Source organism: Tachypleus tridentatus, chromosome 2 (assembly GCF_004210375.1).
Source record: "Tachypleus tridentatus isolate NWPU-2018 chromosome 2, ASM421037v1, whole genome shotgun sequence".
Lineage (NCBI taxonomy): Eukaryota > Metazoa > Arthropoda > Merostomata > Xiphosura > Limulidae > Tachypleus > Tachypleus tridentatus.
In genome coordinates, this window is record NC_134826.1 from 30,702,063 (window position 1) to 30,846,241 (window position 144,179).

The 144,179-nt window shown below is 33.2% G+C and overlaps 2 protein-coding genes across 2 annotated transcripts; one reads left to right on the top strand and one right to left on the bottom strand.

The window, feature by feature from the left end:
• The first annotated feature begins 17,780 nt into the window (after positions 1 to 17,780).
• On the top strand, positions 17,781 to 106,614 carry LOC143240280 (mitochondrial potassium channel ATP-binding subunit). Its single transcript, XM_076482477.1, is given in 20 exon segments — positions 17,781 to 17,812; positions 21,254 to 21,319; positions 24,526 to 24,916; positions 25,944 to 26,114; positions 37,164 to 37,239; positions 37,242 to 37,308; positions 41,015 to 41,090; positions 48,185 to 48,325; positions 62,733 to 62,818; positions 68,005 to 68,102; positions 72,838 to 72,943; positions 79,318 to 79,390; positions 88,910 to 89,029; positions 91,874 to 91,946; positions 92,357 to 92,490; positions 95,639 to 95,710; positions 96,836 to 97,014; positions 97,789 to 97,847; positions 101,195 to 101,283; positions 101,563 to 106,614. Coding segments are annotated over 20 exon segments (2,220 nt in total). The 5' UTR covers positions 17,781 to 17,795; the 3' UTR covers positions 101,689 to 106,614.
• Positions 106,615 to 138,921: 32,307 nt separating this feature from the next.
• LOC143235363 (centromere protein C-like) lies at positions 138,922 to 142,367 on the bottom strand. The gene is made up of 3 exons (XM_076473458.1): positions 142,165 to 142,367; positions 141,590 to 141,680; positions 138,922 to 139,744 (listed from the first exon to the last, which is right to left on the bottom strand). Exons 1-3 carry the CDS (start codon positions 142,228 to 142,230, stop codon positions 139,647 to 139,649), a joined length of 255 nt encoding a protein of 84 aa, XP_076329573.1. The 5' UTR covers positions 142,231 to 142,367; the 3' UTR covers positions 138,922 to 139,646.
• Between the last annotated feature and the right edge of the window lie 1,812 nt (positions 142,368 to 144,179).

Consider the following 144,179-nt stretch of genomic DNA (forward strand, 5'->3'; position numbering starts at 1 on the left):
AAAGATGTTGGAATCTTTCAAATATGTCTAGCAGTGTTGTATAACTTTACTTTTACTAGCTTACTGACTTGCACTTCCCCGTCACACCAAACATGCACGCTCTTTCAGCTGTGGGGACGTTATTATATGATGATCAATCCCGTTGGCGGTGGGTAGTGATGACTAGCTGTCTTCCCTCCAGTCTTACACTGCTAATTTAGGGAAAACTAGCGCAGATAGCCCTTGTGTAGCTTTGGACGAAATTTAAAATAAACAAAGAGACAAACCGAATATACCCTTTCATTAAAATTTCAGTCTTTTCAGCTTGACCAGTCACAAAGTTGGCGTTTGTCCAAATGCTCAACAACATCAAGTACTGGACCATCCAAACGCAACAGAAAGTGTTAGAAAAAAGAAAGATTCTGTGTCACGTAATAAAAGATCAAGCAGAATGCAGACAAACTTTACTTCAAAACTACTAGAATAACGAGAAAGACTATAATATTTATGAAAATTTGGATTCTAAGCATAGAAAGTGAAAGTATACGTATAAATATATAAATATATTTGAAATTTATTAATATAACTCAAATACTCATATTACATATTAAAGAAGAAAGAAAAGATACCAAAGAAATAGGAGACCTGAACCACCAAATAAGCTGTGTGGAATAATAGATAATACACTATGTAACAAAATTTTTACTTTTTCTTGTTCCTAGGCAGAAAGTGTTACTTCCCCATTGCTTATGCTTAAATTAAATTTAAAAAGACCTATTTATCTCTTCAAACTTTGCTATTGTGATCTGGGTGATGAAATTTTCAAATTTACCCATTTCCTAGAACATTCCAGGTAGATTCAGTGCTGAGTAGCTGATAGAGAATTTTCTCGAACTTATAAGAATTTTCTAGAATGTTGAAGAACTTCACTCGTCAAGATGGGCTCTTCTTCTTCCACAAGGTATCCGGTTTGTGTGAGGCAATTGGAATTGTCAGTAACCCAAACGAGTGGTACCTCTTCATTGATAGCTCATTCAGAAAGCCTCAAAGCTGTGCTGCTCCATAACGGGAATAAGTATCCGTCTCTTCCCCTGGCTCATTCGGTGCGAGACTTTGCTAGAAGCCTTGAAGTATGGCTGGGAGGTTATCAGAGACTTCAAAATAGTGGCATTCCTGATGGGTCTCTAAGGAGGCTTTACCAAGTTTCCCTGTTATCTTTGCCTTTGGGACAACAGGGGCACCGCAGCGCACTACAACAGGAAGCACTGTTCACTGCGAACCGAGTTCTCTGTTGAGAGGCACAATGTCGAGAGTGAACCTCCAGAAGGTGTTGTTCTCATCACTGAACATAAAATTGGGTCTTATGAAACAATTTGTCACAGCTTTTGATAAGGAGTCTGCAGCCTTCAAGTACTTTTGAAACTTCTTCCCTAAGCTGTTTGAGGCAAAGGTCAAAACTGGTGTCTTCGTTGGATTACAAATAAAGAAGATCCTGGAGTGCACAGAATTCCTCAAGAAACTCAGAAGGAAGGAAAAAAAAGCTTGGGGCAGTTTTGTCGCAGTGGTTCGGAGCTTCTTAGGCAATCACAAAGTCGAAAATTATGTAGAACTGGTTGAAGCTCTGGTGAAGAACTACAGCAAAATGGGCTGCAGGATGTCTCTGAAAGTCCATATCCTCAATGCTCATCTTGATAAATTCAAGGAGAACACGGGAGCATACTCAGAGAAGCAAGACGAGCGCTTCCACCAAGATATACTGGACTTTGAACGCCGTTACCAAGGAGCGTATTACAAAAACATGATGGGAGACTACATTTGAGGGCTGATATGTGAAAGTGATTTACATTACAGTCGCAAACCTCGAAAAACAACTCACTTCTACACATTCATTCTTCATTTTTGAATAGCTTTAGTATAAATACATGTAACTCTTGATTCATACGTTGTCTTATTCATTATCCAGGTCACAAAAGCAAAGTTTGAAGGGAATAATGGCCATTTTCTGCACTTTTACAACATAATCAATTAAGAAATAACACATACTATCCAGGAAGAAAATTTGTGTTACATAGTATTATAGAAAAGAATTATACTATTTTGATTAAGTCATAAGGAGAGGGTAAAGCACCTTCCTATATTTAATGTTCCAGATAAACAAGGTTCTTGCTATAATTAATGTAGAATCACATTAATACACCATATCAACTTAAAATCACATTGACCAATAACTGTTTGCACAGGATAAAGCTGGAAGGAGCCACAGGTGTAAAAATATACAAAGCAGAAGCAAGTGACAGATTTCAGTGCATTTTAAAACAATGTTTTACAAAAACATCAAGTTTATTGAGTAACGACATACTCTTAGTCTACCTTGGTATAATGTAACAAGAGAAGTATTTCTTATCTCTAAAGGTATAATGTAACAAGAGAAGTATCTCTTATCCCTAAAGGTATAATGTAACAAGAGAAGTATCTCTTATCTCTGAAGGTATAATGTAACAAGAGAAGTATCTCTTATCTCTAAAGGTACAATGTAACAAGAGAAGTATATCTTATCCCTGAAGGTATAATGTAACAAGAGAAGTATCTCTTATCTCTGAAGGTATAATGTAACAAGAGAAGTATCTCTTATCTCTGAAGGTATAATGTAACAAGAGAAGTATTTTTTATCTCTGAAGGTATAATGTAACAAGTATCTCTTATCCCTGAAGGTATAATGTAACAAGAGAAGTATCTCTTATCTCTGAAGGTATAATGTAACAAGAGAAGTATTTTTTATCTCTAAAGTATTAAAGATAGTCCAAAGAAAGGTAAAAACGTTTGGCATTCAGCAACTGAAGACCAATATATATCAAGTACCAAATCCAATTGTTGAATTAACTAAAAAACAAAATCATTTACAATAATAACACACAGATATGTGATTGTTTAAAAGCTTGTAATAGCTAAAAATAAAACAAAAACATGACTTTACATCAAAATAACACAAATATAACGCCCAGTCACTTCTTAAGATCTTACACGACTTGATGCTTATTGGTTTTGAGTCCTATCACAATATTTACTGCAAAAACTAGCAATATGACTTTTCTGCTCGTTCGTTTTACGATATTATATTTACCAATTACTTTGGACATTCCAAATACACTCCAGTAACTCGTTACATAAATATTTATACCTTTTCTTGTTATATATAATTATTACGCATGTTTTTGTGGTAAAAGTAAACTCATTTGTTTGTCTTTCTTTATGGCTAAGCTGAAACGAAAATACAAAATCATTGCCTAGTTTCGATTTTAAAAGTCAAACTCATGTCACCTATTTCATAATTGATTTGACTTTAATGAGTATCATTAAAATAAATAATTCATTATTTTTCCTGCCAATAAAGTAATTTCTAAGCTTTGTATTACTATAAGTTTTATTTATGACTTTAAACTACTTATCTGTGTGTGAAAGTGTTTTGAACATGATAAAAGCACAATTAATAATCGTCCAAGAAGTGAAATTAATATCTTCTGCCACTACTATAATTGTAGAATGATGAAAGATTGAAGTGTTATAAGTTTAATAACAGTAAACATGATGTTATTTTGTGCGTTGAAAATAAAGGAAGAGAAATGAAATTAGTTCAGTCAGAATTTCTATAAAACTTTCAAATCTCTTTGAAATCTTAAATGCTATTGCTGTTTAATAATATTTGAATATTATTGCAATCAAATCGTATCAAGTTCGCTAATATACGTATGTGGGTAAAGGAATTTTCATATTTGTTTATTACTATGGAAGAAAAACTTGCTGGTAGAGGGCTGAAACTACCTCATAACTTAGTGTTCTCTGTAGGTAAAAAATGACTAAAACTTGTGTTTGAATTGGTTCAACAATCGTGTAAATGACTAATATTTTTGTGTACTCAAGGCGTGAAGATGGGAACTTAATCTGGAATGCTGTTGTGAAAGAACACCCTTGGTTCTATGAATGTGCACAGCTTCAAAGGACTACATTTTCTACGGTTTGGGGAGTTTAGCCAGCCTGATAATCCCATTTGACGCTTGAAATGCAGGAGTTGAATATGCTATATCATGTTTGAGGCTGCACGTGGCCTATCGTGAAGCCACACTAATAATTTGAAATATTTGTATACATTAGACGTGCAGCATGTACTTTGATAGAGGGTTAAACTAACAATTAGCTCACGACAATAAAAAAAACATTTTATTAAATATTTTAAAGAGTGTGAGGCTCAAGAAGGACTTAATCGTAAAAAAAGAAAAAGACCACCATAAGTAAAAAATTTTTATTTACTGATATCGGCAGATACACAGGTTAACAAATATATCAATACGTTGAAAGCTAACGCTAGGTCATGACATACATTAAAATGAAACTCAGTAGTTAGTATTGGGATCCAACCTTGCACCTTCATTCACATTTCTTTGCACAAACTGTCTAACAGGTAAAAACCATAACATTTCTTGATATGGTACAATATGTTCACCATAGTGTTGTGAACAGTATAAACATAAGGTAGCAGTCTTAGGGTTAATAAACAAATATTACTCACTCTACAATAATAAAGAAAACAATAACAACAAAAGTTATGGAAATAAAATTTCATGAGAAGTTCAGTAAAAAACTAAAAATTATACTGTCATTTTAGACATGTATATATACATATGTACGTACTTTACAACTAAGGTAATTTAAATAGATTTACAAAAAGGGAATTGCAATTCAATAGAATATTTACCTTTCAAACAACTAGTAGTCTCTTTCTCATGTTAGATGATGTATCCTCCATATGTCAAGTTTGACTTGCAGTCTCCATGCATTATATGCCACATGTTGTCCTTGGTTATCTGCAAGTTCTTTTATTTGAATAATTACTCACTTTTCTGACATAACTCTGCTTCCTATCTGTAGTCTCATTACTGGTCTTGTTTCTGCCAATCTTGCAACTAGGCCTAGCAGTAAGTTTAACATGGTTACCTTAAGGTGTTTGGAGTTGATAGTGATCTCTATTTGGTGGTGATGGATGATTTTGTCTGCACTTGGTCGATTATGACAGTGTTGGATATTGTCAACACAGTTATCACTTTGGGAAATGTGTACAGTTAGAGCCAAACAAACCTTGGAATTAGCCCAAACTGGCAACACCAAAGTTTTTATTATCCAGAAAGGCTCATCTTTTCAGTTGTCGTTAACCAATTTTTAACCTAATATTATAACTCCATATTCTTCCCACGATAAGTTAGCAGGAACTGGTTTCACGTGGAGGAAATATCAATAACAATATCTTGCTTTCCTATGGGTCAAACTTCATTCTAGCTCAGTTCCCTCGTTTTTTCAACTGTGTAAATTATTTAACTATTTCAAGTGGCTGACCTGGTGGTTAGGATGCTCGACTTGCAACTTGAGGGTCGCGGATTCGAATCTTCGTCACCGAAAATGCCATTTCAACAGTAGGGGTGTTATTGTCGATTATGTTTTTCATTTTCATTATATTTTTATGAAACAGCATCTTCTATATACGATGCAGCTAAGTTTTCCACAGCATCTTATTTTTTCAATCAGCTTATAACCTACAGCTACAGATGAAGCTCTGATATTACTCTCACCGCGTAAGGATGCAAGTGAAAAACTTGGAAACTTTGTGATACAAGTGGATCGCCTTTAGTATATCACACGTGAGTCTATCTTTCCTAAACTGGAAATATTTCACACGAATAATTTCAAACTCAATGATTTAATTCACATAATTTGAAATAGTATAATAAAACAAAATATGTTATATATTATATACTTTTCATACCAAGGTTTAGAAAACATTGTTACAATGTGACATTTCAAGAAGATGGATGAGAAAGTGATCTGAAACACCGGAAAGAAGCTAAGAGGCGCTTTTTCAAGGATGTCGAAAGCTACCACCATTCTGAATATATGGAAGTTTGAAGCAATTTTATCAAAAGTATCCTGTAGACACAATGCTAATTAGGAAAGGTGTGTATGTGTGTTTTGAATTAAGCGCAAAGCTACACAATGGGCTGTCTGTGCTCTGCCCACCACGAGTATTGAAACCCGGTTTTTCGTGTATAAGTCCGCAGACGTGCCACTGGGGGGCTTCATTAGGAAAGGAAGTGGAGCAGGGGCATGTTATCTCATATCTTCTATTTATGTTACAAAGACCTTTGTTTATCTGAAAAAAATATTTATGCCAGTGTTAGATTGTTTGTGAAAATGTTGTTAGTAACTATTTTATGATGAAGGTGAGAAGGTCAGTTACCACACACTCACATCTAAAAAGTGCCAAACAAGATTTCTTTTTATGGGAAAGGTATACAATTCTTGGACCCTTTCTTTGGTTAATAGTTTTAAATTAGAGATGCTTAAACCTGAGCCTTAAAAGTCTCTGACTTGGCTATTTAGCCCTCGTGTCGTATAAAGTGCCGCTCAACTTGATAATAGATTGTAAAATAATGATACAAGCAAGCTAATACACAATATTATTAGACTATAACATATAACTATTCATTTCTTTATTTTTATAGACTTGATTGCTTATTTATAGGAAAACCGTGCATATTATTTATATTTATTTAAGAACATTTAACAATAGTTTACGAGCTAAATGAAAATATGTACGGTTACACAATAATTTCTTTGAAAATTGAAATGCGGTAGTTTTAGGCTATAACCCAGTGGCTCTGCGGTATGTCTGCGGACTTACAACGCTAAAAACCGGGTTTTGATACCCATGGTGAGTAGAGCACAGATAGTCAATTGTATAGCTTTGTGCTTAATTCAAAACAACAACTTATGCTATAAATTGTAATTTTAAATATTACATAAGGTTTCTTATTACAATTTACTGAACAAAATTTTTATATCACAGAATACTGTAAAGCATTTTTGAAGTGCATTTGATAAACTGCTACACCATCGATTAATATTTGAAGTTACAAAACAAGATTATACAATTTCAATACTTTAGCATTAAAAATTACACAACATTTCTTCCTGTAGTTTTTAAATTTTGGATCTTGCTAGGTAGCATGCTTTAATCAGAATTGATTAATATTTTCCGTTATAAAATTTCAACGTGCGAGAAAAATTTGTTTATAAAGTTTCTTACTCAAGAGATCAGTACATACTAACAGACATTTTAGGAAGTTTTGTACCAAGTCATTTATATTTTAAGATCTTCTATCTCATGATTACTTCCTCACATTATTGTATGTCAAAATTCAGCATGAACCAAGCAGCGAATCACACAATTACAGCAGAAAACTATTTCAGAAACTTATAAAACTCACTGAGAAACGCACAAAACATTGTCAACATGCCAAGTAGTTCGTGTATAACATAAAAAAATACAAAAATACCTCAATCTCTCGCATTAAAAGCACCGATAACTGTAGGATCACAATCAGAACTTTAAGGAAATAATGTAATTTTGTATCAATCATCCAGCCACTACTGGACAAGTGTGAACAGGTATATAATTTGGCAGGTGAACTGGGTTTCCAGTTTTAGATTATTCTCAAGTAGTTATTTTTCAGTTGTTTCGGTTGGTTCTATACCACTTACTCTTTCATGCTAATAAAACCAGAAAATGTCATAAACGGAACAAATATTCGTGAGATATCAGCATGTGATAAAATAAATAAATTTGAAAACTCACTCCTATTACAAATGTACATATGATGATGCAGATCAGTGAATAACATAAAACTTGGATTTTAAGACAAAATATTTACTATAAAAATATTACATGGTTACTTTTATCTGAAGTCGAAAATCAGTGGCTAAATATACGGTCTTGAGAAAAAAAAGACACAATAGTTTTAATTACATTTATCTACTGAAAAACCTTACAGTTTTGATTTCAGTGTCAAAGTACAAAATAAAGGGAGATTAAAAGATCTAATTCACACAAAGATACTTAGAATATATCAACCATCGGCATGCAGAACCATTTGCAAACGTATACCAAACACCAGTCAGAGTTTCGTGGTTGATGCTAACTATAACAGTTGTAACAGAGTCAAAACCTTGCAAGGCTAGAAGGTTCTTTGACAACAAAATCAATAATCTAAGTGAGGTATCTCAGTACCGAAAATTCAACTAGAACGTCTTTTTCTGAAGAGACTATATTTCCATAAGGTATAAAAATGTGAACAAATTTCAATGAAGTATCTTTTTCATAAATACGAGAACATTTAAAATATTTCACACAATTACTTAAACAGATACAGGAAACCCTGTAAATGCGTCAAACAAAATACATAACCTTCAAGACGAATTTACTAACAAATCGCCTCCACATTTGCATTGTATGACAAGAAAAACATCTAACTCAACATATACAGAACATAACAGTCTCTATGTTGGCAAAGATAAATGTAATGTGCAGAAATTTCCAAAGAGGAACAAATCATATCAGTTGGACAAGAAGGTTAATTAGTAGTTGTAATAACATTAGAATTACCTACCAGTTCTGAATGACAGATCAAAACTAAAAATCTGTTTTACGAATAAAGGAAGGCATATATCTGCTGTTTTACTAGGCTTTCATGACTGACTCGCTATATTCTTGATAACAAAAAAAAAAAGTGTGGGAAAGTAATCAACATTATTAAATATCTGTGAGTTAGTATATGTCCATATATATATATATATACACACACACCTACATAGCTATATCTAAATTTATTTCGGATGGAAACGTGTATTGTTACTAAAAATAATAAACCATGATAGTAGAACGTATACATTTCGACCTCCTGCTGCAAGTTAAGGATAAAGTGGATACCCTTTAAAAATATGTTAGGCAACAATTGCAGAACTACTAAAATATTGTTAAAATAAGGAAAAGCTGTGTCATCCTTTACAATAGCTTGATGTATAACAGTATGATACTCAACCAAAATTCATAACTAATGATCACAAAATTATATTTATTACTATCCAGTAATGTAATTTTCTCTGATGTTATGCCTTCCTTTCATGGCGGCCTAACAACACCTTCTTAGTAGTGTATCTTCTGGTGAAAATACATGGAACTATGGCGTTATCGTCTCTGATACCATCATCATTTCCCCTTTAATACCGGAGGTCAATATGCGTGTGACGCCTTCTATTAGTGTTGTGTACAATGGGCCCGGTAACTACTCGCTGCTGACATTCGGACATAACTGCAAATACCATTCAAGAATTGTCTGTTAACAGATACTACTAGCAATGCAGATATAATTATTTATTTATGTAACGTTTAGATAATTTCTAAAGTGGTACAAACACCATTTACGTGCCTTAATACTATAGCTTTCATATAGTAATTGTGAGAAAAGAGCTTTTCTATAGATCAATAAATCAGTTTGCTGTAATTAGATATCGAAATTACCCATCAAGTTAGACTTGAAATACTGTTTGTAACTTGCATTATACTTTTCTTATGTTGCTTTATTTCTTGACTCTTGGGATTACTATTCTTTCCCGTTATTTTTGCTGCTTGAAATCATTAAATAGCTAGTTCACGTGATAAAATAATTCTTTTTGTTCAATTTTAAAGTTATTCTACATTTTATGTTGAAAAGAAAAATCTCTCAAAATTGTATAAGCTCTCAGAGAGTTTCAATTACTACAGGTCACTATTGAAGCGAAAATGAGTGCAAAGAACTGTGTGATTTAGACTAGTGAAATGCTGACATCTACAGCTTTTTTGTTTGTTTTTGGAATTTCGCACAAAGCTACTCGAGGGCTATCTGTGCTAGCCGTCCCTAATTTAGCAGTGTAAGACTAGAGGGAAGGCAGCTAGTCATCACCACCCACCGTCAACTCTTGGGCTACTCTTTTACCAACGAATAGTGGGATTGACCGTAACATTATAACGCCCCCACGGCTGGGAGGGCGAGCATATTTGGCGCGAACCCGCGACCCTCAGATTACGAAGCGCACGCCTTAACGCGCTAGGCCATGCCGGGCCCGCATCTACAACTGAATATAACTATTACGCATGAGAAAACTGAGGTCATCCGGTTAGGGCATTCTTGTCACTGAGCAACAATATAATCTAGTTACCATTTCTACAGTTATGGATGTGGGAATGTAAATTTAAACCGTTATTAGAGTAGGAAAATATTACAAATCAATCACATTGCTTGCTTATATGATATATTAGTAATGAACTATTTTTATTTTATTTTATTTTATGGTACATTACATGGTTAAAAAACAAAGAATAGTGTAATTGCAATGATATGACTTTTGTTTTTGAAAACGTATGAGTTTGGTTACAAATGTTGAAAAAAAGAGTTTCTAGTGTGGAACTATGTCCCTAAAAATTTGTGGAATGACTTCGTATGCGTAACAGTATATTAGCAAACAGTAAAAAAGCAACAATTTACAAAAACAACATTTACATTGTGAATATGAAATTAACGAGTCAGTTTTGTAGTTAACTCATTATTTTAAATAAATGCATTCAAATTCAGGAATTTTTCTTTCGTGTGTCTCTGTTGGCTGTTAACAAAGGTAGATTAAGGTATCTTAAGACGACTAGTATGGGTATTAAAACTTTTATTAAAATAAAATAGAGAACAACGGTTCGACCTTCTAGATCATCTTCAGGTTAACGAAAAGAGGTTGCAAATGACAATTGCCTGGCTCATGCCTTTGGCACGAGAGTGTTAACGGGCACGGGATTGTAGGGGGTTTATAATATTATGTTATTAATGAATATAGGTATAAAGGTGTTCATTCATACTGGTTTCATTTTGGTTTGAGTTCTTATATAAGTAGGGCTTCTTTGATTTTGCGTTTCTATATATCTGTTTCCCTATCTAGTATCTGGGTGTTTTCTATGACTATGTTTTGTGTATTCGATTTGCAATGCTCAGAAACGCTCACTCCTATCTATCCATTTATTAAAGTCAGACAACATGGTGATATGGCATGGTTATGACCTTTACAAATTTTTCACAACCACTACAACTGTGCATATATCTATTTGCAGTGTACATGCTTTCTTCTACCACCATTTACCATGCTTAATCCTAGGTGATTCATCACTTCAAGGATTTTGTATGTACGGACCAGATTCTTTACAGTAGGTGTCTGTAACTTGTTGGCAATAAATTTCAATAATAAACAAACAACACACAATCCACTTGTTTCAAAATAGTTTATTAAAATTATTCAAAGTTATATACAAATCTTCTTCACGCTTTTTGTGATCACAGTTGTATTCAGAACTTTAAATAAATGACTCTATTTTTTTTTTTCATGGAAGTCCATACAAGTTGATTCAGTTACTTTAGAGTACAAATGACAAAATGAGTTGTTCTTCTTACCCTGTTATCACAATATTATTTATGATAATTTAATTTTAGAAGTTGCCACCATACGTTCTTTATCATTATACTAACAATCATGCAGCCTAGAGATATCTATGTAACTAAATAACTAATTCAAACTACATTTTGAATGTGTATTTTAGCCCAACCGAAGCCTAGAACGTTACACACAATATGAGAAAATATAATGTAACAGTACTCCATTTAAAACAATAAGAAAAACTTAAAAGACTCTATTAACACAGTGTAATAATACACCAATTGTAATTCACAACAACTGAACTAAGCAATATGTGATTCAACAACAGTTATGTAAACAAATCTGTGATACGCTATTGCCTTTACAAATAACTAAATTTATCGCACACACTACAGCTAAACTGTTTAAGTAAAAGTACTCACATTAAATTTAAATTTACGTGCACATCTACTGCACCCTGTTCAGATCTCCTTCCATTATTTCTTTTTGTTTGTCTTCCAACCTAAACAAAATATTTTCCTTGTATGATATTTGGTGCTATATTTATTTCAAACTGAACATCCTGTTTTCTTATGGCTAAGACTTTCTGTTTGAGAAATGGGATAGCTGAATAAAACAGATTGCTTAATACATTTCTTAATCTATGACCCATTGTCACTGCTTTCAAGTATAACGAGACAAACTGTGTCACACTTGGTAATCATAATATAAACTGCTAAAAAAATTAAAGGAACAAGTATGTTTTCTTGTATAATTTACCTCAGTTTTCCAAATGTGATAATATTCTTATTTTTTCGGTAATTTGTCTCATTTCAGTTCCATCTGTATCCATTTTTTAATGTGTGATCAACGATAAAATATGAAGAAATAAAATTTTTAGAAATGACCAATATCACCAAAACTGATATTCCATATGAAACAATACTTTAAACCGTTTACATGCGTTTATTCAAAAAATGTTTGAAACATTCAATATCTAGTGTGACCTCCATGCGCTGTGACACACTTCTGACACCGATTTGGCACACTTCGAATCAGTCTATCGATGTTATCTCTGGGTATGACAGCCCACTCGTCTACCAGAGTTTGTCGATGTTCCTGTACATTTTGAGGAGGGTTCTGGCGTTCACTGACACGCCTCGAAAACATATCTCAACAACGTTCAGTCAGATTTAAATCTGGAAATCTGATGAGCTACTCAAAAGTCTCTATTCGTTCCTCGTCAAGGAAATCCATACACAGTCTGGCGACGTGGGCTCGCGCGTTAACCTATATGAGAATGAACCCTTTGCCGACAGCACCGACAAAAGGCCTCACACTGGGTTTCAGAATTTTGTCCCTATATTGTCGTGCGTTCAGAGCACTCCGGTTGTGTATGAACAAGTCCGTGCGGCCACCCAAACATATGCCTACCCAGACCATTACAGAACCTCCTCCATAAGCGTCGACTTGCACAATGCTACAGACGCAAAATCGCTCTCCTTGGCGTCTCCACACTCTCGCGCGTCCATCATCGCATGACACAGTGAATCTGCTCTCGTCTGTCTACAACACGCTGGTCCATTAATGAAGATCCCAGTCCAAGTGCTGACGAGCAAACTCCAACCTGGCTGCACGGTGTTGCACTGTCAGAATGACGCCTCTTGCAGGCTGTCTGACTCTAAGGCGTCATTCGTGCAGACGATTGCGAACTGTTTGGGTCGACACACGGGTTCCAGTAGAAGGCTGAAGGTCATTTCGCAGTGACCGAGCCGTAGCTAATCTGTCCCGCAGAGCGGTAATCACGATGTAGCGGTCCTCTCTGTCTGTTGTACGGCAATGACCAGGTCTTCTGCCATAAGAGTTCGTTTCCTGGAGGCGTCGCCAAAGTCGATTGATGACGCTTGGCGACACACCGACGGTCTGGCCATTCTCTAGCCCCTGAACCGCCCTCGCCACCTCGTTCTATGTCAGATGGCGCATGACTGCTTGGGTACACAAGATAAAGACACACACTGACAAAACGAGCCGCAAAAGATCCATGTTGGTGTTTGTTTTGAGAATTAATGAGAAATCTATAGTTTCACGTAACAGCCTTATATAGGATACCTTGAGTTTATTCTCCTTGAGTGAGGTGAGTTTTGTTTGAGTTGCTTCAAACTTCACTCGCAAGTTTAAAAAATATACTTGCAGACGAACGGATATGTTTTTCATCAAAAATTTAGTTATGACAAAAATATATTGAAATATGTACTTGTTCCTTTAATTTTTTTTAGCAGTATGTATATACCATACACAATTGAATGAAGCTAATTGGGCACTCTCATGTTGTCACAGTTACTTCTTACTATGATATTGAAATGTTATGATGATTCACCGATATTTAAATTTGACATATCGGACCATGTCATACTTTATAATGATCTCAATGTTCTGAAAACTTTGTTAGAAAATGATCTGTGATGTGGCATTGTAAATGGTTCAGTAGTGACATAATGATATTGATCTTTAACTATATTTGTTTATTTATTTGTTGGCGAATTGCGCACACAACTATTCGAAAATTGCTTAAATAGACTAGAGCATTAATGAAACAATGGGCAGTTTGTTTCAGTCCAATTATCATTTTGACATTTTATCTATACAATTTATATTTTTAATATAGTAGCTACATTTTCAAATTTTTTGTTCAATTATAATTCATAACCAATAAATTCAGTTTTAATCATAATCTAACATAGTCCTAAATTGTACTATTTGTGGCATTATTTCATCTAGAATGTAACCTTCTGTTTTTCAGAAAAGTTAAACGGAGATATACAGTATCATCTTAAGCTATTTTATGACTGTCACAGAAATATACCCAAATTATTTGAGCTCGGTGTGTGTGTGAATTGTGAAAGTAGGCTTGGAATTTTGCAGTGTCATGTATGATTTAGGTTCTTTTAACATTATTTTGTTGTAGTTCCATATCTAATGCTTTTGCAGATTTATAAAGATACTGTAACTAACAGTATGAGTAGAATTATGATAAAAATCTCGTAGTGCTTGATCCAAATCAGGCATTATTAACTTTATAATGTTTCTGAATAGATGACACCACCTAATTTTATCCGATTTACTATCAACTGGCTCGGCATGGCCCAGTGGTTAAGGCACTTGACTCCTAATCTGATGGACATGGGTTCGAATCCCCGTCACATCAAACATGTTTTCTTTTTCAGCAGTGGGGGGTGTTATAATGAGACGGTCAATCCCACTGTTCGTTCGTAAAGAGTAGCCCAAGAGTTCGTGGCGGGTGGTGATGATTAGTTGCTTTCCCTCTAGTCTTATACTTCGAAATATCCCTCGTGTAGCTTTGCGCGAAATTCAGAAACAAACAAACAATACTATAAACTCTGACTATAACAATAGTATTAATTTGCCTACATTCCCATTCAATTCTTACTTCTTTTAAAATAGTACGAAGTTTGAAAGATTGAAAACAACCCGTGAGAACATGTAAATAAGACAACGTTGCTTTATTAAAATTGAGCCCATTTAAATAAACACTGTTGGTGTTGAGTCTTTTTCTTTTAGTTGGTGTTTAATAGCTGTACTTTAGCATTCTATGCGTACTATGACACCATCTGTTGGTGATTCTCACATATTCTTGCGGATTCTTCATATTTTATAACTATTCTTGAAGTTATAACTATCTTCATCCAGAAAGATTAAAATCTTTTAATTTGCGTAATATATTATTTACTACATCGATTATATTACTCTCTGGGACAAATATTTTACTTATCATTAGTTGTTTTCAATTAGATGTTAGAGTAGTTCTGGAGCTGATTTTATAAAAAATATATATCTGAACAACACTGTTGGTGATACCTAATTCTCATGATCTTATGATTTCCATTTTAGCTTTAACGAATTTCATGTCCTACGAATGAAAATTCTGATGAAGTTATTGTAACTAATTTAACACATTCACTTTATTATTTATAAATAACGTGCCATTTTGTATCACAGAATTACCTCCTGACATATTAAACATAATTTTTTGTGCACCGGTTTTAGGTTGATAAAGTCAGTTTACTAGTTTTTCAAGAACAAAAATCGTTAATTTTTTGTTACGTATTTAAACTTCCTTTAACCTTTCCAGTAGCCTGTCATATCAAACCACCAAGTAAAGTAATAGTATCATAGAAGAAAAACTTAGCTTGAAAAACATGTGTAACATAGACTTTATCACACTAGAATGATAATGTTTACTCGTATGATATGGAAAAGATAAATTTGATGCTGGAAGTTGATTGCAATTGATGTTTCTACTTCCCATTCACTGAAGAAATAATGACGGCGGTTTAAACAAAAATCAGCTATATTTTCACGGGTTAAACATCTGAATACAAATATTTCAATCACATAAGGCTGGTTTTTCAGATGGAATCCTTTTAGTCACAGCGACATTAATATAAATATGTATTCTAGTCTACCATAAATAATCCTGTGCAGATTCCGATGTGGCTTTGCTATCTTTGAAACATCATTTTTATTGTTATGCAAATATATATAACTGCCATCTTCTTTTCTTTTCCATGGCCCGGCATGGCCAAGCGCGTTAAGGCGTGCGACTCGTAATCGTGAGAGTCGCGGGTTCGCATCCCCGTCGCGCCAAACATGCTCGCCCTTTCAGCCGTGGGGGCGTTATAATGTGACGGTCAATCCCACTATTCGTTGGTGAAAGAGTAGCCTAAGAGTTGGCGGTGAGTGGTGATGACTAGCTGCCTTCCCTCTAGTCTTATACTGCTAAATTAGGGACGGCTAACACAAATAGCCCTCGAGTAGCTTTGTGCGAAATTCAAAAACAAACAAACAAAATATTCTTTTTCATGGAAACCTTTTTTTTTTCCAGCATGCACACGTAATTATTAGAACTTTACCATTCCATACGATAATATAATAATTATAGTGTTGTGTGCAATTCTCTACCCATGACACTTTACTCCTCACACCAGTCATCACAAGGACTTTATTCTTTATGCTATCTTTAAATCATATAATCTTAAAATACATATGTATGTATATTTTATAAAATGTTTTATTTCTGTCGTTGCTGAGTGGTTTATAATGCTATTTTAGGGTGTGTATATTTTTACCAATAAAAAGAGGGATAACCATCACATTATAAAGTCTCAACAGTTTAGAGAACGAGTATGTTCAATTATGGGCTTAGATTTTATGACATATATATTGTGATGTACTTGTTTTACAGAATACTATAGATAATTGAGAGTTGTTCCTTATTATATTTTCTAGTAAACCTCATGTTATATTTCGGACTTTTCTGATCATAGTGTAAACAATAAACCTAGAATTCTCTACTTTTAGATAAATTTAACATGACTGACTCTGAAGTAAAATCTACCGTACCATAAAGCCTTACGAAAAAATAAAATATGTTTAGATATTTAGTGTTTTTGTTTTTTTTTAATTTCGCGCAAAGCTACTTGAGGGCTATCTGCGCTAGCCGTCCCTAATTTAGTAGTGTAAGACTAGAGGGAAGGCAGCTAGTCATCACCACTCACTGCCAACTCTTGGGCTATTCTTTTACCAGGGAATAGTGGGATTGACGGTAACTTTATAATGCTCCCACACGGCTGAAAGGGCGAGTATGTTTGATGCGACTCTCAGATTACGAGTTGAACGCCTTTTCAAAACTAAAGCACTCCAACTGTATAAAGGATGATACAGTTATACTATTTCTAGACTTATACGAGTGATGAGGCTGGAAAACCAACTTAGAAAAGTCTAAAGGAATTTTTCGTGATATCAGTAGCCACGTAGAAATTTAACGTTGAAAGGAACTGATTCTTGGCTTAATTGCCCAACCTTTTTAAATTTGGTTAATGAACAAGTTCTTACCTTTGTACATTTTATGAAAGAGATACATCTAATAATTATGGACTATCACCACTACAAACAAGAACAATTGCTTTTGAATTTGAATAACGAAGGCTAAGTTTGAGGCTTTTTTTTTTTTTAAAGTTGGTTTCATGGATGCAGCTGTTTAGATGAACGAATAGATCCATATCATCTTTAAATTTTGTGTTTATGATTTTTCTAGCTAAAAAAATGCATTGCCTGATATAAATACAAGAAAGGCAATCCAGTTATTTGGTCCAGCATGGCCATGTGCTTAAGACACTCGACTCATAATATGCGGATTCGAATCCCCACCACACCAAACATGCTTGCACTTTCAGTCGTGGGGTCGTTATAAAGTGACATTCAATCTCACTATTCGTTGGTAAAAGAGTAGCCCAAGAGTTAGCGGTGGGTAGTGATGACTAGCTGCCTTCCCTTTAATCTTACACTGTTAAATTAGGGACAGCTAGCGCAGACAGCCCTGGTGTAGATTTGCGCGAAATTAAAAAAAACAAACGAAACCCAGTTATTAAAACAATAAGCTAGACTTTCTTTTAAATGTGAAGTTAAATCGTCATCATTATTTCATGCTACTTCAACTAAGGTAATGTTATACATCTTTTCAATACATCATTTTCTGTTTTATACTGAAGTAAAAGTAAATATCATTGTAGACTTCAAGTTTTTTTGTCATTTAATACATCTGTATGTCAATAAAGTATTAGGTTGAGGAATAATTCGTGAGCGTTTTAAATAATTTCATTCAAGCATTACATGCTAGACTATACAATACTTCAATGCATGAACACATTACACCCAAAACATTTATTATGATACTTTATTTCATGTAATACCTAGGTATATAGTATGCATTGTTTTAAACGAAATTGCAAGAAATTAAATGCGAAAAGCAGATGGTGTCGAAAATGCTCGATTTTGTCCACTTGACATTCCATTTAATGAGCTGAAAATGAAAGCAAAAATTAAAGACATATAACAATCAAACACACCATCTATTAGAGCAAAAAATTATCTACCAAATGACATGAAATATTTTGCGAAAGCGTTTTATTTATGAATATATTTTTTAACTTGAAAAAACGCTCACGAATTATTCCTCAACCCAATACAAAGTATTTGCAATCATCTGGGGTTCAACATGACTCAAATATTTTGCATTTAACAATTATATCCATTGAACTCTTGGAAAGACAAATCTTTTGGATATTCTCTCTGGCGATAAAAAGCGGAAAAGAAAAAAGAAATCGAGGACTCGCTCGAACTTGAAGTGAAGTTGGTATTTCTAATATACTTAAGCCTATCATAGGAAACAAGGGAATATTACTTATACATAAGGGAAAATCACGTGCTGTTTTAATTGTTACTGAGTAAATATTTATACTCCACTCTTATTAGTGTAGTATAGAGTTATGGAAATATAGTTGTGTAAATGAAAGAAGTTAAGAGTGTAATTTATTCAGTGCCGACGGGACCTTTTGTCAATTACCAGTGCTCAACTCGTCAAGTATGACTTCGGTCACGCTAATGTTAACGAAAATCAATCATTATTATTGTTTTCATTATGTATCATGTGTATCATTCTAATTATTATTAAAACATTACTACGGTCTTTTGTTCTTTTGTAGCATGTTATTTGTTAAAAAAAACAGTATTTAATTAGGGTTCATTGGAAATTAAATATAAAATTACAGCTGTTAATACTAGTAGTATTATATATTAAGTTATCTCTGTTCTGTTGCATGTTACTATTAGTATTATTAAAAATATTTATGACAGTAAATTATCTGCCAATAAGTCTTTCTAATGAAAATAATTGAACTTTTCTGTACTGTACACTTTCAAAAGAAATTTATTACTGATAAGAAGAAACAGGTAGTTTTTAGCATCTCTGGGATAAATATTTTAAATTGTACTTCAAAAGTTCATGAAGGCTTGCAAAGCTGAGAGAGATTTTCTGATTCATGAGGATGTGGAGAAGAATTTAGAAAACTAATACAGTACAAAAAAAATATCTACAGAAATAAGAACTATTTGTTAGAAAATTTGAAGATTAGTAGTTAAGATTTTTAAGTATATTAATTAAAAATATGTATAATGTCAAAATTTGAGTTGTCCTTTTAAAAGTTTGAAGATTATTAGAAGATACTTTTGTTTCCTTATCTTTTACGTGACTGTGATGAAAATGTAGGATGAATTCTACAAGTGGATATTTTGTAAAAGTATGTGAAACCTGAATGAAATTAGAATTAATCAAGAACTGAATTAAGATTGTAAAATTGATGGAGGACATGTAGATTTGGAATATTTTAGATTAATAAAGGAAATATTAACATTAATGTTTGATGACTTTATTGAAGAAGATAAAGAGGTGCTGACAAATTGGAGATAGAGATTATCACTTCAGTTTTTAAGGGAAGTAGAGATGTAAATCAAACTGAATTTTGGCCAGCTTGCTTCAATAAAATTGGGTGAAAAATGATTAGTCTGCAATTAAAGATATTTTACAAGAGTACTTAAACAATATTCATATTATGAAAGATAAGATGGGTTTAGAAAAGGAAGGTCCTATGTTATGGTTTTTCAGAAAATACTAGACATAGGTAATTAAATGAATTTGGTGAACTTGAATTTTCTGAAAGGTTATGATAAAGTGTCACAACCATAAGTCAGTACATTACTGACCTTGATGGGTGGCCTGTAAGTCCCTACCCATCTATATGTTATAATGTTATATTCAATTCTACTATCTAGCGAAACCACAGCCAAGGGAACGGGCTTGGAGAAATCACCGGACTTATTTCGGTGATACATTAATCAGTTATTAATGTATACAATAATAACATATTATAATAATAATTATACATATTATTATTGTATAATTACAAAAAAATTACAATTTTTTATTGTAATTCAATAAAAAATGAAAAAATTTTCAGATTTTAGGTCTTGATATTTTATGCATAGGTCACAAATGTCATTAAGATTTTAAGCATTTTTATTTTGTGTGTATATGTTTGTGTATGATTTCTCATGGTATATCTCGTTTGTCAAAATTATTTTTAAGAAAGAATTGTGAACAGTATTTTGTCTGATTCTGTGGTAAGTCATGTTACTCTAGTGTTTTAGCCTTTTTAAACAGGTATATTGATCAAATTGACCCATTTTCTTTTTTGTGACAATGACTTTTTTCTGTTGGTATGATTGGAGGAGTTTCTTTGGTTGATCAAATAACGTTGTCTTTTTAATTAGTATTAAGACCGGTTCTGATGTAAGTATTCAATATTTACAGTTTTAGAGGAAAGCTATTCAAAAAGAAAAGTAATATATTTTGGAGTTATCATTATGTCATATGTTTTGTGGTATTTATTACTTTTAACTTCTAAGTGTACAAATTATTAAATCTAGGTGTGGGTGTACTTGTACTTTGGGAAGGTGGTTCTTAATTACTGCTTCATAGAAAGCATCCAGTAAAATAGAAAGAAAGAATAAAAGTGAAACATTTGATTTTTCTGAAATTTATAATTTGGAAATGTGTTAGAAATAGGTAAAAAGCATTCTTTCCTTTATTTTTATTGTAAACAAAGTCTCATAAGTTTCACATTAAGCCTTTTTGAAGAAGTATAGTAAGAAAATACATTTATTGACCTTTATCTTTCACTGTTTTTCATAATTTACATTTTGTGTACATCTAGCAATTGGTCACATATTGCAGTTCAAGTATGTAGATATGAGAGACCTCTGTACTCTCAATGGTCTATAAGCCTTAAAGAAATATTTTTATTGCCTATTGATCTAATAAGTTGGGAAACAGAAATTCTTTGTGTGTATTACTAACAAAATGAGTTGTTTTAAACTGATAAGAAAAAGCTATGAAATGAATTGTTCACTTTCTGTTTTCTGTTCTTATAGCTGATGTATTGAAAATCTGAATTTTCTTTATTATCACAAATATAATGAACCATATATTTCAAACCATTGCTATCAGAGTATATATTAATTACTTGTTATTATTTAATATTTTTAGGTATGTTACATTTGTGGCTTATCTCCAAGATTATGGGCTATTCCAGACTTTATTCTGTGAAAAACTGTATGTAAGTTCCAGTTCCTTTTTTCTTGAATTGTAATGGAATCTTTGCTTAAATTGTTATTGATGTATACAGTGTGTGTTTATTGTTTATTTTTTGTGGATGTAAAATATGATTCATATTCCAAACTTGGCATACATTTTTTACAGAATAAAAATTAAAGCATGTGCAAAGATTTTTCTCTCCTTGATCATATATTACGTAGTAGGACAGAAAATGCTTATGACCATAAATTTGCTTAACATAAATGTAGCAGCATCCATTGGTAGTAATTTAGAAAATCAAAGGAAACTGTGTAATCAATAAAAAGTAACATTCTTTACTTTGAGTTATAAATTACCATAAACAAAGAGCAACTCCATGAAGCTGATTGAAGCTTTATCATTCTGATTGTTTTGCAACAAGTGTTAATTAAATGTGGAGAGATGGATTCATTCAATCAGTTTACTTGTGTTTTTTTAAACAGCATTATTCATTTGGTGTCTGCAAAGTATAAAGTATGGATAGTGAGGAGATTCCTTGTATTATATTTAATGCTGTAATACAGTAATACACAAATGTGTACATTGAGAAGCATGCAGTAGCATTATATAATATACTAATTTTTTCCTACATAGGCCAACTTTTAATTTTTAAAGAAATTGTTATTCATGTTTTTCCTGTATATAAAGAATACACGTAAATAAAATATAATGAGTGATACATATATAATGCACTAGACATATTTATGTATTTTACTAACAACAAAAACTGTAGTCAGTTTGTTGCAAATTTTTCATTTAAAAAGGTTAAAACCCTATTAGTACTATATAATACTAATAATTTATATACTTTTTCATTCAATATGCCATTTGTCATAATTGTTTTACTTAGGTGCTTGTAACTTTATAACATGTATTTCCTTATAATATATTAAACAATTTTATATAGGATGTGGCTTTTATGGATACAGTGGCCAGATAATTAATTTAATAGCTTAATAATAAATGAAAAACTCGTGATTGACCCTACAGTATTTTGAGTTAGGTTTCCAGACTACCTGTTTGTGTTTAGAAACTTGCATTTATCCTTTTATGTATTTTCCAGATTTAAATGCTAACCACAAATTTTGTTGCACCATGTTTAATCATTTGTGAAAAAAAAAACTTATCTACTGATTACAGCATCTTTTAAAGAATTATTCCTCAAAATAACCCTCAAATGCTTTCCACTGAATATCTACTGTAAGCCAAATTATATTCAAGCATTAAAGTCACTAGCTGTTTGATGTGTACTTGGGTTAATATTTGGTTCTTCATCAAAACAACCCACAAATGGTTTGCACTGAGTAACTATTGTAAGTTCAAACTATATTTAAGCAATAAAGTCACCAGCTATGGGATGTGTGCTTGTGTTAATATTAGGTTTTTCATTAAAACTTTAAAACAATCCTCAAACACTTTTCACTGAACAATCATTGTAAGCCAAATTATATTCAAGCAATAAAGTCATCAGCTGTGTGACAAATGTTTGTGTTAATACTGGATTCTTCATTAAAACAATCCACAAATGTTTTCCTTTAGTGGATAATAGTATTCTTATAACATACTGACAAAGTAACTGTACAAGGTTGACAGTTTTCAAAGTATATCACCATTCTTCTTTTATTCATCTATTTTTTTTTTTGTTCCTAGTCTAATTTCATGGATATATTTTACAGTATTTTATATTTGTATAGTTTTGTTTGTTAATATATGAGGAACCTTTTCTGGTCTCATAACAGTATTTAATTCAATAAATAAATATGTATTGTTGTAAACATTTTAACTGTTGTATATTCCTATTGTTAAAATGGTAAACAAAAATTGTTTCAATTTAGTATTTATTTTTATTACAAATTTCAGCTTCTACAGTAAGTTTTCTTTAAAACAGGTGTGATACTTTGATCTTTGGTACACAGGGTTTTACAGTAAAAAAGAAGTTTCCTTTCCCATTAACACTTACGTACTTTAGAATGATCAAATCAGTGATTGAAATGCTGTACATGTTTTAAAGAATATTCTTAAAACACTCTAAAAGCTGTAACTTGTAGTACAAGATGCTTGTAAGCATGTAAATTCAGAATTAATCTATTAATTTAGTGTTTATTATTTCACTACTTCATGTCAAGTTATAACATTTTTTGGAACTTACAGTTCATTTCTAAGTATTTAGGAATATAAAAAAATGAAACTTAACAACAAACAAAACAGATTGTAATATAGTAATGATAAATAGAAAAAATGAGATATTGAACTATTATTGGAACAGAAACAGTGTTGCTGCAATGAAAGCTTAGGTAATAATGCTTAATAATTTTTCACATAGAACAAACTCACATATTATTGATCTTTGTTGGTGATCAGAAATTATACATGTGTGATTATAAAAGAGATGAATATATATCCTAACAAATTTGTGATTATTAGTTCATCATGACTGCCATTAATAACCTGTGCTTGCAACATAAGACCAATCCTATGAAAACACCACCATATATGTTATCCTTTATATGTTATATTTTTTTCAATAGAAATTAATTAGTAGCTGCTTTGATCAAAGCCTATGACCAGATATTCTGTCATTAAATAAAAATGGAACTGATTGTAATTATGCCCAGTAAAATGGATACAGTAATAAAGTTTTCCAAATACAAAATGTTTTTAAAGTGCTTGTAAACTATATATGGTCAAATTTGTGTTTTTAATTACTCAGTGTTTGTGTTTTGCACACTACCTGATTCATAAAAGGATTAACAAAAATTATATTTCAATTTTTATGAGAACCATTCAGGTTGTTTTCTTATAAAAATGTTTACATCATTACCTGTTTGAGATAAACATTGAAATTTTAGTGAAAGAATTGTTGAACTGCTATTTTACAAAACCATGTGTGCTAAAAGATAATTATATGTATCATGATTTAAAAATTATTTTCAAGTACAGTTTAAGTAAATATCTTGATTTTATTACATTTTAAGTAAAAATTCATTTAATCTTCATTACTATATTGTTGTTCAATTTGCTAGGATAAAAGTTAGCATTTACATATGGTATTAGGGCACAGGTATTTTTACAAACTAGGTGGTTTGCAAATATTTATCCTTTTAAGTTTTTATGCAGTGTGTTTGATTGAAATATTTTGATGTTGTCATTTCCAATAATCTTAAAATAGCTTTAATATTTTACAGATTTCTGCATTCTTCCAGAATACCCTCCTTGGTTCCTTGTGAAGGCCATTGGTGTTCTTTGATTTATCGATCAGCACAAAATGTGAAGTCCTTTTATTTTAAACAGTTACTTACTACTGTAAATAAATTACCAACTAAGAAATTAAAAAAACTGGTAGCTTCACCACTGGTAAACTATAGCAGTGTTTTCTTTACTGGAGCAATTTTAGTTCATAGCAGAAAAAATATGACTTATGTCTATTGTGAATCTCTACAAAACCCAAAACTTAGACAAGGGAAACAGAAGCATAATGACATGTTTGACCAAAAGGAATCAGAGCCACAATTTGATTGGCAAATGTTTTTTCATCTCTTAAAACCAGAGATGTGGTTTATTGTTGTAGCAGTTGTGGTAAGCAATTAATTAGTATGAGTGTATATTTTTAATAACTTTTTGTTGTTTTTTAATTTGAAGGCAGAAATTAAGGAACAAACTGTAAGTGTGTTAAAACTGCACTATGTACACCCAATTAGAGGGAAAATATTTTAAAGTTTTTTTTTTATTCATTAAGGTAATTGGTTGTTTTTATTTAATTTTAAATTTTCTACAGCATAAACCTTAAATTAGTAAGCATTTAAGCAGGACTTGCATTCTATTTTTCTAAAAATGAGTGCTTTGGCTGCTCTTCTTCAAAATAAAAGTAGAATGTAAATACGTAATGTTTATTTTCTTGGTTTGGTGTTATAAAAAATCCAAAATATGTTTATATTGTGTTTTTTTACTTTTGATATTTCTTTCAGCCAAACCACAAGGTTGTAAACTACAAATAATTCACCAATATAATTAGAGGACTAGAAGGTTGAAAACTAATACAACAAGTTACCTACTTGCAACTTTTTTTAAATTTACTCATTTAAACATTATAGTCGAATGGAGTCAATTAAGGTTTAAGGTTGCACCAGTTTGGGGTTATTTTTTTACATTTTTGAACTGTTTTGAGAGACTGATTTAAAATGCCCTGGGACTTTGAAGCTCTTATTGTCATTCTTAAATTATTAATGACATAGTGAGCAAAATAATTTTAAAATGTATCACAAATCACTATTTTCTGAATTATTATAAACAGTTTGAAAGTATGGATTGGTGAATTTTAATTTGTATAAATTTCTGCTTGATCATGAGTAAAGAAATGTGAGTAGCTTTATGGTATTAAAATATTATTGTTTAGTTTATTTTTTACTGTTAAAATAGAGATGTTTGCTGTTTCAAGGAATCCAATAATTTTATTTTTTATCTTACACTGGTAAACATTTCACTTTTGTTAAGAAAACTGTTATTAAATAAAATAAGAAATGCTACAGCAACACATACTTGAGCAGAAAAATTAACTTAGTCATTAATTGAAATAAATGCATGAAAATATGTTTCTTTTTTTCAGAGTGCCTTTGTTGTGGCCTTGTTGAACACCAAGATACCATCCTTATTAGGTGATATTGTAAATGTTGTATCCAGGTTTGCTAAAAATGATGGTTCCATTGATACAAAAAAAGATTTTTTGCAAACAGTCAAAGGACCTGCTGTACATTTAGTTTGTTTATATTTAGTCCAAGTAAGTAAATAATGGTGGACTAGAAACTAAATCAGTTATATCAGTTTAAGAAAAGGTTTGATGAATACTTGGAAGTCAGGCTTGAAGTCCCATAATTTGTTTTCATTTTTTTCTTTATAGATGATGAATTTAAATCAGATTTTGACTGCTGTGATATTAAAAATATAGTTTTAGATGTTTGGTTAGTAGAGTATCTTTTCCAAGACAATAACTTGCCTTCACACACAGAACTACTATTTTTCTGACATGTCTGTCTATGGTGATTGCATGCCACTTATCTTTAGCTAACTCCAACCTAAATGTATGTGTTTAACATGAACTGCACTTGTGAACGATGATGTTATAATGACAATAGCCTTCCGCCAGTAGGAGGATGACACAACCCCCACATGCAACCCCCACACTTGAAGTTGTCGTAACTTTGTTCTTTTATTCAACATATCATTGAATAGATGTGTTCAAATTTATCATTTGAAGAATTAGGCCTCTTACTTCTATTTCTCCAGTTGACTTCCTTTCTTTTCAGTTGTGGATGGTCTATTGGACTATGAATTTAAGCTGTTTTATGTCTTACCATTAGAAGAATGATCTTAAACTTCAAGTCTCTTTTTGGATTTCATTCTCAGATATGTTCCTTTCTGTATTTTCACCTGTGTCCTTTAATATTGCTTGTTCTTTAATCCCTGAATGCAGTTCTCCCTTGCTTCTTATTAGGGTTTATGCTGTTTCCTTTCTTTAACAGCAACTCACCCAAACGTCTCATTCCCTTTGTGTTGCATGACATCAGTTCTTGTTTTGTTTTGGCTTGCAAACATTCTTCTCTTTTTTTTGTTTTTAGGTATATAACTGACTTGCTTGGGGATTGGGCTTCTTACTTTATATTTCATTCTATAGTTCCTCATTTTTGCATCTTAGTCAATTACTCACCATCTTTCTGTATTCTCCTTCTTGTAGCCTTTTATTTCAGACACTTTATTATGCTTTAAAGGGGTTTATTTAGAGGCTCATTCCATTTTCTTTACGAGCTTATCCTGTTCTGCTTGTCCCTCCTTACTCCTTTCCCCTGTTGTTGGAACATGTTGGGTCAAGTTGCATTCCTTTTTTGTGTACACCTTCCTCCTTCATGTGTACATAGTCTTCATCAGACACCCTTTTCTTGCTTGGATATCTTCAGTGGTATTTACATTTTACTGGAGACCTAGACTGAAGTTGCATGACTTCAGTCCTCATTATCTTCAAAGGTTTTTCTTCTTTTTCCACTTTATACCCTCTAACTTCTTTTTCTTATATGCATTAGTCTACACATTCCAGGTTCCACGTTTAACTTTTTCTCATCTCCCTACTACTTAACCACTTATGGGAATCCATCATTTCTTTTCACCAAAAGCTGGTTTCAATTTCTGCTGACATGCTTTCATTTTTCTCTTCTGTGGTCTTTCTCTTCAATTTACTTTACTCTTCTTCCCATTTCCTTTTCTACTCTATCTGTTGCTAACTATGGTCAGTATGTTGGACACTTTTCTACACATCTCTATCGATTCTACCACCAGATGTTTTTTATGTTATGTTTATCAGATTCACTCCCTCCAGGTATGTACTCATCAGTTTGACATAGCATTGGCCCTTTTGTTTTCATTTGTATCATGAAGGTCTTCTCTCAACATCTTCATGGTCTGTGGCTGTCATTCCTTTTCTTGAATAATTGGCTTCTGTTGGCTCATTTCTGTCTGGTAACCTCTTGTCACATTTCCTTCTTTTGTAGGATGCTACATGGTTAGGTTTACTTGTTAAGGTATCTAAATTCTTTCTCATATGTAGTCAGTATTTAGTACATTAGGATGTTTTGTCATTTCTTGTTTCAGCTACACTTAGCTTTTTCCTCTTTGCATGCAAGTTATATACTATTTGGTCACCAGAACTTTTGCCTGTGATTGTCAAAATGCATTAGGGGTTCTTTCACTTTTGGATCCTCTGGCTTCCCTAGAATCTCATTCCTTTGGGGCACACACACCTCCTCTAGTGGACCATGCAGGGAACCTTTCTCTAGTTCCATTGTTCTTGATTATGAACCTCCCCATTCCTCTCCCGAAGGAATTGTCTGAGGACTGAACCATGCCACTACTTCTGGTATTCTCTTATCAACTCCTAAACCAGATTTATCTCTTTGTCAATGCTTCTCTCTTAGAAGTGAATTTTTAGACAATTAAATTACTTCTTATGCAGGATGAACATTCACTGTACATCAACATGTTGGAAATACTTGCTGTTACTTAGACATCTTTTCATTTCCTGCCCTTTCTGGTGGATCAATCAATCATAATCCATTATGACATTTTTACAATCATTTCTTATATCAACTGTCAAGGGAATACTTGTTACAGGACTTTTTGCTTTTAGGCACATTAAACCTACTCTTCAGGTTTCATTCATATTGAGTTATTTTGTATTGTCTTGCATCAGGAACTATGTATCTTGTGGTGGACCTTTCTTGGTCATACCACATTCTATTTATAGAGTGGTCTTTCCATCTCAGGTATTTTGCTAGGTTTGCTCTTGACTCCATCTTACTCTTTTCTGGTTCCCTGTTCTTACTCATTTGGCTCTGGCTGTCAAATCTCTGAACCAGGACCAGTCTCACTTTTATCCACATACCTGTCCTCTTCTTCAACTCTTCATTCTAGTCTTCACTTTGATATATAACATTTCTTCTGGATTCCTACTGTATTTTCTCTTTGGCTGACTCAGTCTTGGTTTTCTCTGCTTCTTTACTTGGCATCTAGCCCCCCCCTTTTCATATATTTCATATCCACTCACTCTTGCTTCCACCTTACATGTTCCTTTCTTATTAACTCTTTGACTAAGGTGGATTTCACCCAGTCTGTATCCACTAAAGTAATCATTGAGTTGTTATATTGTAACTTTTTAAAAATTTATGAGTATCTATGAAGATTACCGATAAACATTACAAGGCTTTCATATTTCAAGTGATTTGTTGTATATTTAACCAATACTATGTATTTTGTAAATGAGTCATTTGTATGAATAAAATAATATGAGAATATAATGAAATGGCACTTTTATTATGCAACTTGCATAATTATTGACAGTGTATAGAGTAATATATTTGTACATACAATCAGTGATGTTGAGAAAACCCACTTATAGAGAAATATATATGTAAAAACAGCTCGTTTGGGTTGAGAAAATATTTTACATAGAGGAGTGAGCAACGTTTCGACCTTCTTTGGTCATCGTCGTTCGCTCCTCTACGTAAAATATTTTCTCAACCCAAATGAGCCGTTTTTACATATATATTTGTACATACAGTTGCTTTTTGTTTGCAAGTTGAATCTCCATCTTTACTAGTTTACATCCTCAAATTTTCAGTCCATAATATGTGCTATCTACTTTATTCAGGGTGATTAATTTGACTATCTAGATGTTTAAATAATCTGGAAAATAAGTGGTTCATTACAAATGTGTTTGTATTAAGAAGGTTTCACTGTATTTTATTTAATAAAAAACACTATCTTGAGATTTTATATAAAAGCCATTTAGATAACACATTGAATATGAGGAAATTTATCTACATGCCACTTTAGGGAAAATTATGCACCTAAAGTGCAGAAATTACTGTATTTATGCATGCTTATCTTTAGTCCTTGGTCTGAGTGTTTGTCCATGTTATTAAATTTTACTGTGTTATACTCAAAATTTAATTGGTGTCCGTGGAATAACATTGATTCTACAAATCCAACTGGTCAAGAGTTGTCAGTGAAGACATTATCTATGCTTCAAACTTTTTTATCTTAATTTTAAATTGTTAATTTAAAAAAGAAATGTTAAAAACTTCCTTATCTTCATTTTATGATTTCACATGTATCTGAGTTATCAGTTCTCAATATCAGAATTTTCTATCTTCCATGTTAGGTTTCTACAGTTCCCAAACAATTAAAAACAAACTATACATTATTACATGAAAGAGTCTAAACTTTAAACCTCTTGATTTGCTGAGATGCTAAAGAATTTGTCAAACACCAGAGAAGCCCCTCCCCCTCTCCCTCTAATTTTCAATATTGTTTGCTAATCAAATTTACATAGCTAATGAATATGTATATGAACAACAGGAACAGCAGATTTTCCTCTGTATATGTAAGCTTAGTACAGCTATATGATTTTTGTACATATGTCCATTTGTAGTTTCTTTGTGTACATACATTATGTTTCTATTCCAAATGTGTAACAGAATGTTTTTATGCTGTTTATTGCTCACTTAGAAAGCCATATAAATCATAGTAGTTTTGTGACACTTAACATTGTATTCTAGTCATTGATATACTTTCATATTCTAAGATGCATATTTGAGAGTTTCAAGATATTTCTTTTGTGTGAGACTCAGCGAGGCTTATTGAAGAATGTCTTCAGTGTTTACATGAATGCAAGTGAGCTAAGTTATGCATTAATTACTGGAAAGTCTTGTTTTTTATTTACATTTTCTTCATTGTTATATTTTTTAACAAAAATAATTAAAATGTAAAAATTAGAAACTTCTTAACATAGCCCCCAGAAAAACTTGTGTAAAATAAGATGTCTAAAATTTCATCAGATCAAGTGAGTGTATGTTTGCATTAGCTCTACAGGTAACAGTTAAGGACTGGTGCTGTTATTTATTGCTTTTGGTTGAAGAGGTTAATCTCTGTATAAACTATAGCAATACAACAAAATTAAAAGGAAGCAGATGTTAAGTGTTAACAGTTGAAGCATTAAAAAGTTCTGAAATGATCTACTTAAAACTCTCTGCACACAACAGCTATTCCTCTTGCATATGTCTTTGAGATTTTATGTTTGCCATTAATTTTGAATTATTTTCCAACTAATTCATGTGTTTTGACATGAATTGTGCTGGTACATAATGTAATCATCATGTGAATGAGAGCAAACAATCCTTTATTCACAGTAGATTTCTACAAGCACTTGTACTAGATAACTTCATTCTTTTATTCAGCACTGTCTTTGGGTGTGTTCCTCTAACTTAATTTTGTAAGATTTGCACTGCTTTTGGAAATTTTTAACTTTATTATGTTTCAGTTCAGATTGTTAATACTTCTTGTTTCTAGTTTTATTATCTTTTTTAACTTTAAAGCTACCAAGAAAACTTTTATTGTTCTGAACACTTACTTAAGGTAATTACTCCACATGAACTTGTTGTTGGTTGGTCATAAAGTGATGGTTTTAACTATCTCCACCTGAGGTTTTGGCAGTGTTAATGACACTGTCCCTAACATGTCTATGGCTTGTGAAAGCTCATTAAGTGTTGATGTTACTACCATGTTATAATTTATTTGATTCCTTCTTTGTCTCATATCTTTGTCCCTGTGTTATCATCTTTCTGAATCAAACCACAAAGGTGTTGATTTTGATCAGCTTCTCTTACTTCTTGTTTTACTCTACACACATCTTTCCCTATTGAAAAAAATATTCCTTTTACAAATATCTCTGTAGATTTGATTAATTGGGATTTTATTTTGCTTTCCCTTTCTCCCATGTCTTGTGACTCTTTCCATTCCTTACTACATGAATTATTATTCTGAGAATTACTTGATCCTTTTTCTCCAGACATGTCCATGTTGACACATTCCTGAGTCAATTTTATTTCCAGAATCAAAGACCTCATTCTACTTGACTCTAAATTTCAATTGCCATAAACCGTAACTATCAGTTTTTGGAGTACTTTTTGCCTGCTTGGAATAGAGCCTCTTAACTCCAATTTCTCTTGTGCTTGATTTTTATCTTTGTATGCATCTCCTTGATCTCTTATACATAGCCTTACACCATGATCCTGATGGTTTTAGTGGAGATCTGTGGTTGAGGCGCCTCAATACCTTAACCATTGTCTTTAGTCTTGCTTCTTCTCACATAGCTACTACATTATTGAGACATTCTAGAACATGATGCTTTTCTTTCTGCCATCCATTTTACTTCATTCTTACTACAGTAAAACCTGTCTAAAGCTGAATCACATGGGACTGAGTAAAATTTCCAGCTTAGACATAGTGAGCATGCATTTCTTTAATTATATATAATTTTTGAGTGGATCATTACACTTGCTTGACTCAAGGGAAGTAAGACATTTGTGAATAAAGTTATTATACTGTTTATGCTATATTTATTAGAATAAGAACAAAAAACAGACATTTGAAATATACACAAGTACACAAAATCTTAATCAAATGTATTTGAAGAAAGTGTCCAATTTCAACTGTTTCATATTTTTAATGGGGTTTCTCATGAGGTTAAAAGAGAATGCCCATTCTATGGCCTTTTCATGAAGTTCATTTTTGCATACAATTTGATGGCATCAATATAACTTAACACTTGTGATGAAGTAGGAATTTCCATTTCTTTACTGTCTTTTCCATTTCATCTTCTGAATCTCTCACACTGTTATCATCTTGAGATTCTATTATAGATTTTAAATCAGTTTCATCAGTTTCTGTTAAAACATTCTTGTAAATGTTCACAAAACTTTCCTGAATACTTTTCTCCTTTAATCTGCAACATTTTATTGCAATATCCTTTGGATTGTAATGACAAATAATTTCTTCTAACTTTTTTGTGCCAGTTTTCCACTGCATTTTTGTCAACATCATTTGCCTCCCTCAGGAAGCATTAAATGTAATTCCGTGTCTTCTTCTAAAACTTTCCAACCATTCATTCAATGCAGAGAAGCCATGTAAATGAAGGATCTCTGCAGTTTCCTTTGTTTTTTATGCAGAATTGGACCAAATACAGGGGAGTTCTTTGCTCTTGCTGCTGAAAACCACTCAAACATGATGCGATTTAGGTCATGGTACTTAGTACCTTTTAATTTTGACCAAATTGATTTTGTTGCTTGTTAAATATTTTTCTATTATTTTATCTTTTTCCTTAATAATGTTGTCAGTTTGTGTCTTTTCACATTTAAAATGAACAGTGACTTCTCAAATGCTCTTTTTTTTTTTCTTTCTCACAGACCATTTTAATGGCATAAAAGTTTTTCTTGAGATTTAAGATTTTCAGTTTCTTTTCCATGGGTATGAAAAATAAAACATATTAAAAATATAACTACTGCTATTTCATTTAATTATTATTTTCTTTTTTCCTATTTTTACCAACAGCATATTATTAAAATTAGAATTGTACATTTTAGGGGCAAGGAAGTTAATACCCTAATTTTTTATTACAATTCTACTAAATTCCCTATTTTTTTAAAAAGTTACTAACTGCCCTCATTTTATTGAAAAAACAAACTACTAAATACCTCATTTTTATAAATACATGCTTAAATCTTATGTTTTATATAAAAATAAATTTGTGAGTTATATTTATTCGAACGTAATCATTTGACTGTCCAGTATAATTTATAAACAGCTTTATCAAATACCTTTATCCAATTGAATATCAAACACCCCAACTTTAACCCATTTCTAACTCTAACCCTATTGTAAGAATTATTTAAAGAGTAGAAATTTGCACTTTTAAAGACAAATATATTTGTACAAATCATGAATATAATTTAACTGCAAAAATAATGACTGCAGAAAAAAAGAACAGAGTATGTTTAATCAATACTAACTGTAACAAGATGCTCATGAATTTACTAATATTTAAACAAATTATTAATTAAAGAAAAAAATATTTAACCAAAACATTTTTTCCACCTTACTCAAGTACTAATCCTACTTGTTGATAGATGAGGAAGGTGAAAGATAGTTTTTCATCTGCATTACACAGGTTCTGCCATATATAGGGCCTTTTATAAGAGAAATCTCAAGATAATGCTGCAACATTTTGATATTTCTGGCATGTACAGGTTTCTACCCTATGCAGTTTCTGGTTTAGACAGGTTTTACTGTACTATGTTTTACATCTTTATGCTAAAATACTTAAGGGTATTCTTTTTTTTAATGCCTTGAAAATTTGAATACTGGCTGCCCAACACCAATTCTCCCTTACTTTTGTAGTCTCTCAACTCTCCTACCATTATGAGTACACTCTCATTCTCCCACCCTATGAACCCTCCACCTCTCACTTTTCCCATTCCTTGATCTTATACCTTCTCATGACATTCACCTCCTATCAAGAAGGATGTTTGTTCATCTCCTGGGTTTTAATCTCTTCTTTTTATCATTCTAAAAAGAATGGATAATGGCATCTTATTGTCAACCTTTCTTTTTTCAACCACTGATAGTTCTTCAATTCAAGATAGAGGGGTTTCTTCCTTACTTAATTTTTTTCCCTTCGGACAGTTTATAACACAACCAATGACTTGTATATGTTTTTTGCACATTCCTATTGACTTATACTCATGATATTACCGTTGATTTGTTCACCAAAATTAGATGTATCATGTTTGATTTTTCCTTGTCAACATAGTTTCAGCTCAAAATGTCTTCAACTGAGTCATGGGGCATTAGCTCACCATTTCCATAGTCTTAAACTTTAGTTCCATTTTTATATGGATGATTGGCTCCTCATTTTATCACTTGAAGCCTTCTTATTAACCAGCTCACTTCTTCTCCAAGCTGCAACTCCTATCTGGTTTCTTTGGGCAAATGACAACCTTAGTAAGGTTGTCCATACTATTATTTAGGACCTGCAGAAATCCTTGACCTCTTATTAGATATACCTTATTTATCATTCTTATTTGTAGTCATCACAGATCTGATTTTTTATGCACTGGATGCCACTTATTCTTTATTTTACAGATCTTTTATGACTTCATTACCAAAATCATGGATAGCTTGGGATTGTTATTTTATTATTTCTGTTGATCTCCACCCTATATGATTGTTCTGCCTGATTTTATGTTCATTTCAGGTAGTCAGGTGTTCATTATCGTGAAACGTTCCTTTTTGGGGTTATCTCGTTTATTTTTGCCATGGGACCCATAATTTTCCACAAACCTTTCATCTATACTCGTGGCTTTATCAACTCATCTGGATCATCATTCTTCCCTGAATGGAGTTGCTTACAGGCTGTGCCATGTCACTTCATATCAAATTCACAACTTGATTCATTCTATGGCCTTGCACTTTTGACATTCTTTGGATGAAATCATACATTCTGCAATGTGGATATTACATAACATCATCATTTCTCATTTTCTCCACTGTCTGGATTTTGCTTCCATTCAGCCACCATAGTTTAATCTATTTACTATTTTTAATGATAAGGTTCTTTTTCATTTCCTTGTTTGTTTGTACTAATAATCTCATACACATGTCGTAATCCACCCAGTAGCTAGTATTACCTCACATAATGTACTTATTTCTGTGAACCTACATCCTTTCGGGGTTAAAAAAGTGTTAAACCTATTCACTCTGGTTCCAGTGTGTGTGCCTACAGTTGTGATGGGATTATTTGCAAGACTAATGATATATATTTGTATATTGATGCTCATTACAGACCATCCAGGAAGTACCTGCTCTCTTTCCTGGCTTACACATGCTGACTTTTATCAATTTCATGGTAACTCATTATGTTTTCTTCACTAAAAGACCTTTACAGTGGTTAGGTACAATAAGATATGGGCACATGTAAGGGGCACAATTACCCTCTTCCCCAGTCTTTGAGTACAGTATGGGAGAACTTTGCCATCTTCAATTCCTAATCATTCAATAGCAAGAAAGAATCTTAGTTTACATTTCTATATGTAAGATAAGTAAATTATATGGCAGAACATATACCAAATTGTACAATCTGACTATTGCCCTAGTCACCATGCACCTTGTGTCTGTCCAACCTATTGTGTGCAAATGCTTGGTTGTTCATGAATTTTTCAGCCCATCGATGTGACACAGTGGTTCATTTTTGCTTTTATATTTTCATCTTGGCAAAGAGTATATCTAGCCTGAGTAGCATGCTGTTTCTCAAGAATGTTGACCTTCTAGTAAACCCAATTATTTGGTGTCATGGTCCACTTCTGATGTCTTCTCTAAAAAGTATTTATCTAGGTTTAATCTTTTGCAACAATCCTTCCACATTAATGTGAGATTCTAGCTATTGTGTGAAGAGAGATAAGTCAACCATTTCAGAAGGTAATATTTTCTTAAACTGAAAATATATTTCCAATAGATACTTAATTCTCTTTATACCTTCCCACCCCACTACTTTGCACATTATTCTTGCTTTTTTGATGAAGGAAGTTGATTTCAAGTGCATGTGCTTTTGAAGATCTGCTGCATATGGAGGATGTGTTGCCCTCCTGTTGATGGAGGGTTGGACAGATGGTTGAAATTCTAATTTTTTTTTCTGAAGGTTCACTTTGTATTGTTAAAAAAAAATCTGACATTTATATTAATCTGTTAACAGTAAAACTACAGATCATTAACCTGTGCAGTAGAGTACTACATACAGTACCTTGATTTGTAATTGTTTCCTACCACAACTATGTACAGGTGTAAAATTATATGTAATGTATAATATTATTTGTTCTGTGGTTACTTCTGTATTTACTGTTAATTGAAGTTAGAGAGAAAAGTGAATAAACTAGTTTATGTAAATTTATTTAGTATGTAAAAATTTTGACACATAAATTAGTTTCATGTGATAATTATATGCAAAGAGTTTACAAATTAGCCGTATTTCTCCCATTTCCTTTTTCTCGTCATCAATTTGTTAGTGCTACTTTGGCATATCAACATTTTGTTATAGTTCTATTCTTAGTTATATCATAAAATTATTCTAAAATTAAATCAGTAATTGAATGTCCAAGTCATCTTTTATCATCTCAGTTAAGCATGAAAAATATTGCAAAATCAGCAAGATAATTCTTGGAATTTTGTTGAAACAAATTTTCCAATAAAAACTCATTTATTTGCAATTTAATTTACAAATTTCAGCAAAAACTTACCATATGAGTGACCTGCTATGTGTATTTTGTACAAACTTTTAAGAAATAATTTACTTTTTATGCTTAGTTTTTTTGTCTTTTAATAAAGGTAAACTGAATCCTTTAAATGCTTCAAATGTTGTTTTATCTGTTGATTTTCTTTATTTGTTCCCCAGAGTTTCTTTACCTTTGTGTACATTTCCACTCTGTCCTGTGCAGGAGAGAGATTAGCCTGTCGTATTCGACAAGAATTGTTGCTTCCATACTGAAGCAAGATGTTACATTTTTTGATGTACACAGAACAGGAGAAGTTGTTAGCAGGTAAGGCTTAAACTTAAAACTTACTACTTATGAACACTTTTCAAGAAACAGTTGTACTTGCATCACTAACCAGATAATTCTACTTTTCTACTTTCTTTTACACTTTTATTAATGGCTTTAAATGATTTTGTTGCAAAATATATAGAAACTATTGCTTATGAAACAGTTGATAACATAATAGTATTCCTGTTTGGCCTGTCACAACTAGGTTTTGTTAAAGTGTGAAAGTGAAAGATCAGCCAACATAATACTTTTTAACTGATTAAAGTCCAGTGTACTTCGAAAGTCATTATAAAAGTAATATACACTGTTTCAAAATCCATTTGTTTTGAAATAAAAAGAATCAAATCAATGGTGTCATTTTGAATGCTAAAAGGTTTCTTTTTAAATTTGTATATTTGTGTTTATGTATATACAGTACATGTATGTGTTGTGTATGTAATGTGTAGAATACAAGCTGAGACATGTATTTATAGTTTTAATATGAGGTACTGTTACAGTGTTGTGCAAAAGTGTTAGAACAAAAATCTAAAAATTTATATTTCAGACTACTTTCAAAGAACAATGGAAGGTAAGTCACAGGTGAAACATCAGATTGTATTAATCTTCGTAATTAGTACAACAGAAACTAAATGGAAGTGCTTGAGTTCAGCAAACATTTATTTTGTGTGTACCCCTTTGGCTTTAATAATTGCAGACCATCTTTCAGGCATTGTTGCAACATCTTTAAAGTGTCCTTTGGGACTTTACTCCAACTGCCTTTAATACACTCTCATAGAGTTTCTGTGGATGTAACTTTTGATTTTTTCAAGTTTTTGATCTATCATATCCCAGATCTGCTCAATTAAGTTGAGATCAGGGCTTTGTAGGGCCTGTTGTATAATTTGAATAACTCCAGCACCTTCTTTTTTTGCTAGGTAATTTCTGCATAAATTGGATTAGTGTTTAACACTGAAAAGATGTTAAATCAAAAACGTTCATTGAAATAGTTTGAAAATCATATATTAGTATTAGAAACTAATGAAATTTCTGTTAATGTGAAAACTGTGCATGCAGCTCTAATCCTATTTGTTGTACTATCACCAGAACATAATGAGAAAAATTAGAAGTGTACATGTGTAGATGTAAATGGGAAGTTGAAACATAAGTGGAAAGATTAAACTTAGTGTATGTCTATATAAGTGTTAGTGGGTAAGTTGAAATGTAATTCAAGTGGAAAGATTAGATCTAGTTTACATCTGCATAAGTTTTATTTTAAATTGTAAGAAAAACTATGGCCCACAGTATTACCACACCCTATCATCATGGCAAAATTTCTGTTTATCAGTACTTGCTTTAGTCAAATCACTTAGGATTCACTGCGTACATTTTCAAGAGGTCCGATCTTTTTTGACCATTTATTAGGATCAAATCTTTACCATGTCAAATATTCAAAGCTGTGACTAATTAACAATAATTTTGTAGCTAATGTTAATGTAGTAGTGGTGTGGACATCATTGTAAATGCTAAAATCTATCTTGGTATTACCCTATTGCAGTTCTTACTATAGTGCTACACAAAAGTTCCCCATGTTTCATAATGGTATAACACAGGAAAATTAACTCATTGCTACAAGTTGAAAGAAGCTGTTACACAACAGTGGGAAAAAGCATTAAGTAGGCATACCCCTTTCTTTGCTTTTAGGTCCCAGTTACTGAATGTGGTAACCAAACAAAATATTGTAGGATCAACAACTGTCTTGTTCACACACATTTCATGAATGTTTGAATATCATTGGGTATATCTTGAAGAAAAAAGGTTATAACAATGCTTCTGAATTCAAGACATTTAACTGATGTTAAAATATAATTAAAATGATGATTTGTGAATAATTCTGAATATATATGTATATATTTTTATATGGTGATTCTTTCTCTTATATTTTTTATCTGTGTGAACAATATACTGATGTTAAAAGATGAAATATACTAACTTACTTTTGCATTATAAAGATCAATTACAGAAGAATTTTTATTACCAGAGCTAAACTTTTGCCCTTTCAGTTTATTGCTGTGCAATCCATGCAACTAATAATCATTCATTCAGTTAATGCTGTTTATGCATAGTTTTTTCTTGTTTGTCACAAATTGTTCATGAACCATTGTTGAATTTCAACAAAACTACTTTTATATTTCACTTTTGTGGAGAACCACTAAATAAGTAGAAGCTTACTAATCAGTGAATGCTGTGAATTGTCACGTGTCTTAAGCAGAATGTGGAAGTTCTTCCAAACCTGTGGTGCAGCTGCTCAAATGTCTTAAGAAGATAAACCATCACCTACAAAATATGCAGACAACTGCTACACACTGGAACTTACATCACCAACTTGTATGCCAGTTACATGAGGCATGTTCCATTTGAACTGGAAAAAAAAAAACCAGCTTGAATGCATTGGTGTAAAGAACACATTCAATGAATCAGTGCTTTTGCATATGAAAATCCGGATCCAGTTCCAGTTTTATTTTTCTTCAGGAATATGATGCATGAGGAGGTATGATGTGGATAATAATAAGCTTTGACAGACACACTGAGCAATACATTTTGGAAAATAGCACTTTTAATGTTATACACCTGATGATGGGCCCAGCATGTCCAGGTGGTTAGGGTGCTTAACTTGCAGTCTGACAGTTACAGGTTTGAATTCCTGTTGCACCAAACATTCTCACCTTTTCAGCCATGGGAGTATTATTATGTGACAGTCAATCCCACTATTTGTTGGTAAAAAGTAGATCAAGAGTTGTCAGTAGGTGGTGATGACTATATGCCTTCCCTCTAGTCTTACATTGCTAAATTAAGGATGGCTAGCACAGATAGCTTTCATGTAGCTTTCTGTGAAATTCAAAACAAACACCACATGACACATTGTGCTTCCCTATTTTGGTACAGTTGGCTCTGATTTCAGACTAATGGATAATAAAGCTCATTATTACCATTCTAAAATTGTCAACACATTCTCTAAAGAAATAATTTATTGGAAAATGTTGCATGTTTACTAGTTCTAAGTCCCATCAAGCATGAGTAGTGTGATCTTGGAAAACATGTTACATCTTGCCAAGTGACTCAAGATAACTTGGATTCCTTTAACATAGATTTTAAGCATGTAACATTATTGATAGGCTATCTTTGAAGTTCATGATTCATTGTAACCGTTCTTCATATGGAAATTAAATGTCACTTATGAGAACAGGCAAAATGAACAATTGGTTACATATCATGTAATGTAATGGATTATCATTTACATTAAAATTATCTGGTAGGTGATTAACATCACTTTATAATTGTGGTTTTTAACTTTTCTTAATTAAAATAGTAATCTAGGCTATTCTTTAATTGTTTTATTCACAGTAAATATTCACAGTTGTTATAAGTGGAGAGAAATATATGGAAAGTATAGTTTTTAAACATTTTGTCAGTATTAGTGCTATGAGCGATCTCATAGTAAAGATTTAATTTAATTAGTTGAATTTTGCAGTTTAGATGTGACTTTCAAAGTAATGAAGGAGTGAGATTTATTGTATTCAGATTGTGTCTAAGGTCTATAGTAGTAGTTACTAATTTTCTTAGTTTGACTTTGGGAAATTATATATTCTGTTATTGGAAGTATTTACAAAGTACACAAACAAAACATTGTTTTGTATGCTTACATTCTAATAAATGTTGTTTACAGATTAACCATTGATGTACAAGATTTTAAAAGTTCTTTCAAAATGTGTATATCTCAGGGTTTCCGGAGCTTCACTCAGGTAAGAATTATTATTTTGTTAAATGTAACTAATCTGTGTATAGCTTACATGACTGCAATTCTAAAATGATATCTCACTTCTACACACAGAATAGCTTAATCTTTTATATGTTTGCCTTTGAGACTTTCATGCTACTTGCCTTGAGCTGACTGCCACTTAAAAATCATGTATTTAACTCTGAACAGTATTAGTCCATAATATTATCATTGTGCTACAACAGTCCTTGATGTTTAGGAGGGCATTACAATCTCCTTGTGCAGTAACTCCACTTTAGCACTTGCATTTCATGTAACTTCATTATTTTTCTTGGTATTTCTTGAACAAATGTGTTATTTTTCATTGTTGTTGAGTTATACAAGATATTTTTTATATTGAATGGTATTCTGTTTTTATTCAGGTTAACCACATTTTCTGTTGATTACTGGAGTACAAAATAAAATTTTTGTTTTTACTCTCTGCTTACCAGTTACAAATTCTCAGAGGATGATACATTCTACTTCATCCTTTGATGGTGATGAAGTTACAAACATGTGACCTTTGTTTACAGTGGCTTCTTTAAGGCTCACCTGTGGTAGACATGATGGTCATTGTTCAGTAGGTAGTGGGTTTCCTCATGCACACTGTGCCTTATCCTCCCATACATCCAGTTAACATTCCTTCTCCTCAGTTTGAATATGACCATGATGATGATTTTCATTGGCTGGTTCCCTCATAAGGGTTTGCTCTAAGTTCTACTTTATTTGTGAAAGAAAATCCTCAACCATCCAATTTCCAAAGTCTTTTTTTTTTGTATGGTTTTACAGTATGTTCTTTATTTCTTCTCTTTTATCTTTTGATTCCTCCCATTATTTACTTCATCCCTCCTTCCTATTGCATCTGATATTAGAGTTCATGTAGTCTTGTTTTTAGAACAACTATGTACCCATATGCCTCATTCTCCTCATTTGGATTTTGACTATTCTTCTTTACTATTTCTTGATTCCATGTCTTTAGAATCTTTTCCACATGCTTAAGGGTGGAATCATTAACTTCTAAAAACCCTTTCTAATGCCTAATATTCTCATCTTTACCTCTTTGTTATCACCCTCCTATGTTTCCTCTTGTTTTTCCACTATTTCTGAGGCACTTTATTGTGGTGTGGATGGGTTTTTGGGAGAGGTTTGTTCTTTAACTTTTACTACTTTGACCTGTACTACTATTTTTTTCTATTTCTCCTTATTTGGTTCAACTATTGTTGTGATTTTTTGGATCAGAAAACTCTACTCAGCTGCCTCACTCTTATAGCTGTGATTGTTGTTGGGCTTCTTTTCACTCTGAGTCCTTTGAAAATGTTTTTGATACATTGGAGACACAGGCCAAATTTCCTACTCTTGTTCTGCTTCTTGCCCACCACTTCCAGATGTCAAGGGTAGTACTTGTTGGTGACTATCCTGTTGGGTTTCTGTTTTCAGCTGACATGTGGGTTCTTCAGTTCCTTGCTCATAACATTTCTCTTCTCTTCTTCCCCTTCTTTACTCCTGTTTCTTTTCCTCTTCCCTCAGAGCTCATTTATCTTCAGCATCTTGAAGATGTGGTTGTGGATCTCTTGGGCAAGGACATATTCAAGAGAATATTTGCTACTAATTCAAGTTATTACTTTTACTTCTTTATAGTCCTCAAAAATACTATGGATCAATGTCCAGTTATTGACCTGTCATCTCTGATCATTTTTTTATCTTTTCTGATTGCCCTGTCTTCCACACAGTTTTTTTGCTTTGTTATCCATACTAACAGTTCTGTCTCTTTTTTTTTTTGGCATTGTATTTGTTTCTCACATCTTTAATCAAGTTGTGAGGACATTTGTCTGCCATATTCACAAGCTGGAGCTGAGGTTCCATTATAATGTGGATGATTAGCTTCTCCTTACCCCTTCTTCCATGCCTCCATTTTTCTGCTGGAGTTTGTTTATCAGGATTGATTTGTCAAGCTGTACAGGTTTTTTCTTTTGCCTACCCAATATTGGTTACCTTTGGTTGTGTTCTTCAACTCATATTTTGGAGAGATTTAGCCTTTACCACTTCTCATGTGAGCAGTAGACACTGGCTTTCTTGGGTTGCACTTGCATGTACCTCTTTCAATGGCTATCATCAGACTAGTAGAAACTTTCTCAGAGTTTTTGAGGGGCATGATAAATCAGTAACATGGTGATCACCTCTTTGTCATCTCTCCTAGGCAGGATTTTTATCTTTGATTTGGATGTGTCTCTGACCAGTGATGTGACTTTAGGCATTCACTCCACATCAACATCATTAAACATCTTAAAGTTCATCAGGCATATTTTAGTTTTTTACTTCTTGTGAATCAGTTGGTCAGGATCCACTTCAGCAAATCCTTGGTTATTTCTTACATCAGGTGCTAGGGGAGTGCCCTTTCTAACACTCATTGCTTCCATACATTGGATCTGCTGTTTCAGGCTCATTACTATTGAGTACATTTCATTGGTTGTCATGTTCTGAGAACTCTAAACCCAGTGGCAAATTTTCTCTCTTGGCTGGAAAAGATTCTACCCATGGAGTGATTTCTCCACCCTCAAGCTTTTCATTAGGTTTTTTTCTCAGTTGGGTATGACTTTTATGGAGTCTTTGCCACTCCTCTCAGTGTGAAGCTTCCACTCTTCTGGTTCCAAATTTCTCATCCTTGCCTTTTGCAATGAGTTCAGTTTAATGTACACTGGTCCCTCTACATGTTTGCACACACTTAAGTATTTGCACTGTAACTTCTGATACAGCATAAGTATTTTTACAAAATTTGGTGGACGTTTAATAAAGACTACAATTCTTTTGTACACAAAAAATCAGATTTTTTAGTGAAATACTTTTCTAAATGTTTTTTTGTCAAAATATCAAATCTATTTCATTACTAGTCTGAGTGCAAAGTGACTTCATATTGTGATTAATAAAAGAACTGTTTTTGTCCCAAAAATCTCAAATATTATGTGCATAATATCTAAAACCTAAATACATTTCAAACGTTTGTTTTCAGTAACATTTTATATTTTCTGTTATTTTCTAACTTCAAATATGTGGTGTCTGTTGTTTGATTAACCTTTTATCCATTATAAAAAAAAAAAAAAGGAAATAAATAGAAATTATACTTGTGCTTGAATGACTGCATATTACAATATGAAAATACAAGTGTTCAGTGTAAGTAACTTAAGTTTGATAAAGTTGTATGTTTATACATATATATTTATTAATTTTTATTACACTGACCTTCCAGTCATTCCTAGCTAACATTAAATAACTTGTATTCATGCAGTGCATATTAAGTCATGTATTCAGTAATATAAAACTGACCTTTAATCTTACTATTCAGGAATAAATTATTAAACTTATTTTTCTTAAAATATAGAACAATAATTCAAGAATGTGTCTCAGAATGGCCAGTATGGGTATTAACACTGTTATTAATAAAGTAGAGAACAACGTTTCAACCTTTCTAGATGATATTTAGGTTAACAACAGGTTTTGTTAACTGTTCTCAGCTTTATTAGTTTCTTATTTTATTTTCTAGCTTATTAATATTGGTAATTTGAATTCCTAATTTGTATGAAACATAGATGTAGTATTTTGACCTCACAAACATCTAATTTTGAACAGTGTTGCATTCAACATACCATGTGACTCACTAAAATCGATATTTAGATGTGTTTTTTAATATTTACTTTTAAATTAAGAAATTAACTCATACATAATATTAAAGTTTGGATTACAATCTACAATTTGATTCCATATGTATTTACATAAATTCATAAAATAGTAGTTCAATAAAAGCCAGCACACTTGATGACATGACCTTTGATCCATAACCCATTGTGAAAGGGTTAATGCTCTCAGTCAGAACTGGATCCTCATCACTTTCTTTGTCTCCTCCCTCATGTTCTTGCCTTAGATACAGTACATTTTGTTGGGTCTTCTTGGTAATGACTCTGTGGCCTACGAATTTCTAGTTTCCTTCCCTTTGTTAGGTGGCAACAAGGCTTGTTCTTGTTTTGCCCAATCCTCCTCCTGATGGCCCGGCATGGACAAGCTCGTTAAGGCTTGCGACTCGTAATCTGAGGGTCGTGGGTTCGCATCCCCGTCACGCCAAACATGCTCGCCCTTTCAGCCATGGGGGCTTTATAATGTGACGGTCAATCCTACTATTCGTTGGTAAAAGAGTAGCCCAAGAGTTGGCGATGGGTGGTGATGACTAGCTGCCTTCCCTCTAGTCTTACACTGCTAAATTAGAGACGGCTAGCACAGATAGCCCTCAAGTAGCTTTGTGCGAAATTCAAAAACAAACAAACATATCCTCCTCCTGTATTAATCCAACTCTACAAATTTCTTTTTCACCCAAGGGCTGTTATCTCTTCATCTTCAGATGCAAGATTTGTCCAGTCCATCATCTTCAGAGCAGGTCTATGATTGTGTAGCCATCTTATCCCATACTATTTTACCTCCTTTTTCCATTTGTCTATAGAATTAGTAACCTCTGCCATTTCCATTCTCCATGATGTCCTTTCATGACCCATCTTTTGGCCTTTTTTTTTTTGTTTGATTGTTCAACCATGTTTTGTTGCTGGTATCCCTTCCACTTTGCTGTGGTCCTTCTTCTTCACCTGACTCTCATGCTTGATTGGAAAGTTAATGCAATTTTAATTATTCTTATGTGACCTGTTCCAATCATTGATTTCTTGTCTTTAGATTATTTTTCTCTGAAAACACTTCCTTCTCCTTATAACCTATGGTAATCATTTTTTAGATATATTTACCACTGATGCTTTCTGCACTTTTTTAAATTGTATTTATTTACTTGCCTACCTTGATTTGACTTTCTCCCTCCACATACTTCAGCTTCTCATGAAAGTGATTGTTCTTTTTTTCCTGTCTCCCCATCTCCCTACCTTCTGTTTTTAACCTTTCTGTTGATTCAGTCCCAACTTGTCTTCTGTGTCCACTTCAAGCCGTTCAGTGTTATTTGGTAGATACTCTTACTTTTCAGGTTTTCTACCATTGTCTCCTTTTCTTTTCATATCCCTCTTTATTCAGGGGCTTTCATCTACTACCTTTACTAGATAGGTCAACTGGAGTATTCTTTCCTGAATACTTGGGGCGTACAGGAGTTTTCACATTTTTCCACATCAAATTGTCACCTCTCTCAATCTTTTGCATTTCATTTTTGTTGACCATTGAACTAAATTCTTCAAGGTGGCATGTGACTGACTCAGTGACTCTCCAAATGTTTGTCTTGCATTGTCTTCAACATCTGGTTGTTTTGTCACCTACAGGTTTTTGACTGTCTCTACTTGCTCTTCAACAGTACCCACCTTCTATGAGAAGGTTAAGTATGTTTTATTTTTAATACCCTTTTTCTTTCATAGAATTCTGCCAGGTGGCTAGTGTTGCCTCCCAGAGCATGCTTATATCACAAAATCAACATTGGGCTGAGATTGATAGAAAGTGTTCAGTCCATCTACTCTGACAATGTTAGTGCCCACTGTTGAGATGGAATGTTTTGCAAAAACACTAGAGGTATTCTCCTAATATTAAAACTTACTCATTACCTGATCCAGATAATACAATTCAACAGTCTATGGCTTACCATCATTTAAAAATAAATTTTTGCAATAATTCTTTGCAGTATCTCCTGTAAAAGACCTTACCAGAAAGTCTTTAATGGGGATCTTAGCAGTTTTACAGGTCTCCCCACCATGAACTTTCCACCCCCCTCCTTTTAGTTTACTGTAGGAGATCTTTATTACCAATTTCTAGCCAGTGGGATGGTGGTGGATCTTGGAAAGTTCGTCACTGATTGTGCACAGCACTGGTTGGAAGTTGGTCAGTGGTGACAATATCAGTGTAGTGTATGTCACCCCTCAAACAGCTTTCCTCCTGCAATGAGAGTAGGTCCATTTAATTGAGGTATGATGCATTCTATACAGTTCGATCACACCTTAACCTCACTTCTTAGCTCTTCAACCATCTGTGTGTGTGCAGATGGGTGGTTGATCATAACCTGTTTCTGACCATCCCTGTAACACACTTGGGACTTTTATGTATTTTCCTCTGATTCTTTGTGAATGATGAATATACCCTGGTCGAGATGGATGCACCCCTTGTCCCTGTGTAGCCTCCTACTATTAGGATCACACTCTATAGGCTTCTTGAGTGTTTTCTGAAGGTAGTTTGTCTAGGTTTAATGTTTGCACTGGCCCCCTCTACTATTTTAAATGTGGAGTTCTATCTATTTTGTGTGTATAGATAAGGTATCATCTTGAAAGTTAATATTTTCCTTACTTGAAACATACTACCTAACACTTTTCCACCCATCCTCCTTACTTCTGGTGCACATTTTTTTATGTCTCATCTAAGAATGATGTTTTGTGAGTGCAAGTGCTTAAGGGAATTTACATCACAGGGAAGTTTTGTTATCGTTCTATAAGTGGAGGCCTATTGTTGCACGATGATGACATCATGTACTAATGCAGTTCATATTAAACATGATTTTCAGGTGTGAGTTACTTAAGGCTAGTGACATAAAAAATGTCATAAGTAGACATGCAGGAAAAGCTGTTGTGTTAGTGGAGGTAAGGATTTACAAGAAATACATTTTCTTGTAAGGTAAATGTCTATAATTGGTGGTAAATTAAATTTCAGGAATATTATGTTTGCTACACTGAATGTGAATATATGATAAAATTACATTGGCTTAGTAACATGGTTGCTTGCTGACAAAAAGTATGGTGTATTTTTTACTCCTACTGTGCCATTTTTTAATTTTTCTTACTATTTAATTTTCTTTATTGGAGTGAATAAAACTTTTATCTGTAAGTATAATCAAAGCTATTTTTAGCACTGTTTGAGACTATGGAAACTTCAACTTGTTAATTGCTTACCAAATAATGGAGGAAATTTTATATGTAAACTTAACTATACATGTTGTTTGAGCTTAGTTATGATAATCTTTTGAAAAAAAAACTGCCTTATACAAAAAGGGATAAAATTATATTGTCTTAAGCTTTATGCTTGTAATATTTTTTTCAGTTATTTATAGTAAAGATAATTTTGTTTCAGACAGCTGGTTGTGTTATTTCTTTGTACTTGATATCACCGAAGATGACAGCAATCATGCTGGTAGCTGTACCTGCTATTATACTAACAGGGACCACCCTTGGAGCTATTCTAAGAAGGGTTTCCAAATTGGCTCAAGAACAGGTATGATTATTGCATTTTAACTCTTTCATGTCTAGATAGGTACAATGTATCATGAGGGTAATATTGCACCGTGGATTTATGAACATTATAGAAAATAAATTTATAGTGATATTTCTAAACAATAGAAAAATAAAATACTTCAGAGTTGAAATTAAATTTATCATATAGAAAAGTTTCATATTTGAAAAAAAAAAAAAATCACAATGCAGGATTTTGGGATAATTTCAGTGAACTCTCAACAAAACCATTAGTTTCAGTTAATTTCATATCACCAAACTCAGGTTTCCTCACTTTGTTGCAGTCTATTTTTGAATCCCTACTGAAATAAAAGTCTTTGTGTCTCTTACATGTGTAAAGAATGGGGAAAATAGTTTTCATGACATGTTTACATCTTGGAAACTATAATTTCTTGAAGCTGCTATACAAGCAAATTACATCACACTATGACAACTGAGGTTGAAAAACAGTGATTGTCTGAAAAGAAATAAAATTACTCTTTTCTTCAAATTACAATGATAAATTAGTGCTTTTTGGTTACAAATTATTATGGTTTTCCTCCTGACAGAAAGTAGATGCTATATTATGCAAAAAAAAGATGCTTATAAAACATTTTTGCTACAATGAAAGTCCCCTCAAAGTGGATCTCTGTACATGGTAAGGGTACCTCTCAGAGAAAGTTTTGTTTTTACAGTTTACCTCCTGTTGGATTGAAACATCCACTCATGCTTGTCGTATGTGGTGACTCATGAAGTGAAGGAGAGGATCCTGGTGGTTCAGGGGCCAAACTTTTGTCTTGAATTCCTGTAGATGGGTGACTTTGGGGTGGTCTCCCCAGGGGCAATTGACTGGTCCACTTAGGCTAGGGTCAACCAAGTATTAGGGTTGGACATTCTCAGGTTTTATGGACATTGTGTCTGAAACTTTTGTTTGGGTATAGTGTTCATAAAATGCTGGTGTTACTGCAGTGCCCTTTTTTGACATTGCAGTGTGTCCCCTTGTAGGACTTCATGGTGAGTGGGTGGGAATATTGGGTACTGTATTCTGTTTATTATGGATACCCTTATCCAAGAAAAAAAAATGAAAAACAACTATATATGGACGACTTTGTTACACAGTCACCATCACAATTAGATTCTACACCTAAAATTCTAATTTTGCATTCATTATCTCAAAAATCCTTTTTAATGTTCAGAAGGGATAAGAGGGGCTTGCTGCTTCTTCCAAGTCAGTCAGAAAGTTGTGATCTAGAGACTTCTTGGTAGAAACATCTACACCACTACATACCAAACTCTTTCTGAAATTGAAGGTCATCGAGGCTACTCTCCATGCTATTTTGAATATTTTAAGAGAAGTTATGGTTGTGAGGGGTTTGAAGAACATTTCAGAGTCAATCCTTTCTGTTTTTTTCAGCCAAGAGGTTTTGGCAGTGTGCTGTATCTCTACTCATAAAGATGGAATAATGCTGCCTACAAATGTTCTTAATTAGATGTTTACATTGCCACATCCACATGCCACCATCAAGGCAGGTTACTTGAAATGTAAAGTATGGCCACAGAAGACCTTCTAATAAAGAAAAACTATGTGGTCACAAACCAAAGGTTGTTCTCAACTATGTGAAGAGTCTTTTACCCTCTGTGGTTAAGAGAGTTGATGAGTCCACCTAAATAAAAATGGCCACATTGCTACAGCAGAACTGTTGAAGTTTCCATTTTAATATACATGAAATTAGGATTTGATTGAAACACTGACTTAAAGTGTCAATGATAGAAGCCATTTTAATATACATGAAATTAGGATTTGATTGAAACACTGACTTAAAGTGTCAATGATAGAAGCCTTTCTCAAGCAAATACATCTTTTGTCTGTATTACTTGACCTTGAAAAGGCTTATGATACTACATGAAGGTATGTCATTTTGAGACTTCCATTCATATCGATTGCATGGCTATTTACTCACTTTGAAAAAAAAAATTTTAATAGATAGGCAATTCCAAGTGTGTGTGGGCTCTATGCTTTTTGATTCTTTTACACAGGAATTTGGAGTCTCTCAGGGCTGTGTCTCAAATGTCACACCTTTCAATGTGAATATTAATGCCATCATCATACAACTTTCTTCTACTGTTTCAAATTTACTTTTTATCAACAACTTCCACATCACATGTCAGTTGTTGAGCATGAAGTTTATTGAGTGGCAGCTTTAAACTGCCCTCAGTTGTTTACTGAAATGGGCCACAGTTAATAGTTTTGCTTTTGTTTTTCTAAAGCCATTTTCATGCATTTTTGCCACCAATAGGTTATACACCCCTATCTCGAGTTCCATCTCAGTGATGTTGTTCTTCCCGTGGTGCACGTGGCAAAGGTTTTTGGGCTTTACTTTGACCATAAGCTTATCTTTATTCCACACATCAAGCAGGTACAGATCAAATGTAGAAGAATACTGAACATTCTCTGTGTCCTCTCTTCCAGCTTTTGGGGAGTGGATCAATGTTCTGTGCTAAAGATCTATCATGCCCTTAATTGATCCAAATTGGACTTATGGTCTGTGTTATATGATTCTGCCAGGACCTTGGCCTTGAAGATGATGGACCTTATTCACCATCCAGGGCTTTCTGCACTTCTCCAGTCTAAAGTTTGTACACGGTCTCACAAACATTTTGTGCACCTCCACTGTTTGCAAATTTTATTTACTGTTTGCTTTAAAGCTTCAATCTTTACAACAGCATTCCACCTGGGGTTATGTCTTTCGTCTTCAGTGTGCCACGCTATTTCAGAATAGACAGTCTGTCATTGTTCCTTTTGGCCTTTGTGTCCATGTATAGCTGGCTAAGTTGGTTCTGTCCCTAGATGACATTGTTGTTACCACTGGTCAGCCTATCCCACCATGCCTGTGACCTTTCCTTGAGTCATCTTAGAAAGGCAGATACTCCCAATTGGAAGTACCACCTTCTATTAGCCCAGTGGTTTTTAATCTTGTTGGAGGTACTGAACCCCGGAAGTTTTATGCTTGCATTCACTGAACCCTTCGTAATTGGAAAAATAAAATATGATTTTTTTCAAATTCAAAACATAAGTAGATATTTTATTAGTGCACAAAATTAACCATGTATTAGTTGCACACAATATCACTGTGTTCAAAGAACAAAACCAACAAAACACGAATTTCACACAAAAACAAAAACATAGCTCAATGAATATTTACTGCAAATCAATGTGACTTTTGCTGTTGCCTTTCAGAGACAAGTTCAGAAATGCACGGCTTCACCTTGGCAAGTGCCACTCTCACATCATTTTTGCAGCAAAGTCTGTTCCTTTTCTTCGTTTTTATATTTACCATCCTCGAAAAGGATTGCTTGCAAAGATACGTTGTAACAAACGGTATGAGTATCTCAAGAGCTTTCATAGCAATAAGAGGGTACGCTATGATTTGGTGACACCAAAACGTTGACAGCATTGTTGTTCTGAAAAGTTGCTGTTGAACCTGGCTCTGCCGATGTTCAATGTTTTCGTCGAGGTACTCATCATTGACATCTGCTGTCGCAATACTAAATGTGAACAGCTGTTTCACCCATGCTGGATATGACTCTCTGGCAGGGAAGTATCCATCTAGAGACTTTGCAAACTCATGTAAGTGCATGGCAATTGCTTGCTTCAGTTCCTTGGATATAGAAATGTGTCCAATTTCAGACATCTTCGATCTTACTTACATAGTCGTCCAGCAGGGGAAAGTTTGCCAATTTATCATTCTCTGTTCGACGTTTCCATCACAGTGGCTTTTTTGAAAAGCCTTCAGGTTTTCTTCCACTTTGATGATGTTGACTCCACTGCCCTGCATTTATTGATTGAGATGATTGAGAGCATTGAAGATATCGACCATGTACGCTAAAATGAGATTGAACTCAGATTTATTGAAGCAATCTGCATGACAATGTTGGTGCTCTCAAAAAACAGGGCTACTTCTAATCAGTGATGACGAGAACTTCTACACGCATGGCAAAAACACGATTCGGCACCTTTCCCCAGGATAACCACTGAACATTAGAATGGTACAGAAGTACCTCAAATTCAGAACCCATTTCATTATGCAGCTCTTTGAAGATGTGGTGCTTCAGGACACTATTTTGCACAAAGTTCACACATTCCACTACAATTTTTAATACTTCTGCCAGTTTTGAAGGCAAGGTTTTTGTTGCCAATGCATGCCTGTGCAGAACACAGTGCATTACAATGATAAGTGGTGCATCGGCTTTCATCAGCACACCAAAACTAGAGTTTCATCCCAGCATGACTGGAGCTCCGTCTGAACAAACTGCAGAAACCATATCCCATGAAAGATCGTTGTCTCTGAAGAAGTCATCCACAAGTTTCTTCACATCGGCTGCCTTAGTTGTTGTTGTAAGAGGCTTACATAATAAAAAATCTTTTATCTTGTCGTTCTTCACATAGCTTGAAATCATGAATACAACAAGCTGGCTTAGATTTGGATAACTTATTTTCAAGCTTTTCCAGCGCCATCTTCAACACAGGTGGTTTTACCAATGGTGTGTGGTTTGCTCTGTTTTCGTCGAGTATGTCTGAAGACTGAATTTTGCTGGGCTTGAAATCAGATCTGCAACTACTTGTGCCAAGATGTCATTGCTCATGTCATCTTTTCTGCTGCTGATAGTGTCATTTGAAAGAGGAATTTGGGATAACTTATTTTCAGCAGCTTTTTCCAGCATGATATTTGCCATCTTCAACACTGCTGGTTTTATCAATGGTGTGTGGTTTGCTCTGTTTTGTGATCGAGTATGCAACTTCATACAATTCTCTGAGGATCGGTTTGTCGATAGGTACAAAGCCAAGAACAGACAAAGTAGCCTTTTCATCGAACCTGGCTCTCTTTACCTTGAATTCAGCAAGTGTTGTGTTCTTGTTTCCCATCTCCATGCAGTTTTAGGGGATTGTTATCTTAGTTTTACGGTGCTAGACTAGAATTGCAAAACTTGGCAATGCAAATCATGCATTGAGGACGCTGACTCCCATCATGTTCCGTTATACATGTGAATTCATATTGTATGTGTTTGTCTGACCACTTTCTGTTTTTGTTTGACATACTTCGCATGAAGGGATTGAAAAATTAGGAAAAAAATCACAAATGACGCATGATTACTACAGTCACAAGTTGACTGCTACATGCACAAAGTTCCCTGCAGCACAGATATTAAGGCCAAGTGATGTGACATGATCAGCCGCAGCCATTGATGGCCAAGTGGAGCATGACGTTACAAATCGTACAAGTGGGGTGAATGGAACGGACACACACACAGTGTGTGTGTCTTGACCTCTGCCGAATCCCTGAGACTGACTCACCAAATTTCTGGGGTTCGATTAAACCAAGGTTAAGAACCACTGTATTAGCCAAACATCTTTCAAATCATGCTTCCATCTAACGGATGGTTAGAGATAAGAGACTTTGTGGGCTCTGCTATAGAGTTTGTTGTGGTTTGGAGGTTCCACACATGATCCCCTCTGCAGTTTCTGTGTTTACTGCCAAATGATATGCCATTCCTTTTGCCCTGGATCATGTGGAATCTATGCAGTACGTGAATTGTACTATTTATACTGACTTGCTTAGCACTACTAGCCCTGGAATCTCTTCACATGAGTGCTTACCCTCTTTTTGTTGATATACAAATCTGATTGGCACATTTTTTATTATCTTTTATTTTTGGCTAGTGTTTCTGGATATCAGACCATGTTGGTATTTGCAGGATTAAGCTTGCTGACACCACAGCTAAGTAGTCTGTTCTGGAGCTGTCACTGTTGTGCCTGTTCCATATATGGTCTTTGGTCCTTTATGAAAGGCTCGGCTCCACATCAGTTAGCAGTCAACATGGAGTGAGAAACGTGATAATAAGCTTTTTCTGTTGCTCTTTGGCCATCTTGTTTCCTTAAGGATTGGAAGGAGAAAGTTGTTCTGGCTAGGCTATGCAATGGTCAGAGTTTTTTTAACTCATCATTTCCTTATATATCTGGGATTGAAGTACCAATGTGTGGCCTTTGTGACACTCGAGCCACAATAGCCCATGTTTTATTGTCATGCCATCATCGTAACTTTAAATGACACCACCATTGTTTACATGATTTTATCATGGATTTACCCCTGATATTGGACAGTGTCATTGGCAATTGTGACACTGTTCAGCTTATTTGTAATTTAAAATTTTTAATTATATCTAAGATTTTATCCAAAAGTTAGTGATTGTTTTATTTTAACTTAATTGCTCTTTATATGTTTTGATCATTTTGCTCTCTTTTTTTACCAGTTGTTTGGTGCAGATAGCCTAGTTACTTTGTGCCAATAAATGCCAAATGACCAACCAACCAACTAATGACAGTTCTTACTTTTTGGTTTTATAGAACTTAAAGAATACTTCATCATATGTACTTATTTGAATTATGATGTTAAAGTACAATAAAAAAAGTTTTTTTTTTCTTTTATGAAGTATGATGAATTATAATTAGTTATTTGATGAAAAATGCTGTTAAGTTTTGCTTGCATTAGTCCATTTAGGCTTAAGTAACTGCTTGAATGGATGAGAAGATCACTGAAGGTACATTGATATAAATCAAATACATATACCAATATCAAACAAGTTTAAATATTGTTACCTTTATTAAATTATACCTTCTGATTAACAATTTACAAAAGTCAGAATTTTGGTATGAAAGAAAAGTTATTTTTATTGAACACCAGGGATCATAATAAATGAAATTGCATATATTTTTTGTAAGTTAGAACAAAAACTTACAGTTTTACTAACCAAAAATTATCAATGTAGGAAAGTTTGAAAACAAAATGTAGGGAGACATAAAATGTAGTATTTAGAATCTGCAACAGAGGTAAACATTTTAATTTATTTTTTCTCAGAGCTGTGAATTCCTACAAATGTCACATACAAAAAAAATTTTTTTTTTGCAATGCTGTAAAACAAACTATGGCCTACCCAGGTCTCACAAGAGTTAAAAAGGTAGTTTCCACTGAAATTTATTATTTCTGTGCATATTTAATATAGTAGTAGTAAATATTGTTGAAGATCAGCTAGATTAATAGGCTAAATATCTTGAAAATCTTTTTTTCTAATAAAAATGCAGGATAAATTACATTTCACTGTCAGTTTTAATTCTCTGTTGGTAAAACTTTTTTTGCAGAATTTCAGAGATCTTGTTTTTACTATTACTATTCCCTTTGACTTAACTGGTGAGAAATTGAATACTTCACCCTACAAGACATCACTGAGTTACAAAATTTTGTGAATATTTCTTAAACCTGTTGCTTAAAGTTAGAAACGCATTCAAATTATGTAGCTGAATGCATATGTTCTAGTTATGTTTCATTCATTATATTCTTGTAGATATCTTTAAGTTGTGACTTTAAAGAACCGAGATCTGAGATCAGGAATAGTTTCTTATGCATAGGCTCTTTTTCTTTTTCTCAACTGAAAAAAATGAAACATATTCCTTCATTTATTATATTTTACTTTGAAGTATTGTGACTACATGTCTTGCCATGATTTACCCTGCTAGTAATTTCAGTTGGGTATTTTTGGATCATCTCTTTTTCTGTGCATGAACAGTTTGTGTTAGCACTGTAAGTTTGCATATCATTACAACTGTTTTTGCCAAATCCAGTTTAAGTAAATAACAATGATAATAGTGGGTTTGTTTTTCTTCAGTTAAACTGGGTTTAACCTTGTGGTTAGTGTGTTTAGACTGGGAATCTGAGAGCCTAGCTCCAAGTGGCACAGTGGTATATCTGTGAACTTACAATGCTAGAAACTGGGTTTTAATACCCATGGTTGGCAGAGCAAAATGTTGCTTTGTGCTTAACTCCAGTCAATTAAACTGAGAGTCTATGTTCATGTTCTGTGGCCATAAAACTTCACTCTGCACTTTTTGGAGCTTATGGCTGCACTGTAGGAGAAATAGTTAAATTCAACTATTTGGCTAAATAAAAATAGCCAAGAGCTGTCTACATTCTCTGTAATCTCTCAGTTCAAAATTAAGATTGGTTCTGTGCAGGCAACCCTTAGGTAATTTTGCATTAATATTCTAATGAAATAAATTAACTTTTCTTATTTATGTTTTATTTCTCTGTTTTTGATATTCTTTTTTGCAATAGCTTATATCATTGCAATTGTTTCCAAGTTTTGACATACATGTAATTCTTTCTTAAAAATTAGGTTACAATAATTGTTTCTAAACAATAAAAAAATTATTGTATTATATAGATTTTTTATTGTTTTGTGTTTTGGATATTTTAATTTTTGGATACTTTTGATGAGAAATAATCTCATCAGGCCAGTCACATGTCTTAGTATGTTGTGTAGGTGTTTTGTAAGTTTTTATGGTTTCTTGTGGTGTTTATTATAAATATGAAAAAAAAAATCACACATGGTCCATATCTTAAAATCAGATCAGTTAACTAGAATATTAGAAATATTTGGCCTGTTATGCCAAATGTGGAAAAAGTGCTACAGCTACTGACAACAAAATATTTTTTTGTAATCTTTTTATTTTTATGTGAATTGTAGATCAAACTATATACAAAAACATTGTGTATTAAATAAACTTTGCTTTTGGTATTAAAAGCTGAATTCATATGTCATAGTAAATTAAACTTGGGAAAACTGGTACTGATAAAAGTAGCTAACTGTAAGTACAGAATAATAAAGTGCCAATTGTATAGTGAAATCTATTACCTGCATTTTATAAATACATACAATATCTAACTTTTTATGCATTTATTTTTCTTTATTTATTTTAACTCATTGTAATTGTTATTAGATTTTTAACATCTTTACAATATTTTTGATTGTACAATTATCTGTAGAAGAGAAAAAACTTGAATTCCTGTCATAAGTGACACATAATTGCACACAAATTTATATGAATTAGCAAACTTAATTCCAATTCCACTTCTCCAAATCAACATCAGAATTCAGCACTAATATATATATATATATATTTTAGTTGGTTTACCCATACAAATTACAGAAATTACTGAAAGGCTGATATGATATTAAAAACACTATTTGTTAAATGAATGTAAATGTAAAAGAAGTTAGGAATTAGCCTTATCAACATGGGATTGGTCCCAGGGACCAATCTTGCATGTATTTTGTGCTTGTTTTAGTTTACATGGATAACTTTAAAGTTAGTAAATTTATGTTAGCCCTTTTGCAATAGGTCACAGGTCAAAGTCTGTGCTATCACATTGTTAATTTGCATTCAAAATTTTATTGAGCTACTGTTTTTTGAATAACTTTGGAATAAATTGTAGATTATAATCCAAACTTTAATATTATATATGAGTTAATTTCTTAATTTAAAAGTAAATATTAAAAGAATAACCTAAATTTAGATTTTAGTGAGGCGGGTGGTATGTCGAATGCAGCAGTGTTCGAAATTAAATGTTTGTGATGTCAAAATACTAAGTCTACAGTTTTGCTCAAATTATGAACCCAAATTACTAATATTAACAAGCTAGAATATAAAATAAGAACTTGTATGTTTTGCTGAGATAAGGCTTATGTGTCCCTGTTCACCTCTTTCCATTTTTGGAAACGGTCCCTTGTACACACTTGCTTCAATATATTGCATGTGAATTACCAATTGCCAGCTATGAATGTGCACTAAGTGGTTTTCTTAGCCATTTTAATCTCTGAAAAGGCTACCACATTTTTTCAAACCAAGTTCCAAGAGTGTAGGCTGTGTGTTTTAGTCTGCTCAAAATTTCATATATTTTTTGAAAACTATGGAACTCTGTGGTATCACTATAGTTATTTGTGATTTTTTTTGTTATTCAACTGTATATACTAAGCCTAAACAAAATTTTGTTTGATATCCTCCACGTGTAAAATTTTAAAGGTCTAAGTAATCCGTGTTCAACAGCAATCAAGTACAAAGTTTGCAGCTAGAAGAGATAACTGTGTGCCTTACTTCTTGATTTATTGTTCTGTATTTTAAGAAAAAGAAGTTTAATAATTTATTTCTAATTAGTAATAATTTATATACATATGTAGTGTATAATAATTGGAATGTGACTATATTAGAAAGTACTAGTCCACTAAAATACAGCCAAGACAGGGAAGACTAAAGGTCAATTTTATATTACTGAATACATAGCATGAGTGCACGTGCACCTTGTTGATGCAAGTTATTTAATGTTAGCTCGGTATGACTGGAAGTCAATATAATAAATGTATAGCATTTTGGGACTTAAGCTACTTATACTAATAGCGTGTATTTTTATGTTATATGTAGTCATTCTACCACGAAAAAAGTGTAATGTATATTTCTAGTTCTTTCACGATGGTTATGAGGTTGGTCAAATGGCATACCCCACGTATATAGAGTATAGTGAGTAGCAAAGAATATAAAGTATTACTGAAACAAATAATATTTGAGATTTTTGGGATGAAGAATAATTTTCTTATTCATAACATGAAATCACATTGCATTCAGACTAGTAATGCAACAGACTTGATATTTTCACAATTAAATCTTTAGAAAAAGTATTTCAATAAATAAAAAATTGATTTTTTGTACAAAATACCTGTAATCTTTTCTAAAAGTCTACCCAATTCTATGAAAATACATACCCTGTATCAAAATGTATAGTGCAAATATGTAGATGAACTTGTGTATATTATACCAAGCTCACTGTGAAAGGGTTAATGAAATTTGGCACATTATCACTAAACATTACAGTTCTTTCATATGAAGAATATGAAATTTTTAATTAGGTCTTAAGGTTTGTTAAGTAATGTTTTTCTAGTATTTTTTTTTATGTTCACATGTTTCCTATCCAACATGCTAAGTAGTTTTCATTTTAAAATTGAAAATACTTTTATGCATCAGAATTCTTTCAATTTTCACATGTAAAATCTTTATAATTATTATTTTTATTATATTTTCTTTTCACTCATGCCTAGTCAACTCTACCAAAATTACAATGATGCTGCACATGGAACACTAAATAAAGAAGCAAAAAATATTTCTTGTAGATCCAATCTTTGTACTTGGTTGCTACTTGATGTAGATTGCCAAGCCTTATAAAATTTTGCATGTGGTAGACATATAAAGAAGTAACTTTTTTCAGGTTTTATACATACATTTTAATAACAAAAAAGTCAAAATTACTGTGTTAATAATTATAGAATTTAATTATAATTTATTAAGCTTAGTAACTAAGCAGAATTTCTGTGTAAAAATAAAATAATGAAATTTTAAGCAGATTTAAGACACAAGCTACTTACTTGAAAATTTTGTTTGAAAGAGTAAGATGACATCCTAACACATTAAAATAGTTGAAAACAACCACTAAAGGGACATTCTGCTTGTTTGACTGGTTATTCACGTGTCATATATATATATATATATATATATATAAGGGAGTGTTTACAAAAATAGAAAGAGGTGAATGGGACCACTATATCTGGTTATATATGTAAGTGATATTTAGCAAAATGAAAAGATATAGGTTCTTATTTTATATTCAAGCTTTATTATTGCTAATTTGGGTTTCTAATTTGAATGAAACCATAGACTTAGTATTTTGACATCACAAAAATCTAATCCAAACAGTGCTGCATTCAACATATTAAGTGATACAGAATAATAGAAGTTTAACTGTGTTTCATATTTGCTTTTAAATTAAGAAATAGGATAATTTATAGTACTAAAATGTGAATAATTTACAATTTGATACCAAACTTATCAACATAAATTCATGAAATAGTAGTTCAATAAAGTTTTGAATAGAAGTCAACAAACATGATGACATGTTCTTTGACCTGTGATCAATCTTGAAAGACTTAGTAATTGTTTAAAACTTTATCATACAAAAAATGTAATTGAATAACTGTATAATGCTACATTGCAATAACGATAAACCTGAATATCAGTATAACACTTTCACAGGGTTTTGTGATGGCAAACCAATAGAAACATTCATTTATGCTAAATATTCAAACAAAAGCAACTAATTAGATCTAGCAGAATTAGTGTTCCATACTTGGCATTAATAGTTTCCACTTATATTAAAACATATCTCAGGTATGGAATAATTATTGCAAGATCTAATATGAATAGAGCCAGATCTGTCATTTGTAACACTAAGATTTAAAGAAGAAAAAAGAACACAAATAACAATTTCAATCAATTGTGGAATTTCCATTACTTTCTGTGTCAGTCTTCCAACCTCTCAAAAGAATTTCAATACCACACTTATAAAAATCAAGTGGTTTTGAGACAGAAAAGTACAAAGACTATTTTTTAATTCATCCATAGAAGTAAACTGTTTTTCATTTAGATGATGTTGCAAGATTCTGAAAAGATTGTAATCTGAAGGAGAAAGGTCAGGATAAAAAGGAGGATGGGGAAGTTATTCCCAGCCAAGCTCTTTAGTTTTTCTGGAAGTGATCCTGACAGGGTGAAGATGTGCATTGTCATGGTGGAAAACAACTCCCTTCTGATTCACCAAAGCAGGTCTCCCTTTTGAGTGCAGTGTTCAGTTGATCTAGTTGCTGACAGTATCTTTCAGCAGTGATTGTTTGGTTTTGTTGCAACAACTCAAAGTGTATTACACCACCTTTATCCCACCAAACACTAAGCAAAACCTTCCTAGGGTGCAGGTTCGCTTTTGGCTGTGATTTAGCTGGTTCTCCTGCACTAACCCACTGTTGACAGAGTTTAACATTTTGATAGAATACCCATTTTTCTTCTCCAGTCACTAGACGGTTAAGAAACGAAGCTTGGAGATCTCGAGAATGAAGAGATGTGAAGATGTCTACTCATTCTCTCAGATTATCAGCTGACAACTCATGTGGTATCTATTCTCCCAGCTTAAAAGCTCAACCAAGTTGTTGAAAATGTTGATAGACAGTGAAAGGAGATGAATTGAGTTTTTGGGCTAATTCTCCAACAGTTACAGCACAATCCTCCTCAAGTGTTTTCAGAAGCAGGTCATTATCAAGCTCAACAGGGTGCTCAGTGCAAGCTGCATCTTTAAAACTGCAGTCACCAGCTCTAAACTTATTCAACCATCTTTGACAGACACTTCCTCACATTTAGAATGTCATTACCATACACCACTTGAATGCTTCGTGTAGCTTCAGTTGCATATTTCACTTTTTTGAACTTGTAAAACATTATATGCCTTATATGCTTCTCTAACACCTCCATGATAATTGGTGTCTCTAAAATAAATAAAACAAAAACTAGTAAAGAAGCAAACTGACTGAAACTTAATGCTATCAAGTCAACTTGTATAACTTGTGTGACTTTGAGAAAAACTTCATTTAGTCAAGAAATATGCATTTAAACTTATCCTGTCCAAAAAATGACATTACCTATAGGATCACCTGATAATTCCTTGAGTCATAACTGGTGCTTTATGTTGTCTTGAATCTTCTATGCACTATTTGTTTTAGTTATATCAGATAGTTCTAGTAAACCATTAATATAAAAAGAAGTAATCTGTACTTTTTTCAGAAGAACCTTTACATAATTTTATAGGTCTTGTTGGAAATTTTGGTTTTAAAGGATATGGGAAGACTCAGTTTTACATTGGTAAATTTAGAAAATGATTATAGATATATGAAATTAATTTTAACTTCTCAAAATATGATTACTATATTATGTTTAGACTTCTGCCTAGATAAATGATATAAAATAAGGCTGCAAAGGTGAACATAATTATTTTTTGTAAGTAGAGTGATACTGAAAATCATGTGGAAGTTTTAAATATTTCATATTATCTTGTGTTAGAGTGACAGGCTTATGAGAACCTAAGTTCATGCTGCATTACTTCTGATAGTGAAATTCTTGTAGAAGTTGTGCATTGACTATTTTTGTGAAAAACTGTTTGGCTGTTGTGAAGTCAATATCTGGCAAATCTTTTATTGTCACTTCATATAAAGAACTGTGATTGACTGAAACATTTGCAATTATTCCAGGTGTAATATCCTCGTTATTCAAACCATTTGAAGCTTTGCACTGTCAGTTACAGTTTGTATTTTAGTGTAATGATCATAAAAAAAATGTAAAGTGTTCACTTACAGACAAATAAATTTGGTCTTACAAGGTGATTTATTTCTAGCATTAAAGGGAATTGCATTAGTTCTTTGTTATCTTTAATAAACAGAATAAACTAGGTAATGTACATTATTTCTGTGAGTATTATATGAATTTGAGAAAACTATCTTTTCAGTTTCAGTATATTTTATATGTTGAGATATAACACAGTGGATTTTACAAGTTGTGTTTCATGCTGAGGTTTTTTTATCCCAAAAAAGAAGGTTGTGACCAGCTGTAATGATGTAATAAAGTGGTTTTTCATTTTCCAATAATAAATCCTTTCTAGGGGTCCTATGCTGCAGCAGTGGCAGATGAAGCCATAGGGAATATCAGAACTGTGAGAGCTTTTGCCATGGAGCACAAAGAAGAAGAGTATGTACTTTATTTGTTGTGTACATTACAAGCCTATTACTGAGGATAAAAATAAGTTCCTAGTTTGTTTTTACTCTACCATTTTAGCTCGTGTTAATTTTAAAGGTGAGATTTTAGTATTCAGTCTTCAGAAAAATGTTTACAGTTAATTTTGACTGCACTTGGTGTTTAATGAATCTTGTTGATAAGTACATGAATTTATTGTCCTTGTGGATCTTGTTTTTATCAAAAGTATGTACAAAGAAGTGTGTTGAAAGTTTGAAGGAAAGCAAATAAAATACTAAAGAGCTGTATCATAATTAGTTTTGTGTCTTTACCTTTACAAAACACTTATAGCTACCGCTTGACCTCCAGAGTTTCTTCCTTTTCCACCTGAGCATTGGGCTGACTTTTTTCTCAGTTTTTCAAGTCCTTTGCACTCCACTCAGTTGTTCATAGTGATATATGTCTTGTGATACTTTCCACCTATGCCAGTTTACCCTCTATTCTGGCACTATATGTAAACACCTCCTTCAGATAATGTTATTATTTTTAGACAAAGTGTTTAAATGTGTTTCTCTCAAGAAGTGCTGCAATACTTGGCATCCTTGGGTGAGGTTCTTATGTTGCCCAATTTATTTCCCTTTAATAACTTAAAAAAAAAAGAGAGGTTTTAACATATGATTTTCATGCAGGAATTCCCAGGTTACTATTTCCAGCATAGAGGCCAATCAGATATTCTCTACCCTCTTTCTGTTATCTAGTGTCTCTCAATAGTTGGGGGTAGGGTCATTCTCAGTTTAGACTGTACATGATCTGATTTGTTATGAGATGGAGGCATATAATTCAGTTCATGTGGTTTTAAAGCTGCTTTTTTCAATGACCCAAGACTTTCTTGTCAGAACTTAAGCTCTCTTCTTCCAGCTCCTTTGTTTATTAGATTGGCTTCTCACAAGAACAATTTAGACAAATTAGTCAGTCAGGTTTGTGAGATTCTGAGACTTTCTCTGGTTGTTTTTAAGTTTACTCCTTCCTTGCTAGGAGAAAGCTCTGAGGGCAAATATTTAGTTTTTCTCCTTCAATTGATGTTGCTGTTCATGCAAAGTGGTACTTTGAATAAATTGCAATTTTCTAGGATTCATTTGACCCTCACTACAGTTCTGAGGTATCTGCTTTCCATCCAAGGGCTATCAGAAATGTCTTTGCAATTCCCACATCAGTTTGATGACATATTGGGTCCTTTGCTGATTTCTACCTTGGTGAGATTGTCAACTCATGTTTTTTCTTTGGTTTCTTTATATATATGTGTTGTTGGGACTTGCCTTGTTAGAGGGAATTCATCTACCTGTTGCTTCCCTCTGTGAGTTACATGAAGTTTCTTTTCTTTGTCCCTTGATGCCTTTGGGCATTCCAGAGGTGTTGGAATGATGGATTGATGTTGTCTGTTTGCATTCATCTTTATTATTGTTGGCCTCTCAGCTTAGTTTGGCTTTTACTGGAAGCTACAATGCTACTGTTCATCATGTATCCTGACCCTGGTTTCAACATCTCAGTCTGTTGGTACTCAGAGTAGATTCCATCCTTATCCATAAGGCTCCTTCTCTTGGGCAGACCGTTGCCAGCAACACCAGCTACTACCTTGTGCTGATGGGGTTTGTGGTAGCACAGTTACAACATTTTCTGGACATGTGAAATCCCAAGGCATTCCAGGTTCTGGAATCAGGGCTGGTCATTCATTTCATACCTCCACCCTCATTATCCTCCTTACCTGTGACATTTCTACCCCCAACAGATCTGAGGAGTGTGGATCTTTGCTCCAGGGCTGTTGGAAGATTATTTATCAAGGGGGTATTAAAGAGAGTTGATCCACTTCTGGGATTTTATTCACATTTTTCTGTTGTGCCCCAGAAGACAGGAGATTGGCATCCAATCGTTGATCTTTTTGTCCCATTTAATTCTTAGATCCTCTCAGGTTCTCAATGGAGTCCTTTCTCAATCTGTGTTGGCATATTCTGTCAGGTCTGTGGAGGATCAGATTCAATAGTATTGATGTCTGTCTCCATATTCACATCATGGAGTCACCCTGCTGCTATCTACACTTGATGCACAAGGGTCAGGTTCTGCAGGTTAGGGCTATGCCCTTTTGTCTAGCATCTGCACCATATGTCTTCTGAAGAGTCATACATGCTTTTACTTGTCACCTTTATTCTCTGAGCTTACTTGTGGTATCATTTTTGTCAGTTGGTGGAATGACCCGGCAGTTATTCTGAAGCTCAAACTACATGCATAGATGTTTTGTGGTCCTTTGCATGGATTTGGAGTTTAACATCTAAGATTATATTTCATTTGTCTCCATAGACTCACAATGGCCATTTATCAACAGAAATTGCACACTTACAAGGATACTGAACTCACTTTAACCAAATGTATCAAACATATATCATTTTTTGACCTTTTTGTTTTTGATAGATGTCTAACTCCATCTACCATCAACTTATATAGAGCAGATTTATCAACTATTTCTTGTTTTTTAAACATAGAAAATTCTCTAAGTCCTCCGTGTACTCTGGCCTTCTCAAGTAATTTTGCATCATTTTTTCCCAAAAGATATTTTCAATTACCTGTCTGAAATATTATGGTTGTATTACATACCTACATCCATATGAGCCCTTAGCCTCATGTACTATGTATAACCTTTCTCTTAAAGTGTATTTTTTGTTGCTGCTGGCTTGTGAATTTTGTTGTTCAGAGTTGTTTGCATTGCTTGTGCACATTACTTTCATAATTACCTCAACTTATGGCTTGTTATACCCAGATATGTTCTTCCTCCCTAAGATTCAGATAGTGAGGGAAAGAGATAAATCCTTCTCACCATTTTGTTTGCCAGTTGTTTTTGACCTCTGTGACTACCCAGAACCCAGTGTTTTGTTATGTCTCATTAGGATCTTAAGGTATTATGTGCTTACACTAACTTCTTTTAAGGTTTTAGAAATTAGCATTTTATTCATTGGTATCCTTCCCATTATTTATCTCTGATTACTTTGATAAGGTTGGTTCACAAGTGGGCTCATATTGCTTATTCTGAACTATCTTTACAATTGAGGAAATTTTAACAAATCGTGCCTTATCAGATTCACAGGAGGACATCCTGCAGGCTGGTATGCAGACTTCTTCCAGTACGTTTCTCTCCCATTTACACAATTTGGCAACTACTTCTTCTTCTGAAGGTTTTTTGCCTACTCCCTGTGATCAATTTTACCATATCTTCTAAGTTATAAAGAAACGTTTTGTTTGTTTTTTTCTTGCCTCTTTACTTTCCAGGGCTCTTTACCTTTTTTCTCTGGAGCCCACTATTTAGTAAGTGTTTCTCATGTACGTGTGTTTTTTTCAGTCCAATTCCACACCATCAACCACAGTTTCACAATACTTACTGCAAGTTGCAACAGGCTCTAAAGAAATGAAGTTTTCTATAAGACCACCTTGAAGCTCGTATTACCATACTCTGCTGGACCATCACTCTTGGACTATCATAAGTAAAGCTAAAGGGGATCCTACCTGTTCCTGTCATTCATTGGGATGAATAAACTTGGGTACTTGGTTCACCTATTGCTTTGTTTTCAGAGCACTGTTCCTCAGGATTCCTCATTGCACAGGCCCAGCATGGCCTAGCGTTGTGGGTTCGCATCCCCGTCGAGCTAAACATGCTCACCCTTTCAGCTGTGGGGGCGTTATAATGTGACGGTCAATCCCACTATTCATTGGTAAAAGAGTAGCCCAAGATTTGGCAGTGGGTTGTGATGACTAGCTGCCTTCCCTCTTGTCTTATACTGCTAAATAGGGATGGCTAGCACAGATGGCCCTCGAGTAGCTTTGTGAGAAATTCAAAAACAAACAAACAAATCCTCATTGCACATTACCACACAGATTCTACTAGTGGAGCTAGGGAATCCTTACCACACCTGGTTTTCAGTCACTGGGGTGATGGATGGAAGCATTTCCTCCAAGGTGTTAATTTCTCCACTCCTGGAGAAAAGGGCAAATTTGTGGACTCCTATCAATATAACTGGATGTTTTTTCCCAGATGTTAGTGGAGCAGCACCAGCCTTCACAGGAGTTTACTTGTAATACCAGTTTAGGTGTGATGCTTAGTTGTGTGGTTGAGATGTGTACAGCCATTCATTATGATCAATATCAGTTCAGTACATTGTTCATGGAAGAGGGTCCATTATCTCCTCATCATTCCAACTGCAGAGTGGTCTCATCTTGGGTCTTTTGTTTGAGCTCAGTCAATTTGCATCCTCCCAATAATTCTGGTGGCAAGTGGAATGCTCCTTGCATACTTGTTTTGTTTGAGAGTGAGGATGAAGGTTCATAATTCCAGACAATATGAGTTATGTTCCTTCGATTGAGTAAGGTGTATACAATCCTGTCATTCCAAGCCTGCTTGGGGTGTTGCCTTTCAGGCTTTTTCAGGTGTAGGAGAAGATTTGCCTACTTTGATGTTACGTACTTTCTCATCATTATTCTGTTCAGAATGCATCACTCTGCAAGTGGCAAAGAAAAGACCGACAACAGGCACCATCTAGCAGCTATCACAAAACCAAAGACTGATAAGGGAATTAGGGTCCTTCAGGATGGTGTTGGATCTGTAAATCCTATGCCAATAATTTGGTGTGGCAGAAATAGAAGAATCCCAAGAAAACCTGCTTTAATTTCCTGGACTCGATCTGTCCAGTGAGTGCCCAAGTTATATACCTGAAATGAAAATTAAAAGTACAGATGGTTAGTACACGTTTGGCTGAAAATTTGTTAGTATTCTATGTACTACAAATATAGTAAGGAGATTGGTAGGTACTCCATGTGTTAAGTGTTTCAGCTGAGGATGAGAATTGTTTTGGTCACGTGTTTCTTAGTTCTAATAAGAATATCAACATACTGTTAATTTTTAAATATTTTTGTGAAACATTTCTTGAAATTGTACAGATATGAGTATGGAATAATTTATCTAAATTTCTAGGCAAATGCTGCATGGAAAGATTAAAAATATTGTCAAAGCATATATGATAGGCTACCATGATTTGTTAAGAAGTCCATATTATATAAAATTTATGCCCAGTATTTCATAGATGTAGACTGATTGTTCATTTACATCAACACTAAAAAACTATGTATTTATAGTCGCAACTGACAATTTCTAATTTTTTCAGGTTATACAACCATGAAATTGAGGAAGTAAAAAAACTTAATACATCTCTAGGGATAGGAATTGGTGCCTTTCAAGGACTAACAAACTTGGCACTGAATGGTAACTACTAGGATATTAAGATATTAATTTTTTTATTTCCAGGCTCTGAAAATAAATACAATTTCTACACAGCTATCCAGATTCACACTTTGTGGATAAAAATGTACAATTATAATTCAAAGAGGCTCTCCTGTCTCTTTGAAATACTCAATGCATTATTGCAGTAGAACTGTAGAAGTTCCATGGTGGTTGTCCCAAAAAGCATATACATGTCATTTTTCCCAGTTTCTAGCTTTGTGAACATTCTCTAGCTCTTATATCTGTATATACGTAGTTGTATTTTTGACGTATTAAACTCTTTGGTGTTTTATGACCTGCATATACATTAATGTATTCTACACATGTTACCCTCCTTGGTGTTTTCTGCCCTACATATACATTGTTGTATTCTTAAAATATTAACCTCCTTGATGCTCTTGTGTTTTCAGATTTTTTTGCAAAATGTTCAGTTCCCCTATTACGAAATTAAACTTATGATTCATATTTATTAACAAAAAAGTAGCAATCATACACAGGAGAGACAGATTGATCTGAAAATTATTTTAGGATGACAAATTTTCTAAAATATTGGAAACTTTTAAAGAAAAATAGCATAATTGACCTAGAAATGCCCACTCACAAGCCTTTTCTAACCAAAACTCCTCCTCCTTTTCTAAGAATCCTGAATTCATATCACATAGGTGTACTGTTACTTATACATAAAAAATAAAATGGAATTACATGAACTTCAATAGTCAGTAATTACAGAAGCAGGGAAATAACTTAGTATAAATTCTTGTAAAATAAAAATGAAAAACCTATATTTAATTGTAATCTGGATTCTGTGATTAGAATTTGCATTTGGTGTCATAGTCCTTTAAACAAGGCATTGCACACAGCCCATTGTTGCAAGAAGGATGGTAGAGGTTTAAATGTGCACTGGCTTGTGGCATTTAGTGATGTTAAACAGCAGTGAACAGAAAAAACTTGAAAGTAACAATTTTAGCATTATGTGGTATTTTTGTATTTTTATTTTTTACCAGCTACAGGGAGTTTTCTATACTGTAGTAAGGTTTGAAACCAATTAGAGATTTGAAAATACTGTGTACTTCTGTGCCATTATATAAACAGGAGCATCAGTATAGGAAGCAACAGGTATCATCAGGATATTTGATCTGTCTAGTTTAGAAATTACATGACAGTTATTAATTAAATAATTTAACAGTTTAATTTACTGAGATAGTTTGATTATTTGCCAATGAAATTTATTTTTTATTTCTCCTGACTTGTAATTCTAAAATATCTGTAAGCAGTAACACTGTCTTCTGGTCTTAATCCAATTCTGGTGTTGGAATCAGTTGTTTAGGTCTCCTTACAGCTTTGTGCATTGTTCTTAGTTGCAATAACCTTCTTGTCATCACTGTCCATCATCTCTCTCACTGTATTCTAGGTCTTCCTATACTTCTTCATCCCTACACTAACATTTCTAGTACTAATTTCATTGCATATCCTTTTTCAATTTTAATACAATTCCAAACCAACTTGGTACTGTTTCTTTTGCTTTTTCTGTGATCTTACAGACTCCAACACATTTCATAATGTTGTTACTGATTATTCTTTTTCTCAGAGATATTCCAAATACCCACTTTTAAGTTCTCATGCTTATGTTTCTAAAACACCCTTTTCTATTCCTCTTGTGGTCCAGTTTTCTGCTTCACAAAACAGAACTAACCTAACTACTGTTGTGTAAGTTTTACTACAGTTTTCAGTCATATTTCCTTGTCATTACTCATCCTTGATGCTTCCATTTAGCTCTTACTTATTCCCATACTTCCATTTCACACCTTTCTTATTAACTAATGATGAATCCTAGATACTTAAATATATTTAATTGTTCTATATCAAAGTTATTATTGTATTTTATCTCCAACTTTTCCCTATCTTCTGCCTAGCATTATCTCTATTTTTTCACTGTGTGCTTTTAACCTTACTCCATAGGTTTTCCTATCACATCCTGCACATCCACCTCTGTCTCAGCTTCATAACTAGATCATCTACAAACAAGAAGTCCCAAAGTATTCTTCCTCTTTCACTCAAAACATCCATTGACTTTTCCTTTCTCAGGATAAAAGCACCCTGCTTTTAGAAACTTTAGCATTGTAGTTCATAAAAAAACAACAAAAACTCACTGGTCATATAATCTAAAAAACAGTCTCTACTAGAACAAGAGGAATATTATCCCTGATTTCTTACATTTTGGCACTAATCAGATATGTGATTTTATTTTAAACTGTTCACTATATCATTATTGTCAATTTCTGTTATGTAGGAGGTCTACAGGAGGTCTACTCCCTTTACTTTCCCTTGCTTAAACCACCAAATTATATTAAATACCAGGTTAAGGTGGTGAAATGATTATAAAAGAGATCATTTGTTCAGATATAAATTTAATTATATTGGTCTTAAACCTCTACACACCTCTAAAACAACCTCATATTTAGTTATATTGGTCTGAAACCTCTACACACCTCTAAAACAACCTCATATTTAGTTATATTGGTCTGAAACCTCTACACACCTCTAAAACAACCTCATATTTAGTTATATTGGTCTGAAACCTCTACACACCTCTAAAACAACCTCATATTTAGTTATATTGGTCTGAAACCTCTACACACCTCTAAAACAACCTCATATTTAGTTATATTGGTCTGAAACCTCTACACACCTCTAAAACAACCTCATATTTAGTTATGTTGGTCTGAAACCTCTACACACCTCTAAAACAACCTCATATTTAGTTATATTGGTCTGAAACCTCTACACACCTCTAAAACAACCTCATATTTAGTTATGTTGGTCTGAAACCTCTACACACCTCTAAAACAACCTCATATTTAGTTATATTGGTCTGAAACCTCTACACACTTAATAAACAACCTCATATTTAGTTATATTGGTCTGAAACCTCTACACACCTCTAAAACAATGCTTTATCACACAGATGACTACTTCACAAATGCAGGTTTGTGAAACCATTACTCTGGAACTTATTTTTTCAAAGTAGACTTTTGCTTCATAATATATTATTGCATAATAAACAGTTTTATACAATAACTTTAACATCCATTAAAAAAAAAAAAGTCACATGTTGTACCTAATAATTTTAACTTCAGACACTTTTTGTTTTTTTGAGTTACTATAATCCTGTAGGTGAATTTCTCTGTTTCTTTTACAAGTGTCTCGCTAGTAGTCAGCTGTCAAATTAAGGGCTCATAACACCAAAATCCATGGTTCAGTTCCTTATATTGGACATATTGCAGCTGGACAGCTCATTGTATAAATTTGTACTAGAAAAAACAAAAGTTTTATAATAGCATAAACATGAATACATTAAAATTGTAGTGTTATTTTAAATAGTTTATTTTTCATTATTTTAATATCTTAGTCTCAGTGAACTGACCTTTACAAATAATAACTTTGTAACTTTGTAAATAAAAATTGTAACAAAGTATTAGTGATAGTTTGTTATTAAATATCACAAGTTATTGAAAGTCTTGATGGTTTAACACATTGGCTCTCACACAACCTCCTGGTGTGTTGTGATAGTCTTCCAGTAAGACCCACATTACCTGCCCTTGAGTCATGCTCTATTTTTTTTTTAAAGGGCCACTTATTGGCTGGAACACAGCAGCTACTTATACACTCTTTCTAAAAACAACGTAATTGTAAAATGACTAGGGGGATCCTGGAAAGTATCAGCAAAATAGGCTTGGAAGCCAACATGTTAAATCCTTAGTATTTCAAAAATTTCATTACAAATTTCGATTTGTAAAAATAAATTAAATAAATAAAAGAAATAAAACAATTTTTTAATAAGTTGCATTATTCAGAAAATGTTTTTGAATTTTCATAGACATATAACTGGAGCAATAACTATGGTGTTGTTGTAGGATCATTATAAATAATTGGAAAATTGTCCCATGTGAATACAATTTGATGAAATAAAATTACTGTCAAGGTTATTTTTAGTATTCTTTTAACTAATTGAAGCCTTAAAGTATCACTATTTTAACAATTGCTCATGGATGATTTTCTCAAGACTACCCAAGACCTTATGAAAATATTTAAAATCTGATATGAAATTACAGAGTATCCCAAGTTTTAATTATGAGAATACTTAATTGATGGTGTTTGGTTTTTGTTTTCTCTAATTCCACTTGAACATTAATAATATTTTTACAATAATTTTGTATGAATAATCTAAGTATTTATAATATTGTGTTTAACTTGTAAGAAAATTGTTTTATAGAGTAATAAAAAATTTCTTTTCTGCTTCTTTAGTGTGGGAGAAATCTAAAAGAGATTTATATAAAACTCTTCCTGCTTATTTAGAGTGAAAAATCTAAATGTGATTTATATAAACTTTGAAAGAGGTTTATTAATGAACAGAATGAAAACAGTTGATGAGTTAAAACAAATACCTTCCACTAGCATGAAATATGTTAAATAATTGATTCTAAAGATAACTTATGGAAAAATTTCAAATTAGAACTAACTTTTAAAAATAAATTGTCCAGACTTTTATTGAAATGCGTACATGTTAATATTAGTGTGGTGAGTAATAGTAAAGCCTTGTATGAGATACAGCATATTATAAGTGGAATGTGGAAATCTGACCATGAGCTGTGTTTCTTTGTTTACTTGTGCTAGGCAGGAATGTGTTAATCTGGCTACATCTATTCATATGTTTCAGGAATAGTTTTAGGTGTAATGTACATAGGAGGATCCCTAATGTCTTCAAATGAGTTATCTCCTGGAAGTCTCATGTCTTTTCTGGTAGCTACCCAAACTATACAAAGGTAAGTAATAGTAAATCATTTGTTGTATTTGTGTAGCTACCAAAATTATACAACAGCTAAGAAATAGTTGTACTATTATATTTTGTTACGCAAAAAAAAATAAAAAAATACCTGAAGTTATTTTTCATTAAGTCTAAAAAAAACATTCATAGTAATTGTTTCCTGTAATTACATTAGAGGCCATATTCTGTTATAACTGGTTATAAAGGTTCAGAATGAAGAAGGAAATCCAGACACTCAAGTTTAGCAGTATTAACTGGGCTTGATTATTTTGTGCCTTGTTTACAATTCTACATCCTAAACCCTTCTCTGAAGTGTCTAAACATCCTCTTACAATTCCAAAAGTAAAGACAAGTTTCTCTGATTCATAGTATTTCAGAAGAATGGTATTTGTCATCATAATGTTTGCCATTGAAAATAGAGTTGCAAATAATACTGTACAATAAACACAAGTGAAAACTAAGAAAGTATAAAATAGGGATTTGTTTGGTCACATTTGATAGTACTGTATATAATAGAAAATGATGAATGTTTGGGGAAGAGAGATGCATTTATATTTGCCATATGGTTAATTGATTCAAGGAAACAAATTTTCAAGTATATTATACTAAGAATAAACATACAAACTAAGAAATATCTTAATTTTTTTTAATTTATTAAGAGATACAAAGTATTTCTGTGTATTCAATAGATGGAGGTGCAGTCATATTCTTCTGTTAGTGAAATGTCGAGCTTTCTGATATCATGTGTAGGTAAAGATAACAAAGAATACCCACATGTATTTTATAACATACAAGATTGGTGCCCAATGTGTAATGATCTATGATCACAAGGGCTCATTAGCAACAACATTAAATATGCAATGTGACTGTGTACAGTTTAACTATTATTACAGGATACAGTTCTGTTCTTCTGTTAGTGCACTGCCTAGCTCTTTGACAGTGCTTGTTGTGAAAAGACCACATTCAGACCCTAGGAGTGTTTAATAAGATTGTTGGCTATTGTCTGATGATCTTGTATTGAGCAAAAGGCCTGGGCAGCAGCAACATGCAACATACAAATTGTTTTTGTGATATAATGCTACATAAATTCCTGATTAACCTAATATGCTATGGAATGATTCAATATTGATGAATTAATGTTGACTGTAATTTCAAATTTACTGTATGTGTGCACATGAAATGTGGAAAGCTTTTGGACAGATATACAGGTCTGTTGCACCTAAAAACTCAAATGCATTTCACATGTATTTGTACTCAAAAATGTCTTTGAAATGCCATTATCAGTCTGACACACACTGACAAATTGAAGTGCAGATTGATATTCTTGGGGAAAATAAAACTCTTCTTGTCCTTAGTATTAGTCAAGTTTGTATGTTGCATTTGCAAATCCTTAAAAGTTTCAAAATTATTGTACCTACAGCTATTGTGTTCAGCATATTTATATATTGTATCTGGTATGTACTCTACTATGCCATAAACTGTCATTATCTCAACAACTGTATGGTAAAATGAATAGCTGATATCAAATATATACCACGTTGCATAGCACTCTGTAAAATATCTTGTTATAATCATTTTAACCTTTCTCCCATGCATATAAGATTAGCACCAGTATTGTTAATTTTATTTCAGGAAATGCTTTGAATTATTCTTATTTTACTGTATTTTTAAAAATAATATTCTACCATATTAAGGTAGATCTCTATACATAAGTAACTTTCCAACACACCAATTTTAAATATTGTTGATAGTTTATAAACATTTGCTTGTATTCAGGGTATTACTGCATGCAAGAGAATTTGTTGCTTCACTTAAACTCTAGTAACTGAAAATTTAGTAGTTATTGATATGTTGAGAACCTGCATTGTTGTGACCCATGTGTAATACAAAACTTCTGTTCATTTGTTAATGTTTCTAATCTTTAGAATGTTATTGAAGTAACAGCACACTACATATTTTGAAACTTTCATGCTCAACTTAATGATAAAATACAAACTCTTTTACACTGATTCTTTACACACTTCTTTCTATGGATGGCTGACTTCTGCTTGCTTCCTCCTGTTTTCAGTCCAGAGACCACACTACTTTGCTTCCACAAGGGGCAGCAAAGATGAGATTCTTCATGACAGTGGAGAAGCTCTCTTTCCCCATCCTACCTCATTCATTTGTGAGAATTTCTTGTCTTCATCTTTGGCTGTGGAGCAAGCATTACACACCTCCCTGACCTCACGTTTTTTACAGCTCAAGATAATGACTTGTTCCTATGGCAATTCTGCACAAGTCCATTCCTTTTTCACTGGGATAAACTATATTACTTTATTTCATTTATATTTTTATTTCAGAAATTCTTGTTCAATAATTGACAATAGAATCCCTTTCTGTTGAGTGTGTTTTATAAGATTGCTGGTGGCTTACCCAGTAATATGTGTATATATATATCTGTGTGTGTTTCTTGATATGAGTAAGTTTCAGTCAGTAATGAATTGTCACTTATGGACTTCATGAGTAAAACAGAAGTAGATTTCCACTAATTCTTATCAACCCTTTGAATACACTGGGGTTGGTTTGCTTTCCAATATAAGGAATCAGACACACACTTTGGACTTTCTCTGGTGTATTGTTCCTTTGGACTTTCCACCTCAATTACTTCTTCCTTTTTTTTTTCTGGTGGAGCACAGGAGTCTTTATCATTTCTCAATTTCTGAAATGGTGGACTGAGTAAGTTTAAGAATTTACTTTATAAATTATACTCATGATTATCCACTCAGTGAAAATAAAAATAAAAATCTGATTTTTCTTTTTCCTTTGTGCCTTGATGCCTTTTCCCACTTAGCTGGCAACAGAAAGAAAAATAAAATAGTAGGTTGGAGCATGTCCAGCCTATGTGGATCCTTTTCTTAATGTTGAGATCAGAATAACACTGTTTTGTTCCCATGGTTATGTTCTTTATAGGCCCTCTTCTAATAAATTCTGGTTGCTGGAGGATTTTTTCCCCTTTCCTGTGGTTGGGTTTGGGTCTGCTACAGAACATGTATACACTGTTCCTACAGTTTAGTGAATGTTCCATATCCTCCTCATAATTCCAGATGCAGGATGTCTCTTCCTTGCATCTATGATTCATTGAATTATGATTTCTGTTCATTGTACTGAATATAGATATTACCCCATTCTTATGGATGAATTGAGGCAACACCCTAACCCCATAATGTGGGGTTCAGTTTGTTCTACTTCTAGCTCTGAAAATATTTTGGGGGTTGTCTAGTTTCAACTAAAATTTAACTTTTTGTAATTCCAATTTTTTGATGTATAACACTCTGTCTACTTATGTTTTGGGTTAGAGAGTCTATATGACATGGTTCAGATGCCCTGTCTACTATGTTTATTGTACAGTATATATATAATTTTTTCATCACAACCTTCTAATTCTGGGAATGAACCATGAACCTAATCTGTTGAAGTCATATATATACATAAATACTTTTGATTATATTTTGTTATGCATTGCATGTCTCTGAGCTAACATTATTTGTGCACATTCTCCTAATGCTGAGGATGTGTAATGGAATCTCGTCTGTCAGATTGAGGTTGTGTATGTTAATTCTGTTTATATTTTCATATGGATTACTCCTCTTGGAACAAATTGCATTTTTCCATGTCCTCCTAATTCGAAGGATGAGTTATGAAACCTTGTCTTTCTGGTTGAGGTTGAATGTGTATCTGCTGGTATCAGATTCATTTTCTACTTCAAGAGTTAAGAGCATACCTGCTCCAGAAATAGTGTGGTATACCACATGCATTCTTTATCTATCTTGGAGTGCACTACACTCATTTATTTTGAGTGGTTGTTTTCCACTGTTTCCATGTTGTGCACCTAAACCAGCCCCTCCACTTTTGCAGCATAGAATTTTAGCTTTTTGTTATAGGAAGTAAGCTCATGCTGAAAGGTATTTGTCTTATGTTTAAAGTGTATTTCTGACAGGTGCTTACCTCAGCTCACACTTTGCACCCTTCTTCCCTAAACCAATGTTGTTCTTTTAGAACCTGCTAATTTTAAAAAGTGAGCATTGAGAAGGAACAGCAGAGGGAGCTAGCTACTCCAATATAGGTGGTATAATACTACTGGTGAAGAGTAGTCACATGATAAGTACATGTTCAGAAATAGTGCATGATTAATGGGGTATAAAGATTGGTGAGCTGATCATGAAACATTTTTTAGTAATGCTTAGATAGCAGATAACGATTGACATAGCTTTGTATGACAGAAGGTAAGTAGCTATTGGAAATACATTTTCAGTGTAAAAAAAGTTTTAATTTTTTTTTTTTTGTGCACATCACCCAGCTGTTAATTTCTGTTCTTGCAAAAATCTCAAATTTTTAAACAGCCATCTAGCTAAATTGTCCAAATACTGCAACAACTGTTAGATGAAGCTGAAAACAAATCCCTAGTGCTGGTAAGCTTGATCTGAGATTTTCTTGTTTACTTTGATTATAACAGATTTACTGTTGTACATTTATTTCAGTACCAACATTTGTTTCAGTGTAGTTTTCTGTATGTGATATTGACTGTGTATTGCTCAATTCCTGCCTGTCCTTGAGATTTATAGAAGATTGTTGTTAGAATCTACAATATTTGTTTACAAAAACATGCTAGAACACTGTTAAAAGTTTGAGAGTCTTGCTTGATTAAAAGAAAAAGTAGATAGTGACAGACAGAAGAAGATTGTTGTTGTTGATCAGCTGGAGTCAGTGTGCTATTGGCCTTGGAAGCTATAATTCTGATTAATGCCTATTATTCAGAAAACTACTTAATTGGACCAGGAGCATTCGTAGATTTTGAATTAACTTTCAACATTATTATTCCAACGAGGACATTAAATATCTTTCTCAGTAAGAAGTGAACTTGGTGTGATGCCAACCATGAAACAACTGCTAGCTAGTTTAAGCAAGGTATGACAGTATCAACACAGAATTAATTTGCTCATCATCGACCTGGATCGTCGATAAAATATTCAGTTCTAGAGCAAACATAAAACTCAATATAATCGACGTTTTTAAAACTGTTGTACATAAATCATTATTTGTAAGAACTATTATTATAAATTGTATAATTTGTGTTTGTACATTTGTGTTGAAAAAGAAAGATCTTGTTGGCAAATATAAATTTTATACATTTTAAAATTTCCAGTTAATCGAAAGAATAAAACATAACCTAATAAATCAGAGACTCATTCAAAAAATAAAGTATAATACATAACATAATGCTTACACCAAACCAAAATTGGACAGCCAAACAATCACAAGTGTTTTTGAAGCTGAAAGTACAAATTCCAGAAAGTGCAGTGGTAGATGATTGAAAAAAACCAATATAGATGTAACTGGCTCTGACTTCAGTCTATGGGAAATAATGCCAACCCACATGGTGTGAAGTTGGATAAACATATTCCATGAAGAATAAAAAAAATTATAGGGGCATTCTAGCAATCAGACTTCAGTGCTATCAAGTGTGCATGGAATTTTTTTGGTGGACATGTCACATTTCATCATTTGACTCCCTGACTTATCATGAGATGCCTGTTGTATGTACATGTTTACTGAGTCACTTGGTTGTTATTACTAGTTTTGTTATAACTATGATATCAGATTACCCTTTGTTTAAACATTGTCTATATTACATTACTAAATGGTTTCTCAGAACTGCATGGTTACATATTCTTTCTTTAGAGCTTTATTACATACAGTGCAATGGAAATGTGTAATTAGCATGATGCATATGACATAGTTAATGTTTAAAGTGTTTTTAGCTATGTGTGGAACCCTAGAATAACTTAAGTAGTCTACATAACTGATCATTTGCTCTTAAAATATTTTTTCCTAAGAGACTAATGCACCAAATCTTTGCAGGTCTGTTTTTTTTTTTGTAGTATTATATGTGTCACAGATAAAAGTGTAAAAAACATATACTAAGATACTTGTATATTAATTTCTTTGGATCTGTGATTTTGTTATTTATAGGACCCATAATTATATGAGTGTCATGGAAAGGAGTGTAAAAAAAAAGTCACTATTGTCACTAATAATCTGTTGGGGTTTCCTGTATTCTACATTTAAAAAAATAACTTCACTGAATAAAATTACTTAATATGAAACACTGTGTGTACCTCATGGATATTGAATGGAGTGCAAATAAGTTAATTATTTGAGGACTAATAATATTGTGAAGTGAAATTCTAAATATCTTTGATAGAATAAAATATTTGTCTTTCACCTTTTTACCTGTATTCTTGAGTATATGTGTGAATGTACATGTATATAAAGCTAAATTTACAAATTAATGAGACTATTTGATTTGAGATATTTTCTTTTAATTCATAGATCTCTTGCACAGATGTCTCTACTCTTTGGTCAGTTTGTTCGAGGCATGGCAGCTGGGGCACGTTTATTTCAGGTTGGGTTTAAAATTTATAGTAGAATGGAAACAGTATGTTTTTATTTGAATGAGGTTTACATATTAATCTTTAGTACACATTGTCTTACAGCCTAATAATAGGAAACATATTTTACCTCTTACTAACATAATCTTATCTAGTATTTAACTTGAAGCATATTATGTTTTATAGTCTTATAGCAGGTAACATGTTATTTCAAAGTTTGTAATGTTATCTAGCATCTAATGTAAAATGACATATCTGAGATATCTAAATTTTGGTGGTAAATTCATGCAAAAAATAATCACCTGTAACATAATCTCAGAAAATGTGATGAAACAAAAATTATACTTCCACTGTCCCTCTTATCACAAACTTAGCCTTTCTTGCTTTGTCCTTCCCTCTATTTATAGATTTTTTAATGCATACTACAAGCCTTCATCCCCTTTCCCTCTGTTGGAATCCAGCATTCCAGTATGTCCCTCATGTAAATCACTATGCATAACATCTCTACCAATAGGAGAGTACTACTATCACATCATTATTATTTCTCCTTTGGCATTGTAGTGCATCCCCTGTAGGGACATTCTTTTTTTATTGTGGATCCTCCAAATAAAAACTTAAATTAAATAGTGAAAAAATAGTCCATAGGTAAACGGCTATGTCTTGAAGATTCTGAGCAGTAATCTTCAACATCTGTAACACCTGTACCTTGTTTTCTTATACCACATTCTCTTTCAGACAAACCATGAGGGCAAATATCTCCGTTTTTCATTCAGAAGGGAATAGAGGGACTAGCTGACTCTCCAAAGTCAGTAAAGAAGCTTTGTTCTAGTGGCATATTGGTGGAAACATCCACATCTCAACATAGTTAACTCTTCTTGCATTCAAAGATGATTGGGGATATACTTATTGAGGTTATGCCTCATGCTACTTTGAATTCGTAGTGAGGAGTTATTGTTGAGAGGGATTTGAAGAACATCCCTAAGTCAGAGATTCTCGCTGGTTTCTCCACTCAAGCAGTTTCTGCAAAGATAGAATTACAATGCTGACCAATGTCCTCATTCTTACATCGACATAATGTGTCCACCTGCCACCATCAAGGCAGGTTATCTTAATTGCAAGGTACAGCCATACGTTTCAAACCCTCTCAGATTTTTTCAGTGTTAGGGTTTGGTCACTCAAGGACGTCATGTTGTGGTTCCTTGACATGTGATTGTTGTGGTGGCAAGGACCACGATGCCTATGAATTCGAAACAGACCCTCATTACATCAGTTGCACTGGCTCTCATCCTTTCATTCTTGTCCTAAATGTTTGGAAGAAAAAGAGGCATAGCATTTGAAAATAATTCAAAACATTACTCTAAAGTTGTTGTCCACCACTTCATCTTGGTCGTATTCTGCTGCACTTCATTCCACTACTACAGTCTTTTGACTTCCATTGTTAAAAACAGTTGATGAATCAATTTTAATACCACTCTCTGTCCTGAACATACATTCCAGCAAACCCCAAGATCCACTTCATTTGGTTCTGGGTACAGGCATTTCCTCAGGTACGTTTTCTCTCACACAAAGATGCAAAACAATCATTCATTCATGTCCTCAGTCACTGGAATTCTCTTTCAACAACAAAGACCTACCCAATCGACCCAGGGCAGGATCCATGGAGGTTGATAAACTTCCCTTGAATAAAGACAGTAAAGAAAAAGATGTGATCATAAACAGAAGGGCTTTCCACCCAATTTGCCTACACATAAATAAAAATGGCCGCCTCCATACAATGGAACTGTCGAGATTTACATTCTAATCTGGATGACATCAAAGCACTGATTGCTTCCTACCATCCTGTATATCTATAAGGAAACATTTCTGAAACCTGTAAATACAGTCATCTTTCAGTGGTTTTCTTCATAAAGAAATGACAGGTTGTGTGATGGATGAGTGCATGGAGGGGTGGAGGTGTTGGTTGGTCAGCATGTTCCCACTCTTTCTCTGTCACTCGACACACCCTTGGAGGCCATAGCCATTCGTGTTTCCTTGGGTTGTACCGCCACTGTATGTTCTCTTTACCTGTTGTCAAGAGAGACCTGTGATCAATCAGATCTGGATGCTCAGATTGCCATCTCCCATTTTAATCCTGGGGACTTGAATAGGCATCATCCCTTCTGGGGAAGTGATGATATTGATGAGAGAGTTGCTCTGCAGAGCATATGCTCTCTGATTACAACCTTTCTCTTTTCAATAGTGGTTCTTATGCTTATTTTCATGCACCTAGTCTGTCCTTTACTGCTGTTGATCTCTCAATTTGCTCCCATTCTCTATTCTCCCACTTTTCATGGAGGGTTGACAATAATCCACAAGGCAGTGATCATTTTTCTATAATTTTGAGAGAGACTGGCTGTGGTCGATACTACCAGACCCATGTGCCCAGTGGAAGCTGGATCAAACAAACTGGCCCTTTTTCTCTGCTCTTGCAGAAGTTGATCCTGCCATCATCTGTAAGCCATCAGTAGGTGACTGTGTGGCAGCAGTAACTGACTGTATTATACAGGCAGCTGCTTAGTGTATTCCTAAAACTTTGACACGTTTTTCGTGATATCCTCGTCCGTGGTGGAATCCTGCATGCCACTTGGCATGAAAGGCTCAAAAACAGGCTTGGGATACATTTCATAAGTATCCCACACTCTCGCACCTCATCGCTTTCCAGCAGACCCGTGCACATCCTCGGCAGGTAGGACATCAAAGCCAGAAAGAATCTTGGATTAAGTTTACAACTAGCATATCTTCTATCACCAGTTCCAAAGTCATATGGGACAAGATTTGAAAGGTCAGTGGGCAATATAATTCTGTCCCCCTCTTGATCTTGCTCCATGATGACCAGTAAGTAGCTGATACCTGGAGCATCACCGATACTCTAGGTGAAAGCTTTTGCTGGGTATCTAGCACTTCTGCTTCCTTCTCCACCTTCTTAGCCATCAAGATTCAGGCAGATCAATTGCCTCTTTCCTTTTGAACTGATCATCTCTATGACTGTAATTGCCTTTTTACTGATGGAACTCAAATTAGGCATTCATTGGTCTTGCAGTGCATCGGTTGGACCTGAAGATATACACTACAAAATGCTGCACCAGGTATCTCTTGCTTCTCTTCTTATTGTTTTAAGCAAATCTGGCAGGAGAATGTTTTTCCTGATGCCTGGTACCAGACTATTGTCCTACCTTTCTCAAAGCCTGGGAAGGATACCAAGATTCCTTTGGACTACCATTAAATTGCTTTGATGAGCTGTCTCTGTAAGACCTTAGAGAGGATGGTTAATGCTTGTCTTGTTTGGTTCCTCAAATCAAACAACCTCCTCTCGCCCACCCAGTGCAGGTTCCGACAACAGAGCTCCACCATGGACCACCTGATGTGGCTTGAAACGTCAATTAGAGAAGCCTTTCTCAAATGACAACATCTTGTACTTTGACCTTGAGAAGGCTTATGATACAACATGGATGTATGGCATTTTACAAGACCTCCATATACATGGGTTACATTGCCATTTGCCCATTTTTATTAATTTTTAATGGACAGGAGATTCCAAGTTCATGTGAGTTTGACACTTACCCATTCTTTTCTACAGAAATTTGAAGTCCCCTTAGGCTGTGTTTTGCATGTCACACTTTCCAGTATAAAGGTTAATGCCATTACTGAACAAATCTCTCTTACTGTTGCAAACAGGCACTATGTCAGCGACTTTCACATCTTATGTCAGTCGTTGAACAATAGGTATATTGAGCAGCAGCTACAGACTGTCCTCAATCGTTTACTGAAGTGGACCACAGTAAACAGCTTTAACTTCTTTCTCTATAACCATTTGCATGTACTTTTGCCACCAATGGGGTATTCACCCAGATCCTGAACTCTGTATCAGTGAAGTTGTGCTGCCTGTGGTTTCTGAGACAAAGTTCTTGGGGCTTATCTTTGACCATAAGCTAGCCTTTATACCACACATCACACACCTTCTTCTTGCCAATATTCAAAACCGACTGGCCCATTTCTCTTTAACATCTACTTCTATTCAATTTTTCTGGATAGATACTGGGCCACGTTGGTATTTGCAGGAACAAGCTAGCCAACCCTGCAGCTAAATCTAGCTGCTCTGACACTATCACTGTTGTGCCTGTTCCATACATTGATTATGGTCCTGTATTTAAGGCTCGGCTCAGTGCCAGTTGGCAGTCGACTTGGAGTGAGCATTTTGAAAACAAGCTTTTCCAAATAAAACCCTCTATTGGACTTTGGCTGTCTTTTTTTCCATAAGGATCAGAAAGAGGAAGTTGTTCTAACTAGACTATGCATTGGTCACAGTTTTTTAACTCATCATTTTCTTTTATCTGGAACTGATGCACCATGTGTTGTATGTGTAACACTGAGGTCACTGTAAGCCACATTTTACTGTCTTGCTGTCGTTATGACTTTTACTGACAGCACCATTTTAAACATGTTCTGTTCCAAGGTTTATCTGTCACATTAGACAATGTTATGATGGTGACACTGTCCACCTTAAAAATGTTTTTAGTTTTTTAAAGACCATTAATTTTTTTAATGCTATTTAAGTTTTTAAATTTATACATTATACCTTTTTTAATATGATTCCCTTTTAAGAATCAAAGTACATTTAGTTTGATTTGAAATTAGAAAATGGCCATAACATCAAATAACTTGAAAATAGGGCATGGAAAGGCCAACTTCAAGTGACAAACACTGCTGTTTGAACTACCCATTAGTCATCCTTGTGAGTTATAATTAAAATTTTGCAACAAGTTTTTTAAAACTTTTATTACTTTCTGAAAATGGTGATGATATCAAATAACTTGAAACCAGGACTGGAAAGGCCAACTTTAGGTGACTAATTGTGGTTTTTGAACTTACCTGTTAGTCTTCCTGGTGAGTTATGATAATTACAGTTATGCTACAGAAAGTCCTTTACAACTTGTATTTCTGTAGTTTTTCTCTTACTGCTGGAGACTAGATGTAAAAATTGGTTTTAATGCAATTTATGTTTTTTAATTCAAAAATTAAACTTTGTTTTAACTTAATTTTCTTTTATGAATGCCCCCTGCTGGTACAGCAGTATGTCTTTGGATTTATGATGCTAAGATCAGGGATTCGATTCCCCTCGATGGGCTCAGCAGATAGCTCAATATGGCTTTGCTATAAGAAAACACACACTCCTTTTATGAAATTTACAAATTTTACTTTAATTTTAACTTTTTACTGGATGTTTGGCACAGGTAGCCTAGTTGCTTTGTATCACAAGACACCAACCAATCATATCATGCATGATGTCTGAAGTCACTTTTTCCCCTTCAGGTGCATGTTATTCATCCATTCTCACATTTTTCAGCCACTTTTTTTGTTATTGTATTTTTTGTCTCTCCCTTTTGTTAGGGCATACATAATGATTTTTCCATCCCATTTGGAGAAGGCATTGATATGCCTGTGTACTGTAGGCTTTGGGTTGATCTGCCCATGTGACTTTTTGGGCAAGTTTCCACATTCTGAACCACCAGTTATGGTTTTAGTTTTGCTATTTGGGGGGATGGGTACCAAAAATTTCCTGTTCTTCCTACGTGTGCCCTGTATTTCAGCAATTGTCTTCCTCTTCCTGTCTGAATTTTATTTGTGGGAGCCCTATTGGTTTTCAGGGGACATTTCTCCCTCTTCCCTTCCACTGTTGGTCACACATTTTCTTTAATTATAACCCAACACTCATGGTTTACTTCACTTTTTCTTTTTCTGACTGTAAAGCTGTATTGTCACAGATACATTGCCCAATTCTGTATATAGGAGTCATTCTTATGGCCCCGTTTTTATGATGTTTCGAGTTTGACATGATTGCTATGTCCTTGTTGTTGTGAGTGGCTTCTGTCTAACAGGGCTTTGTTTTTCCTTGCAAGATACCTAATATTTTTTGAGTCCTATTGATTGGCCTTGCCATTTCCTGCCCTGTTTTTACAGTTGCCTGTGGTACAACTGTGCAGTTTTTTCCCAGCAATACTTGGCTTTTCATTTCTACTCCTTTGAATTCCTGGCCAGTGTTTATCCTTGTCCTCTTACCCCAACACATGTCATTCCTGCTCCACATGGATTTTACTACTACTTTTTTTCTTGTCATGGAATGGTATACCTTTTACCACCCTGTCACTTAGTATTATTTCTGCCTGTTTTTGTTGAATGGTTCCCCCTTGCTTGGCATATTCATACCCTGGGGACTGCTTACAAATGTACAAGGACAACTGGCTTCTTCTTGCCAGTTACAAATGAGAGTCAGCCAGTTCTACTCATCAGCTCCTTTTTGAAGCTGTGCAGATGAGGTGGCTGATCTCTTTGGAGAGATCATTCCCTTCTAATTTTATGCATGGATGTTTTATTCAACATCCATCTCAGTTTCTCTTCTCCTCTCAAACTCCATTTTATGGATCTAGTTGTTTGGATTACTCTGTCTGCTCCTTTACTTCCTGTTGGTGAGGCTCTATAGTTTTGGGGATGATGGTTACTTCTGACACCTTTCAGGACTCATATACATTTGCTTCAATAGGCCCTTCTTTATCATTGGAACCCTCTTAGCTCTTGTCAGATCCTTAGCTAAATTTGCAATTTCTCTTACAGAGTAGCATCACATTTAAGCTGTTTCATTCACCCTTCTTTTGCCATCTGGTCACTGACTTAGGATTTTGGGTCTTTTCACTCACTGGCTGCCTGTACCTCTGAGTGTCTCATGTGGCTCTTTGAGAGGGTTTCTTCAGCATCCTAAATTTTGGGTGTCAGATAGCATTATCCCATACCTTCCATTTTCCCCATTTCAACATGGTTCTTGCTTCCACTATTCTTTCTATATTGATGCATTTCTTCTGTCACTGTTTACCATCAAGTCATCTATCGCTCTCATGATGCTCCTTTCTGCCCCTATTTTATCTCCATTCGCACCTCTTTTTATGTGTTCCCTATTTTATCTCTCTTTGTAGGTATATTTCTTTATTCTCTCAGCCTGTGATCATTGTATATCAGATAATTTCACCTTCAATGCTACCAGGTACTTGTACCACTACTTCTGCCTTATCTTTTATCTGGACCATGTTTTCTTTCCTACAGCCTCTATGGCTCATAATGTTCAGGTCTCCTTTCTCCTATCTGTCTATTCCCATTTTCTAATCTCTATCCTCCTCCTGATCTGAATTGTTTTTCTGTTCTCTCTGTGCCCTCCATTATTATAATGCTCACTTAGCTTCCTTCTGGGCTCCTTGTTATCGCTGTTTTATCCTTTGTAATTTTCCTCTTGCTGTGATTTCTCCCCAGTTAACCTAACGTCTTGAGCTCAACATCTGATCCAAGTGGCTTATTCCTCCTCATCTCCTTCCAGGTATGATCTATCTCTTTCGCGTTTTCTCACATCAACTACATCATCTTCCCTTTTGCCTTGCCTTTCATCTTCATGGCCATTAGAGGAGGTTCTGCTCTGGGGAATATGGAGAACTTTAAAGATGTTTATCCTCAACTATCTACACCACATTGCTGTTTCTACTTCCTTGGGGTATCACCTACCACATGTGGTTCCTCTGCCGACTTTGGGGTGGGTGTGACACGAGATAAGTCTTTACAAGTGCTTACTTTTCATTCAGGAGTCCTTGTTTTAGCATCACTTTGAATCCTGCTTTGTAGTGAGTAGTACATGACTAAGCATTCTGTCTGTACTCTGAATGGGTTCCATGTAGGTGGCTGTAACTGTTTGCAGATGTCCTTCCATTAAATCTGCACTGTAAGCCATATTGATTGCTATATTTACATGGCTGTGTATGTTTATCTTTTAGATGGGTTGTTTCACAAGATACTTGAATGTAAATTTCTTGTGATACTTGTGTCATAATATGTGTACTTGCCATTCCTCACCATTTCTGCTATGCTTTGATTGTGTAAATTGATGTGGTTTGCTTTTAAAAATAGGGTAAGTGATCATCCATAGCACTTTCACGGTGTTACAGTCCTTCCAGACTCCCCAGTGCATTTTTTCTCCCCTTTCTTCCAGTGGAGTACAGAAGTCCTTACCCACATCCAAGCTACTGGGGTGGTTGTCCATGGAAGCAACCTGCTAGATGGGTTCTACAAAGATGGCTATAACCATTCAGTTCAGAGTAGGGCATTGGTGTTCTGCTAGAGATGGGGCATTTTTTTATGGAGTTGAGATGCCCAAATGAAGTTTCTCCTTCTCATTTGGTGCCTTTTTCCTACCCTTTCATGGATGTCAATTCCCAATGAGTGAAGTTTTGGAGGTCAAGAGAACCAATCACATAAGTTCTAACACAGGTTTTTCAAGTTGTTTATTTTTCCTTGTTAATCATTCTTCTGTGTAGTGGATTACAGAAGGGTTTTGTGATTGGTGGAAAGGTGAAGCATAGTGATTTACATGGGAGATGTACTGAATTGGGTTGAAGGTTTGTGGCATGTGTTCAAAAAGTTTGCAAATAGAGGGCAGCATAAAACATGAAAAAGATAATCTTATGAGGAGATGGAAATGTCTATCAAAAATAGATTTTGATATATGAAGGTGATAACTTTCAGACAATTTATTGACTCTAATCTTACAAAGAAGTAGATTTTCTGGTATAGTAGCAAATTAGGAGAAACTTGCCTCTCAAATAAAAAAATGTTAAAAATCTACACCACTGATACCATAACAGATTAGAAGACATCTACTACTCCAATAACAATTTATAAGAAATAGTTCCATCCATACTGTAATAGATTTAAAATATGTACTCAAATAAAAGACCATAAGAATCAGTTCCATTGACAGTGTACTGTAACATATTGGAAGTTTGCTTCTTATGTAAGTGATATTACAAGAATTACGTCCACTGACAATTTACTGTAACAGATTAGTAGTTTACTTCTCAAGTAAGTGAGATTTTAAGGATCAGTTTTATTATGAATTTTACCACTAAGTAAGAAAGATTATAAGAATCAGTTATATTAATACTTTGATGAAGTATAATACTTTATATGTGAGATAAAATAATGTAGGCTTTAAACTAATATTTCTAATTATTATAGAGAGCAGCATTTTAATTAAAATGTTATATCATTCAATGTAAAATAAAAAACTGGATTATCATAATATAAAGAATTATGTCAGAAGTAATTTTTGGTTCCTTTTACATTTAATATTACAAACCTTTAGAGTATAAAATAAACAAAATGGCCATATACCTGCTCTATTTTTATTTGTGCAGGGTTTCAAATGAAAACAATAAGTTATCCAATGCTGATTTACAAAAACTAATCAAGTTACAGAAACCTGTACTAATATTTCATTTCTAACATGAAAAAAGTACTAATCAGTTATTATGTTACAAATCTATTATTCCTATGATTGTGTTTGAATAGAATAATTCCTCTGTAACAGCTCTTAAGGTTTTGGTCTTTTTTATTTAAGTAACTGATAATGTGTTCATTTTTTATGTTTCCTGCTTGTTTAATTGACCATACCTGAATTGCAGTATATTAATATGGAGTCATCAATTCCACTAGTTGGTGGAGTAATTATTCCTGAAAATCAACTGAAAGGAGAAGTGGAGTTCAAAAATGTTAGTTTCACTTACCCTACCAGGCCACAACAGGTACAGATTTATAGCCCTTGAAAAATAGCTAAAGTTTAATTTTCATATTTTAGATAAACAAAAGGAAAAGGGTTTTACAGTAAAACATACTGAGATATTTTAATGTGAGTACAACATAAAATGTGCAACACTATACTGTGAAAACAAGAATTTAAAAACTTAGAGGCAGTAATATATGAAATTGAGTAAAGTCAGTCACAAAGCTGTTTTCAGTTTTCACAAATGTTGTTTCCCCTTTCCCTAAGATAGTTGAAAATATAACTTACAATTCTTTCATTTGTGGTAAAATTAATAAGTTTCTCATTTTACCATATCACAACTCAGCAATATGTCTCGTAAAAATGTTAAGACTATTAAACCTTTATTGTCCAAATTATGCTGCTTATGATTAAATTAATACAGCCTTCCATGTTATCTGTTTTTATGATTTTTAATATATTATCTTCTTTTCATGACTATTACTTTTAACAAAAGTAGTACAGTAAGTATTTTTAAGAAATCATTGCTATGAACTACAGTTAAAAAAACAACTTCAGTTTCATATGTTACATTACCTTCACTCACATAGATAGCTGTTATCATACTGTACTGTTGTCTATATTCCCAAAAAATGTTTTGCACATGCCACAAGCCTTCTCTCTTTTTTTTTCCATTGGAATTAACTGATTCTAATGTGTCTCTTGAATAAATCATTATGCTTCAACCCTCCAGCAATAAGAGTGCAACGTATTCTCGTGATGCATGTTACTTCCTCTATCTGAAGTAGGATTTCTTCATTATTATTTTATTTCTTTACATTGAAGAACTCTTTTAATTTAACTTAAATTCCCAGTGTTTATTTTATTTCTCACATTTAGATGTATCTGCTATTATCCATTATGAGATTGTTCATTATGTGGGTTAACCTTCTCTTGAATTTATCCTTCTAATCATCCTCAATGTGCTGAACCTGTTTGAGTCGATGAAGAATTAAAGCCTTTTTACACCACCAGATTTTGCTGTGTTTTTCCTTTTCCTCTTGTAGAATCAGCTAAGGTCTAGTACAACATTTCTCAATATGTTTTATGAGGTATGCTATATTATATCCAACTTTGAGTTTTTAAGATTCGTTATTGCCTCCATGTTGGCTCTTGTCATCTTCAGCTCTCTATTTGCATATGTGGTTTCACTGTGGTTGAGATTTTCTTAGAATCTGACTGTCTTATCTCAGGGAATGTCTTTTGAATGTTTCTGAAGAATACTTCTTTCTTTCCACTGTACCAGCCCCTTCATCTATTCAGTGTAGGTTCTAGCTGTTTATGTAAGTGAAGGTAATATTCCATATCCAAAATTATAGTTTTTCTACTTTAGAAATGTATTTGTGATAGGTACTTACCTCTTCACTACTGAAAACTGGTGCTACCATCTTCAGCCAAAACCCAGTGATAGTTTGGTAGAATTGAATGAAGGGTGTCACATGCATCATGAGAGTATGTTGCACTCTTATTGGCAGAGGATTGACTCATGATGATTTGCATGAGTAACACATTGGAACCAGTCAGTTCAAATAAAGGAGAAACAGAAGGCTTGTGGCATGCTTAAAATCTCTTTCCATGTAGAGGACAGCATTGAAAAATAATAGCTATTTATTTGTGAGGAGGTAAGTACCTATTGGAAATACATTTTCAGTATAGGAAAATTATAATTTTTGTTATTACGTAGGTTTTAAAGAAATTTAAAACAAACAAACAAACTTCTAACAAGTAAGTCTAGTCCTCAATTATAAATAATTTTCAGGTATTTGAAAAGTCTGTCATCTTCCATTCTGTGAAAATTAATGCTGGCCTTTTAAAATATTAACACAGAATCTCGTCAGAGATAGAGTTTTGATCTGTTGAACAAATGATAATATAAAATGATTAATTTTACATAAAATATATATTGTTTATATAAAGAAAAGGTTATTGCAACTTTTATAACTAATGTATTATTTATGTAACTCATAATTTTAGTGAATTGATTAATTATAGATAGCAAATGTATTGTGCATGTAAATAAGAGGGTATATTTACAAGTTTTTAGCTAATATCAGGTTTACCTAACACGTTTTTACCAGTTTTAGATAGAAAAATATAATTACTTAAAGATTATTAGCACTGAGTTTGTAGGAAGATGTAACTGTTTTGGAGGGATCTAAAATTTGGAAATTACTTTTCCTATGGAAAAATTTTGAAATCTAAACATTTGTAAAACTTTATAAACATCACATCTACCTTCCATCTTTAGATCTTTATGAGGACAGATTAGCAATAAATGTTTGTCCTTTAAACAGCTATTTTTATTTGCTATTTGTGTTGTATATAATGAATGGCTGATGACTGCACTGGAGTGCATTTAAGCTATTTTCTTTTCCTTCTTTTGTGCTTATGGATAATGTTTGAGTAAATGCATTAAAAATTTTCACATTGTTCTTTTTTCATTAAGAATTTTGTAAACGAAAATTTTAAAGTTATTTTTTTATAAATCAAAATGGTTCAGTTTTTATACAAATCCACGACATAGTCTGAAAGGAATGCCTTACAAGCTTCAAATATTTAATTATACTCTAGCAGTTGCAACTAACTTGGTGCTGCTGTGCTTCCAGTGTAATAAAATTGTATTAACTTTATGCGATCCCAGTGGAAGTAGTATATTAAATAATTGAAACTCTTTCATTAAGTATTTGAGTGATTAAATTTTTAAATCAGATTCTTTACTATGATAAGTTTATTTAATGTTTGTTGAGAAATGTAAAATTAAAATAAACATTGAGTTAGCTAGTGTAGAAAGTTGTTACCTTCACTTCTTACTTCAAATACATTTCAGTTGGTGTTAGAAAACTTCAGCTTACATATACCAGCTGGTAAAATGGTGGCAATATGTGGACCATCTGGTGGAGGTGAGTCAAAAGAAAGTATTGTTTAAATTTCCCCAATTTTTGCATCTTCTACTAATTTAAGTCCTCAGTGGATTAGTGTGAAGTGTACTGGCTTACACCACTAAAATCTCGTGTTTGATTTCCTTGGTGAACAGAATGTAGAGAGCTTATTGAGGATCTTTTACAAAAGTAAAATTAAACTCCATCAACTTAATATCAGTAATAGAGTGAAGAGCTTTTATAAATAAATAAATTTAGTATTTACATGGTAGAAAATGCACTAAACTTTTTCCTAATGTGAAGGTAAACTGTGTTATATGTTGGACGATATTAAAACACACCATGTGAATTCTTTTTGCTTAAAAGTGTTTGCTTTTCTTTTTCTTTACACACATAGGTACAGTATTAATTTTCCTGATAATTTTTTGTAGGAAAGTCTACAGTGGCTGCTCTTCTTGAGAGATTTTATGATGTTGATAGTGGAAGCATCACATTGGATGGGAAAAACTTGGATCAGTTAGATCCAAAATGGCTTAGAGGACATGTTTTAGGATTTATCAACCAGGTGAGGTTGTGGTGAACTGTTTCTCCAGAGAACTAATAAATGGATTGAAAGGAGTTGTTACTGGTTGTTGGTTTTTGTAGAATGTTACTAATGTTTGGATTTAACTTGTATATGAGACACTATTGGAACTTAGTCCATAATTTTTCATAACAAAATTTTGTATAGAGGAGAAGTTTCTTCAACAGATTTTATTATCACTAAGCTACAATAATAAACTACAGATGAAAGTAATTGCTCTAAAGTTTAATTCCTGATATAGTACTTACCTCCTTCACAAGATTAACTATTCTCATTTAGTGCTGCCCTCTCTATGCAAACTTTCTCTTTACACATGCCACAAGCCTTGCACTTCACTTCCTTGTTGGAATTAGTATGTTACAACATTTCTCTTATACAAATCATCATGTATCATCTGTTAACCAATAGTTACATAGCATGTCCACATGATGCACATAGCTCCCACTATACTCCTATGCTAAGCTTTTACTTTGCATTTAACAACTTTTAAGAACAGCCATTTTCCTTTTATGCTTTGTGCTTCCCACATGATGTGTAATTTATTTTTGCTTGAAATGGGTTTTTTATTTGCTTTAACCCTTTTGCTCCCAGTTTATTACTGTCGCTCTATTTCTGCAATCAAAATTTTATGCAGATTTCATGAGTTATGACTTCCAAAGTCCACGTTACCACTTTGGGGGTCACAGCAATAACCAATATTTTATCTCGGGCTTCAGGTGTTGGCAGCCTGACAGTAGATCCTTCTGCTTTCTTTGTCAAGAGGTTGAATGCTACACTGATTAACCTTTGTCCCATGCCATCATTCAGGATCTTCCAGATTCTGCTGAGTTTATTTGCAGTGACAAGTATTTGATCATTTTTTTCCTCCTCCTGAGTTTGCCATTTCTTTTCCTATTACAGCCTGAAGATTCACCTTGACCTTTACAGATTTTGTATCTCAGGTTTGTGATGTTTTATCTCTTTTTTTTTTCTCATCCTTTCTTGTTACATGAACATTATTCTCAACCAATTTTTTCTATTTCCTTTCTATTCTGGTCCTTGGAAATCAATTTCTCTGCCATTGAAATGCGACAGCCCCAAGAGCTTCTTATCAGTATGTGCTTTCTTACCATCAGGTGGACTATCTGTTTTTGGATCAGAAGTTGTTGGATGCCTTACTACCTCTTTGAGAAGTGGCTGCCAAATCAATTGTTGATCTCTCACATTCCCAGTATTCTTACTTTTGTCTTACCATTACTTCCCTTCTCCAGTATCTTTCTTCCATATATCTACTTTTATAAGCTCTCCACAGAAATCCTGAGGGATTTTCTACTGATATGCTTCACCTTCCTTCCTCCATATCAGCCTGTATGTTATCCTCAGTTCTGGCATTACATATATAATTTTTTATAATAGAAACCCAATTTTGGCATGTGTCAATTTTCAGTTTATTCTCCACTTATCTCAGGAACTTATATCTTGCTCCTTTCCTTAAACATTATGTCTGTGATACTTTTCCTGACAATATTGGGCTGTGGGTTACATGAACCCTCCAGCAGTTCACCTCTTCAACTTCTGTGGTCTGTTTGTTTCAATCAGAGGCTTCCAAGCCACCTGATCCTCTTTCCTGTCCATCATCATCTTCACACTCTTTATCCCTTTCTTCACATTCAGGTCCTTTTTTTTGTGGAGGTCAATGGTATACTTTCTGTCACCAGTTGTACTGGTAACTAACTACCTGGTGGATTCAGATCCAGTGGGAGCTAAATTGTTGAAATTTTTCCCTCATTGGCTTTCTTTTATTGAGAATCCCTGGGTGATGTAACTTCTTTCACAGATACTTATTATAAAGTTTCTTTTACTACCTCCCATTTCTATTCACCCTGTTTTCTCCCATGACATGCCAGCATCTGTCAGAGGTAGTTCAAAATATACTTTTGCATTGAACTATTGTGCTGAACTGCTGAAAACAAATGCCGTGAAAATATAAATTTCTTTTGTCATGGATAACTCCACACTTCATGTTTAATAATTAACTTTTACTTTTCAGACATTAATAGTCAGAAATGGTTTGTGGAATATTGAAAACCAAAAACATAAACAAATGGATGTGTCTAATGTCAAATAATGATAATGGTGAAATTGAAACACAATGTAATATGGATGTAGATAACTAAATGACATCCATTAATAAAATAACTGAACATTATAAAGTAGTGAGAAGTAAAGATAAAGAAACATTATTATTTACTACAGTTTATTATCACATTTTGGTTCTTAAAACTCTACCATAAAATATATTTTATTTAAATAAAATGTTGTATTAAAAATATTTGTTCATACCTTTAATAAACTTGATTTCATTTAAATTCAAACAATTGAACCTACTTGTGCAGGGAAGGGGGTTTCTTATCACACTTATCCTGGGAAGGTGGTTTCTTATCACACTTATCCTGGGAAGGTGGTTTCTTATCACACTTATCCTGGGAAGATGGTTTCTTATCACACTTATTCTGGGAAGGTGATTTCTTATCACACTTATCCTGGGAAGGTGATTTCTTATCACACTTATCCTGGGAAGATGGTTTCTTATCACACTTATCCTGGGAAGATGGTTTCTTATCACACTTATCCTGGGAAGGTGGTTTCTTATCACACTTATCCTGGGAAGATGGTTTCTTATCACACTTATCCTGGGAAGGTAGTTTCTTATCACACTTTTCCTGGGAAGGTGGTTTCTTTAGGCTACTTACACTAAAAAGTTGTTTCTTTGATATATCTTGGGAAAGTGGTTTCTTTAGCACACCCACACTGAGAACCTGATTTATATAGGATACACTGAGCAAGTAGCTTCTTCAGCATATTCATTCTGGGAGAATGATTTTCTTTAGCATACTTACAATTTGAAGGTAGCTTTTTTGAATTAGAAAGATTAATTTTATGAGTGGATAGTTAAAGTAATATTTTTATTGGCTGAATATTTTAGCTACAGAATCATTTATAAAGTAATTTTAATAACAGCATATCAATGAAAGCAAAAGAACAAAGCATGACTACTATTTATCATGCTGAGATCATATATTTCATTACTTATATTTTTATCATAATTATATGTCATGTTGTGTGAAATATTTCATTTATATTCACATAGGAGCCAGTTTTGTTTGCCACCACAGTTATGGAAAATATTAGGTATGGTCGGCCTGATGCTACAGATTCAGAGGTATAGTCTGTGTTTATGTCGTCATCTAACTTAGGATTTCAAGATATTTGTTCCCCATTATTATACTTTCTATGTTTGTTTTAACTGTTTTTCTGTTCTAATATTTATTTCAAGAGTTTTGTTCTCCATTATTGTACTTTCAGTGTTTGTGTTAATTAATCTTCTGTTTCAGTATTTATTTCAAGGTTTTGTTCTACATTGCACTTTCAGTATTAGTGTTAATTGTTCTTCTGTTTCAGTATTTATTTCAAGGTTTTATTCTACATTGCACTTTCAGTGTTAGTGCTAATTGTTCTCCTGTTTCAGTATTTATTTCAAGGTTTTGTTCTACATTGCACTTTCAGTATTAGTGTTAATTGTTCTTCTGTTTCAGTATTTATTTCAAGGTTTTGTTCTACATTGCACTTTCGATATTAGTGTTAATAGTTCTGTGGCAGAGCATATTTAATATTCTTTGTAATCAGAACATGGATATAGATTGAACTTTCAATTCTTTGTGTTTGATTGAATTTGTTGTTTTTTATTAGTGTATATAATTTTCTACACATTTTTTTTTAAAACTTAGATGAAGACTACTAGGTTATTGAAACATAATTGAGTTTAACATAAAATTAAGATTTAGGTTGAACTTTTGTTTTTACGTAAGATATATGTTTGTCAGAAATTTATTGAAATTCTTGTATTTAATTAAAAATTAAGGTGAGAATGTGCGATATTTGACATTTGATATCTACTCTCTATTTCACAGAACAGCCTGCTCTATACTTGTGTTTCTGTGTTTGAACTCTTTTTATGTGTTGCAAATTTTATTAAATTCAACTTACTAGTTGCTCTCTTAAAAAAATATTTTTCTCTGATAATGCACAGGAATATTTAAAAAATGTAATTTTTATTCTCTAATTTGATGTTTGAGCTCTATAATTAATTTGTATTACAAAATGTTATCATGGTGAGAACTTAGTAATATATGATTTCTAGATTAATGTGAACCATATCTAAGGAAGAGAAACACCTATGTTAAGTTTCACTTTGTATAGGACACTAAGAAATGAAGAAGACATTTTGTTATATATAGTTTTCCTGTTGGTGTGACTTGCACTTGCATTTTATTCTTGGTTGTTTAAGGTGATTGAAGCAGCAAAAATGGCAAATGCAGATGAATTCATTTGCAGTTTTCCTAATGGTTACAATACAGTAGTTGCAGAACGTGGTGTGACAGTATCAGGTGGACAGAAGCAGAGGATTGCTATTGCACGAGCACTGCTGAAAAATCCTGCTATCATAATATTAGATGAAGCCACAAGGTTTGTATTTATAAACTTACTAGTTGATGGGACTTTAGATGTTTATATCTTTCTTAAAATTGTTATTTTACTGAACTGAAGTCTGTGTATATTTACTGCACTTTGAGATTTCTGTAACATCCAAAGAAGAATGGTTAAGTATATATGCACCTGAACCTTGAAGTGTAGAGCATAGTTAGCCTTTGAATGTTAATAACACGTTCATAACATTGGTTCCAATTTGTGGTTAATGAAACAATAATAAACATTGATTAAACCTTTTTTGTGGCTAACAATACTCATAAACACTTGTTCTGACCAATAATATGTTTAAAAACATTTGTTCTGATACTATGGAACTAATAACATTTCAAGAACATTGGTTCTAGATTTTTGTGGCAAATAATACATTTCCTTGAAAAACATTGATTAGCAGAAAAGAAAAGAAAAAGACCATGAACTCTAGAACCTCTCATGAAATAATTTATAATCCCTTCAGGATTTTTATACTGAATTATATTGAATACAGAAGTATACATCTAGTAATTGTTCAGAGATTAGTCCATGTTTGAAAGTTGATAATGTATGTGAAGAAATATCTCTTGTCATAGAACTACAAAATTATGAGGGAAAGAATGATTGTTTGAAAGTAAATACTAATTAGAAGTAAGTTAATATGTTCATGAAAATCTTATGTCAGAAACTAAATATTCATGTAAGAGTACTAATTTTGTGGAGGTTAAGGATACATTATATTCAGATTTGTATTTTCCATCTTCATTCTCTTTCTTAAAGTGCTCTAGATTCTGAATCTGAAAAAGTAGTTCAGGAAGCATTGGACCGTGTTACGAAAGGTAATCATAACATTTGATAAAACTGTTCTTCTTATATGCTGAGTATGAACATTCTAACAAATAAAAAGCTATCATATGTAAACAAATATAAATATATCATATACCATATATTCACTCCCTCTAATGGTGGCATAACTTCTTCTGATACTCACCTTTCATTGTTTTTAATTTTGTACTAACAACTTCTAGTGTACGTTACATCTGAAACAGTTGTCACATAAAATGAAGACAGTGAATGTAGGGGTTTGTAATTTTTTCTACAGAGGTAACCAAAGAATATTTAATGTTTATATTGAATAAAAATATAGAAACATTTGTCTGATGGACTTTTAATATTGCTCTGTAAGACCTAACAGATCCTATACACCTTCTGTGAAAGCTTTACATTGGTACCATATGAAAACCTAACAAGGATTGCGTAGATAATTTGACAATCTGTAATGTCATATTTGTTAGATGCTTAAGTGACACACAAACCTTGTTGAGAGGTATTAAAGTTTTTGTGGTACCTAATACATCAATATATCAATACATCTCAACAAAAGTGGACAATCTGACATAAAAACTTCTTTCTCTCATGATGTAACTACTTTTAATGTCAAGTAATAAGTAGGTTGTGAATTTCTTTTAAATTTTAGATATAGTAGAAAATGATCATGTTATTACCAAAATATAGCTTTCTAATTTATAGTTATTACAATTTATTACAATTAACATTGTAATAAAGTATTTGAAAAATTTTAGTTGTGGAAGATGAAGAGTTAATACAAGTTATAAAAAGTGTGTAATAAATCCATATTTCACATATTTTACCATAACAAAAAAGTGAAATATGGATTTATTAAACACTTTTTATAATTTGTATTAACACTTCAAACCTAGATACTGCATTTTACATGTGTGATATTGTAGCTGTAATAGAGCACTGCCACATTTTGGAGTAGTTCCAATATTATTGTTAATCAGTTTAGGACTGAGACCTGTTGTTACAGTTTAACACTTCTTTGTTTTGAATCTGAAAAGTAGTTTCACCAGAAAAAAAGTTTTGTCTTTGTTTCAGTTTCTGTATTTTTATTGAGGTAACTATATAACTGAATGGAATATTTTAAAACCATTAATAAGAGTATACCCTGAAATCAGATGTATATGTCACTTAAACATGATGTGATTATTTAAAGATTGTACAGAAAAAGTGTAAGTGCATTGAATGATCATTCTGAATATTGATAGTTCTTTCATATGTTTTAAGGAGTTGAATTAAAATAAAAATTGGTTCTCGTAATTACTATTATACTTTAATGAGGAAGGTTTGAAACAAGCTGTGGTAGTAAAATAAAGTTTTAGCATTTTAGTTAGCAGTAGAAACTTAGTAATTAATTAATTCAAAAATACAGTAACTTTCATTGAATTTAACTGTTCCCTGATGATGGCCCAGTACTAATGGTTTAAATGTTATCATTAAAATCAGAATTTCCCTATTGTAAGTGTTACTTTTATTGTATTTTTGAAATAATATTGGTTTGGTTTCCTTGACTTGAACACAGGAAATTTGAATTTAACCTTATATGTATAGGGATTCAAAGTGCATATGTCATGAATTTTCACAAAGTGTCATCCATCATGATAATATTTATTTAGTGTTAGAATTATCATTTAATAATTGGAGTACCCATCCTCTGGATGGTGAAAGTTATGTGAATTCATGATTAATGAAATTTTATTGTAGGACATGAAAAGTTGCTTCCTGTCTATGTAATTATAAAAAAATGCAAAATCTGCAAAACACAAAATGTGAAACGGACAATTTGTATACATTTCTTTCCATGGATCCAAGGAACCTCTACACCAAATTTAGTGAAGGTCCATCTACATGTGGCAAACTAGTGGTAGAAACTGCAAATGTGCCTATAAAACACAAAACTGAAAATGTGTATGCAACACCTTATGGACCAAATGGACCTCCAAACCAATGTGTGTTAAGATTGATCCACACCCTGTGAAATAGTTATATGGACAGACAACAGTGGTTTTATATTTGTATAGATTCATTTTACACTATATTGCTAATTGAAAGACAGTTTGGGTAGAGGAGTGTAAATACCAGACACAGTAAATGAGGACACTGAAAAGACTACATGTTAGAAAAAATATATTTTTATTCTTCCCATGAACATCACCTTTAATTGTGGCTTGAAAATCTGAATCCCACTGATGTCAATACATAGATGTAACTTGAGTACAAACACATTTATAATGCATCTGGCTTTCTAATGTACAATTTCATTGCACATTTTACTAAAAGCTTGCCACATTTGATATAAATACATAACATTAGAATTATAGTTAACATTCCTTATCCAATACAGAATCAGAAATGTTATGAGAGTACAAACCTGAAATATCAAAACAAAAAAACGAACAACTATTTAAGACCACTTGCAATTGTTAGTGAAAGGTTTTAGAAAGCTCTTCTCATCTCGCATCTGAACATATGAGCAAAATAATTTTTGCCTCATATGTTCAGAGGTGAGCTGTGAAGACCGTATAAAAGCTTTTTAATCTGATGGTCGTAGGTTCTAATCCCCATTCCACCAGACATACTTGCCCTTTTGGCCGTGGGGGTGTTATAATTTGACAGTGAATCCCATTATTTGTTGGTAAAGAGTAGCTTGAGAGTTGGCGATGGGTGGTGATGACTAGCTGCATTCCCTCTTGTCTTACACTGTTAAATTATGGACGGTTAGTGCAGATTGCCCTCATGTAGCTTTCCGCAAAATTCAAAACAAAACAAACTTAAAAGCTTTCACAAACAACTGCAAATGGTCTTAAATAGAGTTGTGTGGTTTTGTTTTTTTGATATTTCATATTCATAGTCTCATAACTTTTAAATACATGTCAAAGGACTCCAAATACAAGTAGTTACACAAAAAGGTTTATAAATTTTATTGGTTTTTTTTAGACAGTATGATATGAATATATTTTTATGAATTATCAAACAATAAACTATTTGTTTGGATGAATTTGTATACAACAGTAAGGTTGTACAGATTAAAGTCATCTGATTGGTTGTAAAGCTACAAATACTGTGATATTACTAAATCTTATGTTACATAACATCTAAAAAAACTATTTTACAGGTTTCAAATGACTCTTAAGTTTCTATCTCTTCCAGACAACATAAATCTAGTTACCCAGTCAATGGAATTATTTCATTTTCACCATTAGATAGGCTTATACTTTGATTTTTTTTTTTAAATTGACTTTCATGATCTAAGAAAATTTAAATGAAAGGACCATATTATAAAGTAGATTTACCTCTATAGATGTTTTACCTGTTCTTTTCCTAGGAAGAACTGTACTAGTGATAGCCCACCGTTTGAGCACAATTCAAAATGCAGATGTAATAGCAGTACTGGCAGGAGGATTTATTGCTGAGGTAAACTAGTATATATAGTTTGTTTTTCTGGAAATATAGTTTTTATAGTTATTTGAATAAATTAAATACTTGTGTATGGTTTAATACATAGTTATAGTTTTCTCTTATGTGTTTCTATATTTTGTTACATTTTATAAAGTTTGATTTGATTTTGGAAAGCAATTAGGTCTTTTAATCCTTTGAAACTCATTAAAATAATCATGAGGAGACTAAAATTATTTTATATTGTTTACACTAATATCATTTAAGTATTACATTTCAGTATATTTTGCTTACTAGGTGGGCACCCATAAGAGTCTAAAGAAACATCGAGGACTTTACTGGGATTTAATACGTCAACAACAATTGGAAGAAGAGGTACAGGAGCTTGTAAGCCATGAACGTGAAAAGGCTCACCATGGATAAACTCTTCTGTTCATCACATAATGTTAAAAAATTAACCATCAATTATTTTTCTATAGATCAAAAGACTTAGAAGTTGCTTTATGAAAAATCTATTTTTGTGTAATTTATACATACATGTAAAATTTAGATAATTTCATTGTGAAAATTTATTTAGTACAAGTACTTCTGTTTTGTGTATAGAATGAACAGCATTTGTTACAAGATTTTTATTTTGTTGTAATATCACTTAATATTATATAAATATAATACCCATAACATGGGCCTTAAAATATTTTAAGTATTTGAAATAAAGATTATCACCTAACTTTATGGATTTAAATTATGACGACTTGTATTGTCAAGTATTATTTGTTAAAGAATATTAAATGAGTGGAATGTGATAATATAGAGCATTTTCATGAGCATCTATATAAACCTTCAAGGAAAGAATGGTAAGTGAAATGTTTTTTTTCATAATTGTTCTTCTGTAAGGTACAAAAAATATTGAAAATATTTCATTTACAGTGTTTATTTAAAATTCTTAGTTGAATAATAAAATATTTACATAATAAAAGGAAACTCTGCTTCAATCTTGAGAAGTTTAAGTTTTGAAAAATGTACCTAATTTGTCTTTGATTGTACAAACAAATAACGTCTCACCATTTCTGTATGTATCTTATTCAAGCTGGCCTGATGAGCTCTGGTTTTGAGCAAAAGGCCTTGTCGCCTATGTTTTACTTCATAAAGTTTACAAAACACTACACTGTCAAAATATTTGACGTATAGTTCTAACGTTTCAAAGCTTCTGCATTATTAAACAGTTGGCCGTATAATTCTAACATCAAGACACATCGTTGTATGTCATGTGGCCAAAACGACCAGCAGGGTGCACTGTGCGCTATTAATAAGAATAATAGTTTAACGATTTTTCACTTTTTATCGCTTGGACTGTGGTAATCCAAACTAACATTTCTAGTGGATATGCTCTACTGCACCCTTACTTCATATACCATATTTCAAGGCAATCCGTTAATAAATACACGATATACAAAATCTCAAATTCTTATTGAATTTCTTCCTATTTTGTTTTCGCACAGAAAATACAGAAATTTTATTTTATAGAAGAATCATCCTTAACTTTCATGGGTGTATTGTTTATTTATCACAGATAAATCTTTACAACCTACAATTATGTATCAAATTTGGTCTAAATATAAATCACGTGTGTAAAGTTATTCAACAAAAATATTTTGCCCACGCCTACACATACACACAAACAAAGAAATAACGTCAGCTTATCGGTTTAAAATTTTCATTACAGTTTGATCTAAGAACAAAGATGGGGTGTTTTAGTCATGCAGACTAAATATTTAGAGCAGCAAAATCATAGGGTGTAAACAGTGAAAGCACGTGCAGATAGATACATAAGTATTAGTTAAACTAAGCAGACTAGATTAGCAGTTTCTGGCTTAAGTTTTCAAAAAAATCACACAGGTAGATGATTATTATTGATTATTCATTGCCAACTTTTAGGCACAGATTTGCTGAATTTTATGAAATTCTTGTATTTAAAGAGTGTTTATCACCACGTTTTATTAGTTTAAGCAGTTAGAGTACATAATTATGCTGATACAACTGCAGAGAGTGCATGAGGTGTGTGATCAGATTTATAATCTGTCGCACTGTTAAAATTACCCCGTATAGTTCTAACTTTTACACTGTATTGCAGTATTAAGTTCACTGTATTTTAACGATGAAAACTCTAACAGCCAAGTTACCAGTCATAGACTGTAAATAATAGAAATTGCTCTGAGGTTAAAACATGAATATTTCTCTCTTGACATCCAGATATGACATCAACGCTGAAACGTGAACAGTTTTCCTGATATCGAGTATGATACTAAATATTTAATGTAAAAAGTTCTCACATTACATCCAGGTATGAAACTAAATCTAAGATAACGACAGTTGAGCCTGTCCGAGATGTTTATGTTTATAGAAGCTAGTTTGAAAGACCTGAGCAAAGCATTAGTACTCGAACCTAATGACGCTCTACATGTCAAAGTCTGGTCTGTAGCATCAAACATGATGTAATGATATCCCACAGCTAGTGTGTCTGTAATATTCAAACACTGAATTCTGTTAAGAAATAGACGTTTAGCAAGATTAGTGTTGTATATTTATAATTGTTTAAAGTTTGTAGTCATAAAGAGTTTTTCACATTAAGTTTTGTGACTGATTTTATTAAACATTTCAATTATTTAAGATTTGTTGTCATGCTCGATATTTTAGTATTTTGTTTCATACAAGAATCACATAATAATATAGCCTTTCTACTAATACCTGGATTAATCGGCTAACGTACGACAGATACAGTAGTTAGTGACTGGGCAAGAAAGAAAACCTTCATTTCGTACCAACTTATAAACATATATGTTACTTCTTGAGATAGCCTTGCTCCCCAGGAGTAGAAACAGTCACAGTGTTTATTAATCTGGTACAAGCTTCTATGGAATAGCTGTAGTAGTGTGTAACCTTTAACGAAGTTTGTATATCCGGTTGATGCAGGTACAATGAACTACTGCAAAAATACATGGAAATTTCGATTATTTCAATATACTGCACTACAAATATATATTCTAATTTAGTTATAGAAAGGTCAAATTAGCAGTTATTTCAACCATAACACAAATGTTTTATTAGTGATAGTTAAATTCAAAACTAATAGATATTGCTGGTTTTAAGGAAGAACAATAAAATAGCGTGGTTGCTATCAGCAGAGACCAAAACAATGTTTGGACATGTCTAAATTTTTCTCTACAAGTGACTTATATTAATAAATGAGTTTCCGCGAAATAAACACGAACCATCTGTAGGATTCTCAGGATGAATCAGGAAACAAGAATAACAATATAAAGTTGGGCTTCAAAACAATACACCACTATTCAAGCATTTCTGAGAGAGTGATTGAACTTGTAGTTGATAAGACAGAACAAATCCAATGAACTGGTTTTCCTCACAGACCTTGAACAAGGAAAACTTAAAGTGCAAAATAACAAATACTGGTTCGTGATGTATCGTGCACATTTTATTATAACTTTCTCATCAAAAACTATGTGCCCCAACGAGTTCCATGTCGTTTTAGTTAAATTGGTCTATTGCTTAACTTCACGAGGTAAGTTCTGGAATTATAGTAACATTAAGGCCATACCATACCTATGATGTTATAATCATAACATTTCTTTTGCGTTTTAAAGAATATTTACTTTAGAAAATATTATAATATTATCCAAAAATTATATTTAAAACACAACTGAGCACTGAACTAAATTACCCAGAAACTAATTTTTATCTGTCTACTCATCTAGTAGAAAGTAATATGATAGCTAAGGACTCTAATGGCTCCGAGATCTGATAATATAGGGCCTGAAAATATTTTGCGTAATACTTATAAGGTTGTTCTCAAAGCCAGATAATATTGCTTTTAAATACTTGCAGCTCACAGTAAACTAATTAAAAAGTAAAGCTCTACAATAATGTTGCTGCTACTAGTGCAGGGAGAAAGTTTTTTGTTTGTTTGTTTTTGAATTTCGCACAAAGCTACTCGAGGGCTGTCTGTGCTAGCCGTCCCTAATTTAGCAGTGTAAGACTAGAGGGAAGGCAGCTAGTCATCACCACCCACCGCCAACTCTTGGGCTACTCTTTACCAACGAATAGTGGGATTGACCGTCACATTATACACCCCCACGGCTGGGAGGGCGAGCATGTTTAGCGCGACGCGGGCGCGTACCCGCGACCCTCGGATTACGAGTCGCACGCCTTACGCGCTAGGCCATGCCGGGCCAGGGAGAAAGAAAACAATTAATTGAAAGGTAACGCCATGTTCTTTGTTCTTTAACACTTGTAATGGATTTACCGTTGTAAATTTATTTTAGTACCTACGCTTGTTTTCGGAACGTTCAGATAATTTTTGAGTATGTGTTTGTTTAGAATTTCGTGCAAAGCTACACGAGGGATATCTGCGCTAACCGTCCCTAATTTAGCAGTGTAAGACTAGAGGAAGGGGAGTTAGTTATCACTATCCACTGCAAACTCTTGGGCTACTCTTTTACTAAAGAATCGTCACTCGTCACTGTATAATATCCTCATGGCTGAAAGGGCGAGCATCAAACGTGTAACGGGGATTCGAACTCGTGACCCTCACATTACGAGTCGAGTGCCTTAACCGCCTGGCCATGTTAGGCCTAATTTTTGAGTAAGGATCAACAATGTACTGTGCGTATATAATACTAGTAATTGACAATATTGTTGAAAGCGAACTTTGGTAAAGGTTTTAGAGTCTCGTGTGATTCCTATAAAAAGCGGCTAGCCGAGAGACAGGGGAAGAGAATATTATTGGGCAGGTACAATAAGTGTGCTATAGGCCTAGGAAGCTATAACTGGGATTAATGTCTATTTCGGAAAACTTCATAATTTGAATAGGAACGTTAGAGATCTCGAACATTACAAACCTTTCAACTTTAGTAAATTACCTCTGACGTTATTATTTCTACGAGTGTGTTTTATTATAACAAAGCCACATTAGGCTATCTGCTGAGCCCACTTAGGGGAATCGAACCCCTAATTTTAGTGTTGTAAATATCCGTAGACATACCGCTGTATTAGCGGGGAGCATTATTTCTACGAAGGAGTGAACTTCTAACCGGTGTGATACTAGCCAAGAAAGATGTCTTTAGCTTATGCGAAGTTCAACAATATAAACTCAGAATTAATTTGCTCGTCGATTAAATATTCAGTTCTTGACCGATATACGACTCAGTATTGTCTGTAAGTTTGTAAAAACTCTTGTATATAAACCATCATTTGTAATAACTATTAGTAATAACTGTTATTATAAAATGTATTATTGTTTATGTTTGTATATTAAAATATATTTGTGTTGAAAAAGGAAATTGTGTGTGTCAATCTTGTTAGAAAATAACATAAATATGATAGATATTAACAGTTAACTAACTTCTAAATTCAAATTTCCGGTTACTTGAAATAGCAATACGTAACGTATGTAACATAATAAATCGAAGACACATTCGAAATAGAATTATAATACGTAATATTATGTATTGCTAAATAATTAAATACATAATGTAAGGACAGCAAGGGGCCTGTTGGTCCATCTAGACTATTCTATCCACAAAATTAATAATAAACACTCAAAACTAGTCATTATAATTTAAATATTTGTCAATTATTTCTTTAATCTCCTTTAAATAAACTGCATCCATCATATTTGAAGTCAACACATTCAAAAGGCCAACCACCCTGTTAGAAAAATAAAATATATTAGCTAAATATGACTCTTACACCGCAAATATTTATATTTTTGAGTCCTTTAATCCTAGTGGCGGTGAGTGGTAAAGACTAGCTGTCTTACACTGCTAAATTAGGGACGGCTAACGCGGATATCCCTCATGTAGCTTTGCGCGAAATTCAAAGCAAACCAAACCTTCGTGTAGCTTTGCGCGAAATTAAAAACAAATTCATCCTACCATTCTCCCTACTGTATAAGAAAATGGATAACGCATTTACACTATCAGTTCCCATAAATGGTTCATTTAGATGCTCTCTAACCGTTCTTCTCTCAAAAAAAATTCTGAAATTTTCATATAACAACCTTTCCATGTCAAGCATCCAAGAAGCCATCCTCTGAACCTTTCCCAACAATTCAATTCCCTTCCCGAAATAGAATATAATACAACAAATGCGGCCTATCCAATTATTTATACAAATAAATTATAATTTATTTTGAATCATATTCAGTATTTCTGTAATTACCCTCGCTAGTACAGCGGTATGTCTCCACATTTACAACGCTAAAATCAGGGGTTCGATTCCCCTCGGTGGGCTGAGCAGATAGCCCTTTGTGGCTTTGCTATAAGAAAGACACAAACACATTTCTGTAAAAACGACCTAAAATTCAATTTGCTCTGCTACTAGCAATATCCTAATGACTTAAGAGAGTGATTGACCAAAATAAAGTAGAATATTAAGATTCTTTATAAATCTTCTCAACACAGCCCAAAAACTTTTGTATAATAAAATTTCGCCAGATAAAGTGAATGTACGTTTATTTAGCTCTACAGGATAATGCCAAGGAGCTTGTGCTGTTATTTATTGCTTTTGTTGGAGGAGATTACTTCAGAGATATACAAAGTATGGCAATAAAGCAAAAAACAGGTGTTAAACGTTAACAGTTAAAGCTGTTGTGAAATTCTAAAATGATCTGCTTTCCTCTTTGCACAGTAGCTATTCATCTTGCATACGCCTTTGAGTTTTTGTGCACGCACCTGCATTGAACTGTTTCCCAACTAATTCATATGTTTGGACATAAACTGTGCTAGTACATAATGTAATCATCGTGTACCAATATTCTTCCATCAAAGGAGGCAGCAAATCCTCACACAGTGATTCCTATAAGCATGAATACAAAAAAATTAGCTTCATTCTTTTAGTCAGCACTGTCTGGACTGAAGTTTCAGCCAGAGATGGCTAGGTGGTTAGGGGAATCGACTCTGGATCTGAGGATTGCGAGTTCGAATCCCCGTCACATCAAACATGTTCGCTCTTTCAGCTGTCAGGGGCGTTATAATTTTACAGTCAATATCACTATTTGTTGGTAAAAGAGTAGCCCAAGAGTTGACGGTGCCTTCCCTCTAGTCTTATACTGTTCAATTATGGATGGCTAGAGCAGATAGCCTTTGGATAGCTTTGCGTGAAATTAAAAACAAACAAATAAACATAACACTGTTGAGTTAAGGTTATTTCCATCAATGCTATATTACTAATTCAACTTATGGTATCCAAAATACCTTACATTTATTATAATTAAAAATAAAAGCCAACAGCGATTTATTCGCCAAACTCACCAAATAATACAAACTATTTTGTAAAGCAGCAGCAGCATTCTCACAGCAAACATCTTAAACTTTGCAGCCAAGCACTCGAATCACAATTTACGGATCACGGGTTCAAATTTTCGTCCCACCAAACCAAAGGAGGTGTTGTAATGTCATGGTAAGTGCTACTATTCGTTGGCAAAAGAGTAGCCAAAGAGTTGGCGGTCGGTGGTGATAGCTAACTAATTTTCCTCTAGTCTTTCACTGTTAAATTATTGAAGGCTAACATAGATGGCCTTGGTGTAGTTTTAGCGAATTTCCAAACAAATCAAACCAAAAAACTTTAGCAAATTTACAAAATACCCACTTACAGGTTAACCGAATTTTCATTGAATATATGGTAGCCTGTAATGTTGATGAATTTTCTAATTGACGTTATTGGCATTGAAGTTGGGAAGTCGAAAATTACTACATATATTTATGATCGTCAATCAGTTACTTGGCACACAACTTATATATGAACAATGAGTAGTCTCAGAAGTTTCAACGAGTTAGACTTGTAGATGTACCTGTGCTTTGTATTGTGAGAGATTTATCATTAAAAAAAAATGTACTAGTGACAACATAAAGAATAAAAGTACATAAGGATAAAATTATTCATGTCCGCTGAGCTTAATTATTTAGATAACAGTTTACTTTCTAATTTAGTTTATTAAAGAACAGTAAGTAGCATGTGATATGTAATTTTGCTCCCGCATTTGCGGATGTTCGAGCCAGATCAGCTAGAATTGTAATTACGATTACAGGAAAGTAAATATAATGGGCCTAATTACTTTTTACGTACAGAAACCCATTTTTGTATTTATGCCATTGCATATGATCAGGATTGGTGGGATGCATCATATGTATTTGCACATGGCGGTAGATCCTTAGAGGGTATCATGAATGTCAGAAAGTTGGTTCTCATCATCAGCTGTTCTCTGGTCGAGCGAAAAACTCCCTGTCAGGGAGAACGGATTCTACGGTAACATTTACAAGTAGAACATAACAACTTTGCTGTCTACAGACCATGCAGGAAAAGTTCATTGGGAAGGGTACACAATCAACGTTTACACAGGGTGGCACCTGACCTGCCTGTGACTTAAAAAGACATCTCACTCAGTAAAGTGTCCATCTTGGAAATATGTACAAACCATGTGTAAAAAAGAAATCCCTCAAATGACTAATGATATCTGAAAATGAAATGCAACTGAAAAACTAATGTTTTACCACTTATATATATAAATAGTATTTCTGTTTTTGACCTGAATATCCCTTTACTAACCGAAAGTGCATAGACTGTATGTAATGCAATGAAAGAGGAATCTGGAAACATCCTGTAAAAACCCCTAGTAGCCACTTCCATTGACTAACCTATATTTACCTGGCACTACAGCTATGAAGTCTATGACACATTCCGAGTCATTCCTAGTTGATTAAACTACATTTGAAAAATATAAATGTAAAAGCCTTGGACGAATTAGAGGACAAACAAAATTCTCTGAAGTTATAGTTGGATCGTTTTAACTATGGTTTTTCATGAATTATTGGGTACGATAAACAGCAGTCTATTTCTAACGTTCTTTTATCAATATAAGATCATTACAATTATTCACTGAATGTCGATAGTATGTTGATATCTGTTTTGTAGCCAGCCGTCTGCTATTTGTCTAATCAAATTTAGTAAAAGTGCTAGCTAATAAAAACAAACTATCTGAAATAACTTGAAAAATTACATTCTGTAAAACTGTGGGTACCTGGCACTTGGAAGTACTGTTAAGAGCAAATATTTAATCTCTCATTCTGACTTTCTTTTTCATGTTGTTCATAGCCTATTTTTTATTATCCCTTTCTGGAAGGCCCGGCATGGCCATGTGTTTAAAGCACTTAACTTTAATTCAAGGGTCGTGGGTTCGAATCCCAGTCACACTAAACATGCTCGCCCTTTCAGCCGTGGAGGCGTTATAGTGTGACGGTCAATCCCAGTCTTCGTTGGTAAAAGAGTAGCCTAAGAGTTGACGGTGGGTGGTGATGACTAGCTGCCTTTCCTCTGCTAAATTTGGCACGGCTTGCGCAGATAGCTCTCGTGTAGCTTTGCGCGAAATTCAAAACAAACAAACCCTCTCTGAAACGCTGCGTTTAACCTAAATTGTTTATTATAGTATAGGTATTAGTAAGGCAAATTCTGATGTTTACAACCTTAGAGAGACCTAAACTAGAAAATCTGACATACTGGTCAGTCTCACCTGTTACATCTTTTTTGTCACAAATGTGCTTTATACAATTTATAATCAGGAGAAAGACAATATTTTAATTCAGCACATGACATATAACACTAGGTTGTTCCCACTAGAGATTAGGTTACTTTGTCTATATATATTTTGTTTTCAGAAGTTGATATTTACTTATGCGTTTAAAGTTAAAATTGAGGATTACGCATTTTATTTTGGGTTGCGTAGTGTACATGCGTATTTTAGCAATTACGTATGTTAAGTTTAATGTTATAATTGTTCCCGAGCTTATCTTTGCTTTACACGCATTTTAGGTTTTAACAAGCATTGTATTGTACTTCTTGGGTTGAAAGATTGTTTTTACTATTGTGGAAAGGTTCATTATGCTTATCATGTTTGATTAATAATTTTAGTTTCGTATTTTATCATTGTTAATTTCATTGTTTTATACAAGTATTCATTGCTCGTTAGATCACTTCCACCTAAAGGGGTGGATGATCCATGTTAAAGGTTTCTAAAGAAAGTGAGTGAGTTCTTATAATGTTTTTATTGTAAAGTTGTTTATGCGTTTGTGTTATTTTAGTTTTGTTGGCTACGTTTATTAAGATGAAGAGAATTATGTTGTTTATTAAGTGACACGACGTTGAAGATTGACGTGACTTTTGTATTTTAGTCTATATTTAGAGTGGCTGGGCTGGTTTAAAACTTTAAAAACAAATTAGAAACGCCTAGCGCAATAGCCCTTGTGTAGTCTGACGCGAAATTCAAACTAAGCACTAAGGCAATGTCCATATTATTATCCAAACCTTTTGTAATCCGGGAGTTGCACCACTCTATTAACATAGAAGATATTAAGGATGAATTAACTGAACTAAACATAAAACACGTTTCAGTTGAACGAATAATTTCTAATATAACTAAAAAACCAACTAATCTAATTAAAGTAGTTACGGAAAATACCCAAGAAATAACCCAGATAATAAATGATGGTATCACATTGTGGTATCATAAATACACAGTAGAACAAACCAAAACACCATCAGTGGTTGTAACATAGTGTTACAAAAAGTTTGGACATGTAGCAGCAGCATGCCAAGCAACTGCGCGCTGTGTAGGCTGTGGAGAAAATCACCACATATCTCAGTGTACCAAACGAAACCCCAAACCTAAATGCTGTAATTGTGGAGAAGAACACACGGCAAATTACAAAGGATGTCAAAAATACAAATCTATTAAGGCACACCTATACCAGCTTAAAAATTCAAACATGAACAAGCCACAAACAAACAAAATCCAAGAACAATCAAAATCAACAACTACTGAAACACCACAAAACACAAATACACAAACAAACTCATATGCTACAGTAGTCAAGAAAACATCATTCATGCAGGAAAAACCATTAATAAATAATGAAGATTTACCTAAAACAACTGAATACACACACAAAACCACACCTATGAATATTGAAAACACACTAATCAATACCATTACTTCCACCTTTTCTGAAATATTGACAGAATACACAAATCCAAATAATGAAAACAATCTAACAGATATAATCATTAAAATAATTATGAAAAACATCGAAAAATACCTACCACAAATGTTAACATACATCATGAACTCTGTTAAACATGGATAAATTCACAGTATTACACTTCAATATCCAGAGTGCTATTGCTTCCAACACCTTTCCCCGTTAAATTTGTACATCTGATAAAATCAAATTTAAATAATAATAATAATTATTAAAATAGTGCTAAATTAAAACAGCCACCTACGTAATAGACTTAAACAAAAGAAGAAAAATATAAATGGACATTGCCCTGAAAAGGACCAGTCTAAAGTTGATATTACTCCATATTAATCAGTCAATTCCAACAATGTAATGGAAGGAGGAAGAGGTCTCAGTGTACTTGACCCTTCTGGGTATAACAATTATATATACCCAAATACCAGAGACAAACAGACAGACATATTAGTATCGTAATGTTAGTTCTTGTTCTTAATAAAAAATAACAGAGGGTACAATACTTTGTAATGTTAATGTTAATGCATAAATCCTTGCCATACAACATTATTTATGAACTAATCAAACGTTTTAGAAAACGCTAATTAATGGATTTTTTTATAACTTTTCGAGGTAAATGAATAAAGTATGTCACGTATTATAATTTCTCTCGGTTGACTGATTGATTATTTTGGAAGTAAGCACAAAGCTACACAAAAAGCTACTTCTGTTCTGCCAACCAGGGGTATCGAAACCGGATTCTAGCGGTGTGAGTCCGCAGATATACCGCTTTTTTTCATTATTTTCTTTATTACATCATATTCTTAGAATAGAATATGTTATTAACATTACATAACAATAAAATACACAACTAATTACAATATTCGTGTTATAATACACTGCCCAGGGGAATACTGGTAAGAAATTTGTCAAATAAAAGACAGTAAACACTCACGTAAAATATTATTGAAACTTCTCACACAATATGTATCCCTGTAGATTCTCATTCACCAAATAACTATGATCCACGTAGATATTATAAAAGTCTGATAAACTGTCTTTTGAACCGTAGGTAAACAGATTTTATTTTAAAGTCGAGCTTTTAAAGAAATGTATAAAATATGCACGAACACTACATGTCAAAATTTTAGCACATGCATAATGTACCACAAATTTTGCCAAACATGTATAAAAGCAGAACAGTTTGCGATAATGTGAACTCAAACTACGTGAATAACCAATCAAAGTCACCAATTCTTCTTCTTGATACAATAAAATACGACCTAAAATTATCTCCAACAAATTAAACACCAAAGCCCATAAACCCTGTACACTGGGACAGTGAAAAATGAATGAACTATTGTTTCTCCACTACGATTATGGAAGAAATATAACCCTGTCGTATATCTAAACATTGGAGAAAGTTAACATCTGTTGTCACCGCACGGTGCTTTAAAAGATAGCTTAAATTAAATTAAATCAGCCCTTTGAAAGAGACGATCAATCAGTGTTTGATACACTCCAAAACTGATGTGGTACGCGAGAATGAAAATTATTCTGTAATCCACAAAATATCCTCCTGAAATAAAGTAAAATCCAAACCATTATTGTGTGTCAAATTCAAAACACGTGTAGGAGAACACAAACCTGAAGGTAATTCAGACTTACGTAAAGTCAATGAAAATGTTTAGTATAAACTCCGTAGGTAATGTACTATTGTTAGAAGAAACCAACTCAACAACAGCCAACTCCCGGAGATAACGAAATATTTCTCCTCGGTGGACTCAAAATATAGTCCGATGTAACTTTGCTATAACAAAACACACACACATAACGAAATATAACTTCATAAAGTAAATGTCGGAATCGAGTGATTCCCGCAGCAACAAATTCAGAAAAATAAAACGTCTGACCACGGTTGTTCACAATATAAGAATTGTTCTAAAATATCAAAATATTATGAAATCCACCCGCAACAACTTCCTATTCTTTAAAGATCTCAGCAACATAAGGAGGTAAAGGTTGTACGAAACGTGGGACTGCTTGGTAAAAAAGAATCATCAACACCAAGCTGCATATCACCATATAATCCAACAACGACCGTAGTACCTCATGACATTATATCAATAAACACTTTTGTAGCAGTTTCAGTCTAAAAACATACTTACGAAGTCTAATATCTACAAAACTGAACCCACCGTCGCGAATTGGTTTAATCAATACCTTATAACAAACACTGTGAATATCACCATCCCGTAGAAACTTAAAAAATCTCTGTAATAAAGCAAGAGTAGACTCTTCCATACGTAGAACCTGAAGAAGGTACCATAATATAGAGGCCAATAAAGCATTAACTAACAGCACCCTACCCTTCAATTTGTCAACTTCATAGGAGAGCGTCGGAAGTCTGGTTAATTATGATAAGAGTAAGGGTCTGTAACTAGGAAACTGGGTCTCCCTAGGAGTGGAGGTTTAGAAGGGATTACAATATCCTCCCATCCGTTGAAGTTTCTTAGTATCTATGTTCATCTAGTTGTAATGTGTCATATAAATTAGCATGATATTTGTCGACGCACTTTAACATCCTGCCTAAACTATTAGTTAGTTACAGTATCTCATTTTTACGTTCTTAAAATCAAGTAAAGGAGGTGACAAAACTATTTGGCCAATATGTAACGTTATATCATATTTAAGCAGCGGATAATGAACTTACTCAACAGAACCAAGTTAATCGTTAAGAGTTTGTTTGTTTGTAGTTAAGCACAAGGTTACACACCGGAGTATCTGTGTTGTACTTACCACAGTATCCAAATATGGTTTTTAGTGTTATAATTTTGCAGACTGAACAGAATACACCTAAAGTTAAACAACAGACCTAAATTGTAGAAGATATTTAGTAGAAAATTCTTCTTTGAAAATAAGAGATTAACTTGTATAAAAAGAAACTTTTGCTACCTACCGCATGTTTCATAAGAGTGTGTGTACGTTTTCTTATAGCAAAGCCACATTGGGCTATTTGCTGAGTCCACCGAGGGGAATCAAACCTCTGAATTTAGCATTGTAAGTCTGTAGACTTATTGCTGTACTAGCTGGGTACGTGTCAAAGAAATAGACAAACGTCTACTAATTATAAAAAGTTTATTTTAAAACTTATGCACAACTTTTAAACTTAACTAGAATAATGGTCTTTCATTTGTAACTGGTAGGTGAAAAAAAGAGGAAGAAACTAGTTAACAGCACTCGCCGTCGACCCTCAGGCTGCAGTTGATTTAACAAGTATTGAAATTTAATCTTTGCTAATCTTATAGTGCTTTTTATAGCCGTGGAAAGCAAACCGTAAACCCTCAGTTCCGCAGTCCGTGCACGCAAATCACTAGGCTACGCCTGGGCTCAGGAAAATTATGAAAAAAAAAAAAGTAAAAAGTAATTTTGAAATTTTAGGTACACGTATTTCATTGTTCAAAGCATGGACATGGCAAATTCTATTATGTGGTTGTGGTAATTCATATTTTACAGATGGATCGGGGTCTATATTGAGTTGAAGCAAAAAATGTTTATGTGGAGTAAAAAGATCTTTGGTGGTGGATTTCAGGAAGATCAGAATCCCGTTAATACTCTCAAAATTGTAAAAGAGTTATCTGTTAAGAATATTGTCAGTTGATCAGTCCAATCGCCTGATCTGAGCCCATCAGAACACGTGGGAGGAGTTGATAATGAGAGTTGAGGCAAAGCATATATTTCTTTTATGCACGAAATACATTGAGATAATGTTATAAAGAGTTAGACAAGTAATAAAAATAAAAGGAGACCCAAAAACAAATTTTATAAAATGATCAGGAAAGAAATAATAAAATATTTTGATTTTGTTCTTTACGAGTAATATTAACTTTGAAAAATGTAATAAATATCATTTATCGACGCAATCTATTCCGAAAAGTTATTTTACAAATTTATTATAGAAATTAAGTTCTGGTCATTAATCTGCCTGATAATCTGTGGTTTACCAAATGTGTCGTCAACAATGGATATGACGAATATAAACAGACAAAACATGACTGAAATATTATAATACTCTCGTCTTCTACTTGAAAGCGCTACGAGACCGAATAAGAGTGTTGTGTTACAAAATACAATAAGCCTAATACTTATGACAAGTTTAATTCATTATAACAGAAACGAACAGCGAATTTTTGGGTAAGTATTACTCGTACCATTTACATATTCAATAATTTCTTGTTTTAATTTAAAATGTTAACACATATTGAAGTTCAGTCTCTTTGTTTAGTGATTTAGGATTTAAGTTACCCCGCGTAAATGACAAGTTGAATTCTGAGCATCAAAACTTAACATTTAATTTTGAGGTACATTTGCCTTGTACCAGTTAGATACGACGCTCGTATACTCAGTTTCAACTCATTTCTACTGGAATTGAAGGTAAAAATTAACTCACGTTTTTATAGTTTATTCTTAAAGGACCGAGTGTTTACTTTTGATTATTAACGTCTGAAATCCCTCGTAACCTGTAATATCAAACAGACGTTTTATAACCGATATTAAATCAATACGACGAAAACAAACCTTCAAGGATATAAATTAGATTCAAGGATGTTATGTTTACGATGGTTGATAGAATATTTTAAAACTAACTATAGTTTTTATAATTTCAACTGTATTAGTAGATATTTTTGTGGTATCTCAACCTCATCCCATTGTTTTGTCCAAGATGGCCTGAATCGCTCTGTATCAAGAGAAACGTGTCGTTGGCAATGATTGTGGTGCCCATAGTGTAATAGTAACACTGTAATTTTCACACTTCTTATTGAAAAATCTTAGGCACTGAGTAAAAAAAATCTAATCTTAAAAATATAGTTGATCTAATATAATGCCTTATGACAAACGTAATTAATCATAAACGTTTCGCCTTTATGAAAAGACGTTCATACCATAACGCAATTGTTGATTTAACAAATTGCTTGTATAAACAGTGCCTTAACCCCTAAGGCACGTGTTTTGTCAGTGCCAGTGTGGCGAAATCTGTGTATTGAGCGAAACGCATTGTAAGCAATAACTATGGCAGACCTAGTATGGTTAAAACACCATTATTCATTCTTCTTCTTCTTGATAAACTATGAAGATCTGAACAAAGAATATGGTGTAACAATACAACAAGCCTGATACACATATCTTATGAAAAGTATAATTAATTTATCATTTAATTTTACAAGACATGATAGTTTCCAGTGTTCAGGCTCCTCCTTCACAATTCGCAGGTCAAATGTTGCACTTGTTATTTATGCCTTTTATGCATTAAATTTAGAAATTATTTCACACTATACATGAAATCCCAAAGATAATGTGTTATTATTTGAATAATGAGCCACAAGAAAACAAGTATTTTACCCGATGTTCCGTATTGTTCCGATTATAAGGTGATGTTTTTATTAATAATTAGACTGTGAAATTTATAGCAACTTCAAAATCGCGTTCAATCACAGACTTCTTTCTTCTGCTGTAGCATGCATTCCTGTATGTTCAGATAGAATCCATCTACGCATACGTGCCAGATGTTCGATTAAGGTCATCGCTAATCCTTGCAACTTATCCACCTGCAGGCTGTTCAGTTATAATGTTGATTTCATGGACTTAAAAAGAACGTTATCACACTGAATTTTTCTTTCCCACGGTTTTTCAAAATGGCGGTCTCCTTATATTCAAAATCGCCCTATAATCGGACCAAGACAGTTATTTAAAATCCCTTTAAACACAGATGAGTTATTACAATGAATGAGCTGAATGGCATTGAACTTTATGGCCTACAAAATTCGTTGGGCCGTGGGCGCATTTTTCGACTTACAGTCAAATGATGCTATTTTCTTAGATTAGCTCATGAGTTGGCAGTTTAAACAGAGATTTCTCTTATGTTGCTAAGCAAAGCTTGGTGTTTAAAATTATAAATAACTTATCTTTAAATTTAAGGCCCCCAGTGGCACAACGGTATATCTATGATCTCACACTGCTTGAAATCGCGTTTCGAAATCCGTGGAGGGCAGGGTACAGATTGACAATTGTGTGGCTTTGTGCTTACTTCCAAATAAACAAACCTTAAATTTAAATGTCTTTAAAGATTAAACACACAGCCATATAACAGCTGAAGAAGAAATACATAATAAATTAACGGAAAATAAGTAGAAGCATACTGATAGGCAGTTCATTCTTGTTCAACTAGGAATTTAATTTCTTGCGTATTTGGAGAAGGAGCCAGACTATTTTGAGTACTTGGATCATTTTTATTATCGAATAATAGGTATTCTTCATCAGGCGAAACTTTTCCTTTGTTTTTAGCATGTCTATATGACTTACCTGGTATTCTTGACAACATTTCAGCTCTTGCTGGTAACTCTTGAACATTCACTTACCGAATGCTAGCAATGAAGGAACCTGGATAGTAGGTTTTCATTCTGGTGCACTACCCTTCCGTGGGCTGTTCAGGGAAGTACCCCTTTTATGTACTTCCCTTATGGTTACTAATCCTCTCCATAATGTATGAAACTTGTCAAGATTTTCTAATTATCAACATATATTACTTCACTATGCAGTTGGTTAGTGCTCGATAATTTCGCTGAAGGACATAAGACCTGAAGCTATAGTTTCCACTGGACTGAAATAGAAGTGTTTGATTATTTTAGACAGAGATGTTCATCTTTTGATTTTTCCTCTTTTGTTACCTAGAAAACATTCTTCCAGCCTCTGATGATCCTCTCCAGACATTAATGTAGGACGTTTGGCATTGACGAAAATTTCCAAACTATTGACATGGATGACATTTTTCTTCTTTTTCAGTCTTCAATTTATTTCTGACCAAGTTCTTTTTAATTTAAACTTATGTTTGGATCATACTAATACCAGTTATGACTCATTGTAATGTTCATTTTAATTATGCATTTTTATGAGAATAGAAACAAATATGAAAATGAATGAAAATTGTTTTGATTTAAAAGTAATTTATTCATACGTTGAATGTATAACGTGTAATAATATCAGAAGAAAATAAAATTTAGAGACGGCTTGAATGGGTAAAGACAAAAACTTTATTACAAATAACAAATACACTATGTTTCGACAAGCTTTTGTCACCATCAGGTACATCATGAAGAACATTTCTGGTAACAGTTGTTTAATGTGTGAAAATACAGCTAACTTCTTGTTTTCTTGTGTTAAAAACGTACTCATGGGCACCCGGAGGAAGGGACAAAAGGCGCAGTTCTCTCCCTTAAATTTCACAAAAACATTGCACGTATTTTAACGCAAAAATTACAAATATATTTAACTACGATAACATCATTTGTCATTAAAACTAAATTTGTCTTTGCGTTCAGGTCAGGATTCATTGCTGTCATAATTCAGCCTCTTGGGACTTATTGGTTAGCAATATGACTTACAACACTAAGATTAGCTGTTCGATCCTTGAGATGGATACAGTCCAAATACTTCCCTGTGTAGCTTTGGAGTTATAAAAAAGCTGCTTTAGTTGGTTGTTTCGCCCACGTAAGTTATTATGGGTTTGATAATTCTTCATTTTCTTGGTGCACAGCTAAACTGATGCTTTTTTGTTTCTAATGCAAAATTAACGTTACATTCTGTAATGACACGGAAAAAATTAGTCCTATGAAATGGAAGGAATAACAAAATATTTTCTAGTACTTTTGCACAGTATTATAGCTTCAACTTTTAACAAATTTGTTTGTTTGACTTAGTTTGACGTATTAGTACTGAGGACTATATTTTCTTTGGCGACTATGTTCTTTCTCAGTTACTTTTAACCGTTAGTATACGAGCTTGTTGTATTAAGTTTGGCATATTAGAATTAAGTAGCCCAAGAGTTAGCGGTGGGTGGTGACAACTAGCTGTCTACCCTCTTGTCTTACACTGCTAAATTACAGACGGCTAGCACAGATAGCCCTCGTGTAGCTTTAAATGGAAATGTGGAAGATAGAAGGTAGGCTGGTATCATTCACATAAACTAAAATACTTACATTTTATCTGTTTTTATATCCTTTAAACAATTTGGTGCATGTGTTGTTTTTAAGGTAATAGTTTTAAAATAAGATTCTACATATTTTAAAACTTAAAATGATAAATTCTTGTCGATACCCAAAAAATATTGAAAATTAAAGTACATTATTGTGATGACAAGAAACCCATTTGAAATAAAATGTATTTTCAAGACGACTTGTTACAGGTATTAGCATTTTAATAGAAATAAAGTATAGAACAACGTTTCGACCTTCTCAACCTTTGTTAACCTGAAGATAACCTAAGAAGATCGAAACGTTGTTTGTACTTTATTTTAATTGAAGTTCTAATACCCATACCAGCCGTCTTGAGGATACATAAAATACACCATAAATAGCGATGTAAATATCTGTATTTATTTCTTGAGCTTTAATCCAAATTTGAATTTCCTGAATTCGCGTGACTTTTTAAAAAGTTTGAATTGTGCCTGCTGGATTAAGTTAACAGAAATACATACTAATTTTCAAAACAAATTATTGAGCCAACAGTGGACCACTGGTAAATAACATAAGAGTTAAAATGATATTTTCGCTGACAATTATTGATACCAGTTGCATAAAGCCAATAGATTAATGAAGAAAACAGCAAATCAGAAAATTTCATTTGTCTGATAGAAACAAAACAGATGTTGTGATGTCCTAAACTTCTCGGGCCCGGCATGGCCAAGCATGTTAAGGTGTTCGACTCGTAATCCAAGGGTCATAGGTTCGAATCCCCATTCCATCAAACATGCTCGCCCTTTCAGCCGTGGGGGCGTTATAATGTGACGATCAATCCTACTATTCGTTTCTAGAAGAGTAGTCCAAGAGTTGGCGGTGAGTGGTGATGACTAGCTGCCTTCCCTCTAGTCTTACACTGCTAAATTAGGGACGGCTAGTGCAGATAGCCCTCGAGTAGCTTTGCGCGAAATTCAAAAAACAAACAAACAAACCTAAACTTCTCACTGTAACTAACATGAAGTAATGTATTAGTTTTATGTTTCTCAACCGCTTACAGCTGGAGGATCTTAATTTGGACTTCAGTCCCACACTGCTTGTTGCTCATTTTCAGTGACGTGTGAGAGATCACAGTATTTTTTTCATAATACCAATAACTGAAAAAGTTACATGTAAATTAGATACATGTGTTTTGCTTTTATCTCAGGATAATGTTGCTATTGAAAAGTCAACTCATCAAAGCACGATTTGTGATGCTAGCAGGTTAGCTCACTGGCCTGTGGATAACAAGGTCTCCTTCCCTCACACTGACTTTAATATTACAAACTTTGAAAAAAATTCATTGGTAGAATTAGATTTAGGAGATATCTATGTCGTTAGAAAGATCTTTCTTTGGAACAGAAGAGACGGATATAGTAAGTAGGAAATTCAGAATGAGGCGTATAATGTAGCATGCTACTGCAATGTCTAAATCTTTCGCCTTCTTAAGAAGAGGCTCAGCATGGCCAGGTGGTTAAGGCACTCGACTCGTAATCTGAGGGTCGCTGGTTAATTTGATTTTATAACAGCAAGCAGGGTGGAAATTACACTCATGATTTGTCTATTACAATATCTTTTAAAACTTGGAAATATATTTTTTCGTAACATTCTTAACATGACAGTGAACATAAAATATATATTGAAGTTTAACACCACTCCCAAATTTTAAATTTTAACTTAAATTTGCTGCACGATAATTCTTAACATTGTAAAATAAAGTGCTACAGAGACGACTATAGATAAAAAATTTTGCCCTCCGCTAGTACAGCGGTAAGTCTCCGGATTTACAACGCTAAAATCAGGGGTTCGATTCCCCTCGGTGGGCTCAGCAGATCGCCCGATGTGGCTTTGCTATAAGAAAAACACACGAAGAATTTTAATATTCAATGTAAACAATTGTTTAAATAGCATTACGCATAACCAAAATAAAAAAACGAAATTACTACGTAAATATAAAATAGCTGCACTAAATTACTGACAGTAAATAAAAAAACCGGCAAAAGGAAAACAACCTGTTTAAATATTAACATTTGATTTATAGTAATTTTTACACACTATTTTTTTTATTTTTGAGTATGTGTTTTCATGTAGTAAAGCCGCATTACGTTAGCTGGTGAGTCTACCGAGGGGAATCGAACTTTTGATTTTAATGTTGTAAATCCAAATACTTACCGCTGTACCAGCGGGGAATAAGTTTGCTCGTAAGGACAAAACAAAATATGATAACAATAGCTCTATAGTGAATTTTTCACTGGTAATCTAAATCAGAGATAAAATTCGTTCTGAATTAAAGTTCATGTCACAATTCAGTTTATGTTTATCTGTGTCAACAAGATTTAATCATGTCTGATTATAAAGATTTTCTTAAATCACCCTCCTTTGAATAACTAGAATAACGTAACAAAAGTGAATTGCTTGAAATTACCAAAATTTTAGAATTAGAAGTTAAGAAATGAACGAGAAAAAATGAACTAAAAAGCGCATTGTTGAAATGCTAGTCGATGGTGATTTGTTGTTTGATGAAGCTTTAGTGAAATACTCTAATGTCTCCACTAACCAGCCAGAATTGAGCGATAAGTTAAAAATCCAATTAATCCGTGATGACGAAAAAACCCATTTGTAGAGAAAAATATGTATTTAAAAACGGCTTGTATAGATTGAGAAAATTTTATGTAGAGGAGCGAACAACGTTTCGACCTTCTTCTGTCATCGTCAGGTTTTTGAACAAATTTGGTATTAACAGAAATGTCATATTTTGTTACTAGTTTTTGTCAAATGTTGGTTATTTTTCGCTGATGTCGGGAATATATGGTATGCAGCAGCATATGGTTTTGTGATTTTTTAATTCGTGGTATATATTTACTTTTGTTGGTTGATTTTACTTTTTGTCTAGGTGTGTGCGTATGATGTTTTCTACGGTTTGTGGATGAAACTCATTGATGTTGATGAAGTATTGTTTTATTTTGTCTAATTCGTTGTTAATTTATCTGGTGAGCATAGTTTTATGGCTGTGTTTATTTGATTTCTTAGTATGTTGAGTTTTTGTTCTGCTTCATGTGCTGAATCTCAAGAGATGTATAGTCCAGTGTGGGTGATTTTTCAGTGGATTTCTGTTTTAAATTGTTTATCGATTCTTGTAATTTTCAGGTTAAGAAATGATATTTGATTGCTTTCTTCCTGTTCACATGTGAAGTTAATGTTGGGATGTAAAGAGTTAATGTGATTGAAAAAATTAAGTGTGTGTTCTGTAGATGTGAATCCTGCAACTGTGTCATCTACATATCTGTACCAGTATAGTAGTGGATGTAATGCTTTATTAAATGCTTGTGTTTCGACTTGCGTCATAAAAATATGGGCTAGAACTGGTGATACTGGGTTGCCCATGCTTAGGCCATTTGTTTGTATATAGTTGTAGTTGTTGAACATGAAGTTTGTCTTCATCGTGGTGAATTCTATGAAGGTTGCCAATTGGTTCCTGGGAATGACTATTGATGCATTAGGGTCTCGAATATAGAATTCTAAGGCTATCTTGCAGGCTTCAGCGGTTGGAACTTCTGTAAAGAGGGATATAACAACGAAACTGGCCATTAAGGCTTTATGATTAAGTCGATTAAGATTAGACTTGAAAGTAAAATAATCTTTAATGAATGAGCTGGCTGATGTTATATATTTGGAGAATGGAAACCAGATTCAAAGAACACAAAAAGTCACCTTCACACGTTTTCGAACACTGCAAATCAAATAAACACAACCATAAAAAAACATCCAAATACTAAATAAAGGAAGAAACGTAAACAAACGCAAAATTAAAGAAGCTTTACTTACACAGCAACTCAAGTCCAAAATAAACCAATACAAAGGAACTCCTTTATATCTCTATTAATAAATATAATCAAACATCTAAGCACGCTCTCTACATTCCTACACTCAATTACACAACCCCCTTCAAACATGGGATCAGCTACCTCTTTCTTTGTGAACCTGACGATGACCGAAGAAGGTAGAAGCGTTGTTCACTGTTCTACATAAACAATTTCCAGCCCATAATAGCCGTTTTTAAATATACAGGAATCCAATTACAACTTAACAAAATCGAGATTAAACAAACCCATATCGAAACCGAAAAAGAAATGGAAATTAGACTCACCTCCGACTGACCAAGGCCAAATAACAACTTTCAACTCAATCTATATATTAAAGTACCACTATTTAGTGAAAATGAAGTTGATAAATACTTCTAACATTTTGAGAAAGTTGTCCAAACCATGGAATGGCTCACTGAAAAATAGTCATTATTATTACAGTGTTTTTTGATTGGTAACGCACAAAAAGCTTATGCTGCTCTGTCTCTAGAAGGTTACACCAATTACGAGCAGCTATCCTCAAAGCATAGAGTTAGTACCGAACGTATCACCAAAAGTTTCGAGGTCATCGCAAGCAAGATAATCAAACTTATATGGAATTCGTCCACGCAAAAGAAGTTTATCCATGGTGTACTTTTATCTGTACTGACAACAGTTTAAACAAATTAAGACAGTTATGTATGAATGAGGAATTTAAACGCATACGAGAGACGACCTAAAACTTATTTGGATGAAAGGAAAATTGAAACACAAGCTGTTCTTCCTGATGATTACACTTTAACATATAAAACCACTTTTCATAAAAAAAAATTACTGCCAGCTCAGCAAAAACCTGTTCAATCCACTAAAGTTGAGGATTCTTATAAAAAGTCCAGCTCCTTTAGTTCGAAATCTTCAGACAGTCAGGATAAAACTTTATTAATATCAAAGGCCTGTTCGCCCTTTCTGTAAAAAATCTGGTCACTCTGTGTCCGATTGTTGTCTGAAAAATGAAAAATAAAAGGAGCCAATACCCAGTACGTTCATGTGCACATATGGACGTAATTTTACCAGATCACCCGATGTCGTTGGTTTGACCTCTGACAAAAAGACTGATGTAGTTAGAGAGGAATTTAGACCTTTTGTGTCTGTTGTATCTCAAGACTGTTGGTATGGGTATTAAAACCTTTTATTAAAATAAATTAAAGAGCAACGTGTCGACCTTCTTAGATCATCTTTGTTAACCTGAAGTTGACCTAAGAAGGTCAAAACGTTATTCTCTACTTCATTTTTATACAAGTTTTAATACCTATACCAGCAGTCTTGAGATACATTTTTACTTCAATTGGGTTTCTCGTCATCACGAATTTGTGTCTGTTAATTCTGTCTATGAAAATATCACTGCTAATCCATACATATTTTACGCGATACTGGGGCGACTCAGTTATTGTTGTTAGAAATTTAACTTTGTTTATCATTTATGATGTTTAAATTCGAAGGCCTACGTTGTTTTTCGATGCCATCGCTCAGACAAATATCAAAACGTACTTCCGATAAATGCAGTTTTACTGCGACTTGATATCGGATGTGGATGTCAGGGTAACGCGTGTATTCAGAATAGTCATAATATAATCTACTTAACGATATATATATGGTTACTAATTCTAATTACTGATATATATATATACACATATCTGACACAAACATGTTACATACCCTGCCCCTCTTCGAAATCCACTGTATTCTGAAGAGACTACCCACAACGTGGATGATCGATAGGAACAACTTGTGCTTGCTAATGTTGGCTTTCCTCTCAACGTTTCAATTTTATTAAATCATAATTTCTGTGTAAAATTGTTAACTTGATCATTCTAATAATTTATTTAAAAAAGAAAAATATAATGACTTTCAATGTTTCAGTATTTTTCTTTGAAGCTTGCAGTTTATCGTGCATATAGATATTTTGAGCATTTAATAAGATTTTATAAACTGGATAATTAATGTTATCAATTGCACAAAACAAATATGATGTAACAGAAATTTCACAAACATAAATGTGAAATATGTATAATATAAGAATAATTTAGGTTGGTTTGGTATGTTTTGAATTTCGCGCAAAGCTACACGAGGGCTATCTGCGCTCGCCATCCATAATTTAGCAGTGTAAGACTAGAGGGAAGGCAACTAATCATCACTACCCACCGACAACTCTTTTAGTAACGAACAGTGGGATTGACAGTCACATTATAACGGCTCCAAGGCTGAAAGAGCGAGCATGGTTGGTGCGACGGGGATTCGTACCCGAGACCCTCGGATTACGAGTGCCTTAACCCCGTGGCCATGCCGGACCAATTTAGCTTGGAAAGCTACGATTTAGTTTTAGGTTGTGATAACGTAACCCATAGAGGGATAGTAGTAGGTTAGTATGTTAAATAATCTGTACTTCACACTTACAGATAGGATTTGATTCAACTAACTTACAAAGCTCATGGGTAGAGTTATTACATAAGACGAGACTGAATGTCAAAAACATTCAAACACCATCTTTCCCATTATATTTCACAGTCCTAATAAATAGTTTTTTAATTCGAAACATCTTATCAAAGCTGCTAATATTTAGATCAAATATTGTTTGTGTCATAACTGCCGATTTAAATACGATAAATTCTTTCCACAGCTTCTGTAAAATCGTTTGTTTTGGAATTACGAACAAAGTTACACAATGCGATATGTACAGTTTATGGTTCAGTGTTGCTTGGAAGAAGATAATGACTTACAGTAGCTTTCTGTTGCAAAGTGTTAAATTAAAAAAAAGTACTTTGACAACCGCAGAAATTCACAGTGTGACTTTCAAACCATTAAAATAAAGTTCCATGACTTCTCAAAACAAGTAAAGAAATAAGTGATCCAATCTAGCAACCAGGAGATTAACACTGGAATCTTGAGTAACTAATGAAACTGTAAAGCTGTACTATCTTAGAAATTATTTGGTTAAAACAAGTCCAGGGTCATTCAAATTCAGTTTCAGATATATTACTGCATGACCCTAAATGATACTCTGTGTGGAAACATACAGGGAATAACTAAACCCCTTAACAGCTTCTCTTTAACCAACTTGGTTAGGGATCAGTCTTGCCTTCAACATGGTCTTATCTGGTTGAATGCATAACATTTCCTAGTTGACTCAAGTTTCACTTTAGTCTGGACACTCCTACTCGATGGGGAAAGTTCTTGAGATTTTGGGTTTAGGGAGTCACTGAACACTGACAATATCTTGCCAGCAAGCATTAAAGGACATCTGTTCACATTACAAGCTTCAGTTGACAAGGCTACTAACCACTTCTATTGAAGAGGGTTTCATTTTTGCAACTGGTGAAGCAACTCCTATTGACAAACGTCATCTACCACAGGTACCTTGTGACTCATTCCCAGCTTAGCTATTAGCCTGTTCTATTCAAATTGAGCCAATTTGAATACTAGCAAGTTTTTGACATCTCACTTGCAGGCAAAAAAGCTTGTGGTAGCAGAAGTTGTCCACTCCACTCTAAAAGGATGCAGCAATCAGATGTAAGGCTCTAGTACTCTGCCTTGCCCATTGTTTTCCCTGTAACTCTTTATTACACGTTATTCCACTTTCTAAGCTTAGCTTCAGGGAACAAACTTAACAAGTATTTATGGATGATCTATAGAGCCCTAACTCTTCAGTCTTCTGAGTTCAGCAGTAAAGAGATGACCTCTAGAGACTCTTGAAGCAATGGCAAAAGTTCTAGGTCCAAGAGAAAGCTTTATTCAACTGTGCTCAGCATATTTTCACCCATCTGCCTCTAGAGAATTTCATTCTTACATAAGTCCAGACTAGTGTAACCATTGGGTTCTTACAAGTCTCCGTTTTTTCTCTCTTAGCATTCTAAAGTACTCTGTACCCACAAACATGAGATATATTGGTTACAGCATTAAAATCTATCCTTTCTTTCCTACTTTGTTGTATCTCTTGGACAAGAAGCAGAGCAGAAGAGTCAGACCCACTAATGACAGGTTTTATACTCTGGCTCTTTCATCTATATTCCCTATGAGTTGTTACAATAAAGCCTCTGAGACAAAGACTTCTTTCATTGTTAGTTCTTACAATGCCAAAGTAAAGAATGATTAGTTCAGTGTTGTGAGAAGAAGTAATAATCAAAGAGACATTATTAATTAAACAGCTAAATCTCCAAATTAATGAAGTAGGATCATCATTCAAATTATTATTAAAATTGATTTATTCTTTGAAAATGTTTTCATTTACTGAAGCCAACAGTTATGGGAATCAATACCTGAAAATGGTCTGTTGAAACTGAAATCTTGAGACTTTTCCAAATTTAATTGTGTTACTAAAAAATTATAGGAGGTGATTTTAGTTAAGGTATGAGTATACATGATGATGAGGCAGTTTGAAATGTGAGGTTTTATACATTATGATGAGGCAGTTTGAAATGTGATGTTTTATACATTATGATGAGGCAGTTTGAAATGTGAGGTTTTATACATTATGATGAGGCAGTTTGAAATGTGAGGTTTTATACATTATGATGAGGCAGTTTGAAATGTGATGTTTTATACATTATGATGAGGCAGTTTGAAATGTGAGGTTTTATACATTATGATGAGGCAGTTTGAAATGTGATGTTTTATACATTATGATGAGGCAGTTTGAAATGTGAGGTTTTATACATTATGATGAGGCAGTTTGAAATGTGAGGTTTTATACATTATGATGAGGCAGTTTGAAATGTGATGTTTTATACATTATGATGAGGCAGTTTGAAATGTGAGGTTTTATACATTATGATGAGGCAGTTTGAAATGTGATGTTTTATACATTATGATGAGGCAGTTTGAAATGTGAGGTTTTATACATTATGATGAGGCAGTTTGAAATGTGAGGTTTTATTTGAATATGTTTTGACATCTACGTTTTACGAGTAGGATACATATCATGGTATGTAATGTAAACTACACAGACTTTATTAGAGTTAAGTATAGTCACAATTAGATTTCCTACACATATATCTACCACTACTGCTTTTATGGGTTAATATTATCACAACTAAGAAAGACTGAATTACAAGTTTCTGGATGCAGCTAGAAATCTACAATTTTTTCCCAAAATATGCTCATTTTTAAAGACTCTCTTAGGTAATTTAGTTATACTACAAACTTTGAACAATGTTAAAAAGTTATAAAATTTTGAAATTAGACAAAAATAGAGCATACAAATCTTTTAAATGTCAATTTGAAGAAACTTGTTTGATTTTAATTAATTTGATTATTTTTGATTATGTAACTGAAAATGTAGACAAAATAATAAATATTTATTTAAACACAGACACCAAACAAATGGAACCAATTGAGAAAGCAAGAATGACAATAGCTTTATTAATGGTTCACATGAAGTAATATATGATTTACCTCACTGCATATTAGATTTAATTAAAAAGAAAAAGAATGTGTTCTCAACAGGTTTGAAACTTGCCACATCACTTGCTAAACTTAAATTTGAAAATAACTTATTATTCACTGAAATTTTATTTAAACAGGTTTTAAGCAACAGATTTGTAGTGTTAGTAATGAATAATATGAGTGTTAAAAGCTTTGATTAATAGAAAATGTTTATTACATTAAAAACATAACTGTTTCAATATTAATAAAAAGTAATTGGATACTTTTAGAAAATTAGATACAAATGAGAAAACTATGTTAAAGAAACCAGTTAAAAGAAATCATTATTTTTTAAAAAATAGATGGAATTTTGAATGACTGTGGTAAATCATTACACAAGAAAGATTTTTATCAAAATTTGTTTGTTTGTTATATAGTATAGCACAAAGCTACATGAAGCACTACAGGTATCTAAACCCAGTTTCTATTGGTATAAGTCTACAGACATACTGATGTGCTACTGGGAGGCATTTATCATAATTTTAAAAATAAATTTTCCTACAAGATGTATACCTATAAAGATTTTATGGATGCCATCCTGGTGTGCTATATGGTATTCTGAAATTCATAAAAATCAGACAAATAGTATCAAATGTAATTATAATGATAATATACTACAGGGTTTTCGTGCAATGTCTGGATCAATTAATGCATGAAGACTACATGATAGAAGACAATTCTGTTTTTTCAATAGAGTACAAGGTCTAAGATTTGACAGAAATTTATACTGTGTTGGTTGAGAGAATGAATTCTTGTACACATACATTCTACTGAGAGGAACACTGCAGTTGGTGACTAATCTAATTTGTGAAAATGGAAATATGATGAGATTCCCTAAACAGTTTTTCAACAACTATTGGAATTTGCCATCCAGGAGTCCAATTTCCTTTTTGATGGTAACATTTATTATGAAACATTTGGAGTTGTTAAAGTGTTCCAGACTGGCTCCATCATTAGTTAACCTGCTTTTCTGTAATGAAAAACAACAGTTGAAGAAGTGTTCCAACAGTTTCAAATTCTTGTAATATCAAAATTTATGGATAATACTTTAGTTATCTATAATCAAGTGGAACATGTAAATAAATTCCATAAATATATGAGGAGTGGATAAAATATAAAATTCTGGAAAGAAGATCTAGAAATAAATAGTTTCCTTTCTGGGATGTTTGAGGGGAAAAAACACTGGTAAAATACCTTTCCTTTCAAACAGGAAATACACTGACAGATGTATTTCAGGTTCAAAAGAAGGTCTGTGCCATACAAAAAGACTCACCATACAAAAGCCATCACATTCCCAACAGACAAAACCAAACTTGATGCCATTTTAGTTTAATCTATCATGAACAATTTTTGTTGTCTTACATCAGACAAAGTGGAAGTTAATGATACTTATGAAACAATAATGTGAAAATAAAACACCATAAAATCTGCAGGTGCAAAAGAATAATAGAAAACGGAACCAAAACAATACATATCTCCATAAAATGTAACCATTTCTTTTGATTTGAATTTCAGACAAAGCTATCTACTCTAACCATCCCTAATTTAGAAATGAAAGATTAGAGGAAAGACAGCTAGTTATCACCATTGAATAGTGAGATTGCCATTAGCATATATAATGTTTCCCACAGTTGTCAGAGTTTGCATGCTTAGGGAGATGGAGATTCAAATCTGTGTCCCTCAGACTGCGAGTCAACCACTTAACCATGCAAAGCCACAACAGAAATCCTTGTAGGTACTTCCACACCAAAACACTTCTACCTGAAAAGTTTAGAAACTGAAAAATGACAGGTTATTACACACAAGTGCCAAATTGAGAAGTAGCGATTATGTTCCAAAGTTTAGAGGGAATTAGCTGCTTTATAAGTATATGTAATGTTCCTATTGATGGGAACTTCAAGGCTAGTGGCAAACAAAAACTGTGCATATAGACAATAGCACAAATCAAAGAAAGCTATTATGTGAAAGGAGGCAAGATGTCCTATACAGAAAAGTTTTTTTTTTATTAAGAAGAAATTACATAATCTTTCTCACAGAACCCACCTTCAAACAGATCTCAGAGTTACTTTTAAACTTGGTAGATTTTGCACAAAAACATCTAACGCCGATTACAAATTTACCTATCTTATTTATGATGCTAGGTATACAATATATACACCACTAGATGGCTGCAAACTAGTGTGGGAACATGCACATTTACCGAGTAACGACAAATAAAGTATGAAGAAAACACTATAAGTAAGCGCAATAGAGCAGTAAGGAATGGTTAGCTTAGGATTATGGTAAAAAGTAACAGTAAAAAAAGCCTTTGCATTAAATACACTTTACTAATTAAACAGCTTAATCTCAAATTACTTAAGAACAGTATGTCAGACAGAGTCAAAGGTTTTTTAAAACTTAAGAAAACAGTAAATGTAACATTATGACAACTAAAACCATCAAAGGCCTTTAATGTGCCTAAGTTATCTCCAGTTTGTTTATGTTCACAGGTTACATTCTGAATCTTTTAAAGGCTACTATGTTGCATACAGTATACTATCCTAGTGGAAATACCTTTTTTCTGGAAGTGAACCTATAAAGTTGGTTGGTTGTTTCATGTTTCCTTTTGTCACAAAGCAACTAGGCTATCTGCACCAAATAACTGGTAAAAATGCAAAATGAAAACACATTAAAATTTAGACAATGCCAAAAAAATCATGTAAAAACTAATTAGAATTAAAAAGGTGAATGGCTTTAAAAAGTTTAAAAACACAAGCTACCTGGACAGTGTCTAATGTCAGGAGTAAACCCTGAGAAAATACATGTACAAAATCGTGCCACTTCTCACATTCGTAATGACAGCATGAAAATATGGACAGTTATAACCTGAGTGTCACAAAGACCACATAGGTGGTTCAAACCTGGAAGAAAGCAAATGATGAGTAAGACAACAGTGACCAATGCATAGCTTACACAATAAAATTCAATCCTTATGGAAATTAGTTGTTCAAATGGTAACAGCCAATTTGATTTGAGAAAAAAATATTATGAAGTTAATCACCTCAAACTTACTTACAAATGCCACAAAGCCAAGCCTTGATTACAGGATAATAGTCCACATATGGAACAAGCATGGCCATGATAGCATCAGTGCAGACACTTAGGTGCAATATAAGCATGCTCATGCTCTAGATTACTCATGGCCCAGTATCAAAAATAAAATAAGGCTGACCAGTAGAGAGCCAAAAGAGTCTCTGTAAATAGTACAATAGGTTAATGCTTATATTCTACATGATCCAGGACAAGATAAATGGCACACAACAGTGAACACAAAAACTGTAAATGGAATTCTGTGTGGAACCATCAAGTCACCCACAAAGTCATCTGATTTTTACCATTCATTTAAACAGGAACAGAAGAATTATTTGAAAGATAGTCAGTAAAGAGGAGGTAGTACTTACAATGGGGAGAATCCCTCAATGATTTGAAATATGTTTAACAAAGAGAAGACGGTATACTTCCAATTTGAAGTATCTGCCATTTTCATAAGACTCCAGGAAGGATTACAAGTGGGGATGAGATAACAATAAGACTCAGCAATGCCATCAAATGATAGACCCTAAACAGTCAGGTGTGCCTGGATGTGAAGGCCAAAAGGAGAAAACGTAGATTTTCTAATCTCTACAGAAGGAAGACACAACCCCAAATGGAGTGCTTATGAAGAACTGAAGATTAGTAGCATAAAGCAAGGAAACTTGCAAATGTCTGAGGTGAAGAAGAGGATCATGGGATTCAGTGTACTGACTCTGGACTGGAGAATTATGAAGTACAGGGTCCAACATCTTCTAGGCAGAGGTCTTGGCCCAACTCATAGATCCATAGTCCACTATGGGAAGAATATCAACAACGCAAACACATTTATGCAAACCCTGTTGGTAGCATAAATGGATACAAACAATCTTAGAAGAAGAAAAGGTTAGACAGTTTGCCCTGGTCTAGTCTGACAAGTGAGTGAGAGCAAGTACTCTTGGGATTCTTCATAAGCTTTGAAAAAGGAAGAACAATAGTCTTGTACTAACCACCTGGAAAAACATTCTCCTGCTAAATTTGGTTAGAAACAACCAGAAGAAGAGTAAGAGTGACAGGAGAAATATGACATAGTATTTCATAGTGAACATCATAATGTCTGACTCAGGTGCTGCCAGATCAATAAAGAGTAAACTTAAGTTCTGCCAGTGTAAATGGGAAGTTATAATTATAGAGATAATCTACTCAAAAGAAAAGTGGAAACCTCTCAGCCAGAAGCTTGATGGGCAAGTAGGTAGAAAAAGATAGAAGTGCTGGAAATGTGGAAAGATATCACTCTTCAACAATACTGGCAATGCTCTGTACATGAGCAACTTCATGGACAATGGAGATGAAGATGTGAAGGGGATTGGAAGCGTACCTCCCACTTACCTTTTAAATATTGTTGTAGAGGACTTTGGAATTGATTACTAGTAGAAGAGATCCTGATAGTGAACTTAATTCAAGAGTCTTTATGGCTCTGATGCCTGACAAGCTTTGTCATTGTCAACCCTCCAAAAAAAATGAGAAAAAGTGAAGACTGAACAAATAAGATAGATCAATAACAGAAAAAAAGACTGACTAAGTGTGTGAAAATAAATAAAAGAATCAATACTTAAGACAAAAAACCTGTGATCTGAGAGCCTACTCCTTCCATCAATATTAACATCAACACAGAGATGACTGTATTCATAACAGTTTCTTAAGATGAAGAAGGAAAATGGCAACTATTCTATAAAAGGGTGAAGGTCTGATTAATTGTAAATCTCTTCTGATAATAAGCAAAGAGAAGAAACAGTAATGGTACAGCTCATAGAGATTTGGATGGTCACAGCCTCCAGAAATGTATGAAGTTGGTATGTGCTGGTTAACAAGCAGTAGTAAATCTCCATGAACTCACTCATTTGTGTACCATGTAAATTGCCAAAACCTGACTATATCAGTAGGCAGAAGGAATGCTTTTTCAAGGAGGAACAGATTGGATAATAAGAATTGATGAAGCACACAGTTTTATCCAAATTAGAACAAACCTCAACAGTGGCCATTTTACTTAGGAGGGCCAAGTTTACCAGCAAAACACTTTTCTTTGGGGTAAAGAAATCTTTCATCCTCCACGCAACCTGCCCTGGGTTAATTCGGAAGACCTCTGACAGAGAAAGGATATTCCATAAAATGAGTGCATGACCAATTCTGCATCTCAGTGTTGAAAGAGATAGACCAGAACAGCCACTGAATGCAGTTGTGGGGATAGAGACATGAATATATGTATACTTGTCAAGTCTTGCATACACAAAGAACAAAAGACTTTTCACATGGTGTGAAAAAGGCTCTGAAAGTGGTCTTTGAATTCAGAAGGGGTTAGCTGTGTTTTGATATAGATTTTTCCACTAAGATGTCCCCAGATATAGCTTCTTAACCAACTTTAGAGTCAACAAGCCCCTCTTATCACTTCTGAATGAAAAAGAGAGACAAATGTCTTAATACTTTATCAGATGTAGAATTTCAAGTCAGAAAACAAGATGCAGGAACATACCGAGGTGGAGACTGATGGTCAGATTCTTCCAAACATGGCTGCTTTACTATTAATATTTTTTTTGTCACTCTTTGAGAGATCCATAGAGAATGGAAACATTTCAGGACCCGTGGACCACATTAATCATAGAACGCTATAAGCAGATACACTACAATGATAAAGAATGACACTGCAGTGATGCCAGCATTAGACATAATGCACACAACACCTTTTTTATCATGAGAAACCTACTTGAAGTAAAAATGTATTCTCAAGACGGCTGGTATGGGTACTAAAACTTTTAATTAAAATAAAGTACAGAACAATGTTTCAATTTTCTTAGGCCATCTTCAGGTTAAAGAAGGTCGAAACATTGTTCTGTACTTTATTTTAATTAAAGTGCTAATACCCATACCAGCCATCCTGAGAGTACATAACACCTGTTGAATGTCCAATACTGGCATTAGTTGACCCTAGAACAACAAAAACCAGCTGAATGACCAAGGTAGAGCCACCCCAAGGCTAAAATTCTACAGAAATTCAAGTCCAAAGTGGTGCCCTGATACAAGCCACCCATCAGGATCTTCTCCTTCCATTCACATGACAAACATATGGGTGAATGTTGGATCTCAAAGGAGGTAATTTAAAGATACAGAACCTTCCCTGAGAGGTCCCACCTACACAATTAAGTAAATTGATGAGATAAAAATAGTTGTGCTGGATGATTTGTGTCCTTGACTGTTATAAGAGAATTTCTACTACAATAAAAGCCTGGCATGGCCTGGTTGTTAGAGTGCTTGTCTTATAATGTTATAATGTAACAGTTGATCCAACTACACACTGGTAATAAAGCGTAGTCCATGAATTGGTTGTGGCTGGCATTGACCAGCTGCTTTCCCTCTAGTGTATCACTTCTAAATTAGAATTAGCTAGCACAAATAGCCCATGAGTACTTTTGAATGAAATTTAAAACAAAACAAATTACTGTGATGACTAATAGCTAGAAAAGAAAGATAAGTTAAATATGTGATACAAGTGAGAGGTGAGATGATCATATACATTTTTAATGATAAGGTTACTGATTTAATCTTTGTTAGAGGCCAAGTTTTTACAAACACTCAATACAAATTTTAATTCATGAGATGGTAATGGGTCTATTTATTTTTTGTGAGGGAGAGTAGAAATGTGGTCAGAAATTGTTGCTGGAAATTTTGGGTTGTAGTGGAAGTGATTGATAGCTATATGATTATTCACTTGGTTTATAATTACTCTTGTTAAATGTGGTTAGGTTATAGGTAGTGAAGGTGCCTTTGAAATATTCAGTGAAAAAAATTGAATTTTGATATGGGGCATCAACAGCAGAATTTTCACATATGATGTTACCATTTTTGTTGTTGTTTCTAAAGATAAATTTTATCCTATTAGACCCATCTACACATACTGTGTGTAAAACCCTTTTAGACCTGCCACCTTTTTCAATTTTTTTTTTCTGCAAGTCATAAAATGTTAGTGCACTACCTTCACAATTTTACCAAACCACCTTACTATCAATGCGTTTTGATAGAATTAGCATTATGAAATACATTATAATTCAAAGTCTTTATTTGTTTATGACCCCCACTGGCATAGCTGTAGACTTACATGGTGAAAAAACAAATTTTAATATTCATGGTGGTCAGAACACAAATAGTCCTCTGCAAAGCTTTGTGCTTAACTATAAACACCCAACAACTATTACCCTATTTTGAAAGAAACTTCAAAATCAATAATTAAAACTATAATTTGATTGTCATTTAATGTTCTCAACTTTGCAGTTGATATTAGAAGACAGATACAAGAGAATGTACACTTTTATATACAGATGTTTAAAATACACGTATATAAGTAGTTTACTAATAACATGAGTGGAATCCCAAGAACCAGGCTCAGAGAAAACAACTAAAAATTCTCAAGTTCAAGACAAGCCTGCCCACTTTTCAAGTAAAAGTGTTATTGCTAAATCAACAGTTTTAAATTCAATGGCATGGTTATAACTTGTAATGTCATAAATCTGGCATGAAATGCAAACAGTCAATTGCTTTACAAATGAAGAATGAACTGCTCTAAATCTACTGTTGAGATCAACGTTTTTAGTGCTTGGCTATTTCTTCTCATAATATGTTAGTTTGACAGAGCGCTAAATTGTGTTTAGATTTTACCTTCATATTTTAGTTATTTATTATTTGTTCTTTACAATTCACATTTGAAAATTTTGAAAATTAAAAAAAACATTTCTACTTTCTGCCTCTCTCTTCAATGCCTAACAAATATTTGAGTGCAAAACATATTTTCTGGAGGCTAAAGCAGGTACTACTTGGCATGTGTTGACATAAACGATCAAAGATAAAGAACAGCAAAGGAAAAAAAAAACATTAAAAATAAACTAAGTGAAACGATAAACACATGAAACTAATAACATATCATAAAGAAAATATTCTAAGATTATCCATAAAGAGATAAAAGGTATGTGCATATTTCAATTTATTAATTTTAAACATTTCATTGCACTGTACATTGACATTAATAACTAGAGTTAGTGATATGGTAGAGCAAATGGAAAACAAAATATTTGAGTTTAAAAACATATTTTGATATTCATGTAATATAAAGTATATGAAAAATTTTAGAACAAGGGACAATATAGTATTTGATGTTAACCATTAAACCATGGATCTAAGACTAAATATATGTGGGGGTCCATTGGCTAAAATGTACATATACAATATACTTTGAAACACTTATCCAGAGAGAAAAATACTTTTATGACGACTTAAAATATTTGGGGGTCCAAAGGCTGAAAACATACATAACAATGTACTTTGAAACATTTATCCAGAAAGAAATTTTTTTATTACACTTAAATGAAAGGAAACCACATGCATACCAAACATCTAATTGTTTCAAGTGACGAAACTGAAACTATCTTCCTTTTACTCATGTGACTACATCACACTGAGATGAATGAAGATGCTCTTTGTTTGACTTGGTTTCCTGTAATAGAGTATTATAGGCACTTTTATGATGAGTACGACAGTTAATTATATGGATTTGTTTTCCTGCAAAAATCTCTCCATGACTGAAATTTGTATTTCCATCAATGATTTTCTAAAACACTAGATTAATACTGCACCATTAGTTGTGCTAATGTTATTAGTTCTGCAGGTTAAGAATTGAGAAAGTACTTAGTGTTATCTTTCATGTATTGTATACATTCATTAAACAAATATTTATGTCACACTACTTCTTGTTGAAACTTGTTTGCAAATATTACTTTCTCTTTAAAATAATAATAATACAGAAACTTCAACTTTCTGACTATTATACTGGTACTGTAAAACCAAGTTAATTCAACTGTAGTGGTATAATATAGTGTATACCAAACTAATTTGTCTCTGTAAGCTCTGATAAACATAGATAATGATTTATATTAGCATGCATAATTTATACACATTACATAAATATTATTCTATGGCATGTCCTTGAAGAATCGTATTTATGAATACAGACTATGACATGTATCTGTCAATTGGTAAAAATATTTTATCTTTTTGTCATGGACTTCTTATAGTTGTACTACAATCTGTGAAAAAACTATAAATTATTGTAGACATATGTTCAATTTCAAACTCCTCAGTTTATTTATTATCTGAAGGAATCATAAGACAATGTTCCTAAAAATTCAAGTAATGACTGTGCAATAAAATATATTTTATTCAAATTAAGATGTGAATATTTATTTTAGCATAAGGTTTCACACTACCTTTAATGATAAAATTAAACAATACAAACAGCTGTTGAGACCAAAAAACATCTTACTTTGAAGAACTGATATACATCATAATGTACTCAACCAAAGAACAACACACACATTTGTTATAAACTGAAAGACATGAATGCTGATACCATGTGGTTTTTAATAAGGCAAATTTCTTTTTTTCTGAAAGATGACAGATTAGAAGATATAATTAGATTCTGGACAGAATGTTCATCAGGAAATATATATTTATACAGTATTTCTCAGCACTGATATACACACATCATACAACATGCTCACTGTTGCTTTTCTACGTTAAGTTGATATTTAAAATTTAAATACTGGAAGTGGTGACATCTAAAATATAAACAAATATACGTAGAAAGCTTTATATTAGATTAATAAAATTACAAATTTAAATAAACATCTCTTTACAACACAAACTACAACTTTATAACTAAACTGTAAATAGGAACCTTTTTTCATCTGTAACAATGCATGAACACCTTAATAAATGGAGAAAAAAAACAACAACTGTTTAATGCATACAATGAAGAAGTGTGTAATTTGATAATTGAAGTTAACTCATACCACCAACTCTTCTACTGGTAGAGTTCCCTTGATGGTAAAAAAGATGAGTTTAGCTTTGTCTTGTCGGAGGTTTTTGATTCTGTAGATGTTACCTGCAAAAAAAAAATTAGTAATTTAAAAATAGCAAATTGTTCATTGTGAAAATAACAATAATACACATCACACATTTGTTGCATAACTTCTATTACACATTATTGTTTGGTGTGAGTGTGTGGTGCTCAAAATAAAAAGACCAGTGCAAAACTAGGAATGCAATTAAATAAGGTTGTTGAAATTTGAAAATTTCTGATTTAGAGTAATTTAGAATCACACTATTCTAATGAATTTTAACTCTGTGCAATAGAAAATTTCAGTAGTGAATATCAAGTATATGTTCATCTTAAAATTGCTCAATTGATTGGTGAACAAGTGATTTTAATAACTAAAGAAGGTATCCAAAGTTATTGCCATGTTTTCTGAACCAATTAAGGACAATGTAAGTCTGTTCTTAGATTACTAGTTAGGTTAAATACAGTCAGAAACAATATTTAGTCACACACTATGTATAATTCACCCCTTTTAAATTAGTGAAATCTTGCAAGTGAATGATTCCTATACTGCTACTGATCTTTGGCAGCTTGCACTGTTGGAAGATCATGAGATCAAGTTAAGTTACTCTTATAGCTCTCTCTATATTTTTGCTCTACCATCAATAAAGAGGAAAGTTGAAGGGATGACTCATGAACCACTTTATATACTTACAATCATTTAAGCTTACACAGATTTTACTCTAAGAACAATTGCCATGTTTATAGTTTGTTTCTCAATTTTTAAGAATGTCACATTATTATTTGTATTGTTTTTTCCAAAAATATGGTTGAAAACAGATATTTTGTAACTGTCGTTGATGGAATAAATCAGTTGGGTGACACTGTCGTGTCAGTTGCACTTTATAAACCTGTGTAATCATCCTTCCTTTAGTGAATTACCAAATGTTAGTAGAGACAGTTTTCCATGAAATAGACAAATCCATTTTATTACTAGCTTCTGTCTAAACTAATGCAAATGTTGTATCTACCTACAGTTTCTTCCACATCATAGTGTGGAACATATCATATCATAGTTTCTTCCCATAGTTTCTTAAAAATACATAGAAAAAATCAGCTCTTTTTCAGAATACTAACATCTATTACTATGTCTTCAATTCTGAAAACATTAAGAATAAACAATACACAAACTTCAATCATTAAAACTAGTTGTTAATTATACAATTAACGTTCTTGCTGTATGGACGTCCACTTATTATATGCCTTACTGAAAGACAGATGAAAACAGATTCTTATTGAACAAGGAAATGTAGTTTTCCAAATGTGTGTGTATGTTGGTTGTTCAGTGTATGACCATATAAAAACATGCATTTATTTATTTCAGAATGTTCCCTGACTATGAAATACAATTAAAATAAGTATGAATATGAGTTTCCAAAATATGAAACTTAAAAAAGAAAATTCAGCTGTTGAGTTTGACAACACAAAAATAATTTTTACTAAATACCCGAAATGAACGATTGTAACAATATAACATAATCATTTACGGTCATATTTTTCTTTACAGTCATATCAGGCTTAAAATCAACATCAGATCATTCTAGTTTGGAGCTATTATCAGCTCGCACAAGGTCAATTGTCTCTTTAAGGGTTAAAACACTGGAGTGACTTGATGCCATTTTGGGTCTGTTTTTCATTAAAATTAAATTAATTGATTTTGTACACTTGTTTTACATTTCTAGCAGAAATTCAAACTATGCTATGTGGTCATCATATAGTAATGGATACATGTAAAGGGTTAAAAGCATAATATTATTATTAAACTTACCTACAAATGGATAATTCAAGGTTAAATTGTTTTAAGACGAGCCTAGGGATATGATGCTTTCTAAATAAACGTTTTCAACTTACCTAATGGTACTACAAATGAACCATCAGTTTCAATAATCCAGGAACTGTTGTGAATACACACTTCTATCTTCCCATAGACAACAAGAAAAAACTGAAAAAAAATACAACAAAAAACATTCAGAAATTTTGACTTTATATTAACTTTTTCTAACTACCATATCTATGGGTATTCAAGTATGAAATGTCAACAAATTAATATAAAGAATGAGCTATGTGATTCCCTGATGGACAACTTAAATGTATGACAAAATAAATTATTAAATTCTCCTTGGTTACTAATAATGTTTACAGTTATCTTATTCTCTCAGATATAATTTTTTTGAATTGGGTTGAATGCAATATTTATTGTTACATAAATACAATGGATAAATTTCTTGAAATTTATTTTTAAAAATATCTATACTAATACCTTAAAAATTAAAATAATGTTTCATATAAAAGAAAGTCTTAGGTCTTTAAAACATTATGTTGATGGACCAACCATTACTTCCAACTCTTGCCAATCAATGATGTGAAACAAAATGGAAATTTTCTCTTTTTATAATTAACTTGCTACTATGGTAGTATTCACTTACCAATGAATCAGTAGGAGCATAATTGCACGGTTTTTCTTGTAATGCATCAATCACCATGATTCCCATGGAGTATTTAGAAAATTGGAAGCTCTTACATAGTTTCAATGGATCTTTTTTCTTTGCAGGAGAGCCTGTAGGCCCTCTCCACAATAACTGCCTACGATTTTGGACAATCTCTATCAAAAACAGATTATGTGTGGTTAGGTTTCAGTTGAAAAATCCAATAACATCATGTTGTTATTATATTAGTAGCAGCTTGTTATTTCTTCAAGTTCTAATCTACAGCATAGACTACATTTTATTAATTTTTATGTGAAGGTGGATGTAATATGATCATATCTACACCAACTTTTCTAAAGGTAGCCTAAAATTTATTTAAAAAATAACAATTCCTTAAAAATTACTCTGTTATTTAACAACTTTGATTATGAGGTAATGCAAAAATGAATATATAATCTCAAAATATCTTATCATAACAACCATTCCAGTAAAATTCAAAACAAGAAATAGTTTTACTCTTCATATTTTATAACTATTACAGAACAAAAATTAAAGCTAAAATTAGGAAATTAAAATCAGCCTTTAAAAATATTAACATTTTACTGACCTAAAAATATTCATCTCATAGACATTTAGCTCTCTTAACACAGTAGCTATTTCTTGTGCATCTTTTTCAGAGATTTTGCACAAACCACTAGCCAAATTTGAGCTATCTCCCACCTAAAGCATATTATAATGTGAACTATATAGTGCATGATGTAATCATCATCTGATGATAGTTTATATTTTTATTTTAGTTCTCTTAACATAGGCTCAGACAATTTGATTGACAATGTGCCCTCTTTGTATCCGATTAAAATATTAATTTAAAACTACTAACTTTTAATACAATATGATACATATCTTTACAAAATTTGAGTCTTTCAGTAAACATTATGTTTCTCACATACACAAAGTTGTATTTTTTAGTAAAGTATTTTAAATAAACTAAAAAAAGATTTGTCTTTCAATACATTGAACATTTGTATTGAATAGTCAGGGTACAAAGTGAATTCACATTGAGATTAAAAATATTTTTCTTCATCTCAAAAATTATAAATTTAATTAATGTAATATTTAAAACCTCCTAAATACAATTGTTTTCAGTAAAACTCTACATTTTATCTGTTATTTCCTCCAACTATATGGGTTTGGTGAATTTGAATGACCTCTTAACTACAAAAAAAATTACCCACTTTTGTTTTCTAGATTGATTTCAAAGTGTAACATTAAACAACATTTGTTTATCCTAAGTAGCTTTAAACTCATGACGGTATAGACCTATTTATAATCAAATTTTATTATTTTATTGCCTGCCATTTGAATATGTCCAACTACTATCCATGCCATTATAAGTTGTAAATCACATGGGGCACGTGCAGCTAAAGTTATGCTATGGAATTACATTACCCATGAACTGCTCATGTGTGTGACTCATGAAATATTTTTACTATGTTATTATTAATTTTACCTATCTAACCTTAACTAACCTAAAGAGATCCTTATTTTAAATTTTAGTTACTTTTTTAATAATAAATAAACATGATAAAACAATAAATAAAGTATTTTCTTAACTGTCAATGACACTCAACCCTACTCTTATTTTATACCAACGGTAGTAGTACACTAAATTATTGGTATTTTAATTAAATAAAGAAGCAAAGAACATAGAATAGTAACATGCAAAAAGCAGAAAATTTCTTTTAACAGTCACAATTTTTCTGGCTTTCTAACTATACAGAAAGAGCTGTTACAAATTTATCTAAGCTAAGTGTTAACTTTTCTGTGGGAACAAAGCTTGTATTAAAACTGAAATTAACTCTTCATTGTTCAGAACACAATGTAATAGAATACATAATTTGATGCAATAGGAAGAGACTTAATTTTTGTTCCCACATGCAGGATGAGTAAATTCTTTAACAAGACACATACCAAACCATATCCTAGTCACATTGTACTTCAGGTCTAACTGTCCT

Excerpts from the sequence above, each read along its gene's own strand:
- LOC143235363 (XM_076473458.1), bottom strand. The coding sequence starts at position 142,230 with ATGGGAATCATGGTGATTGATGCATTACAAGAAAAACCGTGCAATTAT. Across the intron at positions 141,681-142,164 it reads ATGCTCCTACTGATTCATTG|TTTTTTCTTGTTGTCTATGG; the intron begins GTAAGTGAATAC and ends ATTTTTTTTCAG. Across the intron at positions 139,745-141,589 it reads TTCATTTGTAGTACCATTAG|GTAACATCTACAGAATCAAA; the intron begins GTAAGTTGAAAA and ends TTTTTTTTGCAG.